Source organism: Falco rusticolus, chromosome 3, assembly GCF_015220075.1.
Source record: "Falco rusticolus isolate bFalRus1 chromosome 3, bFalRus1.pri, whole genome shotgun sequence".
Taxonomy (NCBI): Eukaryota; Metazoa; Chordata; class Aves; order Falconiformes; family Falconidae; genus Falco; species Falco rusticolus.
Genome location: NC_051189.1, coordinates 111608173 through 111720750, shown reverse-complemented (window position 1 = coordinate 111720750; position 112578 = coordinate 111608173). Strand labels below are relative to the sequence as shown.

At 43.0% G+C, this 112578-nt stretch overlaps 5 protein-coding genes across 16 annotated transcripts; 2 read left to right on the top strand and 3 right to left on the bottom strand.

Moving 5' to 3' along the window:
* Positions 1-7021: 7021 nt before the first annotated feature.
* Positions 7022-13326, bottom strand: SRM (spermidine synthase). The gene is made up of 8 exons (XM_037382170.1): positions 13119-13326; positions 12788-12908; positions 12497-12589; positions 11189-11342; positions 10307-10390; positions 9828-9973; positions 8803-8925; positions 7022-8216 (listed from the first exon to the last, which is right to left on the bottom strand). Exons 1-8 carry the CDS (start codon positions 13262-13264, stop codon positions 8199-8201), a joined length of 885 nt encoding a protein of 294 aa, XP_037238067.1. The 5' UTR covers positions 13265-13326; the 3' UTR covers positions 7022-8198.
* Positions 13327-15263: 1937 nt separating this feature from the next.
* On the bottom strand, positions 15264-30211 carry EXOSC10 (exosome component 10). 2 transcript variants are annotated; one of them, XM_037382165.1, is made up of 25 exons: positions 30047-30211; positions 29241-29377; positions 28684-28807; positions 28117-28221; positions 27530-27695; positions 26642-26753; positions 26275-26350; positions 26024-26134; positions 25449-25592; positions 24936-25126; positions 24087-24243; positions 23289-23437; positions 22933-22983; positions 22051-22162; positions 21335-21385; positions 20702-20780; positions 20414-20535; positions 20002-20094; positions 19294-19368; positions 18735-18819; positions 18425-18498; positions 17662-17830; positions 17143-17204; positions 15973-16046; positions 15264-15447 (listed from the first exon to the last, which is right to left on the bottom strand). In XM_037382165.1, exons 1-25 carry the CDS (start codon positions 30197-30199, stop codon positions 15417-15419), a joined length of 2703 nt encoding a protein of 900 aa, XP_037238062.1. In that variant the 5' UTR covers positions 30200-30211; the 3' UTR covers positions 15264-15416. The 2 variants fall into 2 exon arrangements, with proteins under 2 accessions (XP_037238062.1, XP_037238064.1); XM_037382167.1 differs by having other exon boundaries at positions 20414-20496.
* A 695-nt stretch (positions 30212-30906) lies between these two features.
* Positions 30907-97766, bottom strand: MTOR (mechanistic target of rapamycin kinase). Of its 6 annotated transcripts, none has more exons than XM_037382158.1 (60): positions 97727-97766; positions 96370-96533; positions 95888-95996; positions 95061-95123; positions 94336-94568; positions 93775-93975; positions 92884-93018; positions 92142-92417; positions 91711-91819; positions 90696-90882; positions 90376-90504; positions 89332-89576; positions 88939-89154; positions 88072-88277; positions 87394-87516; positions 86958-87047; positions 86773-86865; positions 86135-86269; positions 85668-85797; positions 85206-85456; positions 84288-84329; positions 83157-83243; positions 82387-82554; positions 82009-82121; positions 81439-81601; positions 81102-81194; positions 80248-80394; positions 79297-79439; positions 77972-78134; positions 77690-77835; positions 61104-61179; positions 59012-59151; positions 56346-56446; positions 55499-55614; positions 54064-54141; positions 53555-53662; positions 51343-51468; positions 50839-50970; positions 47272-47387; positions 45828-45945; positions 44838-45044; positions 44116-44216; positions 43726-43822; positions 42974-43072; positions 42263-42385; positions 41429-41611; positions 40667-40801; positions 40196-40370; positions 39840-39975; positions 38988-39135; positions 38159-38281; positions 37612-37694; positions 36010-36082; positions 35414-35488; positions 34790-34925; positions 34321-34386; positions 33539-33619; positions 33175-33255; positions 32435-32540; positions 30907-31891 (listed from the first exon to the last, which is right to left on the bottom strand). In XM_037382158.1, exons 2-60 carry the CDS (start codon positions 96487-96489, stop codon positions 31876-31878), a joined length of 7671 nt encoding a protein of 2556 aa, XP_037238055.1. In that variant the 5' UTR covers positions 96490-96533; positions 97727-97766; the 3' UTR covers positions 30907-31875. The 6 variants fall into 6 exon arrangements, with proteins under 6 accessions (XP_037238055.1, XP_037238057.1, XP_037238056.1 ...); XM_037382160.1 differs by having other exon boundaries at positions 96370-96530; positions 97727-97746; XM_037382159.1 differs by lacking the exon at positions 97727-97766 and adding an exon at positions 97170-97186.
* On the top strand, positions 70315-76863 carry ANGPTL7 (angiopoietin like 7). Of its 2 annotated transcripts, none has more exons than XM_037382169.1 (5): positions 70315-70941; positions 72624-72724; positions 73060-73254; positions 74083-74281; positions 75308-76863. In XM_037382169.1, the coding sequence occupies exons 1-5, from the start codon at positions 70563-70565 to the stop codon at positions 75475-75477; spliced, it is 1044 nt and encodes a 347-aa protein (XP_037238066.1). In that variant the 5' UTR covers positions 70315-70562; the 3' UTR covers positions 75478-76863. The 2 variants fall into 2 exon arrangements, with proteins under 2 accessions (XP_037238066.1, XP_037238065.1); XM_037382168.1 differs by having other exon boundaries at positions 72621-72724.
* A 307-nt stretch (positions 97767-98073) lies between the features above and the next one.
* Positions 98074-111855, top strand: UBIAD1 (UbiA prenyltransferase domain containing 1). Of its 5 annotated transcripts, XR_005103262.1 has the most exons (4): positions 98074-98242; positions 98634-99194; positions 100108-102039; positions 111846-111855. XR_005103262.1 is itself a non-coding variant. In XM_037380946.1 (3 exons), exons 1-3 carry the CDS (start codon positions 98089-98091, stop codon positions 100593-100595), a joined length of 1203 nt encoding a protein of 400 aa, XP_037236843.1. In that variant the 5' UTR covers positions 98074-98088; the 3' UTR covers positions 100596-104250. The 5 variants fall into 5 exon arrangements, 4 of the variants coding, with proteins under 4 accessions (XP_037236843.1, XP_037236845.1, XP_037236844.1 ...); XM_037380946.1 differs by lacking the exon at positions 111846-111855 and having other exon boundaries at positions 100108-104250; XM_037380948.1 differs by lacking the exon at positions 111846-111855 and having other exon boundaries at positions 98137-98282; positions 100108-104250.
* Positions 111856-112578: the final 723 nt, after the last annotated feature.

The following is a 112578-nucleotide window of genomic DNA, read 5'->3' as shown; positions in this document are numbered from 1 at the left end:
CGGAACAGCTCCAGACTCTAGGGGTGTTTGGATCTGGATCTCTGCATCCAGTGACGCATCTCACTGTGGAATGCCAATATGCCTGGCTTTCCCTATACGGTAACATGGGGACACAGGCTGCAGCTATGTGGTAATATAATCTGTCTTGCAAATCTACGTAAGACTACCTGGAAGCCAGTTGGGGATTACTGGGTTTTGTTCCTAGTATTGTTTCAATACATCTTGAACCCTTCCCAGAGGTGTATCAACAGAATGAATCCTGACTTGGAGATGTTGGGTTTAAAAGTATTAAAGGGAAAACAAAGTACTGGCTGGTCAAAGCTGAAGCAGTTCTGCTCAGTGAGGCTTCAGAAAAAGGCTCATGGTATGCTGGCACTGACCGCAGGCTGCTTGGAGCAAGTTCCTACCATTTCTGATCTCTGGTCAGCAGTTGTTAATGCTTCTCCCTTTGCCCAAAAGGCTGTCCCACCGGTGAGATTGGTTCGTGGGCCAGCAGAAGGTGTTACTGAGCACTGCGAGCTACTTTGCATCGTCCCTGTCACCGTGGGGATGGCACCCACCGTCACATGCCCCTGAGATGCAGAGGCAGACCACTAGCCCTTTCCCCAGAAGCACTCTCCTCAGGGCAAGTCCTCTTCTGACCCCAACAACAAATGACAGACAAAAGGTAAATTGTTATCCTAATTTAGCACATTAAAAAAACCCACAGGGAGGTGACTTGGCCAGGCGGATGCTGTGGCAGAACTAAGAACAGAAGGCAGGAAAACCTGTTCCCCACTTTTACTGCTTACAAGCATCACAGTTTCTGGAAACAGTACCATGAAGCTTTGCCTGCAAATAGTCCAGCTCCTAATGCCAGTTACACCACCCTGGATGCTCTTGAGGGATAAGGTGCCATCGCTTCCACACATGTTTGAAAAGAAACGCTGGATTCCCTCACTGAAAGATACAAAGAAAAAACCTTTTCTGACTCATATGGACTTGTGGGGAAAGGTGACAATCTGGCAATTTCTAGAAATGAGTTTTCCTCAGAAAACTCTGTAACCTCATTGTTTCTCACCGCCTTCGCCCCTGCCCTTGTGAGAGCTGGCTTCCATGCACCGTTTTCAGATGAAACATTATCTATTTCCTTTAAAACCGATCTTGCTAGTTTATCAGAACTGCTGTGTTAGCCCTGTGTAATGGATTCTGTCAAACACTTCCCAGCCAGCCTGAGGCTCGAGGCAGAGAGCACTGAAGCACCAGGCTTCAGCAAGCAGACAAATCGCAGGGACTTGCCAAATGACCCGCAGCCGATTTGCTCCGGCAGAGGTGAAAGTGGGAGAATAGCAAATGGAGAAAGCACACTTGGTTGCTCAAGAGGAACGAAGGGTAGGTATCTGTGAGTGTGAGACGTGCCTGGGCTGAGAGGCAGGCAGAAGGTGAATCCCGTACCGCTGGTTACAAGGCAGGACTAAACCTCATGGGCTACTAGCCCAAAAGCTAGACAGACAGCAGCAGCAGTGCAGGTAGGTCTCCATGCTGGGGGCCATCTGGTCTAACCAAACTGCTTGTTCTAATAAATACGGTTTTGTCTGCAGCTTTGCTTTCTGAACAGGCTGATTCCTATAACACTTCATTGAGTGAAGGGGGTCACAAGTATGACAGTGCTCTTCTACTAGAAAAGGGATGATGTGCTGAGCCAGAGATCAGCTTCTGGGGAGGCCCACAGGGGTGTAAACAGTGACCAGTCTGTCCTGGGATTAAAGGGCAGTAATAAAATAATTGTTACCGCCTGAGGGGGTTGTCTTTGGAGAGTTTCCATCCAGATACACCAGCACCAGACCTGTGGCCCTGCTGATGAGCGCAGCGCAGCAAAAACCTGTACTTCGAGCCTGGGCAAGGCAGGGTCTCTCCCCCCAGCTGGGAGCGAGGGGAACAGGGACACATCAAAGCACTTACACTTCAGTGCCCACAGCAGGACTCAATCTCTACATCCAAACAAGTTCCATCCAAGCCCTGCTACAGCATCCCTCAATACCAGACACCTCTTTTCCAGATTCCTCCATCTCCCCTAGTGCCCTTCCCTTTCCTCACATTCCCTCTGCTGCTCCCCCTACATTGGTCTGTCCTCCTCAGACTCTGGTTCTCTGGCCCCTTTGCAGAGACCCTGCTGGTTCTGCTACCACCACTGCTGACCATCTCCTCACCATAGGCTACAGCACCATCTCATTCTCCAAAGGAAATAAAATAACTGGTAAAAAATTTGCTCTTTTCAGTAACTGGAAAAAGTTCAACATAGAGCACCAGGATTGTTCTGCATTCCTACTGTTCCCTATTCCCTGTCGCATTGGCTGTCTGACCTTTGAGAATGCCCCAATTTTTTTTTTTTTTGCCAACTCTTGTCACTGTACAGGAAAGGCTAAAGGTTTTTCCTTGGAGGAGTGAACACTCCTGACAATTCTTTCCTTGATTTCCTCTTACACTTTCTCTGTTTTCTCACTCACTGCTTTATAAGTCTTCTTCCATGACGCTCTCTCTGTGCGGAGTCGCACATGGTCTGAGTGGGTTTCTACCCCTTTACAGTGAGGGTGGATCTACCTGAAATCAGCATGTCCGTGGGAGCATGGTAAGGGTGGGGATCCTCCAGAAGGAAACTCAGCATACAGTAACTTGAAAAGACCTGGCTATTGAATGATTTTGTCTGACAGCACGGCTTCAGCAGAGATGCAGAGTGGGTTCAGAAGTACAGCAGAATATGCTTCCACAGTCACATAGGACAACCTCCACCTTTTTGTGGTTAAGGGTGCACAAGCAACATGCAACGGGAGAGGTTTTATCTTTCAAGAAAGAGGTCTCTGACCTCTCCTCAGTGCATCTGCACAGCAGCAAAGACTGGGCATTGCTGGAATACAAAAGCTAAGACTATGTCTGGCACCAAATGCCACATTAAGGAACGAGATGAATTTCTCAGTTGCTTTCCTCTATGGCCTGGATATTTGCCATTGTCTACCCGTTTGTTGCCTGGTCTGGGTTCAGATCACCGTGCCTTGAAACAAATAGCAGAATTGCATCAGGCTTCCCAAACAAAGTCTGGTTCCCAAAGGTGAGGTGCTCAGCCGCAGCTGAAGGCAGGCTTCAAATGCTGCTGCTTTCCTGTCACTGGAACCCTTTCTCTCTGCCCTCAAGAGTCCCTAGTTGCAAAGGTCAATGCAATAAATAAAGCAATAGTCAGCTGACAGTTGTGAGCCTTCCTGGAAGGGGAAACCAATTTGTTCATGGGCCTGAAATCACAGCTCATTTATCAGGCCAGGCCTGCAGTATTCCCTCGCGCTGTGCTCCCCAGGGGCCTCCAAGCAGCATGCAGGTGGCTGTTCCAGCCACGGCTTTTCATTGGCACTAATCTAACAAACCCAGGGAAGAGACTGCGTGTGCGTGGGCTGGAGCTACTGCTCCCACTCATCCCTGATCAGAGCTGCAGAGCAGGTGCAGGGAGGAGGAGGGGAGTACCGCAGGGATGCTGCTGTCGGAGCACGCACGACTACAAGCCTGTTAAGCTCTCTGGGGAGGTGAAGCTGGGGGAGTTGTGCCGCCTGCTCTGTCTGTCGACCCCAAAGGGGCTGCAGGAGGATGAAGCGAGGGTGAGCATGATTCAGTGGTACGCTCAAAACCTTTTGTTATTTCAAAATGCATGCAAAGTCAAACATTTCAGTTATTCCACCAAAAATCATCCTCAGAAATAACTACTTGCTATGAAACACTTCTGTTTCAAAACACCTCTATTTTCCACTGAAAATGTGTCACCCAGCTCCAAGTAGGAGGCATTTCAGGTGGTGAAGCAGGCCGAGGATGCCTGCTGACATGTAAACTGACCTCTGTTACACCAGACTCACCCTGTTGGTGGCAAGATTGGCTGGACAAGACTTGGACAGGAATGTTTCTTTACCATTTGGATATCCTGAGGGACTGCACATGCACTGTGTCTTGTGGGAATTCAGTCAGAAAGAGCTCACCAGGGATGGTAACACACGGGACTGTGAGACTGCCAGCACCGCAGAAGGGACTGCTCAGCTGGGAGAGCTTTAAACAGGAATTCACACGCTCCAGATAGTGTGGGGTTCTGCCTACTCCTCTCCTACAGCTGAAGGAGGATGAAACACACGCAGGGTCATTGCACACATTATCTTGCCCTTAGCCCTGGCAAACTCCTTCCCAGGGATGCCCAGCCGTGGGCTGCTGCAGCAGCTGTTCAGTACCAAGGAGGGGGTAGCCCCCTCCTGCAGGGTCCCCACTCTGGTCAGCCCTCCCCTCCAGCCTCACCACCCGCATCCCTGCAAGGCCTGCTGCTGAGATCCCAAACATGTGGAATAACCCCCCTCCAGTCTTTACCTGTTACACACATCACTCTACTATAACTGAGACTCCCTGGCTCCAATTCCTCACCTTTTGCATTTTTTAAAAGCACTTAACTCCAGCCTATACATGACCAGAAAAGAGCATCACCTGGGCTTCTCAGTATTTAACTCTGTTACAATTTTTCATCTTACTTCTAACATTTTGTCTGACGCTTTGGCTAGATCTGAGCTGCTGTTTCACACTTCTGTCCACACTTTTCCCTCTTGTTCCCCATGCATTTTATCAAAGGAACTTTCCTCTCCCTGAACTTGGTGGCCCTTGTTACTACTTTTCTGTTTGCTTACTGAGGCTGCTGTTCTCTGATGAAAGTTGAATTATCAATCTTACTTTAGCAAGTCTCTTGCTCCAGCCAAGCTCCATCAATAATTCAGCCAGGCCTCAATAACATTAGCTCTGGATGAATATGACACTCATGCCAATTAACTGGCTGAAAGGGCTCAAGAGATACAGGCAAGAGATTTCTCTTAATTTTTTTAAGCTCTTTTCTGAACTTCTAAAAATTGAGTTAGCTCAATGTGTAAAGCCCAGAGCAGGGAGTCTGACACAGTTCAAAAGGCGCCAAGAGGCTTAAGCAATTGATGTGCTAAAGCCCATCAGGCTCTGTTCCCTCGCTTGTCTCCACCTGCTCTGCCTGATATTACATTGTACTGAACTTGGGACAAAGCCTATGCCTGTTCATATGCTCCCAGCTTAATAAGATGCTGGAACATGACTGCAGCATGTCTAGACAAACATCATCTTCGTGGATCTTTGCTTATGAACAGCTTTGCTTGACTAGCCTTGGGCAAAAGCCAGCTCAAACTCCAAAGAAGTTACTCAAGTGTTTAGTTGCCCACCTGGAGACACTGCAAAGATTGCTTTTGAATGCTCAGTTCTATACAAGTTTTCTCCCTGCTAGTTTTCTCCTGTTGGGCATTACTCAAATTGCCAGTCTCATTTCAATCCCCACTGGCCTTGGCCACAGCATCCTGCAGTGTTAACACCTCAGACATACATTTATGGAAGGGATAATCAATCTGTAGATACAATTGCCTGACCGATGGCTGCCATGCCAAGTACCATTCCAGCAGCTTAAATGGCACGTAGACTTTGTGGCAGCTCTCTGCGCTCGCGTGAGTTTTAGCAGTCCTGAAGCGCTTGGAGCTGCCGAGATGGAACTAGCTATAGATGCACAAACTCTTGCTCCTTCTCTTGCTGCACCTTACTGAGTGCTTGATTCAGGCACTGATCTGTCTTCACCTGTTGCAAAACACCAAAGTTACTTGAAACCTCCTGTAAAAAACAGTGATTTGGAATGACTTGGAAACGATATACAGGACCTTACAGACAGGGTATGTGCGACTTGGATGGCAAACAGCCTTGTCTCCTGCTCTCATCACTGGCCACTTGCTGAACTTACAAATTTGGAGAGAGCTCAGAGAAACAGAAGGAATAATTAGCTACGTGGAGGCTAGAAACAGGTTGGAGGAAGTTCTTTTCCTCTTGGGCATTGTTGTACCCACGAAGGGCAGGTGGAAGGCTTGAACTTGTTCCTTTACTAGTTGGCAGCTGCTCTAAGGCCTTCCTGGACTACAGTCCTGGTCTCAATTCCCATTCCAGGGGAGAGAAAGTGCCAGAGGTAGTTTTCTGTCAAGGATGAAGGGCCGAATGGGGTTCAGGCCCCCATTCCTAGGAGTAGCTAGAACCAGCCTCCATTACTGATTTGCCTTTTATAATAAAAATAAAAGAGTTGAGCAATGGAAATGTGTCAACAGCCCTAGCTAACCAGTAGCTGTGGGAGAAAGGAGAGAGTTACCCAGATAATTAAAGAGACAAACTGGGCGTAATCTTTTCAACATAAGAATACAAAGGAGATCCGAAGTCAGCTCTGCAGCTTAGCAATGCTTTGCAAACCCTTACAACCACAAAGCAGCTGTATACTGTACTGATAGTGGTAGTAGCATTGGGAAAGAAGTGATAAGCCTCATCACAAAGGGGAGAAAGTAGGAGGCTTGGTACTGACACCACAGAAGTCCCTCGCTGCAGGCACGCAGTGGCTGCACCGCCTATGCTGTTTGTAGAGCCATGATTATGGTGAAGCTCAACCCAATCTTTGCAAAAGTCCGCACCTTCTGGTCTTCTCTTCTCTTAGGAAGCCCGAAAGCCTCCCTCAGGAGCTGTTTTGTCTTCTTCTGATGCCACCTAGCGAGCCTTCCAGCCTGTTCAGCCTGAGCCCAGGACCTGCTCCAGATCCTGAGCCACAATGGCGCAACCCAGTGACTGACAGGCATTATGTGATGCTAGCAGGGAGGATGGGCGGCTAGAGAACAGCTTGGAAAGGTGTACCAGAGGCAGCACTTGGACTAGAGAACAGCTTGGATAGAAGGTGCTGACTTCTGCAGCAGTGAGGATAACAGAAGCTGGGGCTATTTGGCAGTCAGGTTACAATACAGAACATGCAATGGGATCACTCTTCAGAGCATTTTTTTGGTGATAACTTGTCACTCCTAGAGACAAGGGAGAGAGGAAGTCAGACCAACTACAGAGCACCCCTGGATGTCTTCTGACAAGCACAACAAACGTTCAGGATCTCTGTTTCCACCCCCACACTCTGCCCCCCAAAGAAGCACACCGACCCACACTGATGTCACCTTAACCAGAGCCGAGTGTTTAATTGATTGCAAGGGAGTGACAACCGCACAGTGGCTGTGCTGGGAAGGTACCCACTGCACAGTGCTGGTACACGGTCTTTAAAACAGAAGTAAAGAAGTGGAGGCAGATCCATCTCACAACAGAGTACAATGAAAAACAACTTACGCATCTGGGGATTCTGGGGGCAGCATTAGAAATAATGATGCCTCCTAAGGACTAGCAAGTACCCAGGCCTGAGGCATCTCAGCATGACTGAGATGAGAGATCTGTCAGCACAACCGACTCCCCAACATCAGTACTTAACAGCAGGCAATGGATCTAAGGTTTGTTTTTTATATATATATATTTATATTTATATATATAAAGCGCCTATCACCATATTGATAAACATTCTTTGGAACCATTCTTGATGGCAGAGGTAAGAACAGGAGTCAGTCTGTTAGTACCTCAGCACTTCTGTTTCCAACCAATTTTTTTTTTTTTTTAAAAAAAAGCCACAAGACTGCTGCCAGCCTGCCTGGCTGGTGTTTAATACTGCTACTCCATCAGGGTTGGAGGGAGACCTATTGTGAATGGCAACAGTTTGCACTGTGACTTCTCTGACTGTGCTGCAGAACAGTGCAGGTGTTGCAGAAGGGCAGTGGGACATGAAGGCTCAGACCCGTTACCAGTCGAAACGTCTCAGCAGCAGGGAGCTCCTATTAGGAGAGAGCAAGCTAACTTTGCTGCCCACAAAGCTCTCGCTCTCTGTGCTTAAGGCTGAGTCAGTGACCCTTCTGGACTCTTCCCAGGTTTCAGAAGATCACCAGACAGAAATAAGTCTCAGTTATAAATACATCATGTCAGTTGTAGGGGGTGGAGGTGGGATGGGGGGGCACAGGGAGGGGAGAATTTAGAATGGGTGCAGGGAGGAAAGAAAGGAAGAAGACCTCTTATGTTTCCAGCCCTGGAAAGAACAGTTTTCACCTCACGCAATAAGTCACTGGACCTTTTCAATAGTCTTATCTGGCTTACGCCCCATCATCTTTAACACATCAAAGGGAATGTTGGATGGCAAAGGGTTAAACAATCCCACATAGTGGAGAGCAAATCTGCAGTCTGCTGGGAAGGTCCCAACCACATCACTGACGATCTCAGGGTCCAACTTGAGGGAAGGAAGCAGCTTCTCAGTCTCACACATCACTCAGGGCCTGGAGACAGCCAAAGACAAAAAAGTGTCAGGCCAGACCTGCTGCAGCTCTACCAGTCCTCAACAGAAGTACAGCTCAGACACAACCAGGGCATTTGCCTGCGTCCCTAGGACACTCAAAGGAGGATTTTTTCTGGAACGTGCAGCTGCAACCCAGCTAGATGATGGAATGATGCAGAAATATAGACTATCCTTCAAGAAGGCAGCCTTAGCTACGCTACAGCATCCTTTCTTCTACCACCTAGTTTGTGCTAGAAACCACAACCATGTTTTATCTAAGACTTTTGGAGCTTTCCAGTGGGAAACGCCAGTTCTGCAGGCTCTCGGACTTGGCTTTGGAAGGTGAAGTAGGAGTCATCTGCTATCAAGGCATGGGACATCAACCCAAAGAACAGTTCCAAACTGAACACCAGTCTTCCCAGACTGAATCATACTCTGCTATGTCATACAAAATGCTGTCCTGCTCCAACTTGCCCACAGAAGCCTTTAGGGCTGCAGGAAATCCTCAGTCCTGTACGCTCCCGCTCCTGCCAAGGAAAAGCCATACCTCATCCTTGATGAAGGAATAACAGCACAGCCTTGCTTACCTTCCGTGCAAACTCTGGCAGAATGAAAGCTGCCCGATGAATGTCTGAGTTGTAGTATTTCAGACTCCTCTCCTCTACCTGTTGCTGTGAGAGCTGCTGCACAGGCTCCCGGAAATTTGTGTTCTGCAAAAAAAAGCCAGGTAGCTCTATAATGTAGCTTTTTGGTACAAGCAAAAGGCATCCCGATTCATGGCAGAGAACCAAGTGGACTTGCAGGAAAAGATGACTCTGTCCTCTGAGGTCAAAGGCTCTGCACAGCTCCAGCCCCAAGGGCTGGAGTTTACACTCCGTACCTCGTGTGACCAGCCCTTATTCACAGATGTCAGTGTATGAGGTCAGGCTGTGTGTGAGCCACGTGCCAGATTAAGCTGTCAGATTGTGCCCAAGCATCTAAGAAGCAAGGCTTTTTTTGCTCTTCAGAGCAGAACCCGTGCCTGCATTAAGTCAGGCACAGTGCATGCTGCCAGTGCCCCAGATACGCATCCAATACAGCAGCAGCGCTGCTGGCTCCCTAAACCAGTGTGGCAGTTGCATTAGGTTGGCTGTAATGCAGCAGACTGGGAAGAGAGCGGACCTCCGTGGTCTGACACAGTCACCATCCCGCATCCTAACACTGACTGTCACCTGGAGGCCTCTGTACAAGCAGATTACCAGTTGCAAGGTGATTCTTACCAAGCAGGTGCCTGCTTTATAAACAGCCAGCATCAGTAAGTCAAAGCCTTAACAGGCTCTGGAAATTGGTAGTGGCTTCCTCCCTTCCAAGGCCGTTGTACTAGAGAGAAAGCAATGCCCTTTCCTAAGGCACTGGGTACACACTGCTGGTCAGTTCCGCACTTGACTCGGCACTGAGCAAGGTGCACGCGCTCAGGGGCGCTGGGCGGGCAGAGCTGGGGCCCAGCACAAGTCCAGAGGCCCCACAGCTGGCCAAGCGCAGTGCCACAGCTCAGGCTCTCTAAGAGACAGCCTGAGGCTCTGCGGGTGCTTTCAGAGAGTGGAAAAGGGCACTTCAGGTGCCTGAAACTTACCGGGTTCTTGCTGCAGAGCATGAAGCCAATCTGCCCACTGGGATACGTGGGGATGGTGCAATAGGCGTATTCCACAACAGGGAACAGAGACTTGCAAAACTGACGCATCTCCTTAATGAGATCCAGGTGCAGCCACTGGCACTCACCTATGGGGAGAAAGGGAGACAGGATGCAGAACGAGAGCTGCCCTTCTCTGCACAGGCCTGTGCCTGGTTAACAGTGGTTCCAAGTCCAAACCTGCTCTACTCCGCACAGCTCATGCGGTTTCAAAGGCAAGATAAGACCCTTATGCCAGTTTTACTAAGCACAGCCCAGCAGTTAACAAGTTGATGTATACAGATCAAAAACGCTCCTGTACCCATGAGCTGAAATGGATTTCACTCCCTACATCATGTCTCCCCAAGAAGAGTCCCCTTTGTGCCTCACACTTTGCATGCAATGCTTTGGCATCAGCCTCTGCCCAGAGACAGAGTCCTCACCTTGGCAGCAAAGAATCCCATCTTCACGCAGGGCTGTCTTCATCAGCTGGTAGTAAGATTCTTTGAATAAGCTTTCTGCAGGACCTGGGAGAAAAGTAAGTAAAGAATCATGTCTAGAGAGAGATTAAGACAGCAGGTTTCCGAGAGTTTCCTGAATGCCCAGACTGCACAGGGACTGCACTGGAAAAGTGACATTTCAAATGGCTTTTTGGTGATCACAAATGTTGGAGACGATCCAGAAGTAAAAAAGTTTTGACCCTGGGTGAAGCCCAGCCTGCACCTAGCACAGCAAAACCATGACCATTTTAGCTTTACTCAATAGTGAGCCCAGGACCTTGACCAAAGAAAGTGCTCCAAACTGCCTTTTAGAGATGCCCTTCCATGTGTTGTCTACAGCAAGAGCGAAGGTGACTCAGGTGCTCGCTCTTAGGTCCCTAAAACGAGGCACCGTAAGTACATTTGGTCCCTCTCTACTTGGGTTTTCCCCTTTGGAAATACAGCAACCTCACTACAGCCATCTTTAGGCTAGGTAGCTACACCAACCGCGTGTGGGGCACTGCTTCATTAGCAGGCACACGGGCAAAGCCGCCTTTGCCAGCATGGTTCTGTATTTCCCCATGGGACTGCTGGATTCGAGGGTCAACTCTCTGCCAGAAGCAATAGCTGCTGGAGTTGAATTTTGAGGAGAAAAACATGACAGCTGGCTTGAAGCCTTGCTAATACAATTTTCTGGTCTTCATCCTGCTCTCTACCAAAAGAGCCAAGTCAGTGACAGTCTTTTCACTTGAAAGGAGCCTGGGCAAGCTGGCGTTGCTTCCAAGAGGTAGGCAGAAGAGAAAAGGAGTGTGGAAAGCAGTGCCCTTTTATGGCCAGAATTCTTACCCATGGGGTCAGACGAGTCTGTGATAATCACATCAAAGGCTTCTTGATTTTGTTTCATAAACTCAAAACCGTCTCCCACATGCAAGGTCAGCTTAGCACTGGAATACCCCACTGCCATCCCTGGGAGGTATTTCTTTGACACCTGGATCACATCCTGCAACACAGAGAGCACAAGTGGGTCAGCGGGGGGGCTGCAAGGAGCTACTCTGCAGGCTACTGTGCAGCTGCAGCTGAAAGAACAGCACAGTGAGTCATTTCCTTCCATGCCTTCAGCACAAATCCGACTCGCTAGCTAGATCCTCAAGAGCTGTCAGCATCTTCAGCCAACAAGCTACACTCAGCCCCTTCCTACAGCCTCAGGGTTCAGTGACACTGTTGGTCTGTCCTTGCCAAACTCAACAAGAAGAACTTGGAGCTTCAAAAGCTCCCTGAGGAACTAAGAGAATACGGCTGCAGATCTGACTGCTCTCTGCTCCTTTTCCTGGCGGACATCACTTGTAGAGGTGATCTCAGCTGAAGACTTTTTTTTTTTTTTTCCTCCTTCCTAAATAAACCCATACCAGCAGGTTTCTGGATGCAAAGTGAGAAAGATCCCCACCTCTGCTCTATAGCTGTTACATCGATCCCCCCAATAAGACACAGTTTTCTCTTAAACTAGTTAGACTAGTTAGACTAGCCGCTGCCCTGGGCCTGCAAGCGTACTGGACACTACAAGCTTCTCACAGCTGGCAGAGACAAAAAAATACGCTGGTGTCAGGCAGCGCTTGTTCAGAACCAGGCACATATGCCTACTTAGCTTGGCAGAGTACACAGGCTCACAGAGCAGCGCTTCCCATTCTGCGCTGCCTCACTCTGAGGAGACAGCAAAGCTTTCTTAGAAATTAAACATCAGAACAAACGGACGGAGGGGAGGAGAACCGGCCCACCTATCGCAGAATCAACCTTCCCCCCCCCCCCCCGGCTTGTTTCCTGCTTTCGGCCACAGGAGGCTGCTTAACAGCGCGGCCACCCTTCCCTGGCAGGAGCAGCTCTGTTCTGCGGGGGGGGCAGGGAAGAGCAGCACCTCCGCGAGCCACAGCGATCCCGATCCCGAGGTGGCCGCGCCGGCCGGTAAGCGCCTCTGCCGTCCGTGCGGGGCAGGCAGCGCATGGGGGAGGCCGCCAGCTGCCACGTAGATGACCGGCCAGGCGCGGAGGTGGCGCTGTCAGTGTCCCGCAGCGGGGCGGGCAGCGCAGGCACCGGCCGCTGGCGCGGGGCAGCAGGTGAGTCCCGCCGGCGTCCCCGGGCGCCCCGCGCAGCCCAACGCACCTCATCGATCTCGCACTGCACCACCGACTCCACGGCCGGGTGCTTCACCACCTCCCGCAGCACTCCGCCGTCGCCGCCGCCGATGATCAGCACCTGCGGGGAGAGCGCAGCGGGCAGGGCGCCCGCGTCAGCCGGCCGGGCTCGGGGGCGGCGGGGCCGGGGGCGGCGGGAGGCCGGCAGCCCCGCGGGAGCCCCTGCCCCGGCGCCGGGCCCCCCGCGCTGCCCTGCCCAGCGCGGCTGCGCCCGGAGCGGCCGGTCTGCGGGCCCCGGGGCCCCCCGCGGAGCGCTCACCTTGCGGGGGTCGGGGTGGCTGCAGAGCGGCAGGTTGGCGATCATTTCCTGGTAGGAGAACTCGTCCCGCTCCGTGCACTGGATCACCCCGTCCAGGACCAGGACGTTGCCGTAGGTGGTGCTGGGGAGAGCGGGGAAGCGGGGCTGGAGCCGGCCCGCGCCCGCAGCCGCGCTCCCCGCCGCTCCCCGCGCCGCCAGGCCCCACCGCATGGCGCCGCTGCCCCCCCCGCCGCCACCACTGCCGCCGCCACCACCACCACCACCACCGCCGCCGCCGCCGCCGCCACCACCACCGCCGCCGCCCCTGGCCGCTCTCCCGGCCGCGCCGCACCTGCGGAAGACGAGTATCTCCTGGTAGCGGGAGCGCTGGTGGTGCAGCAGCTCCTCCACCTGCAGCGACATGGCCTGCCCCGGCCACAGCCGGCACGTCTCCCGGAACCAGCCCTCGCGGATCAGCGCCGCCGCGCCGCGCTCCATCCCGGCCCGGCCCCGCCGCCCCGCGCAGCCGCCGCCGCCTGACCCCGCCGGCGCGGGAGCCGCGCGCAGGGGCCCACGCACCGCCCCGCCCCCGGCCGCCAGCGCGCGCGCCGCCGCGTCCCCATTGGCCCAGGCGCGGCGTGACGCAGGCGGCCACGTGAGCCGGCGCGCCCGGAGCCGGCCCCGCCCCGCCCGGAAAGGGCGCGTCACCCGCCGGGACCCGCTGCTGCCGCGCCGCCCCCGGGCCGGCCCGCCGGGACCCCCCGGGCCTCCCCGCTCCCCGCCGCGCCCCCCCCGCGAAGGCAGCTCCGTTACCGCCCGCGGCCGCGCTGCGGAGGGCTGCCCGGGGCCACCGCTGTCAGGGCTGCCCCGAGAGCCGCTCCGAGCAGGGGATGCGGCCCTTCTCCAGCCGCTGCCCCGCTGCCGAGTGCGCTTCGGTTACATCCTGCTATAGCTGCACCGATTCACGGCGCAGCCGGGTGAATAAAGCACGCGTGGATTCCTGCTCGCTTCCATTAAAGACTTTCTAGAACCCAGCTGCAATTCTTGAAGGAGAATCAGGAAAAAAGACTGAAATTAAGACCATCCTTGAACTGTCACCTTGCATGAGTTTTAAGTAGAGGACTTGCAGAAACTTCCAAAATTTTACTACTTCCCCAGCCAATGGGGCTTTCGGTGTAACTCGCTTGTTCTTCAAGTTACAGAAAGGTCAGAAGTGGCAAAGCTGACACGAAGTGGGGGAACTGGCAGTCCCCGCAAATGCACTTCAGAGACAATTGCTATTTAACTGCCTCTTCAAAAACATTCTTCAATATTCAGCCATGCAAGCAGATTTTATGAGCAGAAAGGGACTCTGTTCTGCCATTACAATGCTGCTCAGCTGGCACTGTTCACACTGAAGTACCTAAGGAGGAAAATCCCTCCTCTGTTACTTCCACTCACTACTCCCCAAAAATATGGGAAATGATTGAAAACAAAATAAATCCCAAACCTCCTCATGCTCTTTGTAAAATAAAGCCCTCTGATTTGTAACTGAGAGGGAAGTTTTTACTGCCACCCACTCGCTCCCTGCACCTAGCCCAACCAAGTACATTGTTGTTGCCAAAACAGGCGAGCACAAAATGGAAAATCCTTAGTCGGAAAAGGAAATCAGAGTAAAGACGAGGCCTTTGAGAAAGAGCACAAGATCTACCAGTCAGCGCAGTGACAGTAATCCAGGGAGCAGTTCTGCCACTGATTTAATGTGGCTTCAAGCAAAGTCACATCAGCCCTACCCTTCAGCACTCCTGACTGTTAAACTGTCACGTTGTTTACATCTTTTACAGCAGCATGACCAGCCTTCCGCTGTCAGCATTTAGAATAAGCTCTGCCATCCATCCATCCACCAAATTATGGGCCGACACTCCTTCCACAACGGCTCGAGGATAATTTGCTGCAAGTACTTCAAATTTCGAAATGTTAGAATAGCTGTACCGAGCTTCAGTTGCAGCACAGAGCCTCACTGGCTGTCCCCAACCCGATACTGCACTCTGTTTTTACCTTCTACTTAATGCTATTGCTTTCACTCCATAACCACTTGGTCTCTGATGTAAAAAAAGCACCCCAACTATTTTATTACCCCTTAAAATAAAATCTTTGCTTAAAAATAAACAAACTCTACCAAGTAAACACACTCATTTTTCATATTACCTTGTCTTGTAAGAGATGTGCTGTGCAGTTCAATTTGTAAGCAAGGCCTAACATAAAAGATAGTCTGGCCTTATTTCCTCCTCTGGACTGCTGGCGTTTGAGTCACATCTACTGAATCTCTCTATTATTTTTGTGCTGGCTTTAGAGATGCCAAGAGGTTACTCCACTGACATGATGGTTCTTCGGGATTTCAAGCAACCAGCCTGTGTTTGAGGACACAAGATAAACTTCCAAAATTAGAAACAAAGCGACATACGTGAGTATAATTAGAAAAAGACCCAATGTGAATATAATACAAGTGACATAAAGATGTTTTTCCTTTTGGAAAAAAAAGGATTTTAATGGGCTTAAAAACATTTCTGTACAAAAACTGCTCAACGACCAGTATTTGCCTTCCTATGGTGACAATACTTTTGACTACTGTTTCATTCAGCAGCAGCTCCCACAGGTCCTGTAACAAGGACTATCTCTTCGGCCAGTGGTGCCTGGAATCCCTGCAAAAGACAGAAAGGCTTTAACTCTTGCTCTAAATTCACTCAAGACTATTGTAGGTTATGATGATTCTATTGGGAAAGGGCTATGGATGCCGACAGAACCTTTCTCCCTCCAGTCCTGTCCTTACATAGTGTTGCCCTTTTATGTCTAAATAATACTCAAGGATCAAGCCTTGTAAAGCTACACATTAAGTATCTTTTCAGAAGAAGAATGTTCATATTTGGCAGTACTGTTACTTATCATCCTCCCAAGCTAGGTACATGTTCTCCCCACCTCTACCTATCTCTGTGGCCAAAGGACTCCCACATCTACTAACACAAACTTTTACCTCTGCATTTCAAACCTTCCACCCAGAGTTGTCTTTGATTGCATTAATCCTGACTGACTAAGCACAACCTCTTCCCATTAAACATGCACCTAAGCTCCCACAACAATAGAGGACAATAGCTACGCTCTGCCCATAGCTCCAGGGCACAGGCATGAAAACACTCCACCACTGCGATGAGAGCAGGCTGACAACACACCTATCAGCTTTCCCCGCCAGGTAGGACATGCTTCGGTTTCCAGATTGTTGAGGTTTGTTAGCTCCAGCAAATTTCTGCACAGAAAAAAAAAAAACCACACCACCACCACAGTGAGGTAACTTCCAAATACAGCATATCCCATGAGATTCATGTGCTGCCAGGTCCCTCCACCTTCAAAGGAACACTGCTCGTTTACACCGTGAGCTTTATGTTTTAGCACTTCTTTGTATGGACGTGCACTGACTGCATCCAAATAAGTGCTGTTCTACTGGTTTAACCTTGACACATGAGGCACAATAACGCACTGACGACTAACCTTGCCCATCTAGACAGAAAGATCTGTACAGGTTGTCCCAAGTTCACCCATCAGTTTCTTTTTTTCTGAAAAAAGTTTCAACTGACACAGCAAAGGGATTGCACAGGAAACTTCCCTACACTATCAGGCATGAGCTCATTCAGCTTCTAAAATATGATGTTTCATGAATATCTAAGATGCTCCCTGGTACCATTTGCCCTCCAGTTAAATATGCAGGAAGGCAGCATGCACAGGAAAAGCAGCTGAAATGCTAGAAATGAGCTTTCATAACTTAAAATTAGCGCTCAAGCGCCCAATGAGTTCACACATGGGCATCCTATTACTTCGTGCCTGAATTGCCACTGACATCACGCATCAGCAACCAAGCGCTCCACACGAGCACTATGCAGGGTATACAAGGGGGGATTTAGGTAACCCAGGTCTGCAGGGGTGACCTGGGGTGGCTGGGGGGTGACAACACCAGAGCTGCCCTATGCTGGTCACAGGTTTCCCTAAGTATGTGTTTCACTGAGAAACTGATGAGAAGAAAGAAAATTTAAACAATCTCAATTGTTGTGGAACTTGTGTTGTGCTGTGGTCTAAGTGTTGCACCTGTGACGCGTGGAGGCGTAGGTGTGAACAATGTATGAAGAGGTGGGGAAAAAACGAGAGTCTGAGGGGCCTCAAGAACCTGAACGGGAAGAGGCTCTAATACAAAGTATGAGCTTGCGATTGGAAGCTGTCCCTCAGTACCGTGTGCTGTTAGGGAACATTCTGCAGATCCAGAAAAAGTCATCTGCCTTCCCCAGCAAGTCCCCAGCTGGGTACATGCTATCATCAACACTTGTGTTCCTTCTTTCATGTTGTGCTCGTACCTTGCCTGCATAAGCTTGCTTGGCAGGATCAAACTGTGGTGACTGCTTCGATTTGCTGCTTCCTAAGGCAGAGAGGAGAGAAGCTGTCACTAAAATCTCCCATAAAGAACAGTATATTCCACGGTGTTCCTCTGATGATAAGGAGGTTCCACTGCAGTCTCCCACATGCTAAAAACCAGAATGGTCTCTTAAGGGCAGGAGATGCTTTCGAATAGATAAAAATCTCCTTTGCCTCCTAGCTTCTGGGGTCCACTTTCTCTAGATGACTTTCTCTAGAGAGAAAAGAAGCAAAATCTGAACCCACAATCCCCTTGGCCAACGCTTTCAGGATTTTGTTTCCAAATCGGAAAAGGGATGCTAAACTGCACAGTCCTCCAGTTAGTTTCTTTTAGTATTTCCCCACTGTAAGGTAAGTGCATTGTAACAGTTTGTACCTACATTCACACAGAGCCCTCTCAGGGCTCAGCTGGCAACATTTTCCACAGCCTGCAGCACTCTAGCAAGAGATCCAGATCTTACCCGCAAATACTTTGAAGTTGGACTTGCTATAATCGAAGGGGGTAAACTGCTTCGGTGCTTCCAGCTCCTCTGGTTGCTGGGAGGTTTTTGGCCGTTTCTTTTCTTGATTTGGCAGCTCTGTTCCCATTTCACTCATGACTCTCTCCCTCTTCTTACTAGCTTGTTCCTGCTGTGAAAGCAACCCACAGAATACAAAACAAGGACAAGTTCAGGAGAGGAGAATGAAACATCTCTGTGTAGGCTTGAATACGGCATGCAAATGAACTGCCCAGTGGACCCAGGCTCCAGTGACAGCTATTGCCTGTGGCAGTTATAGTGTGGGGAGACAGCACTCTGTTCTTCCTTGGACCTAAACTGTTGGGGTTTTGTGTGGTTTTTTTTTTTTTTTTTCCTTCGTAGCAGGGACTTTTCAGATTAAAAGCCAAGTTTTCATTTCACAGGCTACTAGAGGCTGAGATCTGCTGTGGCCCCACAGGAAGATCAAGGGGAACCTAGGCAAGTGAGGAGCAGAATGGCACGGCAGTGGAAAACGTTCCCTACTGAAGATATGGAGGGATGCAAAGACTTGCACAGCACTGTTGCTAGGGCCCTGTTGCTACACAAAGGGCAGAGCCACAGAAAGACTGCTATCAAAAAACTGTCATTCAGGTACTTCAGAGCTGTAGGACTCCAAAGGTATGTCAGAGTTATAGGGTCTCATTCTGAACAATGTTATACAAGTCAAGAGCGGCAAGGACTGGAAGTAGGGAATTCAGTGACATACCATAGCTTGCTGACGAACAGACACAATATTTTCTGTTGCCTCTTTATACACCTTTTGTGCCTGGTCACGAGCAACTACGGAAAGAAACAAGCATTACTATAAAAAGCAGGAGTAAGTTAGCCAGGAGCTCAGAAAAAGCAAGCAAACCAGCTTGTAGCAAGTCTCAAACTAAAGAGAGTACAATCTTTGTCAAAGATCTCATCCATCAGGAAATCCATCATCTAAGTTTTTCTTGTAAGTAGGAAACAACCTATGTGCACTGGGAAAAGCATGCTGGCCAACACACTGAGAAAGGGAAGAACCGCCATACCTGACTGCTGGGTTGCTTTCTTTTTGGTTTCACCCTTGGACTCCTGTACTTGTGTCTGACTCATCAACTTCCATCGATTGCTGATCTGCAATGAAAAAAAATTACCTGGGCTCACTTTCTTTGAAGTTTTATGGCAAAAGGGAGTTTATAAACTTGCTACCACATGCTGCTCTTCATTAAGAGTACAAAAGATCAAATTGGATTGTAGAAGAGATTAAGATCTGCTGCACCAGGTAAAACCATGTGCTTTAAGTTTTAAGCTACAAACAAGCCGTGAGAACAAAGGCAGGTACAGACTTCAGTAGTAGTTTGTAGCTTTGACAGACGGAATATACAGTGGAATGTCTCCAATCCCTGATTCTTCGAGGGATACGAATGCTACAGAAACAATGAACTACAGATTCAGAAACATGCCAAGTTTCTCAAAACTCACATTCTTTTTCTATGGAGAATCAAAGATGAAAAAAAAATATCTATAATTGCTGTGGTTCCCAAGGAAAATAATCACTTATTTGTTTCTTTTGTATGATTTAGCAGGAGAGTTTAGCACGAGTCTTACTTCATAAATTTTTGATGATGGGTCAAACTTTGCAGATTGTGAGACGTAGACAGGATTCTGTTCTGAAGGTAGGTACTGTAAAGAGGAGAAAACCATTCTGCTTTAAACACAGCACATGACATTTAGCTCATTGCTAAAATGCCACTTAAAATGTTCCAAATCAAAAAGTTCACATTTAAGAAACATTCTACAGATCAAACACCTTTTGGAAAAAGAAAAGTTACCACCGCTATGGCCAAGAGAAACGTTGAAGAAAAAACCAACAAAAAAAATCCCTGAAAAACCAACCCACAACCACACACAGAAAAAGTTGTTTTGATATTATAACCTAGTAATTTGCCACTCCAAATCTATAACAAAGTATTCTATTGTTCTTCTGATTCATTAGAAGAGTAAAATCAGCTCACTAGCTCTAGCCATGAAGTAAAGACCAAAATATGATGCAAATTAAAAAACCCGCAAACTTGATTAAAAAAACCCAATAGTGAAAGGTCTGTTTACTATGTAGAAAGACATATATCTAAGAGGCATTTCAGTGTGTTTTGTAAACAAGTCTACATGTGTGTGTTTTGCAAGGACAATCTCTTGATTCCAGGAAGAGCAGCAGCTGATGCTACATCTTTCAGATATGCCTGGAAAAACAGCTCAGAGCATCCTCTGCACGAGGTAGTTTGAGTTACACTACTAATATATACTGGGAGCTTTTACCATTCTAAATGGATTTTCAAAGGACTCCATTATACGCTGAGCTTTCTGTTGTGCAGTGGTTAAAGCCTTGTTGCTTTTATCTTCATCACATTCCTAAAAAAAAAGCCAAAAAAGGGAAGAAATATTAACATTAATAATTTTGGGGTTTGGCTACTGCGGTTTCATGCATGTTATTTCTCACTCTCTCTGAAACTCCACCAATGGCAGTAACCCTCCAGAGAGATGTAATTAACTTGATGGCCCCCTAACCTGGTTGTCTTGGTTATACCAAATGCCTGACAGGAAGCCAGTCTCATTTCCATGCATGTCCCAACTTACTATTTCTTGCAACACTTTCACACAGTTTTATTAGATTATTAAGTACGTTTTCTAATACTTAAAATACTGACGCTATCACAAACATGTTGCTTACACTGAATATGCTGACAGTGGCAGTAGCAACAAGACACGTTGACTCTGGCTGAACACCCTGAATATTCACTGTCCTCTCACTGTCTGAAAAGAGACAACCATGTTCCAAAACCGGTGCAGACTCTACATGAAAAGGAAAAGAAGACAAAATTTTTATTAGATACTTGTACATTTTACTGCTTTTGTGTAATGGGATTTCACCGAAAGTTTCTTCAGGGCTGCTTACTTCCCCATGTCAAAACCATATCATGTCATTATTAGCACAGTTTTTAGGTTAAGTCCAAATTACCCAAGGCAGAGTTATTCTGAAAATCATCCATAGGAATCCGAGAACTGTCATGTGGTCCAAAGAAGGTATTCTCCAGCCTCTGCAGAGAGATTCAAATTACAAACACCATTAATACACTACTCTACATATCTGTATGTGTTTTCACAAATTGTGGAGGTACATTAATGAAAATTAAAATAAAAGGGTGAAAGTCAGAGACTGAATATTCATTATATAGCTTACCTGGCAGAGCACACTGCATCTGGCATCAAAAGGCTATCTGTGCAAACACCCAGGGGCTAATGGAGATGCTTTACTTCATACACATGAGGGGATTAAATAAGTCAGCCTTAGAAACTCATCTGGAACTTCTCTTCTTACAGATCAGTCAATATAGACTAACACACATGAAACTGTCCAGCAGCTAGAGTGTTTGCTGACGAAGCCTTAAGTGCTGCTATGGTGGTTTGTAAAATAGCGATTTGCAGCCGGTAACCTTATAGAATTTAGCACGGAAAAGTAACATTAAGCTAAAGCCGAGACACCCATAAAATGGATGAGAAGAAATGATTTACTACAAGTTAGAATTTTGCTTCGTTTGTTTCTGAGTTTAAGGCTTAAGGTATTAGGTAACAAACATTATGTAAACAGTACCTCAGGGTTGGAGAGGGGTGTTCCCTTCGTGACTGCCAAAGGAATCTCCGACTAGAATGGGAGAGAAAGGTAAGTCACTTAAATGCCACCTGCCCTGTTTCTTCTAGGCTGGCCTCCTTAGCCAAGTTTTCATTGATAAGCTAGCAGGTTGATAGAACTTCATTCTTTCTTCTTCTGAAGTGCATATGGATATGTTTATAAACACCTCACACAGAAAGGACACATCCATACTCACAAATGAGTTTATTTCACTAAAGGAGGAAGACTGTATTAATAAGCAACATGCTCAATATATATCTTAACAAATGACCCTCTTACACCTTGGGTTTGTTTTTTTTTGCTTCACCATAGCTGTAAAAGATTTATGAATCCATTTACATGGACCAACAAATTCCACAAGGTCCGTTTCTTCCTCACACAGGCAAACATGATGTGCAACGTAAGACAGACAACTGCACCCTGTTCAAATAGCATCAGTTCTTTCACTGCTATAGTTCTCCAGTAAACTACATTGTGTGTAAGCCAGTACAGAGCAGACAACAGATAGGCAAGAAGAAGATGCAATATATCTTTCTGCTCTACTACAGAATGCTATATTCATAGTCTTCAGAAAGCAAACGTCAGCACACACATCATTGCAGGTCACCATTTAGCTCCAGTCCCTGGCTTACAGAAAGCAAGTGATGAGTCTCTTGCGTGGTATGAGCTACTCCTACCTTGAGAAAAGGCATCTCCCGGGCCTGGTGAATGAGAAGATGCAATTCATTAATCTGCTGGCGAACTAGTGGTGGGACTGGATTACAGCAAGCAATGATGCCCTGGGGTTCCCTAAAGAGAGATGAGAAAAATTCAGTCTGCTATATTTATGGCTGATATGTTAGGCATTTGCATTCAAAGGATGTGCAACCAGATACAACCATGGTCCTGACTGTGACAGAGTAAGACAAGTCAGATTAATCGGTCAGAGTTTATTTTCTGTGATGAAAAATTCTTCTAAACCAGGTTTGTGCAGATAAGGAGAAACCATTAACGCAGCCCCCTCTCACTTGTCTTCTGTCTGTCCCCATATTAATTTTGTTTCTTGTTCAGTATTCATCCATGGAAGCTGAGCCCAGCAGTGGACTTGCATTTAAAGATGCATTTTTGTTATTCTAAAATATGGGTGTTAGCTGATGAGTGCCACGTTGTTTGAGGAAAATGTATAAATTCAGAGTTTTAAGGGATCTGCCCCTTGCCCCTGCCCCCCTGCCATCCCTTTAGGAACTGAACTCCCGGCCCCCCAAATAAATGCTACAGGGGAACTCATCCCCCTCTTGCTCTGTAATGTTGTAGGAATCTCAGGCAGGGACATGTGACATATAGCAATGCAAAGGAATGTGTTTTATTAGTGGAATAAAATCAGAGAGAGATGTATCCCGGAATAAGTTTGGAGCCTTCTGAAGGAGTATTGCTGTTTATTTCTCTTCAAAAGTGAACAGCTATAGAGAAAAGCAGTACTGAAAGCTGGAAGGAAGGGACCAACTGCAGAACAAATTACACACTAGAAAATGACTTGTTGGATATTAAAATCAAATGAGACTCCTGTGAACAAAACTTACTTGGGCAGCTCCTCTGCTATCTTCAATAGCATATGATTTGGTAGCACATATCTACAACACAAAAAGGCGGTGTAAATGTAACGGAATGTTAAAAACTCTTTAAAAATACCTTCAAAGTGCAAAGTCTGCCCCAATTACAAGGTCTGAAAAGATGAAATCTGTTAAAAAGAAATAAAGCAGGGCGACACCTGTAAGAGTTTACTGCTAACGTAACAGGCCACCTCTGTAAAAAGCAGCCCGAGGTAGTACACCAATCCCTACAGGTAACAAAGTGGTTTCACCTCAGGGCGGGAGAAGCACAATCCAAGAAACTCACTGAAGTATTAAGCCAGTGTCTGTAACAAAAGACTTCTTACCCTGTACTCTCATCCTCTTGACGTGCCACCTTGTCTCTCCATGCAAACAGCAACCTAAATGCTGCTAGCTGCTGTGGGCTGAGATGTTTTTTCTGCCTCCTGTAGAGCTCAAGGTAGGATTCATCTGAAAAAAGGGGCTTGATGTATTTCTGGACAGGAAAAAACAGAAACACTCATGATCAGCATCAGATTTGTGCTTTCTCGTTTGCCTTGCTTCACTGAGACAGACAGAATCTCACACAGACATAAGGGGACTGAATAAACTCAGGTACAACGTGCCTCGGAGCTTTTACCCTGAACTATTGGTAGAAGCCTATCCCTGGAAAACATACATCTCACCCATTTTTAGGGAAAAACCACCCTCACCAACTCCAGGAGCAGCTTTAGACATACAGTATCTTCAAGCTTTACAACATTTGACAAGGCCTACTTTCATAGACAGTATTTTCCACAGGCACAATATAATTATCTCATAATGCAACTCCAGCTAGGCTTTGAACTTCTAGGAACACCTAGTAGAACTGGAAATGTAACATCGCTCTTGGAAAAGACAGACCTGAAAGCATCATGAGGCCAAGGAGTGCTAGCATTTAAAAACCAGCAAAAAGGCATCTGAATCCAAGGATTTTAGCTAGTGAAACAAGTGACTGCACACAACAATCAGTTCATACAGCTGTTTTCAGACATACAAAGAGGAAAAAAACCTGCGTCTATGCAATACATGTAGAATAGGCAAGGACTTTCTGTCCTACTAAGCCCATACTCTGATGCAGGTAATTCAAGCAGGTGAGGCTTTACCTTCAGGCAGATGTCCTTGCTGCGTTGCCACACAACCTGCAGCTGAGTGGGCTGCTCGTTCCCTCTCTCCCACAGCGCCTCCCTCATTTTATCATAGATGTAGAGCAAGTAATGAGTGTCGTCACGGGCATACCGAACCATTTCTTCTGGCAAAGGGCTAGAAAAAAAGCCAGAATTACATGAATACTTTTCAGTTGCCCCATCAAACTGCCACTTTCATCTTGCAAGGCATATTAGGGCAAATTGCATGTAAAACATGCCAAAAACTAATTATGGAAATTCTTCTGTTTCCTTACTGAAGGATTTGTTGGGCAACAGCAGTAATGTGTGTGCGCTCTCCAATTCAGACGATATGTTGTTCGCTGCTGGAGAGCAGGATTGCCATGTAGCTACATCAGATGGCAGAACTGTATTTGTCATAACTCTTCTTTCTCTGCAGCCTACATAAAGTAGACCTCGTATCTCTGTGCTGTGCAGGGTCCATCTGCTCATGCTGCAACAGCATACTGCTCTACCTAGTACAGGTGACTGAATGTTTCTGTGGGGGCTGTAGAGGTGCAAATACTGACTTTCTCCATAATACTGCAGTGGTTAAGCGCTGCTGCTAAGAAGCAAGCCTCCAGGAACTTCTCGTTACTTAAATCTTCCTCAATCTTCCCCCAAAATTGCAATTTCTAAAGAAACACAGGAAATGTAACACTCATAAAAGAACTCAAAGCACAGCCAGGTAAATGCTTTGCTCGTTCACTTTTGAGACTAATCTACAACTATGGGGCTTGCAACTAGAAACATGCTTCTGCTCTATCAATACAATCAAGGATAAGTGCTACTTAAGGGGTCAGTTTTTACCGTATCCTCCAGTCAGCCAGCTGGTACTGCTTGTCAGCATCTATGTTGCAATACAGCTTCAGCAAGTGGTCCAAAGAATGCCTCCCAAGATTGAGGAGACGAGCAGCTTGGTGAGTATCAAACATGTTCACCAAATACAGACCAAAGTCTTTTTGCAGCCATTCTACATCTGAATCAGCACCATGAAGAACCTTGAAAAACAAAACAAATTGACAACGATATGAAGAACATTTCTACTCCAGGCCGGCAGTGCTGTGGTTTCATATTCACATGTCTAGGACCAGATTTCTTTTCTCTCTGTCCTTTGCCGTGAAATGCAGAAATGCTAAATGAGTGCACTTGGCAAGTAACTCCCCACTTACATCAAAGAAACAGGCACCTGAACAAATTAAAATGAAAGGAGAGCCCAGTGACAAAGACAGAGCATGGTGTGCTACTAACTGTAACAAAACTTAAACTAAGGGGCAGAGGGCAAGGAATTCTGGTGGTGAATTGGTGAATTTGGCAGCTGACCTTCACAATTGCAGGGTCTGTGAAGGTCTCATTGAGAATGTTCATGTCACTACGCAATTCCAGTGTATCAATAATGAAGTCTTCTGTTCGGGTGGAAATCTGCATAAGACATGTCAAGCCCAGGAAGCTCCTGTAGGAATGGTGCTGAAAAACATGGAAGAGAGATGTAAGCTAGGATCCATTACAGAAGTAATACTATACAACAAACAGCACTCCAAGTGAAGGAAGAAAAAGTAGCAGAGGACTTCATGAAGAAAAAGGCAATTGGATGAGCAAGCTGTCTCTTTGCAGTCACCAGCATGACACAAAAAACCCCGTGAGATGAACTGAAAGAAGATCGGATTCAGTATGAAGTGTGCAGCCAGTACTACCATTGGGAAACTTATAATATTGACACAGTTGAATTCAACCTTACAGATAGTATCTGACAGGGCAGGGTCACAAACTTTTTCATGTCAAAAACTACAAAAAGCAGGAGAAAGAGAAGACTACAAAACAGATTAGAATAATATAATGGTCTCCTAGGTATTAACAGTACACATGTAACATTTTAATGGAAAAGGCAATTTGATTACCTCTAAGTCCAGGGCGAATTCTTTACAATTCATAAGCTTTTCATTTAGCTCTACCAGCTCATCCAGTGTGCTGACAAAATGACAGGGTGTTTCCTTGATGGGCCTGTACATCTGGCAGAGCAAATTATTAGGCATGGTATGTTTTCCATCAATTCCTACCCCTGACCACCCTCAATTCTGAAATTCATCAAGTGTGGCTGTCTGTAAACTTACTGCATCTGCAGTAAGTTTAAATTAACGTGGGCACCAACCTGGGGTTCTGGTTTCTGGAGAACTCCATCTGGTGGAGAAAAATGCTCCAGTTCATACTGGTAAGGGTGAGCAAACCTGTGGAAATTAGGAAGACAGGCACAGACTAAATTTCAGCCATCTTTATGCAGCCAGAGCACAGAGACTTTGAGAACTATGGCAATTTCCCTACTGAGTGGAAATCTTGTCTCTTATTAAGCATAGGTTTAAAATGACTGCAGATGTCTAAAGCAAATCACAGGCAATATAGCGTGGGGACACAAACACATGCAGAGCTGTCACACATGAAAAGCATCAGCACAATGGGACCATACAAGTGCATGTTCACTGGTGGTACTCAAGCACCTTGCTGTCAGTTTGATTTCTTACATGTCTTGCTCAGTTTGCTGCGTCCTCTGCTGGTGTATGAAGTCTGCCAAAGCAGGTGGCACATCCAAGTCCTCAGGGCGCTCCTTTCGTTCCCGTCCACTCTTCGCGAGGGCTGAACAACCAATATGGAACAACTGTACTGGGTCCCACATATAACATGTTCTCAGCCTACTACTCTCTTCCCTCCACCCACCACAAGATCCTATTAAAATCGTAAAGCATCAAAAATTGTAACAATTTAGACCTGCAGCTTTTGCTGTCAGCAAGGTTTCTGTCTGCAGCTCTAATGACAACTTAGTTAATAGGTTTTAGCAGGCTGTTATTAAACCAGATACAAGGTGGTTCTGCTCAAGAGCTTGGAAGGAGATTGAAAAATCTTCAGAAGAACCTTTCAGCCATTCCCAGTTATTAAAAGTACAGCCTCATCAGTGCAGACTAAGGATGAATCACCAGCAGCAGAACGACATGTTGCCGAGACGGGATGTTATGCTGGCGGCTTTGATAAAGCACCCAAAGAGGTAGGTCTAACCATACACCTGGCGTTCCTAACTAATTAGAAAAAGGATCTGTAAAGCCAATTAGACTAGTCAAGACCACTTCTGGTGCCAGATTGACTCTCATCACACAGTTCAATGGTGGTAAAGAGAAGCTGCAGAATATCTGTTTGGAACAGATCATTTACTGTATACCAACAAGAAGATGCTGTATGCTGACCTACCCTTACATTATGCATATTTAAACAACAGTCACAGAGCTTACACCACCTAAATGGTCAACACTTCCCACTGTTACCTGTTCTTACAGTCAATGATTTCTCCTCTAGACTGTGAGGACAGATTTCTGTCAAATACTCTCAATAGGTTACCCAACAAAAAATAAACTCCTTACCTTCAGGCAAAGGTTTCAGGGCATTTGGCTTGATAAAAAGTTTAGGTACAAAAGGAGTGTTGGAATTGTCAATCTTTTCCCGAAACTTAAGCTGTGGTCGAGAGATATTCTTGGCATGAAGCAGTCGGAAGGTTTCAGATTGAGCTCTCTTGTGGAATTCTCCCGCCTATTTGGAAAAAGGTAAGTCACAGGTAAAACCCACATGAATTAACAGACATCCAGAGTTTCTTTTACTCAGCCTGACCTAACATTCAGAGGAATAAAGCTGTGTCTCAAACTCAAAACGGAGTTACACTTTTGCAGTGAGTCCAGCATCTAAGAATGACAGTTCTCTGAATCAGGATTCCAAATTCTGATGAATAAGCAAAAGAAAGACTGTTGTGTACATGAAACTGAAACGGCAACTGAAAGCAGACAGAATCCAGAACCAAGTTTGAATAAATAGGAACAGGAAAAAAGAAGGAAGTTAAGACACCTAAAAAACCGTGACAGAACATTTAACTACTCAGCTCCACTGCAAAATCAGTATTGCCAATACTGGGAAAAAAAGCCAAGATAACACAGCAAACTGATCGCAGAGGACTCACCCTGCGGTTCCAGCTGGAAACGATCGTCTGAGGGGGCTGTAACCCAGCAGGGAGGACTGGTTGCTGGTTTTTGTTCACTCCTGCTGCTTCATCCAATAAAATACCCTAAATTCAAACGAAACGCCTGTTAAATTAGCATGCTCAGCCACTCTAGTCAGAGTAAAGACACAGGCAGATATCTCCACTGCCATTTCCCCTGCATTCTGTGCAACATGAGACAGACAAATGCAGGAGTATGGTGAACATCAGGGGCAGGAAGTTTCCTCAGAGAAGCAGCTCTATGAATTTACAGACCAGGTTGTGAGGTTCCTGTGCCAAACTGTGTTTAGTTTCCTCACAAGTCTCCTACTACCTTCCTTCCCTTTGGGCCATAACCCATCTGCCTTAGTTGCTGTGACCGCTAGCCTAGCACATGGAAATGTTTTTAAAATAAAAGGGAAAACCACCAGGCTGAGGAAACACTAAATGTAACTGTAAAAGCACTACCACTGGAATTCTTGTAAAGGAGGAGGAACTTGTGGCAACTGAATAGTTTATAAGAACAATGTTCAGAAATAGTTTGCTTACCACTCTTTCAAGAATGACATCATTGGAGTCAACCAGCATATCAAATTTATCTTCCAGCTCTGTCGCTTTTCTGTGATCTTTCATGTGGCTATGGCAGCCATGGTACTGCATCACCTTGCTCATGCTTAGCAAGAGAATGGCACAGCTATTAGCAATTTGAAAGCAGTCTTGCTGAACGCTAAACTGTCCAATTCACTTCAGCTTCTGACGTTTTCAAAGTTTGAAAAGAAATCAAATGCAGTATCTACAGAGAACATCGCACAAGAAGAAACACCTATACAGCATTGTTAGAACTAATTCCTTACAATCCACGTGACTTCTAAAATAGCCTGACGCGCCTTTGCTCTTTGCACTTCTCTCTATCCAAATCATTATAAAAGGCTCTCCTCAAACTTGTTACTTAAACTGTCAAGCACTAGAAGAGCAACTAAAATTAGGTATGTGAAATAAAACATATTTTTATCTACAGTAAGTTTGGAGTCTGTAAAGAAGGGTGCTATCTTCTGTTTTGGAGTGAAAGTTTTAGCAACAGCCCAGAGACGCAAAAGCATCCTTACCAGCTAAGGAGATGGTCACCCTGTGTTTCACAGTACGCTCGGAAGCCAGGGAAGCTTCGGTAGAAGTCATACTCATCACCAGGCTGAGGGAGCCCATTAGATGCCTTTGTCGCTGCTACCACTGTGCCGAGAGCATACTGTGCAAGAACACCACGTCGTTAGTGTCATTTCAGTACTTTGTTCCTCCATTTACCCAGGATACTACTTGGTAGAAACGCATTTTGCCTAGCTTGTTCGAACTGCGTGGTTCCAATACATAATAATATGGGGCTTTTTGATATAAGTTCGCGGTCATTTAGTTCACATTGTCATTTAGACATTTAAAAAATGATGAAAGTCTAGTAATGAGAACAAGACTTAAACTACAGTCTAGTACTTAAAGTCTGACAGACAGTTTGTTAAAGCAGCAGGAACGCAGGTAATTACTAACAAAGCCCCCAAACACGCTGCAATGCCCCCAGCTTGCCAGGCGGCAGGCAGAGCGGCGGGGCCGCGCGGAGCCGATGCCGAGCGCGGTAACCGGGGGCGATCCCCACGGCCGCGCACCCCGCACCGGGGGCCCGGCCCCTCCGCGGCCCAAGGCCTCACATCGGGGAGGCGGCAACCCCCTCCCCGGCGGGGCGCTCAGGCCAGGAGGCCCCTGCACGGGGCAGGCGCCGGCGGCCGTGGGAGCGGCCCGCACCCCGCTGCCCTCAGGCAGCCCCCGCGCCGGACTACGACACCCGGCATGCACCGTACCACGCCCGGCACGCCGGGAGCGGTAGTGCACGGCGCCCGCCCCGCGGCCCCAGGCCCCCGGCGCGCACCTTGACGAAGGCGTCGACGTCGTCGAAGCCCGGCAGCACCGCCATCGCGCTGCCCGCCTCCGCGGGTCGCCCCGCCGCCCCGGGGCCCCCCTCCTGCCCCGCGGGGCTCGCCGCTGCCGCGCTGCCGCTCTCCCCACCGGCGGCGGCCGCCATTGTTCCCCCTCAGCCACGTCACATTCCGACGTTCTCGCGAGAACGCGGCCGTTGGGAGGGGCGCTGAGAGGGGGCCAGGGCTGCCCTCTGGCGCCCCCGGGCGGCGTGGCGGAACAGGCCCCCGGCTGCTGGGGGGCACCCCTCGGGCCTTAAAGAGGGGCCAGACCCCCGGCCCTCTCCCCCCACACGCACCCCCCAGCAGGGCCCAGGGCCTGCCCACAGAGCAGCGCCCGTGACAGCCCCCCCAGTGCCTGGAAGGGGGAGGGGCCACTAACACCCAACGCCCCCGACCGCCACCTCCCTACTCCCCATTTTCGGCGTGCCAGCACCAGCACAAGCGGCTGGGGAAGCCTACGGGACCCTGGCCGGGACAGCGAGGCACCCACGCTGTCCCTCGAGCTGCGGCTGTGACGCCCAGACTAAGAAAGCTGATGTTCTTACTGCACAAAGGACATGGCATCTGCTGGAAACTAAAATTTAGGGGTTGTATGATTAAGTTTCTTTTACAGAAGTGACAAACACCACCCAGTCTTGGTAATTTTGCCTCCAGCTGCTACCAGAAGAGAAATATAGCCAGCCACCTGAACTGATGTAGAAACACACAAGTCAAATCCATGGCAACAGGGAACGTGGAGGAAAAAAAACCAACTGCATCCCTGCCTCTTCCTAAGAAGTACCTAGGAATAAACAAGAACACAATCAAAGTGTTCAGATTTTGGTGTAATTTATTGGCACAAAAATATTCAAATACAACATGTCATCTAAACATGGCTACTCTGTTGTATTTTGTGCATTGTTTTTAATATGTTTAATTCATAAATCATAACTTTGTCTTCACCCTCATGTTTAATAACCATTATTTTCTGTTTCAAGTTATGACCAGTTCTCCCCCTGTCTGCCTCCTATGCCAAGCACTAACTTTCACTAGTTATTTCCCAATACTGCTTTTTACTCCCGACACTGCGGGAAGCTCCCAAGCAGGATTTCATTTGTACCCTGCATCCAGTTTGCCACGGATCAACCCGCATAGAGGCACCTGTCTTTGCTCAGCTCCTTCAGCTCTTGGGTCTGCTCTGATACCCTGTTGCAGTCTGAAACACAACTCCCGCAACTAGTGTAATGAGTGGATATACAGTTTCCAATCTGGGGGCAAGAATCAAGTTTGGAAACAAGGTAACAGGATGAAACAGTGGTAAAACTTCTCTTCCTTTCCAGTTATCCAGTTCACCCCCAAACCTAAAAGGAGCCTCCCGCGCACAAGTGCATTGATCTCACTGCAGCCACGCCAACAGGACTGACCAGGGCAATAATTAATCTGCAAATGACTTAGTTACATTGCAAAGTTAAGTCAAAACCCGTATACAGTTATTTTCAATGGATCACCAGTTCCCCAAAGACCAAGTGGAACCATAGACTTCTGTGGTACAATCAGTCTTCACTGTCCTGGAAACCCAAATCAAGTGTTGTGTTTCAGACAGCTTGTGTTTTTCCAACAGCAGCTATATATTGGCTTAAACCAACTTTTAATATACAATAACTCTTTTCATTTACATTTCAAAATATTTGACAAAGGCTGTATTTCAGTCCAACGTTCTCAGTTTGTGTTTGTAGAAGAGCAAGTTTGGGAGTGCAAAAGCCTCCAGAATAAAAGGCTGTGGATACTTTGGAATCTTCTGTTACCAGAAAGGACACCTAAAGGAAACAAAGATATTGTAGTAATGCTGATCTGCATATGGTTTCACAAAGGCAACACTGAGAAGGACTGAGATTCCAGACTAACTAGGCACTGTTTTAGTACAGGAAACGTTGACAGGTGATTCCCATGCTTCTTTCCAGCTAACTAACATTTAAAAACGCTAACAAGATCGACTTCCTTCAGCATATTCCAAAGTTAGTGAATTCTCAAAATGACAGCAAATCACCTTTGTTTACTTTAGAACTTGTGGTTCCTCACTAACTGAAATCAGTGACCACCACATGCCTTATTTCAAACACTTAAAAAGTTGAGGCTGTTTGCAGTTTAAATGTTCTAAAACCCCTGACACTACCTAAAACAACAACTCTTACAGAGGGCTGTCTATGGGATCGCTGGCATAGGCTTGCAAAATGAGCAGATGCAACATGTGGTAAGGCTCCTACACATAACTAACTACACAAGTGACATCTTCCTTAGCTGTTCTCTGCTTGGATTATTCTGAGAAGAATTTTGCAAGGTTTACTGAAGGACAAACTCACCATCCGATGTAGCACTGACACAGATTCTCGTGAGAAGTAGCTTGCTTAATGAGCAATTCTACTTGTGTGGGTACATCAAGGGTTTCGTCATGAGAGAAGTCTCGACCTTTGAAATTGAAGGATAAAATCCCCCATAAATGGAAGTCACATCATACAACATAACTTGCTTATGGGTGACAAGTTAAGGACTGATAGGATTTTTAACTACCTTTCCCTTACAGTATATAAAATGTAAATTTTTTCCAAACATGGAGAACCCTCTAAAGGCATACAAAGCCCAGAACTCTGTTTTCCCTATTATTACAGTTTCTTCCTTTTATATTCTCCAAGTAATGGATAAACCAACAACAGATAACTTTCCAGTAGCTGGAATCCTGGTCCTAATCCCTTCAAGGACATTGTTTGGCAGGTGGAGGGTAGTTTCTTATAAACTTTGAGTATAAAATTTCTCAACTAAATGCTGCAAACTATAAAGCAGGACAGTAGAAATTCAACTTGCGCTAACAAGCTAAGACATACAAAATATGAAGTCTGTTTAGTTATAAACAATGCTGTACTTTTCAAATTAGGCTCATTTGTATCTAAATGCAGGCACCAGTACTTCTGTGACAAAACCACGGAAATGGCTTCAACCACTTAATCAGAATAATTAAATTCAAGAATTAACACAAAATACAAATGCTAATAGTGCCGATCCATCTCATCAGATTTTCATTTAGCTTATACAAACAAAAACATACCAGTGAGCTTATCTCGAACCCTGTTGATGATTTGAATTGCCTTCTTATTTAGAGCTTCTGGCTTCACTAGGCCATCTCCTACTACAAGACAGAAGCAGGAAAGAGAACTAGGACTTCAGCAGAAAAATAAAAGCATTTGTACTGCTGTTACATTTGCCATGCCCAAACACCACAAGTACCATTTTGAGAGCAAACAAACCCAGATACCAGTACATTTTCTGTCAATTTTTTTTTTTTTTTGAGTTGAGAACACAAGTAATTATAGTCCTCATTTATGCTGACAAGGAACTGTATCTGTCCAATCTCATGTAATTGTATCCAAGAACAATTGCTGCATCAGTATAGAAACAACAATGAAACTTACTGAAGGAATGGATGGATTCAGGCACTGTGGTCCCAGTTTTCTTATGGGCTGTCTCACCCAATTCAACACTGTCCAACATTTCTGTTGAAAAAAACCCACAAAAACATAGAAGCATAAACATGAAGCTGTAAAGCAGATAAAATAATCTTCTTCTGGAACAAAACTGCTAATCAGCTCATTTGAAAAGCATATTTTACTGTGGACAAGTGTGCCACACATTGTTATCGTTAATGGAAGCATATCACAGAAGCAAACATTCTTTTTCCCCTGCTAACATACTGAAAGGCCTGACCCAAGTTTTAGGAACACTTTGTATGAAAGTGTAATTGAAAGATATTTTGAAATGATATACAATTAACCTAAAATTATAATCAAATAAGTATGTTTATTTGTAGAACTCTCCATATGAAACACTGTTCCTATTCTTCAATAGGGAAGAACTGCTAAGATTCAACATAGAACTCTCAACGTTCCGTCAGATGGCCACTTGCCAGGTTTGGCACACTAATTTCTGGTAGCTAAGTAAATTACTACCCCATATCAATTATACCTTGGATTACATCAGTTTCTATGTGTTCCAGAGGGGTGTTAATGTAACTGTAAAGGAGCAGTGGCTTTTTGAGCCAAAGTACTGAACTCACCGCTTCCAGTCCTAAAGCTAATGACAAGCTGTTTACCAGTCTGCTTTTGAGAAGAGGATGGAAAAACATTTACTCAGCCTTGTGCACTGCCGAAAAAACCTGCTCCAAACATTCACGACATACATCATCTTTTGTACTCACCTACTGACTGACTAGCTGAGTAGGAGTCTGTTCTTGTTCGTGAGCGCTTATTGCCCTTTGTATTTGCTGCAAGAAAATAAGGAGATGAAAAGTAAAAACTGGAGTTTCAGTGTTTCATAGCAAATCTGTCCACAAGCAATACAGAGTTGACTGCCTTTCTCTTTCTCCAGATTTTATGTCACCTGAAAACAGCTTTCAATCTCCTAATAACAACTAATACAAAACCAAGCCAAACAATTTTGCTTGTACCTTAGTTCTGTGTTCGTGTTTAAGGGCAAAAGGTTTCTAACCACTGTGGTAATTTCACATTACAATCCCTAGAAACCATGTGTGCACAGAAGTAGCAGGTGCAAACCAACAATTTCATCACATTGTCTTCAGACAGACATTGCATTTCAGGCTCCTGGATTCTTGTATGAAATCAGACTGATTACTCTCTTGCTGTCACTGTTTTACCAAAATCACTTACTGTCCATCAGCCGCCAATTCAATAAGGGATCATACACAAAGGCTTCAAGCACAGCCATGACACTGTCCTTATGTTCACGCAGGACTTCCATGACTGTGTGACAGGTGATTCTGTAATTGCCATCGAGGCCTGTCACCTTCAGAAGAGAAAGAAGCAAATCAACCACACTGCTTCGTTCACTATGCAACTGCAACCCTAATGTTCAGGGAGCGGGAAGCGGCTTGTGCTTTGCACTGGTATTCGCTATGCTTTGTTCATTAGAGAACAAGATCGATGTTCATTACAAACTAAGAAGCTTTGTTCTGCCATTAAGATGATCTTCGTGAAGTCCCATGCCATTCTTTGTGTCTGGTTGATGCAAACAGCTGTTTGAAATGAGGGAACTAAGGTCCAAGAAATTGGAGGAATTTTTTGCATCAATTAAAAAATTACTTTCCACTGTAACGTACTGGAAAGATCACAGGAGATATTTTAACTTACAGTAAATGCAACTGAAATATTAACACCTCTGGTTCTTAAGGAATGGAGAGGTTTACCCACAACAGAAAATACAGGGAAAAACTGAGAAATGGGTGCCATTTTCCCTAGGAACAATTCCTTTCATATTAAGGAGGGAACGCTTACCTCCATAGCATTTGTCAGCATCCTTGTTAACCTAAAGGGAATCTTCTCAGGGAACTTTTCTCTTGTCATTGCAACCTAAACACATGATGATGGATAACATAGTAAATTAACAGGTAACTTATTATTTAACAGTTAGTAAGAATTGGGTTTTTTTTTCGCTACCATCTTGAAGATTGTATTCCAAATAGAAAATCAAGTCCCTGCTTCATGTTCCTCAGTTTCCACAAATTTCTGGGAGAAGCCAGATAATTAACTTGGTAACAGAGGGAAAACTAAGTTTGTGCCAAGCTGCTAGTGTCAAGTGACACAGACTGCCTATCAGCAGCTTAAACTGCTCCAGAAAATTTTATGGAAAAGTGATGTTTGCACTTCTTTGCTTGTCACAGTGATCAGCTTATCCCTAAAGCATGCCTCTGAGATGAAGTGTTTATTATTTTCATCTTGCCTGTAGGTAAAGTGAAGCTCAAAAGAGAGCCAAAGGACTTGCTGGGAATCACACCCCAAGGTCAGTTTATCCTGGCTTATAGATTCATTCCTGTTCCACCAAAAAATGTGAAGCATTACAGAAAATTTAATGTCCAAATACAAAGATTTACCTCAAAACAGTCCCCGAAGTCGATGTGCAGGATCTTTCCACTCAGTCTGTCTAACATCAGATTGGAGGGATGTCTTTGATGAAGGAGTAGGAGGAAAAAACAGGGTGACAGACCATTATAAAAACCCAAAGTAAATCACAGCAGCTCCAGTCTAAAATGATATTTATCTTCATGAACAATAACAGCCAGTGACAGCTTGCTTGTCTGAGATCTTCAATCTCGGGATGAAGAGAATAGCTTCCTGACAGTGCATCTATCACATTACTTTTGCAATTACCTCTCAGGAGTTAAGAGACCTTCTCACCTTGGGAGATAAACAACCTATTGGACCAGAACCATCAGTACATTTCTTGGCTATGAACATTTATTTTTCAGTTAGAATATATTTTTTTTACTTATTTTATGCTTTATCATTTTTTAGTATAGAAAAATGTAATGAATTATGCTACAGGTGAAGTAATGCAAATTGGATTACCACCAGAAAAGAACAGAATCAATCCAGAGTAGGACTGCTGCTATTCATGCTGGCTTGTTCCAATCTTCTTTTAATTCAGTTTTCAATTTATAATTTCATTATAAAGACCTTTAAGTCCAGGAATAAAAGCTTTTCTTATGAAAACATTTGAAGGTTTAGCTGGTTTTGCATTACAGAACTTAAATCTAAAACATATTGCCTTCAGTAAGTATTTTGGAAGTTATGATATCCCCTTTTGACACTAAGGCATATACTAAATCAAACATTTGTTCATTTTATGGTTTGGGGTTTTTTTTTTTTTGTTTTTTGTTTTGTTTTTTTTTAATTTGCCCAGTCCATTTGGATTGTACATACTCCCTGTCAGAACATGTCTGCATTGCAAATTAGAAAAAGCACTAAGTAATAGTTAAACCAACATCAACTTTCATTTGTTTTAAGTCTCGAGCAGTCTTTAAGGAGTATTTATAGGGACTTCATTTGTCTCTCTGACAACTGCTGTGAACATACATAGCACTAGAGTTTCCTGCTTCAAAGAATAAATACACCCCAGGCAAAAATGTACATTAAATAAGTAGTGCAACCGAACCCATCTGGAGGGAGATTCAGACGACCACTGTCACTAAATACTTTCTGGATTTCAATTTTCTATTCCAGGGAACAAAAATTGATGCTTGATCACAGTGCTTCTTTTCTCCCCAAAAAGGTGGGGGACTGTACATAAACAGTCCTAACAGTCTTTGCAAAAATTTGCCATCTCATACACATGAAGCACACAGATTGGTGTCAACAATGTTTCTGTTTTATAGAATGGATGGAGAAAGAATTGCCACTTTGTGAGTGAAAGGAAAGGACAAAACTAGCGCTTGTGGTCCTTGAAGTAATTCTGTCTGTACTGTCCTCCCCAAATGGAAAGAACTCTTATTTGTACTCAGGAAACACAAGCCCTACATCTCATGTCTGCAGTGCTGAAAATACCAGCAGAACAATTAGGTCCTGAAAGATGGTAGCATTACAACTCAGCAATAACCACAATGAAAGTTGTTATCCTAAGACCAGATCCAAGGAACGAATTGATAGGCTTACACAGTTTGTGCTTTTATTTAAAAAGCCTTTACAATTTCACTTACCTGTCCCCAAGGCCCAAAATGTATCCAACCATTGACATCACAGCTAGTGAACGAGTGTAGTTTGTTCTTCTGTCAAACCACACCTGCAAGTGGAGACAAAACAGAAAAAGCCAAGCAGGTATGTTGCATGTGTCAGCTTATATTTTAATTTATACACTAATTACTTGCATTTTGCACAAAGTAAAACCATGACATGCTTAGGTGCAATACACTCCATAAGCCTGAAGGGGTTCAAGCATCCTGTGGCTTTGAATTTGATGTCTAAGCCAATAAGAGTTTATAATCTGAGGCTCCTGCTTTTCTCTGCCCATGCACAGTATGCAGAGCTTCAGTCTCCAGTCCTGTGCTTTGGATTTCGCTCTGGCAGCCATTGAGATCTGAACTGTGTAAGGCCCCTTGCGAGGGGACACACGTGTGGATTCATGTTCTGCAGTGATTCACCCGGAGTTTATGATGAATAAACACCATCTCTCATTCATTCTGCAAAGAAGGTAATGCCACACCACGCTGATTGCCAAACACAAGCCATTACACGTGCTGAACTCACCTCTGAGCTTGGACTCTTCAACCACAGCAGTTTGGCAAGGTCATCACCAGCTGTGTTATTGACAGCATGTTCAAATACTTCTACCTTCTGCATCAGAGTCAGGTGGTCATAATCTGGAGCCATCTATAATTGAGAAGTGACATCAATTTCAAAAAGCCACCTCCAGTAATCCATAGCTGTACTATGAGAAACACTGTAACCACAAAAAAATTCAGATCAAGATTATAATGAAATTGTTTGTAGACTGACCAGTATGTTCCCAAATTCAGTGAGATGACTGCCCAACAGTGAAGAACTAATTTAAAATGGGATAGCAAGTGATTTAGTATCCACAAAGTAGGCCATAGCCATATTTAAATAAAATACTGTGAAGGTAAATATGTTTCAAGAACCATTATCCAAATAAGTCTTTTGGGTTGGCACACACTTTCCTTTTTGGCAGGCAATTCCAGCTTTTGTAGTAATGTTCAGTTTCTCCAGTCTCTCTAATTTTGGCCCTGTTGCTTAGACACAATGTTTGTAAATGCTAGCAGCATGGCACCCTGTGTAAGTCACATCATAGTCACACAAAATTCCACATTTTTGTCACCAGATGGTAACAACTTGTGGTCACTGGTAAAACAGGAAAGGAGACACAAATAAACATATGGCAATTTTTACCTCTTGGTAGCATTTTATAACTCTTACCTGATATTTTTGCATTTATTACTGGTACCAATAACAATCAGAAAACAGGCAAAGGAACAACAAGCTGTGCACCATTACTCTTCATTAAAACACTGGACTCCTAAAACAATGTACCAAAACCTCTGCCAGCTTTGCTCTTTACCCTCAGCATGATGCGATGTTCAATATTGAGCAGGATCTTTTTCTTCTCTCTGTAGTCTCGGATGAGTGCATGCAGTGTGTCACAGTGGGGGACCCAACCAATCAAGCCTGAATTTGTAGACAGTGGAATAACAGCATATCTCTGGATGCTACAGGAAAAAAAAATCAGAGCTCAAATTGTTGTATGCTGTGAATTATTACATTTTGAGATGCTTAAAACAACTACTACTAAATCTGATTCTGATTCAAATTGTCTCCTTCAGTACTTGCTCTGTTTCTCTCCTTTTCAAACAGACCTGAAACACCCATTGGGTTAGATTGCTGCCAGATAAACTACACACATTCTCAAAGCTTACATGTTTTTCACTGAAAGACTGCTTTCATAAGGTACACGTTATGTCACCCACAATGATCTATTATTTGCACATGACATTTGATATGTTCAGGCTTGAAAGACACTGTACACAATTGCAGTCAGTAACTATTCACCAAACCATTTAGTGACTATAATAAAAAATCCTTGACAAAACCACCTGTTCTCAGGCTAATGCAGTGCTCAAGGTATCTTGAAATAGGAGTTGCCTCAAAGACTATTTATGAGATGGAATTTCACTTAAATAAAACAAACAATCCCCTCAGGATACATTTCCTCGAAGTTTGAATCCTATGAATGGGTTTTTTTCCTTTCTTGCTCTTTTCTTTCCCTTTTTTTTTTTTTTTTAAATGAAACTAGTTCCAAGATTTGCCATTTCCTTACAAACCAGCTGGTTGTACCAAGGGTTACTTGGAAGCTGCACCTACGTAGGATGTTACTTGTGCTTTAGCACATCCAGTCATTGTGCACAGCACATACCTGAGGTTTTTACGAAGAGAAGTTGGGTCATTTGCTAGCAGAGTGTTGACCAACCCAAAAAGCTGCATCACTCTTTCATCTTGGCGAAGGTCTTCATGACCTTTCAGAAGGAATACAAACTCATGCCCATTGCTTCCTGTGAAAGAATGAATACACAAAAGTTTACTCTTGCTGAACAAACAGACAAAAGTAAATACACCCAAGTGTAAGTAAGTGTACCCAAGAACTGGAAAGTGTGGCAGTCAGACTGACCAGACCACCAAGAAATACCTCATCTGAAAGGAAATCCTGGAGAGGTTTTTACCTGGGAAATACACAGTTTGACCTAAAAGTAAGCAAAAACTGCTCTCTCTTACCCATTAATGTTAACTTCCTGGGCCGCTGCTTGGAGGTGATGACCTGCAGTGAGGGTGCAATGGACTGAATACGTATGATGGGCTGGTTGGGATCATACGTTCCTGGCACTGCCAATTCCAGGTCCCGGCACATTAAGAGTTTTGGTGACACGTACTGTAGTTCCAAAGAAGTGAGCTACCAAAACCAAAAGAAATAAACCCCCCTGAATGTCAGTTAAATCTCACTGAAAAATCTGAAGAGTTCAGGCTGTCAAGGGACCTAGACCAGTTCAATCAGTTGACAATACTTCAGACACTTGCAGCACCAAAAAAAGCGCTGCAAAAGCAGTGAACTTGCACCAAACCACATGCATGTATTTCCACCATAGTAGTGAATCTGAATGTTTTGAATAACCAGAAAACATAAACCAAAGATTGGTATTGACAACTTGCACTGTAAGACCCACAACAGAACTGTACCTGTCCCCCTACCTGAGGCAGCTGCTTTGAGATACGCCGAAACACATGGTAATAGAGATCCCAAGCCTGAGTTAGGTCTTTGACATTTCCCGATTTCATGTACTTCCTGCACCACTCCTGAGCTTCCATTAGATCTCTGCCATAGGCCTAGGGAGGAAGTGAAAAACACTTCTACAGGCTACAGTGGAACAGGTGGAGACCACTTAATACCTACAGAATATCACAGCCTATTTTCAAATTGCATTACAAATACTTGATCTCACCTTTTTATAGCATATTGGAATTAAATATCTAGAAATTCCTGGATGCAAGACATGCACTGAGTTCATTAGACAATGCTGCTCACAAATAGATTTCATGACAAAAAGCGACAGAATGAATAGCATTACCCTTTAACTGTAGGCTCACAAGCTCAAATTAATTCTTTTTGCTGGCTTGAGAGAGGTCATCTCTACTATCTGTGTTAGTGGCTATCATGAAGCAAAGCAAAGCATACTGGAGTTAGAAGAACTAACAGCAAAGCAGTTTTATGTTTTCCAGATCCTATCAGACACCCAGCTGATATAAGATTCCAGGGCCATCTGTACTGGCCCTTATAGTACTGTAGTCACCAAAAGCAATATAGATCTGAAGACAAACGTCAATAATGAAGCCTGCAACCAACATAATGAGTCCCAAGATATTTACTCTTGGTGTTAGATGGCAGAAGCCCTTGTAACACATCTGGTGGCTGTCCTGCCTGTTTTTGTGGGCATGCAGGCCATTTGCTGATACCTGATTGAAGGATGTCTCTTTCAAAGTCTGAGGCCCACGCTCCATCATTGCATGCAGCGGTTCCAGCACCTCAAACATTCCCTTCACATTCCTTTCTCCAAAATACAGACGAGATGCTTCTTCCAACCCTTCGTGCCACATCTCATGCCACAGGATGGCTACACGGATTAGCTCTTCACTCACCTGGTTTAGGACAGGAAGAAAGATTAAACACCTAAAAAAACCCCACTCTGACTGTATACTGACTTACAAATGCAAAACTACTTTCTTCTCTAATGATTATGAAATTATTTGTTGCTGGCAGCTAGAGGGAGCCATAAGAACTCCCACAATGCTGTTCCATTTTTTTTTCTGCAAGCTGATCAGGCTTTTCTAATGTTGTTTGTCACCTTTGACATTTTCTATATGTTTGTGTATTTTGGCCTGAAAGTATTACTCATTTATTCATAAAAATCTTTAGCAAGTTAATGAAATCATTCTTTCCATGCTATTCTTGGTAAGTTTTGTTTCCATTTTTCATTAAGCAAAAATATTTCTCTATGGAACAATGATTCTTCATGTATTTCTTCTCAATATTTATTCATAAGACGACACAAGAACTCAAATGTTTGAACATTATGGTCCTTTTTAAATTAAAGCATTCTCTTGAAATTATACTAATACTGTAACTTTGACCAATTGCAAAAAAAAATAATCAAATTAGTTACACTTGAACAAAATTAACAATAGTTACTTTGTGCTACTATACCTGTTACTATATACTAATAGTCACGTTGTGTCACTATACACCCATTCCTGAAAGACAATACACTTTGTGGTATGCCAAGTACTCACCATCATTGCCTGCTGCACCAGAGTGTTACTGTGCTCACACATGTTTTTCAAGATCTTATTTGCAGCATTGTGGCGAGCAGTGGTTGTAGATTTAGAGGCCACAGTCAAAGGATAGATCAAAGCCTACAAGGGACATCAACCAATAATATTTTAGAGCCACACAGAAAACCTATGTAAATTGAAAGACTGGCAAAGCATTAATAAATAGCAACCTTAGGCTAGACTATAAAAAGTAAGCTTGCTTCTGGAAAGAGGTGATAGGAATTTGCTATTCAATGTCTTCCAATCTGATTGGAGACTAACTCACTGAGTAGCAGAATAGCTTTAAGAGCCTGTATCAAACTGCAAGAACAAAAATGTGGTTTTAATATTTTGTGATTTTTCACATTGTAGGAAGAAATTCAGATAAAATGCCTGTGAGGTCACCTCTTAGTAGTCACTTGATGAGATTTAAGAAGGTGACTTGCACTGCCCAGTATTCTGTTAGACTGAAAGAACTTCCCCTGCTGCATGGCTCATCCACCTCTTCTTTCCATTTTTATGTGAACAGTTCTGAGGTGAAAGCAGCAGGAGCAGAAACAGTCCCCATCCTCACTATCATCACCTGCTGTGACTGTCAGTGAAGGCATCTAGACTAGGTGAAACAGAACACAGGACCTGCCTTAACTGGCTATCGGTCCATGGAAATTCCTCCTCTAAGCCAAAGCTTACCTGGGGATGGTACCGTCCAATATCTGTGAGGAGCTGATGAATGAGACGTCCTACTAATGGTCGAGGGGTGTCAATTCTTGCAATAAGCTGAGGGATAACCTAGTAGTAAGGATGAGTATAATAAACATCCCTGTCACCTCATGTGTTTAGTTCACAAGCTGTTCTGCCCTCTGCTAGAGACCTTACAGTCTCTAAAGGAGACAGAGCGTGCCACCACTCATTTTTGATATGGTCAGAGGATAACACAAAGTTCCAAACAGCGTCAGAAATACAGAACAGCTCAGTGAGATCACAAGTGTTCTGTGCAAAGCTGTTACACAGGATCCTCTTACGGAAAGAGTAAGATGTGTCTTGAAGTGTAAAGCTCAAATAAGAAATAAAGCCTTTTTTTTAATTTACAAGTCATTCTTCAAGGCAATCCTGGAAATAGACTGTCTGAATAACATCAGGGCAGCCACAGTGGTGTTTTATACTTGGTCACCACTGCATTGGTATCATCTTCAGTTTAAAAATTTTCATTCTTTCCCATTCATATGCACTAATCTGCATAATACTACAGAAACGCATCCAAGAGTGTTTCTCATGTCTCTGTTCAAGATGCTTTTTAAATCAGTTACAAATAGTACTGTACGTTGCTCTCAATATACTCACCTACAGAAGACTGTTTAGAAAAGAATCATCATGGATAGCACGTAACAAATCCCCAAGCTCCCCCAGAACTGAGATTTGTCTTAGCCCTTTGTGTTCCTTACCTGCAGCCAAGTGTCTATTTGAATTGCTTTGACTCCTTCTACCAAAGCCTCATTCACATCAGGCCAGTGACCATAGTCAAACCATAGAGTAAGGACTCTGAAAGAGAGAAATGTAATTTTTAGGAATGAAACAAAATTAACCATTTCAGTCAAATACCTTCAGATCCACTTAAAGGTGACTCTTCTTACCAGAACCTATGGATAGTAGGATAAGGGCTAATGCACCTACCATAAATTAACTTGAACTGAAGCATTTACTTAGTTTAACCACAACAAAAAAAAAAAAAAAAAAAAAAAAAAAAAAAAAAAGAGAAGAAACAGGTTCTACCTAACCTTAAACCATGTGCCCTTATCAGCTAGATTTAATTTACTGTGTGCTTTATTATGTACCTTAGAGTGTCTTGCAGGTTGTTTCCTCGAGACAGAGATATGGATCGGAAGAAGCCCTGGACAGCAGGGACTGTGTACATCAAGAGAGTCTTGGATAAATCCTTTTGGAATGAAAATTGCTGCATTAGTTCTACACAAATGCATCAGTCCACAAGAATCCTAAACTCAGCAAGGGGGAAGAGGAAGAAATATGTGGAAACATAGACCTAACCCACATTATAGTTGACTTCTGCTCATACTCCTCACAGGACATGTATCTTCTTGGAATTCTTGTTTTGCTTAACTACACACAGGTCTTTCAGCCTGGCAGGGAACATATTGTGAAGTGTTTCTATCATTCAGTTTGTTGGCAAAACTATGGACAGCAAAGAAGCCTAAACACTACAACCCTACTGTAACTGCTAAAGTAAAAGAGATTCCTCAGTCTTTCATGAAGGGCTTAAGCAGCAGAACCTGTTAATGCACACTGTATCACCTATGACAGCCATCCATGCCTTTGCCTTAGTACACATCTAACTTAACAATCATTTGCATTAATGTAGTCCTCTTTCCTTAACCTGAACTTCCACAGTTTTGCTGTAAGCTACGATTATATATACTTATACACACATACACAGCTTCCACAAGTCAGGTATGCGTAGTAGCTTTTTCCCTGCCATAACATTTTCCTCCATCTAAGCACTAAGTACCAATCTCTCAACATAAACAGGGGAGGAGGGTACCTCAGTGACTTTTTTCTGCACTGGAGATGGGATGGGACTGTTCTCTGTGCTCTCTGCATCACTCTCACTATTGCTGCCCTCTGTGTTAGCACTGGTGATGCTGGCTCCACTGGCATGACGTAGTTTTTTCTTCTCATCTCTGGCCTGGTTTTGATGTTTGTAGTGAAGCACAGCTTCAAAGTTCATCACTGCCCAGGCATGCCAGGCCTGCCAATAAGAGAGAAGAAAAGTCAGAAGGAAGAGGAATCCTTTCTGCAACCTGTACTAATTATCAGAGACAAAAATCCAATTGTTTTAAGTCTGTGGACAATAGTAATACCCTGCAGACAACACAAAGCTTTGCTTTCTCTAATCGCTTGTAGTTTTAACTGTCTTATTATCTTAAATAACACCATGGTGAGTTCTTGGCTAGGAGTCCCCTGTTGGATATTATAGCAAAGGATCTCTGCAGCAAAAATTAAATCACATCCTATCCACATACACCTTAATTTTTCAAAGTTTAAGATTAATATGTTAGGACTAAGGGAGGTGTAATAGGAAAAAATACAGGAGATGGCTGCCTCAGAGAAGATCTGGCACCAAATATTAATTGACATTTCACAACCCTGAGATCTAAGGTTCTTTGAAGAATTAGCAACAAGGCTACTGTCCTAGTTCAAGTATACCGAGCAAGCACAAGATAATTTTTTTTCCATTTAGATTATCCTTTCTCCTTCACTGTCAACTGACAGGAGAGAGAGTCCCAAAACCAAGAACAGAAACTGAATTGTGGCCTAGTTTTACCAGATGGATAAAATTCTGAATAACAATCTCATGGTTGCCTCAGGTTTCTCTGCTTTCTCCGTTGTTTTTTTTTTAATCCTACTTGCAGCAACCAAGCAGACAGTTACCGGATATCTTCCTATAACCATCTTCCTTTCCTGTAGTATGGGACACGATCACATTTACTGATCTCTCTGCAGTGGTGCCTGGAAGCTCTTCCTTACTGACCTTGTACCAGTTGCGATCATGCTCTGTTGCAGCACTGTAGTATTGCAAGACTTTGGGGATGGTACTCTCATTGATGCCTTGTAGGTTCAGCTGCCACTCACCCAGTTTCAGGAAACACCTGGTTAAGCAAAGGGATTATTGACTCAGAACTTAGAATGAAAATGAAGCCTGCTGGATTAAGAGGCAGACTTCTTATCTGAAGTCTGAAAGACATTTCATGCAGCAAACCCACTCAGTAAGCCTCTTCTGTAGACTGCAAGCATACGTGTTAACATGTCAGGTTCAAAACACCTACATCCTGCTTGTAAGTGTGGAACTAATTAGTTAATGGTTTAAAGTTTTAGGGGGGAAGGTAAGGGTCAAACTGTTCCTCATTTATATCAGCTATAAAATAAACACAGGAAGTAGCTAACAGTAGCATCAAAAGACTTCATCAGTACTGATAAAATGCACACAGCATATGTGCTGGCTAGCTATACTTATCACCATATGAACTAGCCTTCTGGAGAGAACACTGTGACAGAACAAACAGTGGAAACACAGAGCAACTGCTTCTCCCTCAAGCCAGAACCCCATTAAGTCATCCCCTCCCAGAGGAAAGGAAAAACAACATATTTTTACCGCAGCAGGGTGGGGCTATGAAGGTTTGTGTAAAGCTTAATACTTTGCTCCCTCAGCAGGCTTTAAACACCACAGTTACACAGCTGTCCTTTCTATATTTTGTGTTTTCCAGAAAGCATTGTGCAAGAAAAATATTGTGCACAACTCATTACTAATTTGTCTTCCACAACAGTCACTCTGAAATAAATAAGATGACGGTGTTACCAAGTTCCCATTCTTATAAAAGCAAATTCAGTGCACGCCTCCCTTGAAAAAAAGAAAACCTTAAATAGTAAGCACTATGCAATTTTTTCTTTAAATTGGAACCAAGAGATTTGGCACCTCCAGATCAATAGAGGAAAATGGAGATTATAAGGTGTGTTTTTAATGCACCAATAGTTTAAGAGACCATCACGTGCTGGGCACCTATTGCCCAAAGCACTGCTGTTGTATTGAGGGCACGCGCTGCCAGCCACAGATGTGCCAGGCATGTGAAAAGTGTTTCTTTCCTACTGACTGGATCTCCTGAAAACCAAAGAGATAGCCACGCTGAGAACTCTGCTTTCTGCCAGTGAGCCACAGTGCTGGAAAAACACAGCCAGCCGCCAGTGACAAATACGAGCTTCTTTACGCTAATTTATCACAATAACATTTACTGAAAATTAAATCATAGCTAAGAATGTAATACCGAACGGGTCTCTACCAGCTAAATGAGAAATCCCCTGTTCCTTTTAATCAAAGCACGCGCCTGGTCTGAAATGTGTCTCCTGCATGGACCCTGCAACCTCAGAAAGACATCAGTTTCACTATATAGTTAAAAGGTGTCCAAGGACCAGGTGCTGACCGTGCCATGAGCTTGTGGAGTTCCTGCTTGTGCTGTTGGTCCTCAGTAGCGATAGCATGCTGTGCCTGCTGCTGCATTGTCTGCACGAAGTGCTGCATGTGCTGGAACGCATCAATCTGTAATTGGATGATGGTTGCAGTAAGGACCACAGGGGTTAAATATAACTTCACAAGAGAGCAAGACAATGTGGAAATAAATTTTCACTGAAAGCAAAAAAACCACAGCTTTATTTTCTTTCAAAGATTTTGAGCCATTTACATCCCTCTAAAATTAGTTTGTATGCTACATATGCAGCACCAATTAAATGAACACATTAGAAACTGATGTCTCAAATCTGCTACATCAAGGAGCAAATAACTGCATCCTTCCAACATTAGGCACACCTTTATGTCATACATACAGGCAAAAGCATGACCAATCATAAGATAAGCTGACATTGTGCTCTGATGTGCAAGAACTCAATTCTGGCAAAGTGACAACATCACCTGTACAAGAAAACTTCAGCAGCAGAGAATGTCCTGTTATGGCTCATGGAGAGTGAGATTCTAGTAACAATATAGAGATGTCTCATTTGTAATTGAGCATGCACATCACAGACAGTCCTGCAATTCCAACAATCAAACAAGTGTTCATAGCTTACAAGCTGCATCTGACTAGGTCACTACTATAACAGAAAGGATCACAAATCTAGACAAGTTTGTCTATAATACGCTATGGCCTGAAAAAACCCCCACCAAACAATTTGAGAAAATAACATCTGCAGGAAAAACTGCAGTTTCCTGACCTTCCCTCTTAATCCCTCAGCTTTAGCTAGGCTTACAGTACACACCAATGGGCTGTGTTGTTTCAACAAATTGAAGTCTAGATTTCTCCTAAGGTTGTTTAAGTACAAATGTACATTGTTCCTTTGTCATCAGATTACACAAGGCAGTAATGCTAAAGCAACCTGCACTACCAAATTTTGAGGGGAGACTCTTTCTGAAATTCCTTGGAAACGATTATGGGGTAAGACCACCTGAAATTAAAAGGTTTAAGAAAAAAGTATGCATGCTTCACTGGAAACAATTAGAGTAAAGCTCTTGCAAGGTCATTTCAGGTCAGAAACTGCAGAATATGCTATTAAGAGTCCAATTTACTTCTGTTTCATCTACAGAAATGAGCTACTTTAGAGTGAGACAAGAATCACCTGAGCTGAAATACCTCATCTATCCCATTGAAATGTCAGCATGCACAAGTCAATTGTCAGGAAAAGGAGTATTAGCCCAGGGTGAAATAAAAGAAAGTATCACACTATTAACATTAATAGGGGGCATTCCACAGCTTGTAACCCAGATAATTGAAGGGGGCAGGTGGGAAATAACAATCTTATGTTCTATTATGTCAGACATTTGTCAAAAATAGACAAAAAGATATTGCCAAGCAGTTAAGTGTCCCTCATATCTAGACAAACCCGATCTGCTCTTCAGTTTCCATTAATATTGAAAACTGATCAGTATAAACTGACAGGCAGAGCACTTAAAGAAAACTTACTGCTTTCAGCCTTAACAACCAAATTCCTAAGTTTGTATGTAGCCTTGTTACAGTGTGTGTCTGCAGAATGCAGCTGCTGGCAAAGGACACTGCTAGAGGAAATGCAATAAGGTTTACTTAAGAAGGTTAATAAGGTTTACTTTAAGAAAAAATTGTTGTGCAGCTCTGCAAGTGCTATGCGGCTGGTTCCTGTCTAGATGTCAGGTTTTCTCCTGCTGGATCTGTCAAGTGCCAAAATGGCGGTAAGGAAAACATTTTAGGTCAACCAAGCAACCCTGAACTCCTCAGCTAGAGAAAATGGTTATTTCCTACCATACCAGCCTACCTCAGTAGCTTATTACTTAGGATACTACATCAAGTGAACACACACAGTTATATAAAACTCTGGTCTACACACATCACTAGGTATAACTACGTATTATTTAGTTAGTAATAGTCATTCAAATAGGACATAAGCATCCACCCAACCATGTAATGCTCCTGGCACCATGAGAATTCCCTAAACACTTTCAAGTGTTTGTTTATACCAAGTACCAAGTCTCACTCCAGACTGCAAACTCTATCGTACCCCAACACAGTTTCTTCTGCCGCAGAGCTGCACCTTTAACCATGAATTTCAAAACTAAGCATCTACTTTCCAAGTGCCACAAAGGACTAAATCATTCAGTCAGCTCTTCCAGCAGAAGAGAGCTCAGAGAAAGGATCGAGACTTGCATGCAGATCTACGATTAGTGCTATCTTGGGTAAAGTATTTGTCCCTCAGCACTGTACACAGCACCCAGTTCTAGAAAGTAAAAGCCCCTAAACAGAGAGTTTATGTACTGTATTTAAGTAGGAAATCATTCAACAATTTAGAGGTGATGATTCTAACCACATCAGTTCCTCCTTCTCATCTCTTCTGCTTTCTAATGTTTTTTCCCCTGTCTTCATGTGCTCCACATACTCTTGCATCAGTTTATTGTAGATACATTCTCTTCCCCCACCCCCTTAATCTTTGTGCCTTCTTTTATTCTGCTTTCTACAAATGCACCAGTTTCCTGCATCTTGTCTTGTTTCTTTATCATAGGTCAAACACAGAGCGTCCACTTTCACTCAAAGGGCAGGCATAGAAGACCTATATATTTCTTGGGTCATTACTGAAGAAAGTAAGAGACCATTACACTGTTTTACAGAGCCAATAGAACAAGGCCTCACCAGCAGCTCCTTCTGTTTTTTAAATTCAAATAAAGAAAAGTTAGGTCATGGCAATGTTCCCATAGCAATGGCTCTGCTCCAGTGCTGGCAATCCCAAAGACAGGAAAAATAAAAAAGATGTGGAAGAATATGAGGATAAATGGAGGCTTTAATGTATATTAAAAAAAAAGATAAGTTATCCAGTCTGGAGCTTATTGGATTTGATTATGTAAATTCTCACTGTGTTGCAATGTCAAAAACATTCACCCTAGGCTCTTTGGAGCCAAATTATTCCCATGACAAAACCCTATGTACTTTTCAGCTGTCTTTCAGTTAGAAATTTTCAGTGATATCCTTAAGACTCAGTTCTGCTCAGCAACTAAGCACAAACTGTTCAGGATACTTTTCTAAAACTGGTAATAAAAAAAAAAACTTATTTCCCTCTTTCAGCATGTAACCCTGACCACAGGTACAGGGCGGAGCGCTGCCAATCAGAACAGTGGACAAAAAGTCAAGTACCAAGCTTACACAGTAAAATTCTGGTGAGGATGGAAGAGCTACCATTGACCATTAATCCTGAGTCCATCCCTTGGGTACCTGATACTGGTTTAGCAAAAATAATCTTTCCACGCAGGAAACAAAATTAGGGCCAGGCCTTCCCTGTCACCACAGAGTTTTAAAGGAAAATGTTAAAAGCTTCTCTTCTGAACAACAATAGGGAAAGGGATTAGTTATTCTTTTTTAGGTGAGCAAAAATAAAACCTTCAGCCTTGACTTTTTGCTGTGGGGATTATAAAGAGCTAACATGCATGCCGCTGCACAAAACCTGAGCAATGAAATGTAGAGTACTATGTTCTTTTGTACCTTACGGGCGCTCTTCCACATGTGTTTCATGTACGCGTAAGTCACTTGGGGATGTACTGTTGGCAGTGGGTGATCCAGCTGTCGAGATGGATCTACTCCCAAAAGCAGGACAAGTGTCTTATGGGCCAGGGCCTGGAGAAAGTTGCAAAGAGAAAAAGCAGGTTAAAACAAGTTCATTCTTACCTCTATTTCATACTGGTCATAGAACTGCCTGCCACTAAAAAATACCTTCAACCCTCTAGATAAAACACAGACATAGCAGCCTTATTACCACACCCTGGACTCGTAAGAATACCATATGCTAAACCGTATGTCTTCACTGGGATCTGAGTGTTACATTCTCATTTCAGTAGCCAACAGAGAGTGCGAAGTCTCTGTTTCAAGTCTTTTTGGTAATAATTCTCACAGTAAGTGTTGAAATAGGATTGTAATGTTCAATGATAACAAACCTCGTATTCTAGATTTGACAGATTTTTTTAGAGGGTAAAGCTTGATAATGCTCACCAGCCTCCCGCTCTTGCCACACAAGCTGGCATACTTGAGCCAAGTTCTCATGTCCTCATGAGGATTCACAACAAGAGATCGGACCATCAATATTCTTTGCCAGTCTTCCACAATTCGTTGACAGCCCTGAGAGGAAAAGGAAGAGAGAACTTTGTTAGTGTTTCATCTGAATCTACTCCACAGAGCCATCAATTCAGAATCCAAAGGGACTTTTCCCAAGATGGAGAGACTTCAGCACCCATAATTCACAGCAGGCCAATATTACAAACTAGCTGGCTATTTCTTTAGCACTGCAGCGTGTGAAGAAGGTTAAGTCCTTGACTTTTACCCTCTGCCGCCATCTCTGTGTTTGCAGTCTAATGAAAACCTCTAATGGCAAAAGAAGAAAAGCTTCTAAAGCAGTAACACATCCAAAAATCAGGAAAGCTCTTCATGCAAGAGAGTCAAGAGTTCTGTAACCCTTATCAACCTAGTTTTAAAGCCTATTTTTGATTTAAACAGTGACAAATCTCAATATGGAGATGGTACAAAAGCAAACGGTTGGAAAGATACATTTGCTATTGCCCTTCTCCTCCTTGCATGTGTTGCTTTTAGAGTCTGGCATGAGTGAAGTGATATTCTGCCAGAAACTCCAGTTCCAAACGCTGTGCTGCTTGTGCAAGCATTGTCTGGTTCTTGTCTGTCTGAACAGAGAGGCACAACAACATTGTCAGTCAGAGCAGGATGAGTCTGTATTTCAAAAGTTCAAGGATGCTACAGAGAAGTAGAACTGTGGAAGACACAGTAACAACCAAAACCATGGTGATTGCTGTAATGGCCAAGTACTTCAGGGTAACAGTGATCTACAGTCCTATCGATTCAGAGACGACTTAGACTGAGTTTTGAGGTAAACAAAAGAATTTCTGATGGCAGCAAGCACCTTAGCACCAAAATATTTAATTCTTTCCCTTTTTTTTTTTCCCAGAATTGAGGGCTGGGAAGTTAGGCAAAGCTTGCTCCCTAACACCTAAATAAACCTCATCTGATAGGCATTTTAAAATTATTAAACAGCAGCTATAAAATGATCAAGAACTGCATGTACTGCTTTCACAACTATAAACAGCTAGCTGTATTCAGACATTACGCTTCCTGTCACTCAGTTTCTTCACCCCAGTGGAATGGTCCTGAGCTTTTCCAGACAGGAATACAGATGGGAGACTAAAAGCTTTGTCACAGTTTCCCAAACAGCTAAAAAATATGCAGCAGCAAGTGCTTTTCGTAAGGAGGCAGATACTGCAGTCACAGTGAAGAACTCTGAATAGGGAGAAATTCTTCCTCAAGCGTATCAAAATTTGGTATAATGAGAGCATTTTTACTCTTATTATGCCTTTCCACCCCCCCACCCCCCCTTCCCTTCCCTTGCAGGAATCACCTCTTTAAACAGTATTCCTACATGTACTACTTCATCTGATGATGTTCATGCTCACTGTAGGAATGCCTCTTGTAAGGAAAAAGACTCAAAGTATTTGGCTGATTTAAATCTTCAGTGGTGCTTTGGATTTTTGCTGCTTACAGTAAGAAAGGCACAAAATTCTCCTTAAATACAGGAACAGCAGCACTGCTAAAAGTCTCTTTTAAGAGGACAAGGCTAATCACATCATTAAGGATGGAAAAGACCTTTAAGACCATTGAGTCCAACCATAAACCTAACACTGCCAAGTCAACCACTAAGCCATGTCCTTAAGTGCCACCAATCAACTGGAAATGTTCTTGTAAGAGGTCAAAAAGGAACAGGACACTTTTACAGGTATGTGAATTCTCAGGCCAGTTTTCCAGCATTGTGAGAGAATTCACTTCTTAAAATGCAGCCAGCCAGGTAAAAAGTTCAAACTAGCCTTATCCAAACCAGTATTTCCAGGTGTGATCCAACAGAGAGATTAGCATCCCTGGAGTTGTTACTAGTGTCTCCATTCTGTACACATCTATTTTCAAGGCTTAAATCACCCTACTAAAGTATCACATCAGTAGACACCAAAAAACCACAACCAACCAAACTAAAACCTCAACCAACCAGGACAAACACAAAGGAGACAGAAAGCATGCAGCTGTGCAAGCATATCTGCTATTGGGATAGAGAAATGAAAAAATTTGCTGAGCCATCACACTGACTTGAAAAGAAGCTGTTCATGCCAACACATCAGCATCTCCATCCTTGATCTTTACAAAGGTGTACCTGCAGTCTTTCCCACCAGATCTGGCGGATGATCTCACGGCGTTCTGGTACAAGTTTATACTGGATAACCTCTTCCAGCTCTGACAGCATCTGGCAGGATACCATAGCCTGAAGGAAACAATCACATTCCATCCCAATCACTACAGAACAAATCTACCTATAATTAAGGAACAGTATTTTGGCATCAAAATCTTAAGTACATATGCTGCCCAACAGGTAAAGGACTGACTGCTATATACTGGTATCTAGATGACCTGGTGATTCAGCTTTCTAAATGTCAATTTTTTTTTTTTTTTTTTGGGTAGTGGTGGTGGGAGCTCACTTTACTGTTTTGTCCCAAACTGCTCCTACAAAGTTGTATTTCTTATCTGACAAGAGCCATTCAGCTTGTAGGCCTACATAGGTCTTGTATTTGGCACAAGTGCTACTCCAAAGTTCTATGCAACTTCTAGAAACAGTCTGAAGAAGCAACGAGAAGAATGAAGGCTGAGAGTTACCCAGTTACTTACCCCATAGGCTCGACTGTAGCTCTCTCCGGCCATGGCAGTCAGCTCAGCATCTAGCAGATCTCTGGCTTTGTCAATGCACTGAAATAGAGCAAGATATCGGGGCAAAAGTGGTATGTTTTATCTAGAGTCAACTGTTGGAACTACTATTCATCTGTTCCATTTCACAAACAAAGCTGGCATTGTTCCCATTCTCCAACAAGAACCACAAAAGGATGCTATCAATATAAAGAATTGACAGGAAAACAGTGTCCAGGAGCAGATACGAGGGTCAAGGGGGCTTTATCACCTGCACAGTCTGAGTTTGTCCTTCTACCAAATCAAAGTTTACAGTATTTCTAATACTACCATCACTGTAGAGATCACTATTAATAACATTTATAAAGGAAAAGGAAAGTTCACATTTTAGTGCAAGAGAGCCAGTTACAAAAAAGCCTTAAGAAATGTATCTTGATAACATACAATCATAGAAAATAGCTTTCACTGTTTTACATGACCCAATAGGTTTTTATGAATTTTACAAGACAGCAAATTCCATTTCTCTTCCTCCAACTAAGACATGCCCTTCGAGCATGAAATAAATCCTGCTCTGGTTCCCGCCATTATATAATCTCTCATGTATAGTTTTTCCTGTTCAAAATGTTAAAGGTTAATCACAAACCTTTGAATGCCTGGCTAATTTTACTGTGCACATCACCCAAAAATCTATGTATGGGTTTTGACAGAGCAGACTGAATTACTCCTTTATCTAAGTTGGCAAGCCGGCACAGAATTCTGAGAAATGGTACTTGAGCTTCCTTGGAAAGTAAACAACATGTTTCACATCTACAGAGGGGAAAAAGTCGCTCTGCAAATCTCCTCTGTGACAAACAAGCATACCAATACGGTTCTGTTTAATAGACTCATGTCTTGCCTTGATTTCTCATCTCAACCTAAGAGTCAAGATTTATCACAGCTACCAGAAATATTAGAGGAAAAGTTGTGGTACATGATATATATGCACACTTCACTGAAAAAGCTGCAACAGCAGACGTGCACAGAACACCCATGAAGAATCTTATGCATGTCTTATGCCATGAATGCCTTTTATCAAGCAGTGCCTTGCAGAATGGAACCTCTGCTGACATAACCCTTGTTTATCATCTGTCTAGAAAACAGACATAAAAGAAGCCTAAGAATGACTAAGGCATTCTTACACTCCACAGCACTGGACCACTACTATCTGTACATATATTCACTGTTGCATTTCTGGAAATACAAGATAAGCTCAGTCACCAAGGTCTAACACATCAATGGAAAAAGGTTATTGGGCAGTTCAGAGGTTATAGACAATTGCTTTAAAATAGTATGTCTTTCCATATATATGTATCTATATATCTCAGTATAGCCTAGTTCATCTTAAACTATGTTTTGGAAAGCCAACAAGGAAGACAATTACCTGCTGGGCCAGTGAGAAAAGGTCCTGATGAAGAGCCAGCACAGCCCTGTAGAAAGCACCATCATGGGTATCTCTTGGTATCATGCACGTGTATTCTTCCATGCTATCCCACTGACCTGCAGAGACAGATATCCTCAGTAACACAACAGCCTCTCTGCAAGATAGGAACAGAACTATGCTACAGTGTTTAGATATCAGCAACTAGTGAATGCGGTGTGGTACTTCTACATTTAAGTCAGCTCTCTGACAGCTTGTCTTTGGCAGACACAGTCTGTGTTATATACAGTAACTGTATATATACATATACAGAGTTACAGACAAGCAAAACCAGGCATTTTTCTCCTAAGCAAATTGTTAAGCTCATGGGAAAGGTTCTTGCATTCCTTGTGATGAAAAAGGAGGAATGCTGACATTTCCAGAACATTTGAAAGAATTAGTGTCCTACAAAGGAAAAGCTGAATTTCTCTCAGCAAAGGCTGGCAGACAGCAAGTATTTTATAAGCTTCCCTAGTAAATATCTGGCCACAAATCTGAGAAATATCATTTATCTCATTTCAAGTCTGAACTATGTTCAATTTAAAGCTAAGTAAAAGGGACCTGCTAAGCAACTGATTATCTGCTCAGACCAATAAGGCAGTCTCTTGTTACTTGAAACCACACTGGAAGACCTTATGTAAATGCAGGTTTACCAAAGGGCTTCAGTGTTGAAATGACACTTACTTCACAACATAAATACTTCTGTTCTTTGATTTTCCTGTTTCTTGTATTTTGTAGTCTGAAGCAAGTTAAAACTATCTGTGCTTCCATGTTGTGGGCTGTCATATACTACCACACAAGGACACATTACCTAGACCCCAGGCAGCAGCAGCAGCCATCCTAGCCATCTTAGCTTGAGTTTCATCATTGACCTGTGTCCACTTTTCACAGCATTGCTGGTGGAGCTGTCCCCTAAAAAGAATCCACAATTCTTGATCAGCAAAAAGCCTCTTTTAAGAATTCCATCTTTTTAAACAACCATTTTCCACAGATGACAGCCAACCCCATTGTTCTTTTTATATAGAGTGGAGAACAGGATTCTTCTCCTCTGGCCGACTCAGATAGGCTAGTCTGATGACAACAATCCTATAATCAGAAAATAATTTCAAGGCACAATTTGACAACACAAATCCAGACAAAAGTTTGCATTTGTCCCTCAGCAATTAGTAATGCCTACTTTACACACTGAACTGTCGGCTCCAGTCTACAAATAGAGAAAAAAAAAACATTCCCAAGGAAAAAAAAACCAAACCACCACCAAACAAGGGATACTTAAATTTTTTTGCAAGTGTCAGTAGAAGAAATATATGATCTGAATAGTTGTGCGTGGCTTCTGCTATCAAACATTTTAGATACATGCATCATCAAGTTTGAAGACAGAGACTAGAGAATCGTTGCTTCTGTAACCTAGTATGAAGACTTGTCATGGCAATACCTCAGAGGGGATCTGAATCTTTCATCTCCAGTGGAGAGGAAGCATCAGGATTTTTTTATATTATTTCTTTCAAATCAACTGTGAATGCTCCATTAATCAAACCCATTACTGCGGGTGCTGCAGTTCCAAAATTTCTCAGGCTGGATACTCTGTAGCAGTGGAAGAGTTGCCAACTGTGAGGGAGGCCAGCTTGTCTTTTCTACTGTCATCCCCTCCTCTCCCCAAAAAGATAAGTTAGTCAAACAGAACCAGTGGGCTGCCACAGGCAAGACAGTCATTCTGACAGCTTAATAGCCCAGGAGGAAAAAAAACCCAAACCAAAACAAATGAAAAAAACGGCCAAACTTTGCAACAGCAGTAAACCAGGACCTCATAGATACCAATAAAGTAGTATGGCTTTTGCAGACATAACTACATTAGAAGATTAATTAGAATATTTTGGCTGTACTTTCAAAACATCACTGCACAGAGTACTGAAATAATGATGCCACATAATATCAGTTCACCATATTCTGCCAAGCAGACTCCAGCAGCACAAGTAGTCAAATTGAACACCACTGAAGAACATCAGCAGCCAAACTATGGAATCCTCAGTCTCACTCAACATGATGTCTCTAGTCAGTTGCAAGGTAGCAGACAGCACTTTGCAAAGGCACTTCTGATTTGTAAAAAACATCTGCATAGAGACGGAGTGCAGTTCCACAACAGCAAGCACACAGATCTTTGTGAGATCGTGATTGCTTTCATCACTACAGACTATTGATTGATGCATAGTATCTAGCTCCAACAGGAAAAACCTACATCCTTTTACAATGTGTTTGTCACTGATATGTGAAGAAGCAGGAGGTTCTGAGAGGACACTTTACACAATACATGTCCTGCAGGAGGGACAAATTCCATAAATCCCAGGTGGGAGCTGCCTACTCCTAGAAAAGATGATTGAGAAACACTCTGTAAGAGGATCTGTTTTTCCTGCTGAAAAAACTACACCCAATATGCTTCACTCTCATCCAGAAACAAAAAGGGCAGAAAAACGCTGTCAGAATTCAGTTTCTCAAACAGCTCTATTTCTCTAACAGTAACATGACTTTAGTGAAGAGGAATCTCCTTACAGTGTGCCATCCCATGGGTTCACGTCAGGACCCATCAGAAGAGTGCTCTAGTGACACGAAAACTTCAGTGGAAAGGCGGAACCTGGACCAAATCACACATGCCCCTGGGTAGAACTGCATGCTACAACGCACAAGATGCCTTCTCCAATTATCTTCTTTGAATTGAACAGGGAGAAAATCAGAAACCCCCAGTTAACTAGCAAGCTGCAAGTTGCTACCAGCTTACCCTCTACAAACACTTGACTCTAATCATCAGTTACATGTTGACAACACATATTTAACACAGGGTTTGAAACACCAAATGTACACAAAGACAATGCTTAATGAATGCAAAAAAAAAAAGTAATAATAAAAAACTCAGCCATCTACAAGATGGGCAAAAGGGTTCTAAAGTGGAAGTAATTTATTTGGCATAATCTTACACCCAGGTAACTATCAGGACACAGACAAGTTCATTAACAGTTGTGCAAAAGACCATATATTCTGGATAGGCGCAGGTCTGACCATGAATAAATACAGAAATCTCTCATGTTTTAATTAGAATTTAAAAGGGAGGGTCACAACGAGCTCCTTTTATGATTGTTTTTGACAAGTGCTCCCTAATTAAGGTTTCCTGCGAGGTCCCCACTATTTACAAATTCTTTCTGTGTTAAAAATGGGGTTGATCTGATTGTAAGACTGCAGATTCTCTTTCAGAAAGATCACAAACTTACCAGAGAGCCCATCCCATAAGGCTTAGGGATGTTATTACCAATTCTGACTTCAATGAATGAAGTGAGCAGTCACTGGAAATACTCAAACTACTAAGCAAGCAGGAGTAAATAGGAATTCAGGCAAAAAAGTTTCACCTGGATGACAGCATCCAGAGAAGACATATGCACTGTTTTTAAAGGCACCATTTTCCTCAGTCTTCAGTCATTTCCCACTTACCATTCACCAAGTGCTTCCAAGCAGCGCATCCGTCCTAACATCAGCTCAGGATCATCTTTGTTTGTGTCCATCTTCTTGTCATAGGCCACCAGAGCATCTTCCCATTCATGAAGCTTTTCATACCATGTAGCCTGAATTTCCTAAGGACAGAGGGGATCAGAATAAATAGCAGGATTAATATTTATCATTCTCTATTAACTACCGCAGCTTCTCCCGAAAATTTCTGTGCCCATGGTGGTCACTAAGCCCTTTTTTCATTCTAAATACCCTCATGGACTTTTGCAATACAGAGAAAAGCCTTGAGCTACTGCAAAAACAGGAATCCTGAGTATTGCTCAACCTGCACAGAAATGAATTCAGGTTTACCAGAGGAATCAATCCAACATCATCCTCCTCTTCAGTGTCAGTAAAATACTAGCTCATTAGTTGATGCTTTTCTTTTTGGAGAGGGGAGTGAGTGGAACAGGAAAATGGTAAATCTAGAAGATATTCTACTTGCCATTGTTGCACATGCTCGCATTTAAACAAGAAAAACAGCGCTGTGTTCAGGAATGGAGTGACCAACTGGAAAAAACCCAATCCCCAAAAGCACACTGTGCATCTGGCTACCGCTAGGCAATTTTTTATTACAGCAGGTAGCATGATGTTGGGGTCTAATCATAGCACTCAAAAGGAAAGGCTACCGTTTGTAACAAAGACTTTAAAAGTAAGCCAAGCAGTGATCCTTATCAGCTGCACAAACTTTTCTTCAGTCTTTGTTTCCAATTTTCAAGAAATGAAATGCCTCAATATATTTTCCATACTTATCTCTGCCAATGTGCTTTTCTGCTCAGTCCTTGGCAGCTCATGTCTTGCTTGACACAGGCTCCAGAATAGATTCTTTTCCCAGCCCTGTGGGCAGGGTCAGTATAAACCACGCACTGCATACCAGGTCTTCCACTTAGGACATTTATATACCAGTCCTTTAACTTCTCAGCTCAGTCATAATATTTCAAGTTCCTGAAAGCAGAGCTCACAGTTCCTCTCGATTTCTTTTCACTGCCTATTCTGGCAAACTCCGTGTTTTGAAGTGCATTTACTGCTAGAACTACATTACTGCTATAAGAGTGAGGTCAGAATTAGGTAACATCGAGCTTTGCTCAATCCACCCAAGGAATCATAAGAAACTGCAAAGATGTTCTGAAGGCCGTACTTCTCCCAGAAAGGACTTCTTTTCCAGTCTAGGTCAAAACCACACATAATCCTACACCAGAGTAATTCCACCATTTTGTGCTTGTACCTGTTCCTACTTTCTAGTGGTTCCTAATCAAAGAGGCTAGTCTATTGTGCTTCCAGGGCTGCCCTCCTTTTCCCAGTCACCCTAAGGCACTGCAAGATTTATGAGAGCAAAATCATCTTTTTAACAAAGTAGAATAGGCAGGAGAGCATAGATGCTTTAGTTCCTGAATGCAAACTAAATGCTTATAAGTGAGAAAAAAAAAAGAAAAAAAAAGGTAAGTTGTGCAGAGGAAGACACAAAATAGATACAGAATGGGGTTATTTTATTTCTGTGAGTAATCAAAATGTAAGGAACTGGCTAATCTACTATTCTCAATAGTATCTGTGAACTCTTGACAGATTCAGGTGCCTCCTACATGAGAGAGGCTAGGGGCACAACTGCCTTTAAATCCTTACCTGGAAAGTGTTGATGCAGTTTGTCAAAAACCCTCAAGCTCAGAACAGGAGCTTACTCCCTCTCTTCCCAGCTTCTCTAAATAAAAGACTTCTTTTGTCAAGTTGCTAGTTGTTCACAGCTGCATTTAGCATCAACAATAGCTGCTAAATTCTCTTCCAAATCAGTTCTTGCAACCTTCCTCAGCTATCTTACCTGTATACAGTGTTTGCCAGTACACAGCTAAGTACACGGCGTACGTCACCATAAGTGGCAAGGCACCTTCAGTATGAATGATGCAAAATTATGAGCAGGGGTAGAACCCCAACATGATTGATTGAAAAAACACAACATGAAAACATGAAAAACCACACAAACCCAACCCCCTACAAAAGCCATCAAAACATAAGACATGAAAAAAAGTTATCCAGCAGGACTCACCAGCTCCCCAAAGTGCTTCATGGCATATTCCAGTACCCCAGCAGCTGCTTCTGGCTGTTGCAGTTTATTGTTAATGCTGAAAAGGTAGGAAGAGAAAGACGATTTAAACACAGCTGGCAATTATTATGGGCTGGTATGAGCTTCTGCTTGATAATACCAAGCTCTGTCATTTAGAAATACCAATGGAACACCCTCCCTTTTGTTTAAAACTTCCAAGTGAACAATTAGACTACATAAGACACACAATGACTACATATTTGCAAAATAATAGGTGCACGCCTATTCTCTGCACATATTCTCAAGACTTGTTACACAAAACAGTAATCACATATGATTATCAATTCTAAATAGCAGCCTGCATAGGGAGAAGAATAGTTGTCAGTAGTCTGAAAGGCATAATTTCTTAAACAGCTGCACTTAAAGAGATTTACAGTACTGATTATTTTTTTCTCCCCTTTCTCTTAAAAAGACCACCAACTGCTTTAAAAATCAGAGCAGAGATTCTAATGATCCAGGAAACAATCTACGTCATAAGAACAGTTGACAAATGTTACCAAGAACACACAGAAAAAGCCCACAACTCGATATGTCTCTGCGCTGGTACTAACTGGTACTGGTGCTGCTCTTTTGCTGGTTTTCAAGAACATGTCAGAAACTCCTGCTGTCACACCTAGTCCTCATTCTGTACCACTGAGGCACCTTGCTTTGCAAGGGCAGCAGAATTTTGTGAAGCACAAGCAAATGGGCTACTCATGAGCCTGGTTCTCCAGTTCAGCAACACAATGTACAGCTATTGTCTTAAATCATTTCTACTTCACACTGGTTTTCTGATCTTACTACCAGAAATGGCTCTGTCTGCATATTGGTGCTTGGTGGTCAGCACTTTTGCTAAACCACAATTTAATGAGGAAATTAACTTTTTATGAAGCTCCTGCTATTTTATAAAGCTTATTTATGAACAGTCTCTGGCTCATTGCTCTCCTCTTTCCCTAGTTGCACTGGAAAACAAGAAGTACAAGTTGCTCAAAGCAGTGTCACAACACCTGAGCATGCCACAACACACCTTCAGTCCAATATTAATGCTAGTTAACATCTGGAATGGAAACAGCACAACCTAACTAAACATGTCAACTGAGAGCAATGCACAGAGACTTTCAATGGTCTTTGAATATGCCTCTGTAGATACAGGCAGCTTTCAGAAAGGCCCCTTCTTGCCTGCTATCATCAAATGACTGCTTATTCCTGCCCCCCACCCTCCTGCCATGACAGGCCTGTTGATCAGTAAGAGACAAGGAAAACTACATATACAGGCAATATTCTGAACAGAAAACTAGGGAAATTTTTTAAATGAGTGCTATATTTCTTCTGTCTGTTGAAGTTTCCTTCCCTGACAACTAAAGAACCAAGCTCCTAGACACACTCTAGGTATCTGGGAAGGTCAAGTAAAATACTTTTGGAAATAGGACCTCAGAATGGTTGAACTCAAATCTGATTTAGTCAGGCTAAGAATGCACTGTAATCACAGTTCATGATGACAGGCACCCAAAACTGGGAAGCACTTGAAATACATCCATGCCTTTTTTTAGCAAGATAGTCAAAGAGCATACTACCTCTCCATGCTTCCCAAGGGAAAGCTAGGCAGCAGTGCCTCATAAAAGTGATAAATGGCTGTCACATTTCATATCCTGATGATTTAAAGAGCCATTGGCAGACACATCACTTCCAGCATGTCAGACAGTTAATTACTTCCAAGTTATCTTTCTTGTCAACACTTCCTGACAAAATTGGCCATTATCTTTTATTCTTCAACAATTAGCGCTGCTCTTTCACTGATGCTCCCGGGTGCACTCAATTACTCTTTTTTTTTGTTTCTTACTGTTTTGGCTATCCAAAGTAGAATTAAATGTTTCAAAGCTGTCTATGGCTAGGTTTAAGCAAGGGGTGGGGAAAGAAAGGAAGGAAAAGGAGAAAGACTTCGATTTAAAAGAATACACAGCAGTAGATATAATACTGTATTGTCATTATTAATCACAAATTACTCTCTTGTAACAAATGATCTAGCCCACACAGTGAGTAAAGATAGGTAATTTTGTGGACTAAGATAAGCCACTGACTGGGAAATCTGTCAGTTATTTCATGTTTTGACGCACCACATTAAAATGGTGTATATAAAAAATGGGGGGGAAAGAAGCAGCAACATTCACTGCTTTGGCAGAAATGTGCCTAAACACAGAGAAGTACAACTGCCCAGAAGAGTACAAAAATCCCTCCAAAGCAAGACTCACACAAAGTGGGGTTTAATATGGTTGAACATTCACTGACTGTTTCTTCAGAGTAATAAAATCTTGGTAATCACTGCATCATTTTGCTATTCCGTTTTACAGGCTAAAGGAAACACAGTTGTGTGTTAAGTTGTTGATTGTTCTGATCTTGTGTTTTGGAGGTTTTTTGTTTGTTTTTTTTGAAAGACCTTGGATTTCTGCTTTTTCTTATTTGCTGGATTCAGTGTACTCTTGACTGCTGGAAGTATATTGACAGTTCCCAAAAATCGCTACTACCACAGCTGACTGGAATGTGTTTTCAACAGACCCACTGTTCTCTGCATACAAATTCTCTGAGTGGGCCGGCAGATTGTACTTCTCTTGGAAAAGCATTTCCACATGCAGTCCTGTTAATACATCCAAAATACACATTTAGAAATCATGGCATTCTGTGCTTCCCTACCCTTTCACCTTCCTACTATTAGGATATTACCTCTTTCCCTTGCAGATCTGATGAGGTCTGCACTCAGGCAGAATCTTCTTATATTTTTTTAACACTCAAAGCACTACAGAGCTGTCCTCTAGTTATCATGCTGGAGACTGGACAGAATGAAAAACACTACAGAAAAGCGTCCAGGCACACAGAAGAGGCCCCAAAGAGCTAATATTCCAGCCAGGCAGAGTTGCCAGGGGGTTCTACTCACAGTGTTGCTGCTGGAAATCAGGGCAATTTACCGGATTAGGATCAGGGGGATAGATTTCTCCTTATATCTGGAAAAAGGTAACTACAGAATCTTTCAGGATTAAAGGAGAAGATGGGAAAACATCTCTCAAGATAGAAACAACGCTGCTGGCTAACTCAGCAGAAAGTAACTTAAGTCTCTGTTTACTGGGAGACATCCTTGCAGTTGCTCCTAATTCAGGATAATATGAAGTTTACTATTAAGGAGAAGATCAATTGTTCTCCGTATCTACTGAGGGTAGAACACATTCATCTGTTCACTTTTGTTTAGAATCTAGAAAAAAGCCACCACTACCACCTACTTTTCTTTTAAGGCATGCTGCCAAGCCTTCAAGTAGACTACCGTATCTCCTTTCTTGGAAGTTTTCAGGTATAGGTTTGGTAGGTTATAGGTTACATATGTCATCTATCAGGAAAGGCCTAAGTATTCAGCTGTGCTGCTGGTATGGGCTGGCAGAATCTTCCAGTATTAAAATGGGAGTCCAGAGAAATAAAAAGATTGTCTAAGTCATATCAACAAGATTTTGACATATTTAGAAATAATGCATTAATTTCACTGTTTAGATACCCACCATTTGATTTCTCTCCTTACGCAATAAGGGAAGTCGTTAGAAGAAACAATAAAGCAACAGAAGATCTTCATACTTTCCTTCAAAATCAGGATTAATCAGTTGCAAAACTGATTTCCACCACTGAAGCTTTGTATGGGTTTGGTCTGCCTGGACTCACTGCATAATTATATAATGCAGCACAGTAGAATTAAAATTGATGTCACAACAACAAAAGCATTAATTCTCATACTCCAAGTGCACAATTTTCAGCAGCTAGGGGCGGCTAGGAAGGACATGAGACTGGCACAGAAAGCTTTGTGAGAAGACCATTAAATCCAAGATGATTGACAGTTTTTCCCCCCCTCGTTTATTAATCAATATCTGAACTGTAGCCAGGATAATATTTAGTGTTCCTGTCCAACCCTAACCTATTTTTAGTACTTGACCATGATGAGTGGGATATTAAAATGTGACAAGCCTTCTGATGAAAAAAAGTTTTGTACGGATGGAATGACATAGTAATTGGAAAAAGTTATTACCCTTGGCAAACTCCCTGATATAAAAATCTCTGACAAAAAAAGTATCTTAAATCTTTGAGTATTATTAGTGGTGAAAGGTTACAAACCTACTTTCTGATTATTAAGATATCGAATAAAAAAGTAAGTCTTAGATGTGTAAAGCACTAAAATGTAGCACACTCAGCTAGAATCACAAAAAAAGAACGTTATTTAAGGGAAATATACTCCTATTGCTTGTATATTTTAAAGGCTATTTAAACAGGAACCAGACATGAACTGGGAATGAAAAACAACTTTACTGTCTTCAGAAGAAAGAGTACTCAGATGATGGACTTGTCTCCTCCACAACCCCCAGGCATAAACGTCTAATGTTCACTAGTGATACTCTCTTTTATACAGCCCTGGGAGCTCTCCAGTCTTCCATTATCTTTGAGGGTCTCTAACAATATTGTCTGTCACTCAAAATATATTAAATTTTCAAAAACTAAAAAGTAAGAGATTATACCCATCCCTATCTTCCCATAACAGTGAAGAACTTGGTTTTAACAGTCTTTTCAGGAGGTCCCAAGCCTATCTGTGAGCTAACACACACATTTCCTATTGCCAGAAAGCATCTCAAAACTTGGTAGAGAAACCTTATTTTTGCAATAAAGCAGCTTGTGTGCAAAGTCTAGACAAGAAGACAAACTTTTTTTTTTTTAGATCTCCCCAAGTTTGTTTAAAAGACTCCTCTACGTGACAGAATTTACCAACCTAAGTCAAGCTTGTTTTTCCTTCTGAGGAAGTGCTGAGAGCTTGCTCCTGGAATTAGAAGTGGAAGGCACTGCTACTTTGTAGATACTCTGGGGAACAGATAATCCTCTAGCAAAAGGAACTGGCTTTGTTGGCCAGCTTCCCCAATTCTACAGTTTGTGTTCAGGCATCCCTGAGTCCTTGATTCAACAAACCTCAGAAAACAATCAATTGCCCCCAAAACAACTCTAAAAAAATGCATTTCCATCATGTCACTAAAAATTATTCCCATGCTGGGAACAAGTATGTTTGAGAAACCAATACCAGGAAAGAGCTGTTTTCAATAAACAGTTGTGAAGATTGACTGCTTACAGGCCAGAGTAGCAGCCCCTTCAGCTTTTCAGCAAGGGCACACATTGCTCACAGGCATTAAAATTGGCCAGATTCCCAATCTTGATATAAATGCTTGCAAATCAAATAAAAACATTCATGAGCTTTGAAAGGAAAAGCAGTGAAAATGTTACCAAAAAATTCTTGGCTAGCCCTGCTGCTCAGGCTGCAAAAGATCTTGTACCACCTATCCTTTATTAACAAGATTCAGTGAAGGCAGAGAAGAAAAGAAATTGCCAAGGAAGATATTTAGCAGAAAAAGGTGAAACACTGAACCACAGCCTTTGCATATTTGTTACACCAGAAAAGGATACATTAAATAAAAAAGAAATCACAAATGATTGTAGGAAGTATTAGCATTTTGTTTCTCATCAGGCCCTCTTACTTCCACTTGTTTCTATATAACTTCAGAGAAGTATAACTATTTGCAGTAGGTAACAATTTTATTTAACTTTACTAGAGATTTAATCATTACTGTAAAGCTATAGCAGAGTGACCGTTAGAACATTTATGAGCATCTCCAAAGCCAGAGGTGAACAGTTTCATACTTCCTTGGAGGGGAAAGCAGTATTTCACAGAGCTTTGACAAAGTAAGTGTGGACTCCGGCAATCTGCCAGCAGAGAGTTGAGAGGCTTTGCCATCTCAGCAAGCACCAGGAATGCTAGATTCTAAGCATTTGCCGGATGCATATTAAGGGTTTTGCAATGACTGGCTACCAAATAAATAGCCAGAGGGCACTGAGCTTTCCTTCTTGTCTCAGCTTCACATATACCTGCCAAAACAGCTTCGCAGAGAAGGCAGTCATTTAAAACCATCTCCAATTTAATCCAGCCCTCCAGGGACAAGAGAGACTTGGTTCTAATCAAATAATACTAATATACTTGAATTTGGTAACATCAAGCAACATTATAAGTATAGGGTACACATTAACTGCAATCACATTTAGACTCAGTTCTTCCAACCACTTCAAACTTACATCATTGACAAAGTCGAAAAGGATTTGCCTCCTGTTCTTGACTTCAGCATCTCCTTTTTAGCTATCGTGTGGCAAAATATTTCCACATTCAAAATACAACAGAGGAAAACTAGGGCGGTGGATTTTGGACCAAATGATACTCTATTTCTCTATTGGTATTGGGGGAAAGGGAAAAATAGGACTACCCACTCAGTAATCACAGAACTAGTTTCTTCCTAGCTATGCCCAAAACTATGCTTCTTTCCAAAATATAACAGGATCCTGAATTCAAGTTTTAAGTACAGCAGTACGCAGCAGTGGAAAGTTTTCTACAAACTGTCAGTTCCTACAGCTGATCTAATCTGGCAATGACTATCATTAGTAGCTATTGCTGCCTAAGTGACTGCCCTCAGTTCTTCATGTAACAGGGAAAGATTCATCTTTCAAATACTCATAAAGAAGTCAAATTCCATTAAGGTTACGGTCTCTGCCAAGAGAGATCTGTCTGCCCAAATCTCTCTTAATGCTCCCTCAGAAGTAATGACAGATGGGAAGATTTGTGCTCTTTTCCATTCCTGCATAATACGTCTGTTGTCACCCCCTTACACAGAGCAAAGTGAGAGAACAAGGAAGTATTACCTCTGTTTTAAAAAGGGTAAATCCAAGTATGCAAAAGAAAGATAGCCTGCATTAGCATACACAAATCAGAGGCTGGACCCAAAATAAAACCCTGGCTGTCTCATTTTGAGTGAAATACTCCAGTTTAGAGAGGGCATTTGGAGGCCTTTCTGCACTGTTTTGCAACATCTGTGCACGACAAAGTTCGGTTAAATCTTGGATCCTTCCAAAACTTGTATAAAAGGGGAATGCACAGGCCTACAAGTGGTTCGTCTCTTCTACATCTGCCCTTCATGATGGGAGTGTGGGTGAAATTCAGACTGTACAAAACAGGTAAGAGTTACTGTGAGCAAGAGCAGCAGCAGAATGTATCGAATCCCTATGTAACAAGATAGGGGTGTTAGCAGGGTGGCTTTTTGGGGTGGAGAAGCCAGAGTCTGGCCTGTCCTATTCTTTGTTCCAACTTTGATGAAAACACGTTTCTCATCACAGGAAGCCTGAGAAGAATTTGCCCCTGGGAATGACAGAAGCTCCAGCTGGAAGAGGGCTCAGACAGGATTAGAGGCAGAACAAAAAGGTCAGGCTTTCATCCATGTGCAGTGGCACTTTCTGGTCTGAAGTATAAAAAGTAATTTTGCTATGGAAGGTTTCTGGAATGTCCACAACAAAAATGTGACTGAAGCCTATGGTCTGCTGTGGAGGTATCCTCAGTACTTTAATCAAATTGTACTTTCATATCTCTGGCAATATCCCAGGTCACCACTATCACACAGTAGCCTCACCAGCTGATACTACACACTACAGTGGTTTCTGCCTGAAGTACAGCACACAGGCACCCACAATGAAACTCAAGACACTCACACTGCCTGGAGACGTCCAATTTTGACCTCCTCTTTCTCCTCTAACAAAATTCAGGTTTATGAAACATCTGTACTCATATTCCACCCTTTCCGGGCTTTGATGATTTTTCTCTTCCTAAATCTTTGCACCTTGTGGGGTCTCGTTACTATTCTGCAGAAAAACTACTAGCCAGCTGTAGTGCAAATCAGAGGCAGAAACAAACATCTAGCAACAAGTGTAACAAAGCTAAGGAGGAAGAGAAATTGCACCAACAGGAAATTGTGCTTCTTATTTCTCTGAAAGTGGGTATCAGATCAGCAAGGCTTTCCTAATGTTTTCTAATTAAGCAGAAATCCCGCAGCCACTTTGGATCAGCAAAAGAAGTCTAGATGGGATAGCATGTCTCGGTTGGGTTTGTCCCAATTTTCTTTGTAAAAGGAGCAAGATTAGCTTTCTTTTGTTTTTCTGGACACCAATAAACTCCTATGGCATTTACGCCAGGTGCAGATACAGGAGCCATTTACTCCTTTATTTGCATCTTATCTCTGCCAGTTACTACGATCAGAAACTTTGCAGAAAGATGCAAGAACCCACACGCTGGACAACACAAATCAAGAAACAACTTATCTGTAAGGATCTAGAACAAAAGTTGCAGACCTTTTCCAAAAGGCTGCACCACTGCTGAAGCAGTTCTACTTTGGGATCAAACAGGTATAATCAACTTTTCAGCTGTTAAAAGATATAAAAAGAAGAGATTGGAAGTTGTTATCTCAGCCAGCTGATATTTGACCTATACTCTGAATGTCTACAGATTTAAGGTTTACTCTTAAATCTACACTTTATGTAACTGTGGACATTTTAATTACCCATACATTTTCCTTTCTTAAAATCCTGTTAATAAACTGGCTGCCATAATGTTGGAGTTAGATCACATTGCCTGTTAAAAAGCCATCTCTTGTCAATTTTAAGTAGACTGCCTTTCTGTACTTTTTAACGTCCTTTTGCTTGTCCACTGCGAGTAAACAGAAGACATGCAGTTTGACTTACATATTTTGCAGACTTCTTTCCATCCCACCCTCGGATAACCCATCTCTAAAGAGAACAGCACTGAGTTCTACAAAACAAATAGTGCAGATGCACCAGTGTCCAGAGAGAGGAGGATCAGATGCTGAACTAATTTGCTAAAATATCATCTCAATTAGTAAATACTGCAAGCATAGAGTTACCCCCTACAACTTCTGGGGATTATATTAGTTGGACTCATTGCAACTAGGGCTACCTACAAGGCAGTTACCTTCCTCGAACTTTAACAAAGTCATTCTGTTTGGACAGCCTTTTCACATTCTGGACCTCTAATACTCCTACGTTACTGAAGTGCCAGAACTAGTCACCGAGAGGGCTACAATCCAATAGGCAATAATTGCTGGAAACTCTCCTCGTTTCCTAGCCCTCTCCCACACCCCTTCAAGACAGAACTGTGTGAAGTCTCTCCTGCTCTCCCCAACATTTCCTGGCTAAAACCTGTTCCAACTTCACCCTGTGAACACCTGATATGGACAGATGAACTGGGAGGGGCCAGAAAACTCTTCATAGCTTCAAGGGGGTGGAGGTAAACAGAAAAATAGTATATAAGATGCTTTGAGGCAGACTTCCATAGTGAAGACTTCCTGATTCTGACAGGAGGGGTCTGAAAAAAAGCTACTTCTTCAGGCTCCACCTTCAAAGACTCACTTCATTGGAAGAAAGCTAGGTACCAGTCTGCTGTAGCACTTGCAGAAAGTTTCATACCTACCCCAGCTGCATTCAGGCTACCCGCAGTCAGCTGGAAGTTTTCTGCTGCTGTAAGCAAAAATGCCAGCAAGATCCACTGCTCAGCTGGCATGGCTCTGCATTGTCACTGTGTCTGTGGCAATCTATCCAGCACTGCTGCAGAAGCCTCCTAAAAGGAGAACAATCAATGGGAATGCACAGTCCAAGATGACAGGCTGCTGCGATGAGATGAAAGAGCTCAAGCTGCAAGTAGCCAACCTGAGCAGAATGCTGCAGGAGCTGAGCAAGAAGCAGGAAGGTGACTGGGTGAATGTGGTTATGCAGGTGATGGAGCTGGAAGGGAGCACCAAGCAGATGGAGTCCCGCCTCATTGATGCTGAAAGCAAATACTCCGAAATGAACAACCAGATAGATATCATGCAACTCCAGGCAGCTCAGACGGTCACACAAACTTCAGCTGGTAAGAAGGGAGTCGCTGAGCTCCCAGATAGACCTCTTTATGCACAGAATGAACTAATGACTAGTTCTTAATGCTAGCATGTCTCACTAACGTGATTAGCAAGTATGCATACTGAATACTTCTGCAGGTGATCCTGAGAGAACTAGTTTGAATTCATCTGCCAAAAGTCCAAACGTCCAGCTGTATTTTAACATCTGTATGTCTGTTATGAGGGAGCAGAAAAACTGAACAGGTATTTTATTTGTACAGCACGGAACTCTGTCTAATATTTTATTTTCTGAGCACTATAGTATCAATCCAAAAAGAAAGGGAGCTGGCTTTGTCAGGGAGTGGCTCTGGCAGTAACATCCTCTGAGTTCACAGTGCTGACAGAGGACTAGAAGTTGGTAAAACAATTAGAAGAGCTCTCCAAGCATTACTGGAGATTTATAATTGTATCTTTATGACTATCTCTGAACCAAAGTAAGACTGATCCATTATTTGCTTGGCAATACTCAAAAATTCAGGGCTGCAGATGATGCAAGATGAAAACTGTGATATAAGCCTAGCCAGAACACAGTTAAATTGTTGAAAATTATCTCTTCCCTGAGGGAAAATTTCACTGCACACAGTGATTGCACAGGCCTGTACTAAACATGGAATGCAGGTGCATTTTGTAGGTTAGCTACCTGTAAAGTCACGTCTAAAAGCAAGTGTCCTTTTTGTTGACTTCCCTTAAATCAAAATTCACTGCAACAGCTTAAAACTTCCTTAAAAAGAAACTGCTGTTGTCTGAGATGACTGGGTTTGCCAAAAGACTTCACTTGGATTTTTTTTTTTCTTTTTTAAATGCGAAGGAAAAACTTCTAAATCTGTTTACTAAATTCTTCTTAGAAAAAGTCCCACTTGACTGGTTTTGACGTGCCACTGTTAGATCTTTAACAAAAATTATACCATAACAAATCTCTTTGGAGCTGTAGTAAAGGTTTAGAAAAAAATACAGTAATGTGCAGAGGAAACTGGGTTAGAAGATAATTTAAAACAGATGCATCTCACCTCACCAGGTAAGAGACATTTAGTCTGTACTAAATTTAAGATTGTCAGTAGGGATAAAGCCTTACTTCAGCTAGTTTATCTTCAGAAGAACAGCTATGAATTTTACCACCTCCTGCACCGGGAGGAAAGGAGGCTTGCAGCAACTGACAGATTGACTGCAGCTAAAAGTCACTACCGCTGTCACAGGCTCTAGTGCAAGAAGTGTCAAGCAAATATGCCTCATCCACAAAGTTGGCTAACCTGTTCAAGCACACAATCAGAACAGGCAGCAGACCGAGCCACCCTATTAGATAAACCTTTATTATTTGGCAGGGGGGCAGCAAACATACACCTTTTTACCTTCCAGCAGACACACACAGTAGCTATGTGAAGATAAAGCAGAGATGTCTCTTTGGACAGAAGAGGTTAAAAAAACCCCAAAAAACGCAGAAGAAAACCAGAGAACATCACAAAGTCCCAGTGCTACAACATCATCTTCCAATGCATGCACTGATCAAAATTAAACTATTTCAGGAAAATATTAGACTTATGGGACGTCATCTTCACTTAATTACTCCTTGTACTACAAACTAAGCTTTACAGAAACCACACTTACAGGAGTTGCTCTTGCTGTTCAGATTCTTACTTTCTGGTTCTGATTCAAGTAGATGCTGTCTATGACTGCTCATCACTTTACCAGAGGAACTACCGAATCTCTGGCGTTTACAAGCTACCTCCTGATGAATTTTTGGGCAGTCCAGATCTGGAGGTAAGGATTCAACTACACACTGTGTATTACATGTCTTTTCAAATATGATCAAGCAATACTTATCTACCGCAGAGATATAAAAGGCACATACTGTATTATGATACTCTGCACTTTGAATCAGCATCTTTATGTAGGCAAAATTCAAGGAAGGAAAGAGTGTACCTTTAAAGAGGAAAACCAGAAAAAGGGTTCATTTAATAATTTTTTTTCCCATGACTTTTAAATAAAATAGGCATTTCTTCAAGTTGTGAAATCTGGAACAATGTCTTGTGCTAAGGGAACTGAACCTTCCCAAGTCCACTAACTAGTAAACACTGCCTTTTTTCCTGTTCTAGGTGTTCTGTGACATGGAGACAGATGGAGGTGGCTGGACTATCATCCAAAGACGTAAAGTTGGATTGACATCTTTCAATAGGGACTGGAAACAATACAGGGAAGGATTTGGCAATATTCGGGGAGATTTTTGGCTGGGAAATGAAAACATCTACCGACTTTCAAGACGCCCCACTGTTCTGAGAGTTGAGTTGGAGGTAATTAATAAGCTCTCAATTTCAGCAGCAAAAGGTTTTTTTGTACAAAGTGGTTCTCCAGTAGCAGATACCATCTTCTACCTCTATAGGAGACCCAAAGAATTTGTACACTTTAATTACAGAAGGAGGTAGGCCAGAACTAGTGATACATTCAAGGACAAGAGAGAATTATGTTCTCCACTGTGCAAATTCAGTAGGACAATCTTCCGTCTATACACATGGGGCTCTAGAGAATCCTGTGGAACCCACTGCAGACAGAGATCAAACCGCCGACCACCTCAGGTTTAAAGATTCATAGAGATGCCTGATAAAGTTTTAAAGACTCTGAGTCTTTTCCTTTTGCAGCACTTCCTTCCAGCCTGTGTAAAAAAGATTGTACTACCCCAAAACAATTTCCACGGTCTATTAAAGGTTTGGGTTTGATTTAGACTAGTTCATAACTGGTACAATAGCTTTGAGGGATGTGTGTGTGTGTAACAGAAAAAGTGAGTTGAAAGGCTTTACGTCTAGAAGTCACTGTTTCACAGAGGAATAAAAAGTTACTTGAGGCAGCACATTGAGACATGGGTGTTGAATGCAAGAGCTGCACACCAGGTTTCCATATGTATTCTTCAATACAAGCGCAGATAAGATTTGGAAACATGACGCTTCACTCTGGAAAGTTTCTTTGCCTTAACAGATAAGTTTCTTCAGTCTGAGACAGAATAAAGCTTGTGAAAAATCTAAGACTGAAAAGAGATACATAACATGCACTGTATATAACCATAGATGGCGGAGTCTTTTCATAACTATTCTAATATGACCCATTTCTTTATCATTCTGTGGCAGGACTGGGAAGGGAACATACGCTATGCACAATACAAGCAATTCACCCTGAGCAACGAAATAAATAGCTATCGTCTTTTTGTCGGGAACTACACTGGCAACACAGGGCGTGATTCTCTAAGGTATCACAACAACACAGCCTTCAGCACGAAGGACAAGGACAACGACAAGTGCGTGGATGACTGTGCCCAGTTTCGTAAAGGTAAAACACACATCCTGTCGCAAAACAGCTGCCTGGGTAATCTGTAGAGAGCCCAAGACTCCCTCTCTCCAAGTAACTAGCAAATACCATCTGGATAGCAAATCAAGGGAGAGGTGACCAATTCTGGAATATACACTTATCCATTTGGTGGGAAATCTGGCAGTTAAGGCTGACTTACACAGAGCCGGACTGCATGTTATAGACATCAGTACCCTCCCAATTATTTAGTGTATGTTCTCACCTACACATATTATTATCTAGCCCATTACGCATATCTGCCAATCTGCCAGACTAATTTCAGATGCTGATGCAATTCAGTGATGCAGGGACCTATTCCTGTATATCTATATGCTTTTTATTTTTTCTTGTATTTTTATGAGGTTTCAGGTTCTACTATTAGGGACTTCTAATTATTGTCCTGTATTATTATCCCACATACACCTCAAGATTCAACCTGAATTCTAATCTTTATTCCTACTCTATTAAGAGCCTCTAGTGAAGCTACTCTCTTCGTTCAATATATTATCTCTATATGAGCTCTGTCACAAAGATAATTGTCTTCACTGCATCTTGCCCTTTATTTTTAATGACCTCATTGTGCCCTCACACAACATACAAATAAAATTGCTGATATCAGTCTCAATAAAATAGTGCAGCTCACTTGCAGAATCCAGAAACCTTTTACATACCTTAAGATGCCCAAGCTAAGAACCCAAATATGTTTCCTATGCTAAGTCTCAGAATCAAGAGACGTTAAGGAAATATTCTAAGAGAAGTGAGTAACTAAACAAAAAGCTACTGGACTTATTTGACTATGGAACCATAAAGCCTTTATGTATTTAGTATCTATGTTAATTTTCAAATTTACTTGCAATCCCAACTATTAGAGCCATAGGCTCCAGGGATTAAATGCTGCATTCTGGTCACTCTCCTCCAGAATGAGCAATAGTTCTTATTATTACTAAAAAATATACCTGTATCTAGTAAATGGCTCACCAGAAATCTATTAATTTGTTTCCTGAAAAGGTGGATATTGGTACAACTGCTGCACAGATTCCAATCTGAACGGAGTTTACTACCGCAAAGGAGAACACACAAAGAACATGGATGGCATCACCTGGTACGGGTGGCACGGATCGACCTACTCACTGAAGAGAGTTGAGATGAAGATCCGGCCACAGGATTTCAAACCGTAGAGGGAAACAGTATTTGATTGTACAGCTACATGATGCCACTGCACAGAAGGTGGGCAACAAACAGCTCAAAATCAGCCAAATAATTGTTCATTTCATCTAATATGTGCAACAGCTACATACCGGCTACGTACACACACAAACACACAGGTGCATTAAGCACCAGCCACAGCCACTAGTGTTACCAGGGCTCAGACTTATTTCCTCATCTTCAAGCTCTTTCCAAAGGGAAAAATACTGTGTTAGAACAGGTTAGAACACAATGCACTTACAGCACCTTCAGAAAACTCATTGGTGTGTTTTCACTATCACTGTGACTAGTGTGTCACCTTAGAACTAACCAGCCAAGCAGGGACTAAAAAGAAAGCCTCCTTGTTGTCTTTCCTTCAGTGTCCAGAGCAAGCATTGCTTGTCCAAGGGGGACTTAAATCACAAAAATGACACATTCATTTCAAGCCAGAGGAATCGATCAGAAGTGTCTCTGATGCACCTTTCCTTAGTGTATAGTAAGTGGCTTACATTCCCACAGAGGAAAAAGACAAAGCTCAAAAGTTTTAGATTAGTTAGTATTCAGGTTCTTTTCTGAACTTTTACTGCCATCTCCTGCTACTGTCTCAAGTAAGTCCCCACAGAGGGCTGCACCCAGCATATAGTAACCCTGGAGGAAGGATTTGTGCCATATGCTCTGTGACGTTTATTCCTATCCATAGATTACCTAGAGGTTGATAAACTAGAAAGCAGCTTTCTGGGCTGCCAGCAAATTATGTTCAGGTTAGAACATGAGTGTGCTATATGTCACTAGGACCAAGAGAGAACAGCGAGTGAGAAAAAAATCCAGACCCGGCCAAAAAAACTCAACTCCAACACTTAAACCCACTGTATCCATGAGCAAAACACTAGTACACACCAGAGAATCCATAAGTGCCAAAGTTATTCAGACATAAGGGAATGTTCGCTAGCATACCGCAATGAGGAATATTAAAATCTGTTCTGAAAACTACCCCAATTACAAGTTACCTAGAGATGTTATGTCAAAAATTAGTATGTTTCTCCCTTACATAACACAGTCTTAAAAATAACAGTTAAAAAAAGAGAGACTCTTCCTGTAGCCATACCATTGTTTGAATATGTTGGAAAAGGCAGTTATCGTTAATATATCTATTTTTATTCAACTTAAAGAGAGTTTGAATCTAATTTAAATTGTTCAGTCTTGTGTGAAATGGAAGCGAAAGGTGTCTTGGGAATTGCCTTACATATGTTTGACTATTCATACTGCAAATTTCAACTGTGTGGAACTATAGTTGGAACCATTCTAACTGTGGTCCATAAAATGGATTTGTAAAGGTTTCTAAACTTTTTAATTGCTAATAAATTGTCTTTCATTTTTAATCCTGCTTTATTTCAAGTCTTTGCTCCTTTAACTTGCTTTTTGATACACAAAGAAACAGCTGCACAAGTGATTGAGGCCAGGCAAGGGAATATACTGAATTCTGTATTTTCCTCAGAAAAACAAGAGAGGACAAAGGAGGCAAGAGTAAAAGAGGGGAAAAAAACAGAAAAGCAGAACCCCAAGGAAGTAGGAGGGCTGAAAATTCACTGCAGACAAAGCTAAGTTTTTGCTCAACCAAAATCAATTTGTCCACCTCAAATGGTAAGAGTTAACATTTCTGTGATATGAAACTTGAAATTCACATTTTAAAACATGTAGTTCAGTACCAAATCCTGTGCAGGTATTTCAGGCTAACATCTTTCTTATTGACAAAGCTCAGGAAACAATACACTCTTGTTATAATATCTTCTATTTGGTAAATGAAGAAGAGACCTATCTAAGCCACGTAAGCAGATTATGATGAGCAATTTTAATTAAGAACTTCAGCTTTTCTAGCTTATTTATATGCAAGTGTAGAAATCTTGTCTCGTTTAACTTACAGCTACTCCACAACATCCCATATTGAACTTGAAGGATGAGAGGTGGAAATCAGAAGACTTTACCTTTTCCTGCACAGCTTCCCATGGCTTCTGTCATGATTTTTAACCACATAATAGGAGGACAGAACTCAGGAGCTAGGAGTGTACATCTACAAGGCAGTTAGCAAGCCTACAACAACGACTTGTGACAGAGAGTAAAATCCTAAGTATTGTCTAGATTCATCCTAATGGTATCCTAAATTGCATACTGATGCAAGAGCGTAAGTCTCATCAGTTCTGGTCCTACCTGATGAGAGACTCTAGAATGGCTGGGGTGGGGCCCTTTTGAAATTCCAGCTCCTTGTAATGAAGTGCCTTGGCATATGCTCGACATTTTGCAGCTCTTTCCCCCAGAAGGACAATGCCATTATCATCTCTCAAAGGCAGTGGACCCTGGGTAGAAGCACATACATCAAAAGCAGGTTGAGTATAAAAAAGAAAGTATGCACGAACTCTTCACACCTTTTCCATAGCCCAGATATCAGCCAGCTAGTTGACATTAGAAGAGTTGCCTAATAAATGCCTCTACCTTGTCACTGTGTTCCATGAATTCTGCCAAGTTCAGCAGTGTCTGAGTGACTTCTGCGATGTCTTGAGAAGTCAGGGCCAATTCAATGCTTCGAATCAGCTCATCCTGCTGGTCTTCATTCAGTTCAGACCAGCATGAAACAAAAGCAGCGTTGAAGAGATCTCTGAGGAGGAAAGCAAAAGAGAGTGAGATGTGGGGATTCATTACTCATGAGCAAAAGTGTACTTGACAATGGACTTGCCTTCTTACTCAGAGACAGAGAGCAACAAGATGCGTTTATACGTCTACCTGCGATAAATAGTGATTAGTTTTTATAAAGCTAACTTCTGTACCAAATACTCGGTGAAACCTGCATTTTAAAAATATCTAATAGGATGATACACTACAACAGCAGAAATATTGTACTATCGCATACTAGCAAGTATTTTAGGTGAGAACAAACTCTTCATATCAGCAAGGATGCTCTCCTCTTCTGCTATGAAGAACCAGGTCTAGTCTGTCTTAGATCACAAGTGAATGTAGTGAAAAAGATGATTGTACATTTCTCTGGACACACATGTCACAACACTTGTGTTTTCTGTGCTCACTAGAGGACTGTTATAGCTAAAGTTTACATTAGTGGCAAAGCTTGAGAAGGAGAAATGATGATAAAAACAGATACAGTGACAGCCCTTGTCAATGACAGTGCTGTGGAGAAATACCGTGGGATAGGTTTAAGATGCACGGAGTATACACGCAGGACGCACTAACATTACCTCTGTCTACCTAGGAATTGCTGACTTTTCATCCTGCTGTTTGCCCTTCTCTTTAAAAAAATGTTAAAACTCACATTAAGACAAAATTAAACCAGGAATGACCACTTTGCTAACAGCAGTAGTCAGACTCATATGCACCAATATGACAAGTGTATGCCATCAAGAAGAGATAAACAGGCAACTGCTTACAGAGACTCAAAGTTTCTCCAAACATACTGGTTGCAAATGAAATAAAGCACTGCGGCTTATTCCACACAGAGACATTTTTATTCACTCACAGTAGTTCCTCAAAACTATTTCATATTCTGCTGTTTTTCCAGCTTTGCTTTTATGTGCCTTATGTCATTTCTAGACTAATATGCAGAATTCCACTGAAAGATTTTGTGCACATCAAGTAGCAGCCAACTGAGAAGGGTGGAAACGAAATCAAGTTGCCAGCTATTTGATTTGTCCCAAAGCAGGAGCTATATTTACAGAACCCAAGAGCTTTTCAATATCTTTATTCTTCCTTATAATATCTGGCTTGCATCCGCAATTTCAAGTGATGCGAAAAACACAGAATTACTCTACCGAGCCATGGGATTATATGCCTGAGCCAGGGCCCAGCATGAGCGCAAGGATGGTGAGGAGGAATCTTTCAGCAGCTCCAGACTCAGTCTTCTTAACCATTCCAACCAGTCATCTTTGGAAACTCTCCTTGCTGCTCCCCAGGCCTGCAGTACAAAGCAAGATAATTGACCTACCAAATGAAGGACTATCCAAAAGCAGAAGAAATCTATCAGCAGGCAGCATTACTTCTTTACAGCTCCAAATTACATGACTGAGATTCCATTCTCAATTCCCTGAAATCCATTACCTTTACCAGAAAAGTCTCATTTCTAAGATATGTTCCCTAAATGTATTCCTGTCATGACATGCCAAGTATTTAACATTAATAATTCTTTCCTTACAAAAATACATTAAAAGCTGAAGCCACTGTTGAAACATCAGCTTAAAAATACTTAATGCATTCAGAATTACATTTTTAAGTCCAGCAATTTCAAGCCAATCCATCCCACTACTAAACTGAGCGCTACATCCATTTACTGTTCAAACTAGCTGGCGCTTAGCTATTACATTCTATACTGGCTTGAAGAGAATATAGCACTAAGATAAAAGAGAAGTGGCTAATGAAAAAAGGCAGAGGGTCTGAAACAGATGTCACTAGAAGCTAAACAGATGATTCCCTGTGATCTAGGAAGCCTTGTTCATACTTTAGATAACAAGAAATTGTCAAGATTATTTCATGGCTATTTGTAGTCTGATAATTCAGCTGCTCGTCTTTAAAGTTGCTCAGCACCTTCTAATTTAAAGAGTCTCAGACACTACACTTTGAGCTCAGTTTTGTACAGAACTGGCAACAGAAAAGAGACATAAATAAATGTAGTTCAGATGCACTGGACAAACGCCTTAGATGTGACACAACACCTCCTTTGTTCAGTAGGAGGAGCAAATACATGTTGTGCAGCGATGCAGTCTTACCTTCTGCAGGTTGATGGTACTAACATGTAATTTCTTCATGGGACCTGTTTCCACAGGACCACTGGCCAAAGTTTCTCCCTGGTTGCTTCTCAACATTCGGTGCTGATAAATCAGGGGATCCTCTTCTTCATCAGCAAGAGTATAGCCCTGCGATAAACAGCTTACAGTGAGGATCACACCCACACATACAAAAGCAATTCTCTACAAGCCAAATGGATGACAAGTCAGAGCACCATCCAATCTCACAGCCAAATTTGGGAAGCAATGAACCATGTTTCATTACAGTGATTACACATTATAAGCCAGACAACAGAACTTTTCTATTCAAAGTAACTAACTATTAAGAAATCTTAGCTCCTAGTATTAAAAGCCAAAATAATACATCTTAAAACAAGCACTCTTTCCTATTTGACTCACTAGCAAGCCAAGAACAGCAGTGTGCTTCTTGTCCACATCAATCAAATTGCAAACCAGCTACTGAGTTTTTGAGATGTGGGACATCCTACAGAAAATACTGAGATAACAAGGTCTCCTTAAGTCCTGAAACTATGGAAAAAATATGGTAAATTTGCATTTAAGAACTACTGAGAAAAAAGTAATGACACTGGCTACAACTCTAAGTTCCTACCTAGAATTTGCAGGGATTTTTCTATAAGAAATATTTGATACCAGTTGACAATAATTTTCCCAACGAAATCTCAAAGTCCCCTTAAAAAGCTGTACTTAACACACAAATACAGCAACAACCATTCTTCACTTTATGAGTAACAAAACTGAGTTTCCAACTAAATGTCTCAACGTGAGAACATCCGCAAAATGCCCTTATACAAACAACTATGTATTTGTCAACTCACCTTTACAATTCTGCAGATAAGAACATCGTAACGTTGATGGTTAATTCTGTGTCGCACCAGAACTTTGTTCACCATCGGGATAAAAATCTGGTACTGTACAGGGAAATGCATCAAAAGCTAGTTACTCAGTGTCACCAAGAGCAGTATATTCCACCTTTGTTTCATGGATCTTAAAAGAAACCAATTCTGAAAGTTTGATTTCAGCAACTCCTGAGAGAAGAAAAGTCTCTTTTCTCTAAAATCCAGAATGAGTGCATTACAAGTATTCAACTTTAAAGCCCTGACCTTTGGGACAGTCCCTCCTTCTATGAGCTTTCAAGCCTAAGAAGAGTATTACCTTCTTTCCCAGCTGGAACACCAGAGAGGAGAGGGTGTCCATTGCAGTTGTTCGTAGCTCAGGGCTCTGATCTAGTGTTCGCACAATGGGATGAATAATACGTGAAGCATAATCAGTGAAATCCAGGGACTCTGTCAAGCGGTCCACTGTTTCTAGAGCAGCTCTAAAGTCAGAGCAGAAAGAAGGGAGGACTGATCTCTCATGGCATAAGAGAGGAGAAACAAAGCGTAAAAATACGTGATTCATGCTCAGTCCTACTAGGCATCTATAGTAATAGGAAAAACAGTTCACCAGAACTCTGTTAATGCAGCTAGTACGTGCAGGACAGCTTGTAAGTTACAGTGACTAAAATACTGACAGGTGAGAACCAAAGAGTAATAGTCTATACCCAATAAAAGCTCATAATAGTGCTGTGAAATCCAACCAAAAATAACCTTCCATAATGATTTAACACAGAGAAAACCCATGGAAGGAACTAAGTGATATTTCATTCTACACATGGCTAGGGCAGCCATTGCAGAATTTGAATACCACAGGCAAAAATGAGACTGCAAAGCCACCAACACTTACTTGCGAGCCACCACTGGGACATCTGGAGCATCAAATAACTTTACAATGGGAGGTAGTAACAAATGAAGGTAGTCATCCAGGTTAGCTCCAAAGAGCTGGATCGCATTCAATAGCTGGAGGGAAAAATGAGCTAATGTGACTCAAACTCATGAAAGAGATGCATTTTAAATAAGTCAGTATGCAGCGGAAAGTTGCTTCAACCCTGCACTTTAAACAAAGTGCTATCTGCACCATTTCACACCGAGCCACTGCTGAACTGCACCTATCCCATTTGCTTGCAACACACAAACAAGAAGTCCTGCTGGTGCATGGCACATCAGGCACGCACCTGCCTCAGCAGTGCCCAAATCAACAGAGCTGCTGCAGCTTCCCACTCACCTTGACAGAGACAATTCGACTCTGACTGTTGTCATGCATGAAGACCCGTAACATGTGAGGAATGAGCTGAGGCAGATAAAGTTTGAATTCACCTCCTAGAGCTACCACAATTTGCTCAATAAGTAGAATAATTGTGCTCTGTATGGAGTTGTTCATGACCCAGAAGTCCTACAGAAGAAAAAAAAAGGGGGCCGGGGAAAAGGGAGGAAATTAAAACACTTCAACTGAGCTGTACTAATTACAGGAGAAGCAAATTATAGGAGTCTAGTTTCTAGCTAAATTCAAGATTGCAGGGAAGAACTCTACTTCCCTTGTAGGCTAATAGAAATTGGCAGTTTTGGTCTGTTTTTAAAACAGTCTGTGCTTCAGTGTATTTATAGCTGTTAAAAACAACCTCCAGGCAACTCATTTTTCTAATCCTTCTAAGTGTTTGCAAACAGTAAGTGAAAATGAAGTGAAATGCCACCTATTTATGAACTCCAAACACCTCTTGCTAAAACTATGTTTCTGAAAATAGTAAGTGCACAAAATCCAAGTGCTCAAAAGAACTCAAGCACTAGCAGAACCTAGGGAGCTGCTTTTATTGCAGTTACTAGTAATAATGTATATCACTGTTTCAAATAACATGTTATTTCAAAACACAATTATTACTTCAAATACATGGAGCTCTGCACTTCATATGACTTTATGAAGTAATTGATACTTGACAGCGACAGAAATGCTATCCACCTTTTCTGACAGTAACATGCCAGCTTAAAGATTGTACTCACTCTCATCAGGGTGACAATTTCATCCATATAGGGCCGAATATGACTTCTCACAAAGGACACCAACATCCCTAGCTGCTGGAACAGGAACTGGAAGGAAGAAACAGGTAGTGATCAACGTAGTTTATTCAAGTATCAAAGCAACACCGGCTAAACGGCATTTCACAGGCCAATTGCAAGCTCATTTACCAAACAAATAGCATGCATAGCTCCTACATGCTCAAAATCTGGGGCTAAATTCTTGGAAGCCTCAGCTCAATGGTTTGGGTTTTTGGGGCTGGGGTGTGTGTGCATATGGGAGAGTGGTTTTGGGTTTTTTTTGTTAGCATATTTCCCCCCCCCCTCAACCTGCACCAAAAATTTTGTGAGCTCAAAGCCTTAGACAGTCAAGTATAGAAATAGAGGTTTACGTGTCAGCAAATTTATAGTGTCAGAACACACCCGCAAGCACAAACACCTCAACTACAGAGCTTTGCAATTTAGGTTTGAAGGATGCTTCCAAAAATTTAACCCCTAATCCTTTCCCCCTGCCTGTAAACCAAACTGACACACATTTTAAGATACTCTTTTCTGTACTCTTTCCCATCCCCACCAAGATATATTGGTGAAAAGTTACTGGGGAAGAGAGTTTGGTCCTTGCCAGAAATATAACTTTTTTTTTTTTTTTTAAGACAATTGATTATACCATAGAAGTATTTTGACTGTTTTGCAATTCTTTTTGCCCCAATACAATCTTATGCACTCACTCCTGACAATGAATTTACTATTGAGATTGGTATGAAATATTGTGGGTTCAATTGCTTTATCCACAAAGTAATGTAGTCTTTTTTTTTTTTTTCTTCCCTCTAGGAAAATGTAAGTTATTGTGTACTAAGTTTCATTTCTTCATGCAGTATTTGAAGACTATGGTGACAAAATACAAAGTGGAGCTCAGAAAAAAAGAGATAACAGATTTTTGTGAAAACCAAGTAAGAAAGGAATAACATCAGCTTATTTTAGTGAGACCAGTACACCTACATTTACCAAAAATGAACATGAGCTCCTGTACTGTGCCTTTTTTTGGTGTAGTGAGAAAATGCTTACATATAGGACAAGGACCTGCCTCCTTTAGGCTTTAAAGTCACGCGTACCCACCTCAGCTCTTCTCCCCAGTACACTTTCACCATCTTCTTTTACCTGAAAATTTTTAAACAGAGTGTGCACAACTGCATAGCTTTCAAGCAAGTTAGATCAGTCAGGTCTAGGAGTTCGGCCAACCCAGGCGTGTGAGGTGTTTTCCTTCCAATCTGAGTAGTAGTTCAGTCTGGGAGAAAACAGCGGTTCTATAGCAGGGTTGGGATTCTGCTAAGGGAGCACCCATCCCACCTATAAAACACAGTACCAATAACTAGTACAAACTGCCCTTCCCACCTCAGAGATTTCAGCTGCCTGAGGAAAAGGCTTGGCAAACAGCAGCTATCTCTGTTTAGGTGAACCTTAAGCCCGTTATTACCTTCACACAATTCTCATTTCCTTCTAAAACTGTAACTTAAGTGGGAAGGAAGAGAATGCACTGCTGTGGAATCACCACCCACACTGCTCTGAATGTTAGCAGACTGTAGAAAATTGAATTTTCCTTCTCACAGATGAGCCAAAGTACGTGGTTGCATCAGAAATTTAAAGAATCTGCCTCTCATTTAATAGTACTGTTTCTAACAGTACATTAATGCAGAGATCACTGAAAGCTCTGGAAGCTGCACAGGCTGTTTTCCTGAACAAGACCAGCTTGATAAAAAAATCAAATCAAACCAAAGAATCAAATATTGGTCTTCTAAGGATTATGCTCAGAAGCAGCTGTTTTAATAAGAACCAGAAAAAAAGTTTCCACTGAATATTCTACCAAATGCTCACAGGAGAGAAAAAGCAAAGCTGAACCTCACTTCTGCAGCATGCTTGGCAGCAACACATAGCACAGCAATGCCCAAAGCCAGTCGCATTCTCTTTTAAAAAATGGATTCTTAATTCAGGGCAGTGGAACAGGAAGGAAAGAGGAGTGGTCCCTAGTACACTCACCTCTCGGATGGCACCATCACAAACCCGTATTACATTAAGGAACGTTGGCATGACCTGGGGCAGGAACTGCACACACTTCAGCCCAAGAGATTTGAAAATAAAGGTGATGGCCTGAACTACCATAGTGTGGTGCTGGGATAAAGATTGGTCTCGGAAAATCCTCATCAGTGCCACCATAGAGACAGCTGGATAAAACTCATCCAGAGGGAGGTTTCCCATGTTCACCAGCATCTCACTGGTACTGTAGTCCGCTAGGAGAAACAAAAGTGTCACAAGCTACATATTAAACTGTCTTGAATACCAGTTCAGGAGTACCCGAGTATTAGGTGAAAATGTGTACACTAATAATTTGTTAAGAAGTGGAGACAAACTACTAACAACAACAAAAAAAAACCAGCAAAAGAATCAAGATCTGCTTGTAGATCCTAAAGTTATTAACTTGAAAGAAATTCAGATGCTTACAAGAATCCTGGCTGGATTTGGACTCTGAGAGGCTGACAGCTGAAGCATCTCGTGACTGATCAATCATGCCAATGTTCACTTTGTGTTTGTAAGGGTCTAAAGCACCCAGCAACCCTAACACACGAATAGCCTAAGAGAGAAACAAAAAGAAAATTCATCAGAACTTCATCACCAAGGCAAAAGTTAACACATGAACCTACATGTTTGGAAATGTCCTGAGGATTAAAGAGAAAAGATCTGGAACTGAAGTGACTGCCTGTAGAAAACATCAACGCTTTCTTTCCATTCAGCTGCTGGAGGCCATTTCACCGACTCAACACTGTCACCCTCTTAATTCTCTTTATTTTACTTCTATCAGCCACAATAATGACGCCCCAACCCCAAATCTATACAGACACATTTATTTGACAGCTCTCTCTGCCCCCAAAACTTTTAGAAGTGGTTGTGTGATAGCTTCATGTTCATACCTCTCTACGGGTGCCCTGGTTCTGCTCAGTCTTCAGGAAGTTCAGAAGCACCTCCAGCAAAGTTGGGTACTTCCTGTATGGTTCCACTACATAACCTGTGCTGGCCACAAGCTGTCCCAGTGTCCAGAGCGCCACCTGTAAAGATCAAGCCCAGAGAAAATTAGTTTTGACCAGGGAATTTATCGTGTCTCCTGATCCATCAGTCACACAACTTCTGTAAAGCTTCTTCGAGCATTTTAGGATCACACTGCAAACCACAGTGCACTGTTTGAAAGCCTCTAAAAAGAGCATTTTATTAATAAGCAATTGTAAAGAAAGTGATAATCAATAAATTGTTAGACTGACTGAAATAATTCCCTCACTCAGAGATACAATTCAAATAGGTATTCAATTCAGCGAGTCCAAGCCTTCCAATAAAAAAGGCTTTTTTTCCCCCCCCTCCCTTCTTCATTTCCTCCAACAACTCTGTACTATGTCACAACAGATAGGCACTGTAATCCCTCACCAGTGTGACCATACACTCCCCTAGAGAGACTCGCGTGATTTAAAGGTTTAGTTTAGCAGCTATGATGGGACACACTTCATTACAGTTTTGGTCACAGCAGATGGCAAGTTTAGCGTGGTTGTCAAACACTTACTTGTCTTTTAGCCAGCAGGGAGGAGTCCTGTAGCATGTCCATAATTATAATGAAGAGCTCATCCACCCACTTCCTCATCTCCAGCCCACTGACCTATTGGAAGACAAAACCCAAAGTCCTTCATCTAGCATTCCCAAAAGCTTAACAACTGACAAGGCTAGCAAAGGTACCTGCAGTATACCTACCTGTGCAAGCTCCCCTATGGTAGCTAGGACATTGTTAATCACCCCTGGATTTGGATCTGGATCAGGATCTTTCAGTTTCACAATCAGTGCCTGGTAGGTGACAGAGGAACAAATAAGAATGTGTTTAGAAGACTCCTGGCTGTACATACAGTACTCAAAGTTACCTTCCTTTTGTTTCAGTCTGAAATTGATTCCACAGGAGCTCATCTTGCATCACAGTGAGCATTTCAACAGCAAATGAAACTTTCATTTCATGAACTTTATGTAAATCCAGAATCAAGTTAGGCTACACTGGCACATACACTCATTACTATGGGTAACATCTACACCAATCTGATTTTTGATGAATCACAAGAACTGCAGCTCCTGAGGGCCATGTATCCACTTGCTAGATCATCTCACTCCAAAGTCACCAAGAAACGTACAGAGACTCTACCTTAAGAATAGGCTCCATATATGGACGAATGAGGCGTGGAGCATTAGAAACAAGGTGACCCAACATCCTGGCGCTTTGCTCTTTAATCCTGCCAACACCACTGTGTTCCAGCTCTGTTAGAATCTGCAGAAAAGACAATGGAAGCATGAAAACCAGGACAATAAAAGTAGGCAAAAATTCTTTGGATTTCCTCCTCTCCTGTCCAACGACAACAGAAAAAAAAAATCTCAGCACTTGTAAAGGGTGTTCTACATTTACACTCCATCCAGTTATTTATGTCTAAATGAAGCTAAAATTAATTATCATAAAACTGATTTGATGGCTCCAAAACCATCTAACATTTATGAAGTGATGCCATCCATTCACCTAAAAGAAGCACAGAATGTTCTTCCTCAATACAGATGCAAAGCACTCCAGCATGACGAATGTGGGGTGAAATAATGACTGATACCTTATTTCCTTTCTAATACATCCTTAGAGCTTCAGTCCAAAATGCTATCACTAAAAAGATAGAAAGTTGCTGAAACCTACTAAGCTGGGTCATAAGTATTTTTCAAAAGGGAGATATTCCCCTACTCTCCCACACACCCACTACAGCTAGATAGTCCGGTTCTTTAACACCATCTTAGTCTCAGTACCAACTATCCCACTTTCACTGCAGGCATCCTTCTTCATTACCTGGATTAACATCTTGCGCAGGAAAGGCATGACAAAAGCAGGATTCATGCTGCTCAGGCGACCCACAGTACAGATGGCCAGCTCTCTGATTTCAAACACTTGGTCATTCAGGGCTACGAAAAGAGCTTGCAAATTTTCCGCCTGGGCAAGGTGAGCATCAAATCGCTCATCCAGAGAAGCCAACACACAGAACCGTATATCAGGGTCTGCAAGAACACATTTGTTTCTCTTTAAATGTAGTAAAATCCTGTTCTTATTATTACCCTTATCCACAGGCAGACCTCAAAAATTCTTCACCTCAGGGAAATGCTGAGAGCTTCCCCAGCATAAGACACTACATCAGCATTCTACGCATGAGAAATGCAGTAGGCCTGCCCAAGAAATGCAGTGCTGCTCAGCACTGCCCCAATAACCAGGTCAGTAAAATGTCAGCCTCTTGCATCTGTACAAGTAGCACATTTCGAGGCAATGTACAGAAAACGAACTCATCTCAGGTTACCATATTGCAACTGAAAGAATGAAAAAAATATCAAGTAGGAAGATTCAGCAGAAGGTACCAGCCCCTTCCCAAACTACAAAGTTGAAGGCCACGACACAGAATAACAGCAAAAGATGTCTCAGGGCTCTGCCTAGTTCAAAGGACTACCCAGGGCACAGTTTGAGCATTTTGCACTAGTGTTCTATTAATACCTCAAAAATCAAGTTCTGAGAAGAGAAACTGGGAGACATTTTAAATTTATAAAGAATGACAGCTTACGTTAGGGGTAAATATGTTCAAATTCTACCACAACCTTAATATTGTCACCTGCTCAGGTGCTAAAATTAACATGTGGTAGGGGAACCCTTTTCTTGGAACCCCACACTAACCTGGGTCAGTTATTCCAACCACAAGCAGTTTGCTCAGAACATCAGCCACAACCTGCACTGCTGTCTGACTGACCACATGGGCATGACCACTGATCAAGTGGATGGAAGGCGTGAGCAAGCGAGAGCAAGTACGGGCTGCTTCCATCCGGATCTCCTTGTGCTCGCTGTTCAGAAAGTGGTCTGCACAGTGCCGAACAAACTGAGTCAAAGAGTGGCCTAGAAAGAAGAAGATGGGGAATTTAATATGGGTTTACACCTCAATTACTGGTCTTACCAGGGAATAGGAGTTAAAGAAAGTGCTCTCAGAGTGTTCCTGCTACTTCCACTCTACTCCAACACACTAGCATTTACATCCCAAACCCCTTGGTCCCCTGCTTTGTTATTTCACCTTACCTTCAAACTCAAAGCTACCCAGTGTACGAAGGGCAAGGGTGATGCTACCCACATCACTGGCCTCTGGGATGTTGGTGAGACTAGGGGAGGCAAGCTGGTGGGCAAGGCCCTTTGGCATGCCTGGATGTCGCAGAGGCTTGTGCATTAGAACAAGGGAGAGCATTTTCAGCAGCCCATCCTGGATATCCTTCTTTAGCTGTGGGATCTGACGACTCAAGTCATACAGCACAGCTGTTAGAGCAGGGCTGAGGGCAAGAAGCAGGCACATAGATTAGAACAGAAATAATATGAAGTGCCTATTTCACCTTTTTGTTTATGCCTTTGCCCATCAGAGGATAATTGTGGGCATTCACACATCACAGCAACACCTTCCAGCAGATCACACGGGTCCTTGTGTGAACTCAGGCAACATGAGATGACCTTCATATATGAAGTTCGTGAGCAAACTGCTGGGACTGCGGCACACATTGCTACTTTAGGCAATATTGCTGGAGTACTGTTACAAATCTAAGCTTTTTAGACACAAAGACAACTAAATTCACTTCCAGAAGGCAAGATTCATCTAGTCTGAATGGCTTTGTGCTACCTGGATACTTTCTCCATACCCTCCCCATACTAACAGATTCATCATCTAGGAAATTTCCAATAGGAACTGTCAGCTCCAAAGGTGAAAGAAGCCAAGAGCAAATATTCAGTGCTTCAATTCTGCTACCCTGCCAATTTGATATGGCAGAAATCTGCTGGCCTTCAGAAGCTTTCTAAATTTTTGCAGGCTGTTGCCAAATGTGTTTGAATAGTAGAAAGTAAAGGAGATTGCTTTTGAATTCACCAGTTGTTCTACAAAAAGATTTCTTTACACAGAGACCAATGCTCTTAAGCAAATAAAGACACATTAATGCTTAAAATATATCATTCTTCTTAAAGGCCATTTAAAAGCAATAATCTTCCTTCTCAATCTGAAAACTTTCAAGGTTTCATTCTGTATGGCAAACAATGCCATCCAGTGGTTAACAGAAAAACATGCTCCCGTGGCCTTGTACCTACCTCAGGCCCACAGCCAGCATAGGTTCCAAAAGCTCTTTGATGTCCTGCTGAATACTGGGTCCCATGGCTCGAGCCAGCATACTAATGCAGGTGAAGACTGTGGCATCAACCTGCACAGACTTCTGCCTCCTGGAAAGGGACCACATAGAAGTTAATTAAAGAGGAGCTGCTATTTTTCAAACATCGTTCCTCATCCCACTTCTGTGTTACCAGTCTCACAGAAACACCTCTGATTTTAATACAGTAATTTGATCCCACATTGCAAAAATGATACAAACAACAGGTGTTTCAGTTTCTTCCTCTAGCCTTCACATACTTACTTGTGGGCAAAGTCCTTTGGTGGAAGAGCTGCTTTTATGATTTCAAGGACTTTTGGCAGGTAAGCTTGAAACTCAGACCTCACAGCCACAGAAAGCAAACCCAAGGCCTGAAAGGCTGCTGTTCGCTCCTTCTCCTTCTTCACACAACTGAGGACATGATTCATGGTGTCTGGAAGATACTGATCAGCTGCCCACAAGAGAGAACAATACAGATATTGGAACCTGTTTAAGTTTATAGTTACATCACATTTCCAACTAAACCTTTACAAGTATAAAACTAGCAGACAGCCATATAAAATTTGCTGGCATGAGCAGTGGCAAACACATGTCACCGTATAATAAAATTTTCAAAGCCCAGAAAGCTTTCTTCTTAAAAATATTCACCAAGAGGTATGAGGAAAAAAAACATCACAGCAGTTTTTATACACAATTCAGATCCAAGTATCTTGTTTACATAGCGATTGACTAGAAATTCGAAATAGCATCACAAAGTTTGTTCCAACCCACTTAGAGCAGCTTGGTGACTTGCTTCCAGCTCTGATACTCTCCTGAGCTTGCTTGATAAATCAATTGAACTATTTCAAAGCTGGCAGGTATTTCTCATTTTCACTTGATATTTCCTGGCACATTTAACAGAAAAAAAGGAAGACAACTCTGCTGATAATACTTGGGATACATTGAGTGGGAGCAAGAGAGCAGAGTTCAACCCTAAGTCTGACATACTGAGAAAGTCAAACAACAAAAAGGAGGTTCTATCTCTTGTGGTATTGATCACTGAATTCAGACAATAGTTTTCAATCCTATTTCTTCTTCAGAGCAACATTAAGTCACACTTATAAAATAAAAAAAATAAAAAAAAAAAGACTGTCCTCCCACAGAGGAATGTGCTCATCTTACAAGCACCACATTTGTACTGCTGCATTGCGTGCACAAGCTCATCTGGACCAAAGACAGCTGGATAACTTCCAGCCCAATTTCAGCAACGTTTCTAACATCCAACCATCTGTCTTGTCACCTGTGAATGCTGAAGGACGGAAAGCCGCCAAGCGTGGTAGCAGATTGAGAACCGTCATCTGGATCAAAGAATTTTTGCTGGTTCTGCACTTGAGAACCCACTGACACACCTGAAAGGAGACAGATTGGGCTCTGAAGGATGGCCATTGGCAGTAATGCACAAATGTTTATCACCTGCATACTTTAAGGCATTACACCGACATTTGGCTTCAGAGTCCATCAGAAAGACAACTAAGACTGCTTCCAAAGAAAGTAAATCACTTGCTTTGAGACAGACAGTGACAAAGTTGGGATACATACAATTAATGGATTTCGATGCCACAATTCAATACTAGGCAGGTATTGCCTGCTAAGTAAGGACATGGATAACAACTGCTCTATAAAAACTGGTGTTGTGAATGTTAATATACGAGGTGAAGAATGAACATTTACTTGATCAAACTTCTCTTCCATTAAATCCCTGCAGCATCGACTTTCTACCAACGTAGACTTTGCTGGGACAGGTGAGGTTGCAAAACCCATGATTCCTTGGTGAGCACTATACCCCAGAAGACCAGCCAATGCATTTGACTGAGAGGGCTGAAGAGACTGGAAGCTAGTGAAGGGAGTGATGTGGCGAGGTTTGGTACTGAAGCCCATCAGGTCTTTGCAGTACTTGTCATGCACAAGCTGCTGCTGAGTGATCTCTTCCATCTCCTCTCTAAGGCGCTGGACAAAGTAGAAAAGCATGTTTTTTAAAAAAAAAAAAGAAAAAAGAAAAAAGTAGTTGAATAAGAGATTCCTAACAGTGCTGCCCAAATCTCCTGAGCAGCAACCTGTATAATTTATATCCAAATGGCTCTAAAACATCAACTAAGCACAAGTCAGCAAAAATATTTGGGTATCTAATATGCAACAGAGTCCTCATTCCATATATTATTCTTTTTCATTGTAATTAACCCACTTAATAGCACTTTCCACCACAGCTTAATACCTACTCACCCCAAAGTTGTTGCTGTTCTCTGACACTTCAATTTCTAACAATCAATGCTCTGACTCCATGTTCAGATGTTTTTTCAGCCCAACAACCCCATTTCAAACACAACAGGGTATTTCCACAGATTGCCAAGTTGCTACACATTGTCAACAATTTGGCAACCAAAAGCCATAACCCCCATCTTGTTCATTTGCTCACCTCTCCCTCCATACTGCTGATTCTCACTAACTCATTGAGGATCAGTAAGGCACCATGGATTCGGTCATCACGGTTCATTCCTTTCTCTTTGGCCAGAGTCTCATCAAAGCCCTTCTCAGCCTCCTCATATGTATGCTTCAGGGAAAAGAAAAAAAAATCTCATTGATTATGCAGAAACAAAGCCTGTGGAAATAAAGTAGTACTGCCAGTCAAGAGCTACTGATGTCCTGTAATTTTCTAAGAGTAGCCACAAACCACAACTGAGTAATAACAGAGTATAACAACACAAAATTCAGATTCACACAGAAGTTCTGGACTCTTCTGCAAAGCATTTTCAACAGCACTAGTCAAACAGCCAGCCGACCATGCCATGGCATAAACTTAGTCAATATCTGCAACACATATCTGACTATGAGGAATTTAAGTTCATAACAGTTGACTGCACTTTCCAAACCTTATTTGATATTATGAAGCTTGAATTCACGTGACAATGGCAGCAAACCTGAGGTTCAGACAAAAGAATCTTTACCTTTTTCACTCATGTTTTACCTACAATAATAAAACCATCTGCTAGTAAGAGATGACAATAGATAGATGATTGCATGGCCATAAAAGTAGGTCAGGCTTAACAGCTGAAGATGAGCTGCAGATAAAGCAATGGATTCTTGGTCGAGTTAAGTGTGTTGCTTACTTTTACAGCAGGCTAAAGGAACTACTCATGTAGGCTATTATATTTTCAACCCTTTAAAAGGGAGGCAGGTTTGTGCTGACGATCAGACATACTGACAAAGGTGACATAGGTTCTTAGCTTAGACAGCTCTTCTAAAAACTGGCACTAGATCATTTGTGTTGCATTATGAGAGGCTGCTTCAAAACAAAGTTATTTCTTACTCTGTACCACTGGGGCTTCTGCATCTCTTTTGGCTCCCGTTGAGTGGTGAGGATAAGGCAAGCTCTTAAGGCAGAAACAGCTCCCTCTCGGATGGCCTGTTTGGGATCCCACACAGCCACAAATATATTGTCAAAGAACGGCTGCACTTGTTGGAAGAAGAAGGTGGGCACACTGATTGCCAGCTCGCGCAGGACAAGAACCTGGAAGTGGGGAGAGAAACAGTGAAAATCTGTGAGGATGAGCACCCATAGACAAACCTCATAACTTCTGGACCATAGTATCACTTATTTAGACTGTCAAGACAGTTTGAGAGCCTGAGCTGTTTCTAGCGCCATACTTTTACAGTTCCTAGCACAATGGTGTCTCAGCCTTCTTTAGTCACTGGGCTAAGGTAGAAGCAATGAAGCAGCACTGCATCTGCCACACGATCATCACCAATTCTCAGACATGGACTGGCAGCCATTCCAGAGCTTTTCCACAGCTTTCTATGCACATGTCCTACCCCTTTTAACTAATCCTGTTCCAAAACTGGTTAAGACAAAAAAAAAATAATCACTTACAGCTGCATGTCTTCGACCTTCATTCCTGTCAGCTCCCAACCATTCCAGAGCTCGTTTCACCTCAAACTCCACATACTCAGCTGTGAAGGTGTCACCAGCCATTGCAAGCCGTCCAATAGCCTTGGAGGCCATCTCCATTACAACAGGGTCATTGGATGGCAAGAGATTCCTCAGGTAGTTGGCAAACCTGCCAATACGGGTGGCATTACCTCCTTCAACACCGATAAGACTTGCTGTAGAGAAAGAGAGCAATGCTGCAGATTTTCCCTAAGAGTCAGTGAGGCACAGTAGGTAAACCCTGGATGAGAGTTAGTATTCCCCATCCATTCCTTAGATTCCCGTTAATGCCTCCTAAACTGCAAATCCACAGAAAAGAAAAATAAATCAAACAATAGGAAAAGGCCAGCATTCTTTCAAGCCTGAACTTGTTAAGTGGGCAGGAAAACACATCCAGCAGCTTCACAGATTTTCCCCATTTTTAATTTAAAAAGAGAGAGGAAAAAAAAAATCCACCCTGGGATCACGGACTCATTCCCAATAGAAAGGCATCCATCCACATGCAACTACTATGGCTGGTCCACTTCAGTAGAGAAATCAAAGACTGAATGGACCAAGAAAATTGCTCTCCCCCTCAGCCCTAGAGATGGTCTCTCCTGGCCAGGGTGGAAGCACATTGGCAGGTGGTGGTGTTGCAGAAGCTTTCACTGCCAGTGCCTGGGTTGTACCTGCTCTGTAGATAAAGAGGCCATCACTGTCCAGGGTTGTCAAGCCGGCACCTTTCAACAGCACTAAATTCACAGAAACAAATTTTAAAGTGATACTGTCAGCTTAAAATCAGATGTTGTCAACAAAGATTTCTCTAGCTCAAGGGACTTCCGCTGTTTTTAAACAGGTTGGGATTGGATGATTTTGTCTGTGAGCCTAAAACATAAGCACCTCCTATCTGTTTTTTAAAGAAGTAACTGCTACAATACAACCTACTCGCTTGGAAGGCAAAGTATTTATGTGAGCTGATTTCCCTAAGAGTCAAGATGCAGGCAGCTCTGCCATGTTACAGCAAAAGCACAACCAGAGCAACTGATGGAGCAGCTGATCAGAATCAACACAGAAGCTATGTGAGCCCCTCCCAGGGATGGAAGCTGCAGTTATTGAACCAGGTAAATTTAAATAACAATAATCAATCTCCCTCAGACAGAAGAGAGTTGAGAAAGTCAGCCCACCCTGATACATACAGATGGACAGCACAAACTGTTCTCAACTGAGCTCAAGAACAGATTTTTCACATGCTTAGCACTCACGTTTGATGCTTGACTCCCAGAAGAGCTTAGGGCCCATTAAGCATCAGGTTTTCAGTCACTCTCAGCACTCAGCAGCTCTCATGTTGACAGTTACAGACAGATTTTTCAGAACCCAGCAACTAGCACACACCCAGCATACTGAGAAGTCAGACATAAGGCCCCAATTATAAAAGCTCATGCCTTCTGAAAATCTGTCCCTAAAGATAGATGCGTGAAGAGAAAACTCACCAGAGGTATGAAGCACCTTCACTCACCTATAGCCAGAATGCCACCCTTCCTTTCATTTGCATCAGAGCTAGAGACTAGCTCAAATATGTGATGGTTCAGCTGATCATAAAACCTGGTAGATTCTTCCTGACTCATCTGTAAAAGCAAAAAGTTCAGATCAGCTTTCAGCATTCTTTCCCTCCTTTCTGCCCCCAGAGCCTCCATAAAGACAATTTCTCTTTAAGTGACCTAAGAAGCATTAAGTCAACCATACATTACAAGCCCAAAACAGTATCTCTTATTTGTGCCCTAGATGTGTCAAGTTTATTTATTCCGGCACTTCACCACCCATCTGTGTCACCAGCGCACTCACCTCTCATACATGCTAGGGCAAAGGTAACATCACTATTATGCCCCCCCTCCTAAGACCAGCTTCCATAGTCCAAAAATTTCCATCCTCAATGTACCAAGCCTGTGCCCTACACTCATGTGATAAACAAGGATAAATTATCTCGTTTACAGCACTCACTTCACGGAGCTCCATGGTGACATAATGCTGCAGGTCCTTGGCAGCTTTTGCCCTTGTCTCTTCACTGCGACTCTTCAAGCCATTAGCAAATTGTTGGAGAATGGACACGGTGCCTGACATGATGGTGGAATGTTGGGGCTCGGGGGCATCAAGTCCTGTAACTTCTTCAGAGAGACATTTTTTAATTTTTTTTTACTGCTTTTAGCTACTAAAATCTCTGAGTTTCTTCCTTAATGCTGCCCCTGCTGTTTCCAAAACACACATCCTATCACATGCAAGGATGCTGTACCAGTAGAGCATAAAAAATTACAAGTAACAACTATATTCCTTAGGCCTTACAACCCTGTGATAAAACTGCATCACCGCCCCCAGCCTATTTGCTCTCTAGTTCCTTAAATACCAAAATACACTCCAGTAGGTCAGGTGCCCAATCCCATGGTAATCCAAATCAAGGGTCATGCAATAGCTGAAAAATAGCAGGGTCAGATTAGGGTCTGCAATTATCCTATAATAAGTAAGCGCAATCATTCCTGTGATTATATCATAATCATATCTGACTCCTCCTTGAACACTTTCATCCAAGTTTCTCCACAGAAATTCTAGCACGTCGCTAACACAAGGAAGGCTCGGCGCTCAGGGCCTGGCAAGCGCTACATTCTCCAGCAGATATTTAGAGACGGGAAGTCTACTTATAGCAACACCCATCATTGCAACAGGATGTTTATTATCGTAACACGTAACCAAACATTCTCGGGAGTCTGTCTTTATGTGGAAAATATTTTAGAGGCTTGGCCCCCTACCCCGATTTCCAGGTTACATAAACCCAAGCCGAGCGCTTGACAGCAGGGCCCACGGCGACACAAGCCACCAGAGCTTCAGCGCCTTCCTCCCCCGACACCCCCCGCGCTCCGCCGCGGCCACAGCGTGCGGCGGTCCCGGGCCCCCGGCGGCCGGGAGCCAGGGGCAGCACGCGGCCGTCGGCACCCTGCACGGGGCTCCCCTCACAACCGCGCCGGCAGCCGGGGGACGTGCCCGCCGGCGGGCGGGAGCCGGCAGGCCCGAGCCCGGGGGGTGCCCGCCGCTCCGCGGGCCGGGGCGCGGGAGGGGGGAGGCGGGGCGGGCACCGCCGCTGGGGCGCGCGCGGGGTCTGAGGCGGCACCGCTGCGGGGGCTGGGGGCGCTGGGGAGGCCGCTGCGGGCGGGGGGCGGCGGCGGCACAGGGCCGAGGCGGTGCCGCTGACAGGGGCCAGCCCGGCGGGCGCTGAGGCAGGAGCGCGCAGGGAGGGCCGCGGCAGCGGGGCTGCGGCGGGAGGGAAGGGGAAGGCGAAGCTGAGGGGAGGCTCCGGACCCGCACTCACCGCCTCCGCCCCGACCGCCGCCGGCTCCCCCGCTCCGGGCCCCGCGCCCTCCCCTCCCACCGCGCCTGCCGGACCGGCGAGCCGCCGCTGGCCAATAGCCTCCCAGAAGGGCTTTGATGGGCGCCGCCTCTGAGCAGTAGAAAAAGAGCAAAAGGGAAGGAGCGCGCGCAGCTCCGCCCCTTCTCCCAAGGCACCGCAAGGAGAAGCTGTCCCCTCTCGGCCAATCGCCCAGCCAGCCGGGAGCGAGTGGCGATACAGCTGACCAATGGAAATGCTGGACGTGCTCGATTGGCGCAAAGTGAGCGCTAGGTCCACCTTCCAGTCGCCGGCTGACTTCCGCCCTCCCGCAAGGCCCGTGCGCCATGTGCGCATGCGCTCTGTGCGCAGCGCGGTGCTGTGGGATACTGCGCCTCGCCCGATGTGCGGCGCTGAAATGCGTCCGGCTGTCCGTGACAGGCCGGGCGGAAGGCGAGGCCGTGTCCAGTTGTAGGGGCGTTCCGGCGCCGCAATGGCTGCGTACGTGTGCGTGCGCCCTTCAGAGTAACCCTTCGCAGCCGTACGTGACGACGTGGGCCGTTTGATGTTTACGGCGGGAGGCGCTGGCGTTCCGCTCCGGTGAGCGGAACGCGCTGGGGCGGCCGCGGGGCAGCGGGGGCGCCGAGGTGGGGCGGCGGCGGCGGGCGGGGCGCAGGCGCGCGGCGGGCCGGCGTTTGGTACGCTGGCAGGTGAGGCGGGCGGGCGCGCGCGGTGGGGCGGGGCGGGGCGGGCGCGCGCGGCGGGCCGGGGGTTGGCGCGCTGGCGGGTGAGGCAGACGGGCGCGCGCGGTGGGCGGGAGAGGGCGGCGCGCGCCTCCCCTCAGGCGCGGCCATGGCGGCGGCGGCCTAACGCGCGGCCCTCGCCCTTCCAGGTGCTGCTGCTGCTGTGAGACGGGGCGGCGAGGAGAGCATGGGGCCGGGGGACCTGGTGCAGAAGATCAGCATTAGCGCTGAGAGCCCCCGGGGGAGCGAGAGGAACGACGGCGGCTCCGCGCTGGCGGGCGCTGAGAGGGGCGCCCCCGGCAGCTGGAGGCAGAAGTGCGCGGCCTACGTGCTGGCGCTCAGGCCGTGGAGTTTCAGTGCCTCACTCACTCCCGTGGCCCTCGGCAGCGCGCTGGCATACCGAGCCGAGGGAGCGCTAGACCCAGGGCTGCTGGTGGGAAGCGCTGTGACCGTCCTGGCTGTGCACGGAGCCGGCAACTTGGTGAACACCTACTACGACTTCTCCAAAGGCATCGATCACAAGAAGAGTGATGACAGGACTTTGGTGGACCAGATTTTGGAGCCTCAGGATGTTGTCCGGTTTGGCGTCCTCCTTTATACTGTGGGCTGTATCTGTGCAGCTGGGCTGTACGCTGTCTCGACCCTCAAGCTGGAACACCTGGCCCTGATTTACTTTGGAGGACTTTCCAGCTCCTTCCTTTATACTGGAGGTAAGCACTGCATCCTGTTTGCCGTGAATCTGAATGTAAATGCGACAGGATTAGCTGACTTAGCAAAGGTTTCTAGAAGACGCAAGTGATCTCTCTAGTTAACCGCTGTAAAGATATTTGGCGGTTTTTCCTGGGGTACTGGTACAGAAACTTCTATTCTTTGCCATTGATTATGGTGGTAAGATGTGGGAAGAGGCGCACACCGAGTTCGTCAGTTGGAAAGTGGCATTGGGACATTGTTATTTATGTATATGGCTTTAGATGCTCATCAGAACTCTTGCTGAAACTTCTTGTGATGTGACTCTTGTATCCCTCAGCAGTATAGCAGTGGAATCTATTAGTTTGTTTTGCAATGTTTTGTTGTTATTCTCTAGATGGGGCTTCATTGTGAATGTAGAACAGTTTGCATTCTTAATAAGAGGAGTATCTTTTTAGTATTTTCCTGTGTTGGGTAGATTCAGACATAATTATTAAGAAAAGAAAAACAGTCACTTCCAGACTGTCAAACTTTCAAATAGTTATGTTAGTTTATTTGAAAGAATCTTGTCGGTTTTGCATTTTGTTCTGAGCATTGCATATATTTCTTCAGGATCAGGTTCTAGCATGCCTGATCACACTAAGGAGTATCTTTTTCTATAGGTTTCAGCAGAAATAGGTACTCCTGGATGTGAAGATGGGTATTAGAACCTAGCCCTTAGTTTCTGTTTCATTGTTCAGCTGGAGAAATTCAGAAGATGTGTTTCCTTTATTATCATTGGGAAAAAAGAGATAAAATGCTTTTTGGCCATAGCTACGTGTGTGTTGGTCGTTTTACAATATTTCTATGGGAAGGGCTGCTCTGTTATATTATCCATTCTCTTCTGTCATTTGAGTTTTTCACGATACTTCATTTTATTCTTGTGTCTTGCCACAGGAATTGGATTTAAATATGTTGCACTTGGAGACGTGGTGATCCTGATCACCTTTGGGCCCCTGGCTGTCATGTTTGCCCATGCTGTGCAGGTTGGTTATCTGTCTGTCTCGCCACTGCTCTACGCTATCCCACTAGCTCTCAGTACTGAGGCCATCCTGCACAGCAACAACACGCGAGACATGGAGTCTGACCAGCAGGCGGGTATTGTCACCTTGGCCATCCTCATTGGCCCTGCGTTCTCCTATATTCTCTACACCGTGCTGCTCTTCTTGCCCTATTTGATTTTCTGTGTGCTGGCCACACGTTATACCATCAGCATGGCGTTGCCACTACTCACCATCCCAATGGCATTTTCACTGGAAAGGCAGTTTCGGAGTCAGAGCTTCAACAAAATTCCTCAGCGGACAGCCAAACTCAATCTCCTCTTGGGGCTTTTCTATGTTTGTGGTATTACACTAGCACCAGCCGGTGCTCTGCCCAAACTGTAACAAGAGCTGTAGAGTCAGGCCCCACAATTCGGTATTAATGCTGATTAACTGTGGGTGATGTGTGTATGTGACCCATTATGGACAGTGGGAAGAATGGAGAGACTGTCTTGAGCAGTTGGTTATCTATGAGTTTGATAATTTCTGGTCTTGGTTAACTTGTACGACAGACCACTCAAAAGTGATTTGTCAGTTCTTCAGAAGGAGTGAATTGTGCAGCTTTGCTTCAAGGAAGCAAGGAGATGTGAGGACAAGGAAGTGTTTGAAAAACCTAATCCTTCTGCCACTGAATTCTTTCGCTGTCAACTCAATGAAAGTGAGATTGAGCCTCAAACACAAACTCTGTTCCCTTCACAAGTGCGGTGATTGATTGCTCTTACAACTCCTTTTCTTGCCATGGTCAGGGAGTCCAGTGGCTCCTGTGTGGTAAACAGAAAACACTGCCAAATGTTTCGCATCACAGCAACGTAGGTGCTATTACTTCACTCCCTTGTGAGCATAGTTCATCTGTTGTATGGTTTAATCTTTGTTGTGTTTTTTTTGCCTAAACAAATTTTGAGCTTTCATTTCCAAGCCCCCTGAAATGCATCAGATACTAATTCATTAACGGTTGCTTCTGCTTGGTCTTTATAGTCTAGAAATTTCAAAGTTATGTATCTCTGTGGGATGTTGGTGCTAAAATGCAGCATGAATAGCCCACTGTACAAACTTTAAGCCAAAACCAGTACATTTATATTCTGCTACGAAAGCTGAAGCTGTAAATGCAAATTATGCAACTGAAAAGCCCTCAGTGCATAGGAAAACAAGTGGTTTCCATTTTTGCATTTGCTTAGGATTTATTCTCTGAATGACAGTCTTGGAATTAAGGGGGAGGCAATAGATAGGGTGCCAGATTTCTCTGGCATGGATTAATGGATACATGAGTGGAAGAACAAATTCTTAGTTTAAAAAAAATCAGTCTTTTTTCAATTGTCATTCTTTGGTTATTTAGCCACTCAGAGTATTGGAGTTGAATGTCTTACCATAGGAAGCCCAAAAAGAAGCCCAGTTGAGCAAAGCAGAAAGGTACAGAATTAGAAAAAAAGAAATGGGGATTATTGCATTGGCTCTGCATAAAAAAATTAAGACTGGAAACAGGAAGAAAGCATTTTTGTTAACAAGATTTTTGCTAATGGAGTCCAGAGTTTGTGTGACTGAATCAGATTTACATATTGTAAAGTTCTCCACCTCTTCCCACACACCCCCCCCTCTTACCCTGGGGTTTTGTTTTCTTCTGCAGATCTTGCCGCTTGATACTCGCGTAGACATTTGGAGAACTGATTGTTTCAGCAATTGTGTAGCAGTGTGAAAAATATGCCAAACGCAACCAGTGCAAAGATTAATTTGATCCATACTATGTTGCACAGTGGCAACTGAATTCTTTTCTGGGTTGAAAAATAAGTTTCCTGTGTGCAGGAAACTTTTTTGGTGAAAAGTTTGTTCACAGGAGCTGTGGGAAGCTTCAGAGGAATTGACAGAGGTGTTGAGCTAGAGCTGCTAGTGCCTGAAGCACAACTTTGCTTTTGAATCAAGTGGGAGTGTGCTAACCACTATATGAAGGGCTTTTAAATGTGAGCAATAAACTAGCAATAAAGTAGCATGGTGTTACTCTGCATCTGTTATAGGTAAGTTATACCCTTGTGGTGTTCATCTGAAAGTGCTGAGTATTATATTAGTGGGTTGTACTGACAGTAGTAGAGCTGAGTTGATGGTGCAAGATTACATGGTATAGCTATTTAAGTGACTTTTTATGGCTTTGTGTTATCCAGTGTTACCTGCCTCTTGGCTTCCTCCTTTACAGCTGCACTGTAGTCAACGGGAAGGATTCTTTCCAGATATATCTTATGAGCCACAGTTTCATCTTATTAAAATTGGGCAAATGATCTCTCTGACTAGGCACAAAAGAAGAGATGGACCTCAGCAACTGTGTGCTGCTTTCTACATTAAATACTTGTTTAAGTTAGAAACATGAGAAGATGCAAAAGTTCAGCTCAGCTGGATGGAGGGAGCTATCCAAAAGGTTTTGGAAACTGTTTTCAATACACACACAACACAGTATCTACTGTTACTTCTTTGTGGACCTTACAGAATAAAGAAGAGTCTTGCTACAAGACCCACTTCACTTTTCGGCAAAGCAAAAGCTGTTCTGGGGATATGGACTTAGCTGGTGAATCTATTAACCTTGCAATTGGGGATATGTGAGTTTATTAGGTTAATCCCAGCATAGCTTTGTTGCTACCTTTTGTAGCAGCCAAGTGCTTCATTTTATGATAGCTTGTTTTTGTATAGCTATCGGTTTAAAAGAATGGATAGTTACCGTTTTTTATATTCCTTCTACGTAAACTAGAGTACTCAAGTGAAATTCCTTCAAGTAACTAATACTTGTATCATATGTTTGCTAACTGTAATTGTAGTGGTGGAAAGATCCAGGCTGTGATCATCAGTAGTGTATCTGATTGTAGTTGTATCTAGGCTACCCTTTACTAGCAGGGAAAAGCCCCCTGTGTTGGTGTCTGCTTACTGCTGGGAAAGACCCGTGCTTTTTGTTACAGACATGAAGGAAGAGCTTACCAGTACAGGTATATGTTTGTGGAACACTTTTCAAGGTGAGGGGGATTCAAAGCATTTTAGTAGTAAGAACGAGATGAAAATTTGGTAACTCCTTGCTAGCAGATGGTAGTTGCCTCAATTCCCTGTCTGTGAAAAACAATATCATTCCAGGCTCTTAAGGATGTTAATAATAAATAACACATTCTTTACCATGGCTTTGAGGAAGTAAGTTACCTTCTCTGTGTCTCAGAAAACAGCTGATTTTTGCCTACCTCACAGGGATGCTGAGCCAACATTATTGTTATAAAGAGCTTTGACATTAATAAGTGCTTTATCTCTGTGTACTTCCCCAAAAGCATGTTAGTACTAGAAAACATTTTAGGTATGAACTAACCTAACAGGTGACTTAACCAATGTAAGTAGACCAAAATAATCTCCACATAGACATTGAGTGGTAAGAGAGGTTCCTTTATTGGTCTGTTATTTGATAAGGACGCTGGGTTTCTTTCCCTACGCCTCTCCTCCATGTCCCAATGCTACGTTCCCTGCATATAAACTTTCTAGACTCCTTTCAGGTCTGTCTTGGTGAGCTTGTTGCGATGTGATGAGTCTATGCTGGTAGATTAACAGATCTGTAGCCCATCTGTTAATGTGTCCTAAAGCACCTCCTGGCCTTCTTATCTAATAAAGTGTCTGAATGTCATTCTGATAATTATGCCGTGTTTGATTATTTCATATCACTCCAGTTGTATTTTTGCACATGTATTAAAGCATCCTTCTGGAAGAAAGAGGGCCTTTGCTGTGTTTATAGTATAAGTGCATGAAAGATCGTATTATTTTTTTTCTGTCTTAAGTGTCCTTTTATGAATCGCATAGTCCTGTCTTTCCATATCATCAGGTAAAAAGTTCAGTGATCATCTCCTACTAATGGCAGACTTCAGAGTAGTTCCAGTGTTTTCATCAGAGCGGAATTTTCTTTGTAGTTTTCTGTGCCATGTACTGTTCAGCATTTGCAAGGAGGTTTCAGCTGAACTTTCAATCTTCTTAATAAAGATGGACTTCATCCTCATCTGTGTGGTCTGCTATTCTTCCAGTGCCATGATCTCTGCTCCTGACTTGTAATGATTTTGTTTCATTGGGCTGTGAGGGCATAACGCCTCCCTTATATGTGTCATAAATGAGCCTAAAGAATGGTTTCAAGTTTTTCTGTCTTAGCTGCTGGTGCAGTCTACTATAAAAATGTGCATGCAATTAGCTTAAGGAGACTTAAGTCTTATTTGTCTTACATGCTTTCTGGCTCTCTTTTTTTTTCATATGTGGTTAAAGTGGTTTGAACAGTCCAGAGCAACCTCTTGGCTCTGCCACCTCTATTTTATATATATCGTATATATAATATATATATAGCATATATATTATCATAGCTGAAAACAGATAGCAGAAGACTTGATGTGTGAGGGATTTTTGAAACATGATGATTTCAGTTTTTACTTCTGGTTTAAAATCCACCTGAGTAGGAGAGAATGAAAGTTCTTGCAGTAAAGTTTAATGACTATAAACCATTGTGGAGCTAATGTTTTACCTGCAACACTCCTCCTATCATTGCCTGCTTTGAAGTGGTTTCCTCTTTGGGTTTGCAGGTTCTATGATTGTGAGACAGCTAGGCCAGGGAAATACTTTTCAGCTTTTCTGTGGTACAGAGTGGGCCCCAAGGTCATAGCATTTGGAGATAATTTTAGAGAATAAAATGCAGAATAGTGTGGCATCTAGATACACACGGGCTGAACTCAAGAATCCTTCCCAAAGAAATTTGATAAAGCTCTTTTTCTGAAACTGTAGAAACAGTCTGCTGAGTATCCTTTAGCAAGACAGCATATTGGGTGTTCTGTTACTACTGTAATCGTTCTGCACTTGCTCTTAAAACACACTCTAATTTTGCCCTGGTAGCAGGCAGTAGTCAACTTAAACGTATTTTAAAGAAACTGGACCCCTAATACACAATATTGAGAGATTTGAAATTCGTGCAACAATGAACAGCTTTTCGTCCAGTACCCTTTAGGTGAAGGCTATAATTCTGATCGTCCGCAGATGGCAGCATTGCTCTTCCGTGGCTGCTGCAGCACCCTGTGGTACCTGTGCCCTAGGCTGAGAGGTCGTGGTACCTGTGCCCTAGGCTGCCAGGTCGCTGCAGAGCACTAGGATTGTCCTGATACTTCTGACCTTGTTCTTCAGTCTAAAAAAAACTGATTCTTTGTGAGCGAAGTGGTGGACCAGATTGCTTGCTGCTCCTCTGCTGTTCTGTGAGGTTGATGCAGAATCCTAGGTCCACTTTTTATTGAGCAGCAAAAACGTTTTATGCAGCAGACTGTACTGTTAGAGGAGGAGGAAGGAGGGGTGTCTCTCCTGCATTTATGGTTTTAGGGGTTTCGCAGGCTCAGGTCACTGCACTGGTCAGCACAGCCTTCTTATTTGGGAGGATTTTTTTTTACAGCCACAACAGCTAGATTTCTGGAGTGTTTTTCCCTTCTACAGCTAGGGTATCAAAAATCTGAGGACAATGGAGAAAGGAGGCTTCCCAAATATGTGCTTAAAATGACCTCATTTTTTGTCTCTATAGGAATTCACGTTAGCTGTGTTTGCAAGTTTTTTTAGTTGGGTCTCCTGTGGTTTAAGGGAACTTGGAAAGTAAATGGCTGCAGATGAATTTCTCATGTGCAGATTATGTCTGGACAAATGCTTCTGGCCCAGGTAGGCAGTGGCAGAAACAGGCATTTGAAGGAAGCCAGTCAGATCAGTCTTACATTTATAAAACCTTTGCTGATGGTTTAGCAAGCCTGTTCTGGTTGGATGCTGAGGGCTGAGCTTCCAAAGAGTGTGGGCAAGCTGTGCAGCATGGATAGCACACTTGTGGTGAAAAAAAATGCAGTGTCTGTGCACTTTCTGAGATGTACTTCTGTTCAGTCAGTTGCTTTTAACACATCTTGAATCACTGTTGGAAAATCTTTTATAGTGTTTTACTTTTATAGTGTTTTTAGGAGCTTGAACTATATTCTTCCTATTTCTTGGGTGAGTAGACTGAGTCACTGCTGCTTCATTAAGGTCATGTATGTACCAGTCTGGTACCTTAATAAGTAGGCCTTTCCCCTCACATATTGGTTTGGTTTTTAGGTCACTGGTACATTATTTAAATCACCTTTGATTGCTTTTTTATGTGGAGTTTTGCACCTGCTGAATTATATATCTAAGGAATGAAATGCTGCTCTGGCTTTTTAAAGCTATTTTTCATTTTAGCTTTAAAAAGCCAGAACTAAATATCTAACCAAGCTAAAAATCTATAGCTCCTCACACTGCTAAAAAATTCATAAGTTTTAATAAAACCCAGCACAACTGGCTTATTGCAGCTGTATGTCTAAAGGAAACAGCCCAGCACTGGAAGAATAACGTTCATGCTTTATTGTCTGAAATAAGGTTTTTGCTCTTCTGTGTAACTCAGAGTAAGACCCAAAATTAACATATTTGTTGAGTTTTCATTTGCACCTTTTTCTGATGATAACTCTTAATACTGTCAGTGCTAATCCTTTCTGTACAGTTAGATCACAGGAAAGCCCATGTTCTAATCTAGATGTTTCAGTGGCCACATGGATTTGTCTGAATGAGAAGTACTTGGAAGGACATAGTTCAGCATTCCTTTGGGGTCAGCTGAGACTGTGATTTGCTTCAACATTCAAGTCTCACTGATACGCCAACACAGTGGGTTACCAACCCAGTGTATCTGTTCCCTTGGAAGGAAACCTATGCTTGGGCATCTGGCCAGAATTCATGCATGCACTGTCTTGAGAGAGAAGTTCACAACCTCTTCACTGAAAGACCCAAATGTTTTTTGAAAACAGAACAAATCCAAACAAAACTATAACCCCTTACTGTCCTCTGCTGACTTCTCATCAGGCTGCCAAGGCCAGAGTGGTTTGAAGAATTAAAAATCTATGGCACCGTTGTGCTGCTTTCTCATGAAAACAACAAGGAGGAGAATCTGCTCATTAATCAGATGGCTCTGTCAATAATGAATCAAGATGAACGTGCTGGCTGAGAGATGTGTCACATAGGCCGTTTATCAGAGAACAAGGAATGCAGTGAGAACCTTGCTAAAACACAGGATCTGGTATGCAGCTCTAAGAGCTTGAAAGTGATAAGAGCTCAGCAACAGGAGAGGTTAGAGTCTACCTCCTACAGTCTACCTCTTGGCTGGCACCTTTCAGATGTCTTGTCCTAGGCTGGACTAGTACTGGCCAGCTCTGCTGGTCTGGCAGTGACTTTAGCTGCTAATTGAGGTGGGAGATCCTGGCATCTGCTCTTTGTTCTAGTGCTAGATCAGTGGCCAATTTGGAAATGCTGAATAGCCCAGCCATTTTAATAAAGGCTGAAGTTGTCTTTCCTCTTTCTAGGGTAGAATGAAAATTTCTTTTAGGCAGTGGTTAAATTTGTGTGGGAAATAGTGCCTTGTCACTGATTTAGCACAAAGAATAAAGATGATGCATGTTTTTAGGTGTCCCAGTAAGCCAAAAAACAAGGCCTGCTCTGCGAATCAGCTGACTTACTAGTGGTAAGAGAATAAGCCGAATGCCTGTTCCATATAAAGGGCAAATTCAGGCAATTTACATCTCATGCAGTGTTTGCAAATAAGTCTGTGAAACATCATCACACTGCGGGAAATAATTTCTCAGACTGTGACCTAATGGAAAGGGGATCTAATAAACCATCTTCCCAGTCTTGTTATCCGTCGTCCCAAGGGGTGATGAAATAACTTCAGATAGATTATAAATTACTTTCTGTATGGCATAAGGCCACTCTATGCCAAAGATGAGTCATATTTTAACCTGTGGGGGATGGTTCTACTACTGTAAAAACCTTAGCTCCAGTCATTATAAATAAAGGAAAGGTTGGTAATAACAAGCTAGAGATTCATATGCGCTTTTTTTGTGTTCTAGAGCTCCATAAAACCTTAAAGTGTATCTTGTTCTGTGCCATACTATTTTTGATCTGGTCAGTCGTCTTAAATTAGTTCTTAAGCAGAAGTTAATTAGCCACCCAGAAACACAAAGCTTCCTCCCCAGTGATATGCTGCAAGTTTTCTATAATGTTCCTTTCTGCATGAGTCACCTGCAACATCTCTGCTTCTTCAAACCTTTGGGGTTAAGGTTTCCAGGAAAAGGGGGAACAACGATGGACGTGGATCCATTTTGCACATGGATGGATAGAGGACGATTATGGGGAAAGATCAAGAAGGGAGTCAGAGAGGATGGTTATGTATTCATGAACTTCAGAAGCTGAAATCCTGTCTTACTTTGTGCCAAAAGATTTTTATTCTTTTTCACCACTAGCTCACAAGGCAGTGGGGAATCATTTGCTGTTCTGTGAGCAATAGTGGGTCAGCGTGGCACACAGAGCTTCCCTGTCTCTGTCCTTTCAGTGGTGATAGCCTGAATTCTAAAATCCATATCCCAAATTTCACGGTCATTGGATCCCAGCATCTTAACTTGTTCAAATATGAGACTAAGGATAAGCTGGGGGAGCTGAATCTACACTGTTTCAGGTTTTGTCATGGTTCTGTCAGTATCCTTGCATAAGATGTGCATACACAGAAATTCAGGTGTTCTAGAGAAAAAAAAAATTTTACATGTAGGGAATTTTAACATTTTTATATAGTATTTCTTCATCCACAGGTATTCAGCATTTTCACAAAGGTGATGGTGTGACTCTTATGACTGAAGAGCCCAGGATTTGCAGAAAGGAGGTGACTTGCCCCAGTGTGTGAACTTGGCATATGCATTCTGAGGTTACAAGTTGTATTTATTTGTCTACTGGCCTACTCTTTGTCTTCTGCAGAGCTATGTCCTGGGAAACCATTAAGCAGGAAATTGGTCTGTTCCTAGTGCGTTTGTGTGCATAGGAATCTCCAGTTTTGAACAATGTTCATGGACAGAAACAGCCAAGTCCTAAATTCCTCTGTCCATTTCTGCAGCCTCTGGTCAGAGATGAGACGTGCGAGATACGTCTATTGACAGAAGGGTACTGGGCTGAAGGCAGCAGCACCAAGGCGTTTCTGCTTTCTATGAGTCAGGAGGGGTTGAATGGATGTACACATAGGAAAGTGATGCACGTTCCCGTTGAGAGTTAACTCATCTCCAGATGGTGAAGAAATGTATCTAAGTAATTTAGGAGCACTGAATGTCTCCTGAGGATTGAGACATAAAAAGAAGAATATCAATCTCTCTAGCAAGCTAACCTACAGGAGAAAAAAAATGGTTGTTTTCTAGAGATCTGTATGCTTTTTTTGTGTGGGAGAGAATGTGTTGCATTCCGACTTGTGTAAAAAGCATCTTATGGAGGACAAGTTAAAGAGAAGAAATGTTTTCAGCATTTGCTTCAGCAAGGCTTTGTAGTTTCTAGGGAAAACTGAATTTGATGTAGATTCTTTCTCTTACACTCAAAACCTGACCATCCTAGTCATCACTATCCTGCTAACAGTTTTGGGGGAAAAACTGAAATTCTGTGAAACCCTGTCTGTGTATGGGGAAGGGACAGGGAATAAGAGTCCCAGAGAGGCAGTGCAGTAGAAATGTCTGTCCTGTGATGGAAATAGACTATTCAATTTATGTCTGCCAAGGAAAAGCTTCAACAGTAAAATTGACCTAAATTGTCAGGCTATGGAGTTGCATATAGAAATTTTGCATTTGGAACTTGCGTAGCTTTGAACAGTTTGGCTGAAATAGTAGCATAAAGCACCTTGGGGACGGGGCTGACATTGATGGAAAGGGCCACCATCAAATGGTGCCAATCCAGGTGTGAATGTCAGAAACTGGCTCTGCTGGCAGGAGCGCTGTTCACAATACTAGCACAGGCATTTGTAAAATGTCAGTGGCCAAACGCAGTCTGTGCCCCATTTTTTGTCCTTGATGTGGAACAGCTGTCCAGAGAGACTTCGGTGTTCCAGCAGGCACTGCTTCCCCTTTTACTGGGGTGAGAGCCCACTTGGGCAGCAAAGGACATTTGAGTGCTGGGAGCTTTGAACTCTGCACGTGACACCTGTCTGTAAAAGTAGCAGACAGCTGCATTATCCTGTGTCCTTGTGGTAATAAATCGGTCTGTGGTCCTTGATCATTTCAGGGACCAGCTAGAGGAGGAGTCAGTTACAATAACAAAGCTGATGTGGGTGAGCACAGAAGTAAAGGCATAAAGGTGAAGGCAGTGCCTGGTGGAAGTCTAATGGTCTTATAATGAATTTCCAGAGGCCATTCCTGGCTGCAGTTTTACAGGTGGCAGCTGAATCAGAGTTGGAAATGAAGTAGTTTCATTATCAAGTCCTTACACTTCAATTTGCTATAAATTGTTCTAGTCATTGCCAAGTGAGTGACAGTGAAGAGAGTCCCCTGGCTTGTTGCCTCGCCCATTAATATAATTTCAATCAGTGCTCACTGTTCACATCCTGGATGGGCAGAATACCATGTGTATGTGGGTTTAAGGCAGGACTGAAGTGAGCTGGAAGAGCTGTATGTGGGGAACCAAGACTTCAAATAGCATAGAGCTGAGGGGATCTGGCAGAGCTTTGTATAGTCCTAGATCTGGAAGAGCTGACTAACGCTGGGATGTATCAGGAGTCCTTCTGATCGTGAGGGAGCTGGCTGTCAGCAATCCGCTGGGCTCAGCCCCTGTCCCTGATGCCCTGTTAGCTCACTGCCTCACCTAATGTTAGTCCCTGTCCTTTGTCCTGAAGCAGGGCTCTGCGGCTGATGCTGCAGCTTGTGTTATTGCCTCACCAATTGGGATTCTGTGCTTGCTAGAGTTCAAGGTTGGGCTATAAAAATCTGTTCCAGTCTGAAATCTGCTATAAAACTAGCTACACATGAATGGATGTATTTGTCAGGTTTTAGGGGGAAGTTAACTCAGCCATTGATAAAGGAGAAAGTCTTGGTTTCTGACAAGTTTTTTTTTGTTTATTTTCAGTATAACCTTAAAAAGTCTCCATATTTTTCTCATGCAGGCTGTTAGCATACTTCCTAGAAATTCTTTTTACCTAATGTCATGCACACCTTTGTGGTCTGCAGTGAATTGGAAAAAACCCAGCAAAATGTCATCCATGAGAGAGCACTGGTGTGTGAGAGGATTCAGACAAGATCCCTGGCTGCTCAAAAGGTGTAGTAAACTTACAAAATCATTTGTGTACAGTAAGCCTTACCCATATTAACAAACCAGTGCATTTAATTTATCTCTGGGAACCATGAGGGTTGAATTTTCTTTTTGCGATGCTCCTTGTGCTGCTGCAACCAATTTAGGTACCTGAAAGGTGACATCATTTTGTATGATTGTCCATGATCTTTATTCTTTTGACACCAGTCTTTGTCTGGTGTCTCACTCAGAAATAAGCAGTTCCTTAAGAATGCTTTCTTTTCCAGAGACACATTGCTTCTCCTTATTCATTGGTAGAGTCCTTGCATGAAACGTTCAGTGGTTGTTGATAGTAGTAATACTACCAAGAAGACACCAGATGTAATCTGGACTAAGAACTTCATGAGCTTCTGTGAAGTGATCCTTACATACCATTTTGGCTCCTGTTTTTGGTTTTTTGGGTTTTTTTGTTTGTTTGTTTAGGACTAGATTTAAGCCCATCAGTGTTTCCTGTTAATTTCCTGCTGAGATGGGGGTGGGGGTGGTGTATTTGCCTTGCTGTCTGTGTTTTGTTCCACATTTGTGAAGATGCTTTACAAGAGCTAGCTTGCTTCCACTGTATTCACAAGCTCCTCTGTGCTGCAGCCAAACACTTCACAGTCCTTGAGAGATTATTTTGTGATTTAATATGGGTTCTCTGTAAAGAATAGAATGCCTCCCCACTCCCCATGCTTTTCTGCTAATGATACTGCCTTTCAGTGCCATAACCTTGAAAAAAGCTGACAACACAGAAGCAATACTACCTAGACAACTTACCCTTTGAGCACTTCATGGTGGGCTGCCAGATCTGGGCTGGAGAGGTATTTATCCGGCTGTGTTTAGACAGGAGCAGGCTCTTGCATACAAGCCAGCCAGCCAGCACACTTTAGAGAATGGACTTGATCATCCTTTGTGTTTGTGGATGTTGTGAGCTGTTGTTTTACAGCAGCTGGGAGAAAGGCATATCCCACTCTCTGTTCCAGTGAGGAACACAGGACAGAAGCTAATCTATCAGGGCCTGACTTCCCTGTATCTGCAACATCTTCATTTTTTTCCCTGCTGTGATTATTTGCAAATTGTTACCTGTCTCTTGCAGGCAAGGCCGAAGCCTGCACTGGATCATGCATTAAAAGACTTAATTGGGCACCTTCTGTCCCAGCAGAGTAAACGGAGATCATAACCTTTCGGGGATTAGGAA

Excerpts from the sequence above, each read along its gene's own strand:
- SRM (XM_037382170.1), bottom strand. The coding sequence starts at position 13,264 with ATGGAGCGCGGCGCGGCGGCGCTGATCCGCGAGGGCTGGTTCCGGGAG. Across the intron at positions 12,590-12,787 it reads GCCACCCCGACCCCCGCAAG|GTGCTGATCATCGGCGGCGG; the intron begins GTGAGCGCTCCG and ends CTCTCCCCGCAG. Across the intron at positions 10,391-11,188 it reads AGACTCGTCTGACCCCATGG|GTCCTGCAGAAAGCTTATTC; the intron begins GTAAGAATTCTG and ends CTTTTCTCCCAG.
- EXOSC10 (XM_037382165.1), bottom strand. The coding sequence starts at position 30,199 with ATGGCGGCCGCCGCCGGTGGGGAGAGCGGCAGCGCGGCAGCGGCGAGC. Across the intron at positions 24,244-24,935 it reads CTGGCTGACTGGAGGATACG|CCCTTTGCCAGAAGAAATGG; the intron begins GTAAAAACTGAC and ends CTTTTTTTCTAG. Across the intron at positions 16,047-17,142 it reads AGCAAGCTTATGCAGGCAAG|AAATTTGCTGGAGCTAACAA; the intron begins GTACGAGCACAA and ends TTTTCTGTGCAG.
- ANGPTL7 (XM_037382168.1), top strand. The coding sequence starts at position 70,563 with ATGCCAGCAAGATCCACTGCTCAGCTGGCATGGCTCTGCATTGTCACT. Across the intron at positions 70,942-72,620 it reads GGTCACACAAACTTCAGCTG|TAGATGCTGTCTATGACTGC; the intron begins GTAAGAAGGGAG and ends TTCTGATTCAAG. Across the intron at positions 74,282-75,307 it reads CTGTGCCCAGTTTCGTAAAG|GTGGATATTGGTACAACTGC; the intron begins GTAAAACACACA and ends TTTCCTGAAAAG.
- MTOR (XM_037382158.1), bottom strand. The coding sequence starts at position 96,489 with ATGTCAGGCACCGTGTCCATTCTCCAACAATTTGCTAATGGCTTGAAG. Across the intron at positions 92,418-92,883 it reads TCAGCAGTATGGAGGGAGAG|CGCCTTAGAGAGGAGATGGA; the intron begins GTGAGCAAATGA and ends TACTTTGTCCAG. Across the intron at positions 53,663-54,063 it reads GCTACAGTCGAGCCTATGGG|GCTATGGTATCCTGCCAGAT; the intron begins GTAAGTAACTGG and ends TGTTTCCTTCAG.
- UBIAD1 (XM_037380946.1), top strand. The coding sequence starts at position 98,089 with ATGTGCGCATGCGCTCTGTGCGCAGCGCGGTGCTGTGGGATACTGCGC. Across the intron at positions 98,243-98,633 it reads TCCGGCGCCGCAATGGCTGC|GTGCTGCTGCTGCTGTGAGA; the intron begins GTACGTGTGCGT and ends TCGCCCTTCCAG. Across the intron at positions 99,195-100,107 it reads CTCCTTCCTTTATACTGGAG|GAATTGGATTTAAATATGTT; the intron begins GTAAGCACTGCA and ends GTCTTGCCACAG.